Source organism: Mytilus californianus, unplaced genomic scaffold (genome assembly GCF_021869535.1).
Source record: "Mytilus californianus isolate M0D057914Y unplaced genomic scaffold, xbMytCali1.0.p SCAF_69, whole genome shotgun sequence".
In the NCBI taxonomy this organism is placed as follows: domain Eukaryota; kingdom Metazoa; phylum Mollusca; class Bivalvia; order Mytilida; family Mytilidae; genus Mytilus; species Mytilus californianus.
The window spans coordinates 178,343-322,521 of record NW_026262722.1 but is presented as its reverse complement, the minus strand read 5'-3'; the positions used below and the strand labels follow the sequence as shown (position 1 = coordinate 322,521).

The 144,179-nt window shown below is 31.7% G+C and overlaps 2 protein-coding genes across 4 annotated transcripts; one reads left to right on the top strand and one right to left on the bottom strand.

Annotated features, from left to right (window-relative positions):
- Positions 1-55,422: 55,422 nt before the first annotated feature.
- On the bottom strand, positions 55,423-71,960 carry LOC127707395 (uncharacterized). Of its 3 annotated transcripts, XR_007984845.1 has the most exons (8): positions 71,936-71,960; positions 69,706-69,778; positions 66,252-66,596; positions 65,617-65,736; positions 63,261-63,379; positions 60,818-60,864; positions 60,056-60,102; positions 55,423-55,986 (listed from the first exon to the last, which is right to left on the bottom strand). XR_007984845.1 is itself a non-coding variant. In XM_052211875.1 (7 exons), exons 2-6 carry the CDS (start codon positions 69,764-69,766, stop codon positions 60,838-60,840), a joined length of 672 nt encoding a protein of 223 aa, XP_052067835.1. In that variant the 5' UTR covers positions 69,767-69,778; positions 71,936-71,960; the 3' UTR covers positions 55,423-55,986; positions 60,818-60,837. The 3 variants fall into 3 exon arrangements, 1 of the variants encoding a protein (XP_052067835.1); XR_007984846.1 differs by lacking the exon at positions 60,818-60,864; XM_052211875.1 differs by lacking the exon at positions 60,056-60,102.
- A 39-nt stretch (positions 71,961-71,999) lies between these two features.
- LOC127707394 (uncharacterized) lies at positions 72,000-119,680 on the top strand. Its single transcript, XM_052211874.1, has 10 exons — positions 72,000-72,193; positions 77,943-78,215; positions 80,067-80,402; positions 81,389-81,409; positions 82,190-82,297; positions 89,562-89,633; positions 103,753-103,842; positions 104,783-104,857; positions 113,221-113,262; positions 118,934-119,680. The coding sequence occupies exons 2-10, from the start codon at positions 78,152-78,154 to the stop codon at positions 118,960-118,962; spliced, it is 837 nt and encodes a 278-aa protein (XP_052067834.1). The 5' UTR covers positions 72,000-72,193; positions 77,943-78,151; the 3' UTR covers positions 118,963-119,680.
- Positions 119,681-144,179: the final 24,499 nt, after the last annotated feature.

The following is a 144,179-nucleotide window of genomic DNA, read 5'->3' as shown; positions in this document are numbered from 1 at the left end:
ATTATCAACAATTTTACATAATTCAAATATGTTTTTGTAAAATTTTGCATCAAATGACATTTCTAACCAATATGACATAGTTTGTATACAAAGAACAACATATTTTTGGTTTTGGTTTAGGATGTAATTTTTATATACATTGTTTTTTTAAAACCTTCACATTTGCATAAATCTTTCAAAATATTGAGCCATCTTTGGGTATGTATAACATGCATTATGTGGAGAGACATTTGAAAATACCTAAAATGTTGTTAAAACCTTTAAGTACACATTTGAAATTATTCTGTATATTTTAGAAAAGAATGAAAGACTAGCCTTGGTGTGAAAAACATTCAGCTAATATTGGCTCTACCCTTTGTAGCAAAACTATGTTTTTTTCCTCTTTATCTTATATAGCTTACAACACGCCTGTTTACGTACGCCTAACTGGTCCTACTTTCATTAAGACCAATGATCCAGTCTGGTTAACATGTTTAACAAATGTTCCAATGACCACCAAATTGGTACGATTCTATGTGAATGATAACCTATATATTACATTGACCAAAGATGGACATGATTGCTATTCATCTATAAATAACGATACATGTACTTTGAACGAGTGCCAGTGTTCTGAAGATGGAAGGACATATTTTATTCAGCATCAAGGCTTTAAAAGTGGTGGAATATTTTCTATTGAATGCAAGGCAGAGTTCGAATTTGCTTTGGAAATCTCTGACTGTATGATGATCTACGTCATTGGTCTGTATTCTATATGAACCTTTACTTTACTTTTCTTTAAGACTCAGTTGACCAGACATTACAAAAAAGTTAGAAAACAACAATTTAACAAAAAATATTTTATTTTACAAATATACAAAACGATTTGCTAGTTATCAGTCAGAGTTAATAACAAAATACTAAATTCTATATATTGTATAGTTTGTTGAGTCAATTTTCTCCCGAATGAATACCCAAATTTATACTGCGAGGGTCAAATGAATTGAGATAGTTCCAACGTTCACATTTTATTAAAATCTTAAAGTCATAATAGATCAGACTCCAAGGAAAATGTTTATTCCACAGTAATTATTTAATCTCACAAAGGTTATTTTTTAAAGAAGTTTTTATGCTCAAAGATAATGAATCTCCTGATGAAAATGTTCAATTTACAAAATGATAGCACGGAATAATATATTAAAATGGAATGGAATATATTTTCTAGGTGTCACTATGTCCTACCCAAAACAGGAAGTTATAGATTTTAATATTCGATGATCTTGGAAGTTCTGATATGATTAAAAATGTATGTACGTCAAGACAAATCATCCTAGTTCAGTGGGGTTCGTGTTGTTTAATAACAAAACATGAGGATTTATGACACGATACATTGTAGCATTATAGTTCATTTTTGTTTCTCAATTAAACTTTTAAACGGCCTAATAAGTTGATTTTCCCATCTTTCATACTGTTCTTAAGTAAGTCTCCTCCAGAAACGATTTACGTTAAATACATATTTTACAGATATTGACGGTCCAAGAATAGTAAAGAATAAGAATATACCTTTTCTAGAATCAGAGTATGTGGAACTGATATGCTTCGCATTTATTAACCACACAGATGTCCGTCTTGTTTGGGAATGCCTAGATTTTCAGCCAAATTCGAACTTTGAAAACGCTACTTACATCACTTCTGTTTTGTCATTTAAAGTGACTCCATCCATGAATGACAAAACGTGCACATGTAATGCAATATTCAGGAACATCAAAACAACTACATCTTTGACAATACAGATCGGTAGTAAGTTAATTATCTTGCCAATATTTATTACTTTATTGCATATTTAAACTGTCATATAGCTTATAATTACGCTAGTATCAATTATATGTAAACATATACAAACTGATTTAATGCAATATTAAAGGGTATCACGTGGTGTGTGGGGTGTCTCAAAGTTCAGATTTCGATACAGACGTCTGGAGAGGGTTTACAAAACACCCTCTTTCATATATTGATTTATGCGAAAATCCCTACCCATTTACATATTTGAAAGGGAAAATTACAACCCATTTATATATATTAACCAGCTACAATGACATCTTATTTAGACGTTAGCCACATGGGATCATTCATATAATTAGATAAAACGATCAGAACACAGTTTTAACAGACATCTAAACAGAAGATGAACATTGAAAACAATTTGACATATAAATTCCTACTCATTGATATATTACCTCGGAAAATTGCAACCAAAGGAGATATTTGACATTTCAAAAAAAGTGACCCATACCAGCGGCACGTCTGTGTATACCTCTATATAGGAAGAGACCCCCGGTAAAGGTTATCAATCAGATCAGACTGATATCAAGTTGAAATAAACAAAAGAAATGGAACTCTTTATAAGAGAAGGCAAACATGGTATTTAAGAGTGCCTCCCCGTGCTTCAGGATTATGCTCTTTTGATATACATGATAATGGAGTGTGTGTCCGAGCGAGAACTTCTCTATGTTCATTACTTTAGGAATATTTATCTATAACTCATATTTCACTATTCATCCCCGTTCTACTATTTAGTCAGACGTCAGGCGCTACCCTGAAATACCCTGTCTTTTGTTTTTGTCCTCTGGTTTTGTAGTTTACATATTTTGTCGGGTACTTGATGACGGATAGCGTTTGACGTCTTTAGCCGAACAGTTTTATCTTTTTACTTTATTCAATTCCTGTGTGTTGGTTCATATTCTGGACGCAAGTCTTTGCTACTTTCAATTGGAAATATGGATAATAAAATGAAACTCAGAAATGGAAAAATACTAAATACTAAATCGTTCAAAGGGTATCTACACGTCTCAATCTTCAAAATCGCTTATCTAAAAATAATACTAATAGTATTATCTATTTACTCACATGAAACAAACCGGGTTGCGGTATTTAGTACGTTGGAGAAACCGGACGCTATTTATCTAAACGCACGTAAGAACACCTTTATCGTTTAAGAAGACCACATTCATTTAAAAGTATATTTATCAACACCTTAAGAAGCACAGTCATCCTATTAAATATTCAACAGTTCAACCTTTAGAAGTAGTAAATAAGCAGCCTGGGGAATCTAATTCAAAGTTTATACGATAATCGAAAATAATTGAATTAAATTGGAATAAAAAATCACAGAGAGTCTATCCTCTCGGTCTTAATGATAATATCATGGGAATTGGTAATATATCAAGAACCGAATCTGTTAACATTTTCGATATAGTTTCTAAAACTGTTCGTAAAAGCCATTCTCATGGGCGTAGAATAAATCGCAATCAGAGAATATTTCGTACCAACAATACAAATATTTCGGACCTAATTACTATATAAAAAAAAAAACAAGGGCAGACATTATCTTTCAATAAAGGTTTTGATCTTGTAAATATTGCCGGTATTTTTAATGATCCGTTAAAGAACAAATTCCTGGCTATTTTGATAAATACTGAGCTCGCTCTTATTTGTTATGTTTACAAAAAATCTACCCGGAAATATGTGTTTAATTATAGCTAAGTGGGTAAAGATGTTAATAACAGTGACAATACACCTACGTCATGAAATTGCAGTAATTCCGAATACATTTATGGCCCCAGTTCCCATGTTATAACAGGAGACCTTAACATCGTCCATGACCGAGAGTTGAAATCATTCCTCAGTAAAGGACCTAAATATCGCCCCCCCCCTTCAATTATTAATTGGAATGAGTGTCGTAAGATCCTCCATTACTGACCCGTACTTACTGCATGAAATGGATAAAACGAGAAAAAGGGGACAAAAAATCCTTAGATTCTTTTTCTAATTCAGTAATGAACATAGTTGATATTCGTATGAAATATTTTAAAGAAATTTCACTCCTAATTTGTCGTTTCAAACATAAGCTAATAAAAAGAACTCGCCAAGGAATTTGTTTTGTCCCGGCTGATAAGGCTGCCAATAATATCATTATTGTTTGACGTGAATATTACATCAATATTCTGCAAAAGGAAATCACGAATTCACCAACATTTCAACTGACTCCATTTTCGGAAAATGAAATTTGTAGCAAACATAAACTTGTAGCTACCTCTTTACAAGCAGAACCAGATACAATGAAAGTTCCAACAATGTACTGGCTTCAGAAGCTGCACAAAACACCTTACAAATATAAATTTATTTCGCCTTCAAGCCATTGTTCCACTACAAAACTGTCTATTCTTCTTACTACTACACTTGGTACAATCAAAAACCTGGTAATAAATTGTTCAAATAAGGCCTTTGAAAATAGTGGAATTAATTACTTTTGGAGTGTCAAAAATTCGTCGGAAAAACTTGATAAATTGCATTCTTATATTGTTGAATTCGAATCTGTTCAAAGTTTTGATTTTTCTACCCTATATACCACTTTGCCTCATAATCTCATTAGAAAAAATTCACACACCTAATTAAATGGGCATTTAAAAAGTCAGAATGCGAATATATATGTTCAAACTCTTCTAGGTCATTTTTAAGTAAACAAAAAACCAAAGAACTATCATGTCAATTGGACCTGCTTTGATACGGTAACTTGAAATTTTGCTAGATAACATTTTTGTTCGCTATGGAGATTTCGTATATCGTCAATTTATCGGAAATTGCAATAGGGACTTACTGTGCACGACTTATTGCGGACCTGTTTCTGTATTGTTACAATTTAAGGTATAGAACCACTAATTAAGGCCCGGTCGGAAAGAACATACAAGAAAGTAGTACATATTTTAAACAAAATAGTTCCTACGCATAGCTGTATCTTTGTCAATAGGTGGAATATTTGGGTAGTTTTGGTATCAAATGAAAGCTTGGGGACTTGGGATCACTGTAGAACCCTTGTTGAAAGTTTCTTTTGAATAATAAAGAAGTATATACAATTTTAATAGGAGGGCTCATTTGCCCTGTTGTTCTGATCAGAAGTACCTGTTTTTGTACAATCAAACTTCCGGGAACCAGTACGCTCTAATATGCAATTAAAGGTATGTTGAATTTTTCAGCACAAGTCAGGATAAGGTATAGTTTTGACATGAAATAACTGCTACTTTATTTGAACTTAAGACAAAGTAGCCATTAATGCTTGAAATTGCAGAATTTAACATAGAAAGCAATGGGGCTATGAATTAGTGGTTTTATACCTATTACTGAAAGGCATGTGAAATTCTATTTTTAGAAATCATACCCTTTACAATGAAAATTAGTCACATTTGTTGTCAGTAATCATGTTACATTATTTTTTTGATGTAACAATTATGTTGGTGTCAAATTACAACCCTCAAATTGCTACAATAAGGTATTTCAGCCTTTTTTGAGCATTTAGCATGCACACAGTTAAGATTTTACCTGAAGTTTAAATGTTTCCATTACCTTAGACTGAAACCAATGAAACATGTATATTATGACTAGTTAGTAGTATAAATATTGCTTTTGGTCAAATTATCTACTGAGTGCTCATGTTTTATTGAGTTTCTTAGTGAATCATTTATTTTCAAATGAAATTGATGTATACTTATATAGGATTTCCAAAATCTCACTTGAAATGCATTTTATAACCAGTTTAGCAAGTTGTCTAGCTGGGAGATACATAAATTGCTCTTTTTGATCCATGTTTATACATAAAAGTATGGTTTTTACCAAATCACTCTCCTTTTTCAACATGTAGAAAAAAGGGGGGTCAAAATTATCTATTATTTTTTATGTTTGGACCACTGTATTGATATTCAAGGAAGAATCTTTGATAAAAATAAGACAAGTATGTAAGGACACTGTTATTTGAGTAGATATTAACAAATAAGAACTGGTAAACATTGAAAAAATGTCATATCTGTCACTATTAGTATTCCTATGGAGTTTTCTTTGTATAACGCATATGTTACTACCAGTCCAATTTGAGCTTGAATTCAGTGATATTGTGTTTTGACTAAAGCTTTATGTGTTTTTCTATGCTAGAAATAGATCATAGAAGGAAATTAAGTCAAGCAGAAGTCAATATAACAAGTTAGGTGCTGTTATAGGTATAGAACCACTAATTAAGGCCCGGTCGGAAAGAACATACAAGAAAGTAGTACATATTTTAAACAAAATAGTTCCTACGCATAGCTGTATCTTTGTCAATAGGTGGAATATTTGGGTAGTTTTGGTATCAAATGAAAGCTTGGGGACTTGGGATCACTGTAGAACCCTTGTTGAAAGTTTCTTTTGAATAATAAAGAAGTATATACAATTTTAATAGGAGGGCTCATTTGCCCTGTTGTTCTGATCAGAAGTACCTGTTTTTGTACAATCAAACTTCCGGGAACCAGTACGCTCTAATATGCAATTAAAGGTATGTTGAATTTTTCAGCACAAGTCAGGATAAGGTATAGTTTTGACATGAAATAACTGCTACTTTATTTGAACTTAAGACAAAGTAGCCATTAATGCTTGAAATTGCAGAATTTAACATAGAAAGCAATGGGGCTATGAATTAGTGGTTTTATACCTTAAGACCAAAATCAACAAAGACCCATCGAAAAAACATCTGACACAAAAATTTAATAACACTTTAAGATGTTTTGATGATAGATTGGCTCTCAATAATGACGACTTCAGTATGTACACTAAAGAGATTTATTCTGCTAGAGTGACTTTTAGGTGTAATACCACCAAATCATAGTACGTCACATCCGGTTGCATACGAAAATAGGTCGAAAAAAAATATTCCCTTGAATTTGACAGTTGTAGGTAATTGATCCTACATTTCATTGCAGTAAAACATTTCTGGATCATAAACGTATATCTTGGGTATTTCAAAGCACCATTATTTTTTTATTTGGGGTTTCTATAGAATATTTTGGAAACTTGAGGTTGCATGGCTACTAAAGCTTGTACACAGGTTAAAAAAGGGGGAAAATTTGATTATTTAACTTCCAGTGATGGTTATTTTCTTATATGCAATGAAATGTTATGTGCATATTTTTCTGTAGTACTGGACAGGATAAAACTTTACTCGTGCCAAGTATTTCTTTATTTGAAACAAAGATAAATTCTGCACAATTTTTTGAAAAGTTCAAATTTAACAAAGACTAATAGGGGAAAATCAATGGTGGTATTACACCTTAAATAAAGCTAATACTAACAATGAACACTGCCCTTTCCTGGATCTTGATATTTATATCTTTAACGTGAAGCTTTATACCAACATTTACGATAAAACGTTCCCTTGTCACCATCTTATAGTGTTTTTATATCTCAACTTGTTCGATTCGCTCGTGTATGTAACAACGTATTTGATTTTAACGAATTGAAACATTATTACACAAGGGTTTTCAATATCACAAACTAGTCAAAACATTTACTAAATTTTATCATCGGTACAAGGACATTATTCGTAAATACAAATCAACATGGAGACATTTTATACGTTCAGGTATTTCACATCCAATCTTTTATGGTAATGTTCTATACAAAGCACAACAATGTCGTCACACACCACAAAAGCTAACCGAAACTTTAAACAGACTTATTCAGAAGAGATATAATTACGATACTGTTTTCGGGTCATTAAAGATGGCATATTTTAAAATTAATATTGCTTCACTCACATGGTCTTTGCATCGGAAATAAACACATTTATTCTAAAACCAGTTGGCATGATACGAGTTATGTTCTTCTCATATATTTTATGATGGTATGATACTAAACCCCGAACGGGTGGAATTGTGCTTGATTTCATATGATGAAGACATAATCTTTCAATCAGTTTAATTGAGGTCTGAGGCTGGCATGTCAGTAACTGCTAGTAGTCCTTTGTTAATTTATGTATCATTGTCATTTTGCTTAGTTTCTTCTGTTACCTATTCTGACATCAGATTCGGACTTCCTTTTTAACTGAGTTTTACTGTGCGTATTGCTGTGTGTTTGTTTTTTCTACATTGGCTAGAGGTATAAGGGAAGGGTTGAGATCTCACAAAACATGTTTAACCCCGCCGCATTTTTGCGCCTGTTCCCATTCAGGAGCCTGTGTCCTTTGTTAGTCTGGTATGTTTTTTTAATTTTAGTTTATTTATATGTTTCAGAGTTTAGTGTGACGTCCATTTTCACCGAACTAGTACACATTTTTGTTTAGGGGACGGCTGAAGCCCGTGTCCCTGTGCGTTGTGTTGAATACCCATTGATGACCCATTGATGACCTTGGGCTGTTTTCTTCTCTTTGGTCGGGTTGTTGTCTCTTTGACACATTCCCCATTTCCATTCTCAATTTTATATTTGAATTGTTTACATCTGTTTCGATGGCCTTTAAAAATTTAGCGTCGGTGCATATTTCAGTTAATTTTACATCTAATATACGTGTTTTTTAACTAAAATTTAGTATGGAGCTTCGAGATATTTGTAAACTTTTCAATTACAATTCAATTAAAGACAAATTTTCAAAGGACAGTGGATTATGGTAGGTGCAAATACATCTGGATCTTTGATATGCTTAAATATAAATTGCACCGCATAAAATTCCACAGAAAGATAAAAGATTGATCTTTTCACGCAATAATTTGCATTTCTGACCCGGCAACAGTTTCTTGGAAAAAAATCCTAATTCATGGTCAATAATCTTATTGAAAAGAGGAATTCGGGTACACCTTTTACTGTTTCGTCTTTAAAACGTATAAAGCAAAACTATTTGATACATCATATCGCGTCAGATTCTTCTGTTTTATATATTTAGTCTATATGTTGATAAAATAACTCTAAACATTCACGGTACAAAAAAAAATACCTTTCTTATGCGTCAAAACAACAGAGTATGGGTGTATTTAAATAACAACAACGAAATAAAAGCTTCGTTCTACTACAATTGTTAAAACTTGAGGTGTATTTCTGACTGATATTTTTTGTTTTATTTTTCACTCTCTTATTCATTAATTAAAATTTAGGCAAATTAATTATTTCTTTCATAATTGACAAAAAAAAAAAAGAAAAAAGTTTGGCACACCGTTCGCTTACTTATCAATACATTTTAACTAAAAGCCCCTGATGATAGACTTAACTTGTGGTTCTTTTTTATGCAATACTTAAAAAAAGTCTTTTTTTTGGTGTTATTTAGGGCAATTAGTCTTCAATCCGTCTGCCTTAATTTGTTTTAGTGTCTTTTGAAAATTTCCGATGGCAACCAAACAGACAATATTTTAAGTTGACAAAAAGCCTAAAAGAAAACACAATGATGCTTTGTAGCTAGTAGACCCATGTGTCCTTTAAAATACAACTGCCACGTGAGGAAAGGATGCCATGTGGACAAATGTATCGGTTTTCAGAAACTTAATTGACAGCACGTCATCCCTACAATGGCTTCCATGTTTTACCATTGAAAAAATTAGGTAGCGCAATGTGGAGAATATTTTGACGAAATAGAATCCGGACTGCACATTAACACTGTAGTAAGATCATTAAATATTATCTTAATTTGAACTTACATTTATCGTGTTATAAATACTGCAAAACTTTAACTAAATATTTATTGCTATTTAGTTATTTGCATGTGCGGTCAAATATCCTGTCGATATTTATATTTTGGCATTGCACAAGGTCATGCTTACGAGTTGAATCTGCTTACCTTCCCCCCCCCCCCCCCCCCTTTTCCAAGAGCACATGAGATCTTGTCCGTTTATTTTTAGTGGGTTTATGCGACTGTCAATACAGAGGTTTAGCTAGCTATAAAATCAAGTTTAATCCATCATTTTCTACCATAAGGAATAGCCTGTACCAGGTCAGGAACATGACAGTTGTTTTCCATTCGTTTGATGTGTTTGAGCTTTTGATTTTGCCATTTGATAAGGGACTTTCCGTTTTGAAGTTTCCTTGGAGCTCGGTATTTTTGTTATTTTACTTTTTTTCATGTTGAACAGTCTTAAGTTTTCTGTGTATTGTTTCGTAGACTGTTTTTTCGTTTTTTTTTGCCAGGGCGTTGTCCGTTTCTCTGCAATTCATGATATTCAAATGTCACTGCCTCTTTTTTTTAACTTAAGTCTACTGATTGACATTTTAGTATTTTAGTTTGGAAAACACATAAATTATTTTTAGTTGTAACTAGATTTGAACTAGCTTTCATTAACTGCTAATACACTTGAATCGCTTCTTTGCATCTTTGCCTGTTGGGCTGTTTTCTGCTCTTTGGTCGGGTTGTTGACTCTTTGACTATGTTGTCTTTTTGTTCTTCATGTCGATCTGACTAGTCAAGTCCTTTCTAACTAATTTTTACAGTCTGTTTTTATGTTTTGCACTTACACCATTGTACTAATTTGATAGTTGTCTCATCGGCAATCATATCAATAGTTCTTTATGTCTTTATATTAATATTTATTATGCAAAAAGAAATATTTTTGCTTATCTGAGACAGTTTTGGTTGAAAATACATGCATCCGTAAAGAGACGAAAGTTTGAATAAAAATAATATTATATTTTCCTTAATCTTGTAATTGTCAATTTGGTGTATTTAAAAATACTAAAATATATTGCAGAGACACCTGTTCTGGGATTATTGAGTTCAGTCGTGTGCAATCAGTCAACCGAAATACAACTATTTTGTAATGCAAGCGGAAAACTACCCGTCGTAAACTTTGAATCCTGGGTTCACACTTATAATGGATATTTCATTAGAAATTTAAAAGGTCTCATATATGAAAGTAGGTCAACCTTATCCCTTGGGAAATGCAGTTACGAAGACGAAGGAGAATATATGTGTAAGGCATGCATAAAGGAAGAGAGTAATCGTATTTGTAACAACATATCCAGCACGGTTGTAATCAAAGGTTCGTATATTTGCACAATTTTAAAATACTTTGAGATATGTGGGTTTTTTTTAACGATTACATGAAATGATGTCTGTGATGGTGTATTGATGATACATGCTTATGGAACCTGAAAATGGTAAATGTTCTCTTTTTTTGCGTTTACGAAAAAACTGCTAATGGTTAAAATCTGTAATGGCTTCCATAAACTTTCGAAGGAATGACTTCAATTTTACCACTTAAGCTAGTCCAAAAAATTATGACGTCTAATTTTGACATGCAATCTTCATTGATGGCTATAAAATTTTGCATAGATACAAAGTCTTACCTTTTGTGTGCTTATTGGTGCAAAATATTTCATGAAATATCTAAAAGAAACGATAAAATAAGATACGTCAGTGAAGATTTCATGCCAAAATTGGATCTTAAACATGTCAAAGTTCCGACAAAAATTCTTTTCTCAAAGTCTTGACGGAAAAATGGCTTCAGTGTTATGACGTCGCAAGAAGGCGTCACAGAAAAATAAATTAAAATAGCCTTTCTAGACGTCATAATTATTTCGACGATACTTAAACTAGTTTGTTAAAAATAATAACATGTAGGAAGTTCCATTAACTTAATACAATTTTTCTATTTCTTTTTTAATATATTCCATAGTTCTTTTGATAACTAAGGAATTAAATGTTCACAAAATGTGTTCAAAAGACAGATATCCTTTAAACATAAATATTTTGTACATTTTAGGACTACCGCTGGTAACAGAAAAACATATTTACAAGATACCTTCATTGATATTTTCGGTTACGATATATGCAGTGCCACAACTTATTAATATATCTTGGTTTGTTGGGAATGAAAAAGTAGAAAATTCTACTGGATATATACAAACATTTGAAAAGAGTTTGATAGAAAGAACATTACATAGACAAACAATAAAATCAGTTGGATTTTCAGCTAATCTTACAGTGAAAATTTATTCACATGAGGAGATAAGAAAAACGATCTCCATTTTAATCCAGAATGACATTGGAAACATTACTTCATATTTTGTTTTAGATGATAAAGGTAAGGATAATGTTTTTAAGAATTTCAGAGATACGCAGTTAAACAACCGTTCATCATCACCATGATCGTCATCATGATGGATATAAAGGTTTTATCAGTGCCCTATTCCTATACTAATATAAGTTTTCCATAGGACGAAATCATAATAATACTTTTTAAAAAGTTACAATTCAGATATCGGCAGGAAGTACAAAGACCTCTTCTGTTTAAAAACAACATAGAAAAACACAAGTATGTGGATGAAAACTGGAGAATAGCACCACACCAGGACGAAAGAACAAGCTAGTAAATATCTGTATCTTCAGTACTATCTCATGTTTTATGTTATTTGCATCCGTTCAGTAATTATCTTCAAATTAAGCAAATACTATTAAGAACACGAAAAGGCTCTGCTGCGATATTCAATATACGGTGAAAATTCTCAATATGAGCACATTGTTTCTATTTCAGAATCTTCCACCGCTACGGCATTAAATCTGAAAGACCTGCTTTTGTTTTTGTTTGGAATGGTTATATTGATTCTAGTATTTGTTGCATTTGCATGCTTATTCAAACATCATAGCAGAAGGGGTAAGCACATATTTTCATATACAATAAATGATTTGAAAATAGAATACACGAATAACATTTATTTTGAAAACAATCAATAAAGAATAGAAACATACTAAGCTAACGAGTGTGCGATTTATAAAGTGCAAATATCTGTATATAAATGCAAACCGTCATTGATGAATCATAAAAATACTAAATTAAATGCATAATGATATTTAGCCCACCATATTGTACGAACTCTTCAAAGCTTCAGCCTAAAGAAACTTATACGATACAAACTATTATACTTCAAATACAAAGTGATACGTGCTTTAATCCTTTCAATCGTCTCAAAACAGTAAGTATTAATTCTCAATATAACGTGATAGTAGCGGAATATCCGTAATATTTTACCATTCAATAGACTAAATCAACAATATTAGTTGCGTTTAATGTTTTGCATAATTCGTTTGAATGTTTTATAGGTAATAGAGATATAGATATGAGGACCATGTGAGTACTTAATATAAAGTTTAAACGATTCATTTGAAATTGGTAAGTCCATTGTTAAATGATTAATGAAGAACACAAATACGGTCTTTAATAATTGTGGTTTCCATGTTCTAAACGTCCCCGATTATACATGTTCTTTGACCTGTTATTGGTTCGAACCTTCCCTTTTTTCTAGATAACACAACGTAAATGAACTTGTGTTTAAATCTATTCTGAAACAATGCACTTTTATGTCAGAGTTATAGTTGAGACAGCAATTGCTTTGATAAATCTTAACCATCATATGTAGAAACGATACAATCTTTCATTGAAGAATTTTATCTTAAACGTTTGAAAAATTTTGATTTGGGTCATTGCTTAATATTCACTTTTTGTACTTCTACATCAACGACGTTTTAATTGTTGGCTTTGAGCGTTCCTAAGTAAGTAAGCTAAACCCAGAAAAGCACTCCGCTGACATACAATTTAAGTGTTAATTTCGTTTTGTCGTTTACAAAATTGTTAAAAAGAAAATATGGTAATGATATATTTTAGTATGACTATTCCAGTTGATGCCAAACTATCTCCCTAAAAGAAGTGGCTATAATGCACTTGCATTTTGAATCTATACCTCACAGTTGATACATTATTCCTGAACTTTTATTTCATATCATTATTTACCAGAGAGTATGCAACTGCATACAACGATTTTGTCCTAAATGCTTAGCTCTATTTGCCAACACCGTTCATAAATTTTGGTCTTCAATGCTCTTCAACTTCGTATTATTTTGTTTTGCCTTTGAGTTCTTTTTGTTTTGAGTTCCACACATGCGTCTTTTGTAGACGAAACGCGAATCAGGCGTACCAAATTTTAATCTTGGTATCTATATTGATACTTGAATAATTTCTTTTAAAAAATAGATAGACAAACATGGGTACTAATTGTGTAGCCTTACTGGCCGATTTGTTTTTGTACTCGTAAGAAGCAGAATTCATTCAGAACCTTCTAAAAGACAAAAAGAAAAAGCACTTTGCGAAATTCTATATTTTACTTTCAGATATATTGGTGATGTCCTATCACTGAATAACCCATATTTCAGTCATTTCTTGCAGACTTCAGGCTAAAATCTATGACAAAAGGGATGATTTCAACTTCCCAATTATCAATTTCCAATTTCTCTGCAGTAACATACCCTCTGCCCCGTTGTATGGTGTTTTCATATTTCAATTGATACGTTATGCTCGTGCATGTTCACACTATACAGACTTCATATACAGAAGTGTGCTCCTTACGCAGAAACTGCTCCAACAGAGTTATGTGGATGAAAGATTAAAAATGAAACTCGGTAAATTGTATGCACACCATCACGAACTGGTTGATCTATACACAGCTACTTTAGTACAAGTAATCTTGATGTACAGTTCTCAAGATTCATATCGAATGTACATCTGTAAAGCTGTATATTAACTGTACAGCTATAAAGCTGTATATAAACTGTATATCTGTAAAGCTGTATATCAACTGTACAGCTGTAAAGCTGTATATAAACTGTACATCTGTAAAGCTGTATATCAACTGTACAGCTGTTAAGCTGTATATAAACTGTACATCTGTAAAACTATATAAACTGTACAGTTGATATACAGCTTTACAGCTGTACAGTTTATATACAGTTTTACAGATGTACATTCGATATGCATCTTTAGAACTGTACATCAAGATTACTTGTACTAAAGTAGCTGTGTATAGATCAACCAGCTCGTGATGGTGTGCATACAATTTACCGAGTTTCATTTTTAATCTTTCATCCACATAACTCTGTTGGAGCAGTTTCTGCGTAAGGAGCACACTTCTGTATATAAACAGTTGATATACAGCTTTACAGCTGTACAGTTTATATACAGCTTTACAGATGTACATTCGATATGCATCTTTAGAACTGTACATCAAGATTACTTGTACTATTGTAGCTGTGTACGATGTGTCTATGTCTAAACTAACTAACGACATTTTTACCACGTCTTAGATTGTGGTTTACCATCTACGTCGTCTGGTTTGCTTTGGTTCGAACGTGACCTTTTCCGAAAATGACTGTATTGCCGAGTGTGAATTCGCATTGCTATACGACGTGTCTCGGTATTAATATATCCAACATTCATGTATTTAGTTATGATGTTTCTTTTGTAAGTCCGGTTGAATATTTTGTTATGTCTTATGTTCGCTGTTGGAGACGACGTGGTTCGGTATTTATATATCCCGCTTTCGAGCATTTTGTTGTTACTTTCTTATACGTGTGGGTCCGGTTGGTCATTTTGTGCTAAATTGTTGTCTGTTTAGTTCGTTAGTGGTTTTAATTCTGTATTTTCGGTACATTTCACGTATGTCTTATTTGTCAGTATAGTCGAGTTACTCGTGGTTCGTCTACAGGGTTTTTGTTTTATGTTGTTTGTTCCATGTGTGTTTACTGTTTCGTCTTACATGATCTTGTCTTATATTACAGTCACTTTTTTTTTTATTTTCTATATGTATATAAAAGTTAAGATTAAAAATCCGCTTCTTCATTTATATGATTTTAAGTTTAAAGCAAATATATGCACAGGATTTTTTATTTTTTTGTTTATACACATTTTTGATTTAAAAAAAAAACCAACATGGTAAGAAATTACAAATAATAACACCATTACAAACACAATTTCATTTTAATATTCTGGTCATAGTTAGAAAATACATAAAATAACACCATTACAAACTCAATCCCAATTTAACTTCTTGTAAGTGTCTATAAATAAAACAAATCTATTTTATTTTCAGAAATTTACCTATGATAATATAAACGTCACAAAAAATACGTCACTTTTTGTGACGTTGATCCATTCATGTGACTCGCAGTTTATACTTAGGTCGTGGTGTCCTGGTGTGCTGTCGTAAATTCATTGGAGGTGTCCGTTATTATTCTGCGGTTTACATGTGGCAATGCACTATTATAATAATTATTTATGTATTTCTCTGTGCTGAGCGTTCTTGCGTTTTGTTTGTACTGTATTCCTATCAAGTAGTTTTGTCATTTTAGCGGTATTTTTACATTGCCATATATGCGGGAGGTTTGGCTGGCCATACAACCAGGTTCAACCCACCATTTTGTCTTAAAACGTCCTGTACCAAGTGAGGAATCTGGCAGTTGTTTTCTACAGTCCGTTTTTATGTATGTTGGCGTTTGCTTTTGTTGTAGTCTAATGTTTCTGTTGTGCCGTTGTTTTCCTCTTATAGTTGATGTGTTTCCCTCGGTTTAAGTTTGTTACCCAGATTTGTTTTTTGCTTAATCGAATTATGACTATTTAACAGCGGTATACTACTGTTGCCTTTATGTATCTTCATATTTTTCCTTTCACTCTCTTTTCTATATAATATGTTATGGAATTCATATCTAGTAGCTCAAAACTGTACAAAAAGCTATTTTAATCATACGTTAATGAATATGTAAAGTTTATACATTTAGAAATCATTAGGAAACTCAGGTTTCAACTCCCACAGGCAAAATTGACCTTAGATGGATTTAGATATTATTTTTTGTGGTCATATAGCCCTTCGACTGTTATACATGTTATACATCCTTGGCTTTCCAGTATTCGGCTATGAGCGTTCCTGATCAAGGTAAATCCAGAAAAGCGCTTCGGACGCATACAATTTATAAAAAATTGAAAAACAGCACGTTATAAATTTCATGCGTCCGAAGAGTTTTTCTGAATTTACCTTCTTTAGGAACGCTCAAAGACGAATATTTGAAAGACAAGGATGTAAAAGAACCGAAACAGTTGAAGAGCTTGATGACCAAAAAGGACCTAAAAGGTAGCCAAATCCGTAAAGTATTATATTCATTTTCAAATATCACAATGATTTGCCAACTAAGCATTATTTTCGGCTTAGAATCAATAAAATGTTTACATCATGATCAATTGAATGGTGGGACCCACCACAATTTTGAAATAATGACATGTGCGCATCAGAGCGAATTTCTGTCGATAAGCCTGAATTGCAAAAAGGAACCTATGTGTGAGCCATCAACTCTTAACAAGTAAAAGTTGCATTTTCCTTAACATGTTTACAAAGTGTATGAAACAATGGGCAGTGTATATCGCGCGTGAATGTAGAATTTCAGGAAAAGATAAAATACCCTTTTTAGATCTAGATGAATGAGGTAACATATTTGGTTCATTTATAAACACATTTTTTCAGGTATTATACTGTTGAACCAGCTGATTTAAATTTCCATCAATATGATATTTCGGAACCAATGTCTAGCTATGAAGAAATTGATAGTGTTCCACTTAATGAGCATGCAGGTTGTCAACAGAACGAATATGAAGAAATTGATAAAGAGGAACAACCGGAATCAGATGACGGTTATGAAATAGCTCACGAATATATAGAAGTTTTGTAAAATATGTAATTCATAAAATATGAATATATTTGATTTTTAAGACACCGTTCACACTTGGACAATTTCGATTTAAGTCTAATGTGAATGCTTTGAATCGATTTTGAATCGTCTACAATAAAACATCAAAAGAAGTCGTTAAATTTTAATCGATCTAAAGTGAACCGATCTAACTTTGAATGTGAACGCAGAGATCGATCTAAACTAGTACGATTGAATCAAACATAAATTATGCGAATATATGGCAGCAAAACTACAATCGCAATTTATAACATCCGTGTATATATCGGTTGTTCGTTGTATAACCCATTTTTCTCTGTTAACAGAATCTTTTATACATACAACAAACACAATCGGAAAAATAGTTGCCTTCGCCGAAGCATACATTTTTGAAATCTGTGTCTTCTTTTCTTCTGTTGTTTTGTCTTTTCAGGAACCGCAGCATTTCACGAAGTTGTAACTTTTTTGCTAAAGTGTTTTTGCTTGAAATTTCACGAAAACTGTAAGAACAGCAGCATCAGCATTTGAATTTGTGATTCAAGTGAACTGATAACTTCATCCATTTTTTGTGTAAGCATGTGTATTAACACAATAATTTGATGAAACATTTCTATTTATAGACAGTTTTTTTACAGTTTCACTGGTAATTAGGTCAGATCGATTGCATGTTAACTCGTGGTGTGAACGTGGCGTTAAAGATAATGTGAACGCTAACTGGCTCGACCACCTATGTTTGTACATAAGAATGAATAAAATAAATGATAATTAGACAGACTCAACATCACAATAAAGATAGAAATCATTATTCAGTTTGACACTGTCCACAGAAATGAACACCGTGCGATAATCTCTTACTCGCATATTCTTGTGAAATTCTGGTTTTACAATGCAAGCATTTTCTACATGCTACACTGTCATTTCAGTTCCTCTTAATTGGGCGTGTATTTTTACATCCTGCACAGTCATATTTTGCATTGCACTAAAGCTGCCGAACTGCTCTGTGGATTAGAAGCAATACATCCCTCAAATTAAAGCCAGGATTAAAATTATGTACGCCAAACACTCGAATAAACAAAAATAAAAAGGTTAAATAAAGTATAAAATTGAAGCGTATTGAGGACCCACAATTACGAAAGGTTTGCCAATCCTAGCTAAAGTTATATACTTTTGGGATAGACTAGAATATCGAAGTTATTTTTTCATTTCGTTTCCATACAATTTTCATTGAAGAACTTATTATCCCTGAATAAAGCCATGATTTGTAAAAATATAACTTATAGACATTTAATTTAAATCTGCCTTTAGTGTACTAGTGATAGACTTTGCAGGTAATGTTTAATTTGCAATGCTTGTTACGAAGATGGCTTTTTAAATACTTTTTAACATATATTTTTACTCAAATGTCATGTTAACCATTTTCTCAGTTGCATACACTGAAGAATAAGGGCATCCGCCTAAGATTAATCAGACATGCCCGGGTAAGTAATGCGCTGTAAAAAGAGGCGGGGGATACCAATGGCTTATTCAAGACTCATAAGTCGAAACATAACAACGCCATGGCAAAAACGAAAAACCACGAAGAAGCAAACACAACAGTCAACAAAACACTACTGTTACTTAAAAAAATAAAGACTAACACCACGAACCCTATAAAAGATAGGGGTTGAACTTAGGTGCTCCGGAAGGGTTAGTAGTTCATGCTCCACATCGTGTTGCTCTTGCAGGTACGAATCCGGTGATACGTCTCATTCGGTGTTGTCACAAAAGAGGACAGGATTGTTGTTACGACTATTGGAACATATCCATATCCATCTGTGACACAGGTATTCTATAACAGTCAAACAACCAAACGTCCTCTTTGTTCTCTTAAAATGAAACATATTCTATTTGTTGTTTTACTTTTTGCATTGTTTGATTTTCACCGGCCTTCTAAAAGGTTTGATTTGAGCACCACTAAGTATCATGTTGAAAAAAGTGCACGTCTGTCGTACTAATTTATAATCCTTGTATCTTTGATGCAATTTTACTACTTAATCAAAATCACATTTCAATTTTTCTTCTGAAAGAACGAATTCAGATTTTTTGGCCATGATCAAGCTCCATTGGAAACAATATATATCTTACATGTAACAGTTCACTCTGTTGTCTAACTTAACCTATTCCCATCATGTTACTTTTGATAAATCATTACTGATAATAAACATTCAGGGTTGTATCCATTTTGTTTTGTTTTTTACTTTCTTTTGTTATTATAATTGTCTGCCTTTTCCCTGTTATATTTTTACCTAGCGGATATCACCATATGAGAGATATCGATCGATTTATACAAATGTTACAATCATTTTTTTTCCAAACACATATTTTAACTTGGATTATCCGGTCATTTTATAAAGTTCAGTTGCTTAATTGGTTACTAGTTTAAAAGAATAATGCAAGATTCCTGCATATGAATGATCTACACTATAATTGAACATCTACATGGCATGCTTGGATTCTATCATTAAAATATACATTTTGTATAACAAAAATGTTTAAATCTTATTACAAAGTTTGTTTTCTTTTTTCTACTCGTGTAGCTCTCTCCATCATATTAGGCCTTTTCCGGTGATTTTGACGATTCACGATTGTGTATAAGCGGGGATTCTGCAGCAAATCATTGCTAAATTAACATGCACAATAAATGTAAAAAATCTAAATAAAGATTCAAGTAGTGAGTATATATTTTGTTTAATAGATTTTTAAAATGAGGAAAAGTTCACATGCATATTTTTTCCTTTCTTCAAATCTATCTGAAACAGTCTCAGGGGCTTCACAAAAGCTCTAAAAGAGGTCGTAAATGTCATATCTTCAAAAAAAAGAAGATTACAGGCATCGTATCCCTTAGGTTTTAACGAAAATAATATAAGCCAAGGGAACATAATATCTCAAACGTTCACTATTGATATGATGACTATTGATGAATCGACTACAGTCTCACTGTAGGGCCTAATCTAGGGAATTGGAGAGGGCGAAGTGACTTCTCCTTCCACGAGACAGTAAGGAGAAGTGAAAATCCATTACCGTTTCGGTTGCATAGTGTTTTTGTGCTTATCACTAAGGAAATTGGTTTATATATGCAATGAAAAATATACTTGCAGTGTTTTTTTGTATGATATTGTACAAAATGTATAAATTTTAAATAAAGAGGATTGGACAATATAGTTGGTATTTATTTATCAGTCCTACCATATGTACTGTGAACTTGAATTTAAGATTAAATAAAATTTGTTGCTAGCTTAGGTATATTTTCATGCATTAATCTCATGTGCATCGGCCTCAATTTATTTTTTTAAAGTCCAGAAAAAATATGACTCCCAGTTTATCTGATGACTTTTAAATGACTGGGCAATTTAAAGTATATCACGTCTTGTCGTAGGTTTGTAAAACATAATTTATTTAATATCCAGGACATCATGTCAGTTGTAAATTCCAATTTTCTTGAAAGATTGTAAGCCTATAAATGAAGATGTCTGTCAATCACATTTTGAATAACCGATAAAGAGCTAATATTTATCTTTTTTTTTTATAAAAGATATCTCCTTTATAAACGAATTGGTTGTGAAAAAAAACCCACTGCTGATCACAAGCTGGCTATGTGATGATGTGTCGTAGGTTTGCAATCACATTATCCATCAGCTATCTTTCTACTTTTTATATTTCAATTTTTATTTAATGAATATAAAAAATCACCCTTTAATTCCCGTTCTTAACCTACCGAAAAGTACAACTGATCGAATTGTTATAAATAAAAATAAAACAAATCAGCTGAGTGATTACGCAACATCCTCAGATAAAAATCATCGTAAAATGATAACTCAAACAGATGCTCAGTATCCCGTTTTAATAGTTTTGAATGTTAAATCTGAGGATGTTTAAGTCGCAGTTGAATTTATTTCATTTAATCGTCGACAGTATTAGTCCTTGGTCGTTTCGAAAATCTCGATTTTCCTTGTCAGTCGTCATTTTTTTTTGCTTGTGCGACTTGTTAATCACAAGTTGTCTCCCTTATACTGATTTTGTTAGCGATTTGACTTCGCTATGAAGTCAGTCGTCCGGCGAGTTTTAGCGATTTTCAAAATTCTTCGGCGACTTAAATCGTCATTTCGCCGGCAAGATTATAATCAATGATTATAAAAAACAACATAAAACAGGAGAAATCTGACAAAAAGTCACTAACTTGTTACCTATTTTGATAAATGTGTGAATATAATTGATATTCAAATATAATTTAGAAATAAATAAAAGCGTAAGTAATATGAGCATTCCTATGATTAAAAACGTAACTCAAGTACTCACAAAGCGTTTTGTGCTCGTACCCGCGAAACATCAACCAATAATGTGTTGGTATGACGTCAATACTAAATGGCAGTCCCTTAGAATGAAATTATTCATTCCTCTACATTCAAGGCCGTATGCTCCACAAATATAAATAATTATGTCACATTTTAAAGCTCACCATAAGGCCTCATATGAAACTTTGAAAGTCCCTACAATGTATTGGCTTCCTGAATAACACAAAACGCTGTTCAAATTTTATTTCAACTCAGCTTCTTGTTAATGTTTTACGACAAGTTTTTATATGTTGTTAACTAGTTTCCTTAATTCCATTTAAGATTTCGTTGTAATTGTTTGTAATAAAGCATATTCTAAAATGGTATTAACTACTTTTTAGTGGCAAAAACTTTAGATACATTTATGCTTTTGATGGTCCGTTTAATTTAGTTGAATGTTATGTTTCTTTTGACTCTATACACTACACTACCATACAATCTTATCAAACAAAAGTTCTCTTATTTAGTCAAATGTCATATGGTCCTTTTTTGTTTTAGTCGCAGATTCATTTTCTGCAATTCGTATTAAACCCTTTTCTGTAATGAAAAAGGGAAATATGCTAGATATACTCAATGGACCTCTGATGAGGTGATTACATTTTCTTCTTGACATCATACATTTATTTACGTTTCGGATATGAAATTTATCGACAGGTTGAATGTATTTCTAAGACTACCAATTGCGCCCCTTAAATAACAGACCTGTATCTGTATTGTGATAAATGACAGTGTATGGTCAAAATCAGTAAAGATCCGTTTAAATTACATTTAATTGATAAATTAAATACTGCTACCGTTACCGTGATGATATTTGTGCCATAAATGATCAAGAATGGTAAAATTTTACTGCGGAAATTTACTCAAAAGAACATACCTTGAATAAATCTAACACATACAGCAATACTTTTCCTTTTGCAGATTTGGATATTTCTGTTTTATACGGGAAACGATATTACAATGTTTCCAACAAAAGAAACGATTTTTCGTTCCCGATTGTTAATTTACTTTTTTGAACGGGGAATTTTTCCTTTGATCCCGTCATACGGTGCATTATTTCACACCCGTGTCTGTAGTCGAATTTCAAATTTCAATGCACGTAATTATTCATGTTTAATTGATAAATTATTGAGTTTGGTATTTCGTTACCACACATTAATCAAAACTTTCACAAAATTATTTCATAGATACAAAGATTTATAAAAAAATTTTGATTGTACCAGTAGAGTTCTTAATAAAAACGGGATATATAAATTTGATACCGCTAATTTTACTGTGATGTTGTTTTTAAAGCCCGTAAGTTATGATATGAACCATGTTAACTAATTGACCCTTTGAAAAAACTTATTTTGAAAGGTTATCAATTTAAAACAGTAATAAAGTATTTAAATAATGTTTTTATTGGTACTTACAATGAATTTATTTAGGAAAAATTAAAACATAACTTTTGGTATGTTTGTTTAATAAATTGAAAACAACACGTTATAAATTGTATTCATCCAAAGCGCTTTGTCTTTTATTGTCGTTATATAAAGCATGCCGTTGATTTTTCTTTTCAATCTTTTAAAATTGTAAGGGCCTTTGGTAGCTTACCATGCTGTTTTGCTTTTTCCCATGGGTGAAGGCAACATGGAACCATTTAAATGTTGACGTTGTTTTCGTTAGGTCTTTAACTAACATATACGTCAATTGGTGTCTTGGGGATACATGTCTCATTAGCAATCATCTTCTTATTTTCATATATGGACAGCAATAAATGACACAGTAACAAATCTTCGCTCAAACTAATCTTAAAATTCCGAATTTATTTTGTTATATATCTGTTCATTTTCCTAACCTGTTGATTATTATTTTTTTAATCAACTTGTGGTTCGTTTGATATCAAATTTTCAAAATTCAGTTGTGATGTCAAGTTTTCTTCCTTTTCTTTTGAATTTCCTAGTGTGACGCCACGAAAAAGGCGACCATGTCTGGTGACGTGACATAGAAGAAAACATCTTGTTGCAGATCAATGGAAAACAAGGATTAAGTCTACCATCAAATCTCGGGCAATACGATATTGCTCAACTCTCGACAGTTACAATTTTAAAATGCTCTTCAATCCTTGCGTTTTATTTTTGAAATATTTAAACTGTTTTTCTTGTGGAAAAAAAATTGTATTAAACTCGATGCAGCAGTATGAAATTTATATATCCATGTAAGATGCGTTTTTACAACCGCTTGGTCAGAACAATTGTTGGTGGACTAACGTTTTCTCTCAGTGGGTATCACCAGTCCTGTAGAGAGAGGTCCTGTGTTGACGTGAAATATCATCCAAACATCATTTTTTCGAAATTCAAAATCACTCGGTAAACTTAGATTTTCCTACCTTCAGACACAGGGTAAACCGCTATTGACGATTCTTGTGGAGACAGAAAGCGTGCAAAGAGCAAAATTGTAAAACTGGTATCATGTAGTTGATATATCTTAGGACAGCGGTTAAATATGCCTTTAAGGTTGAGGAGGGTTCAACTGAAATTCCATTATTTTTAAAGGCAAACTACAATTATTAGCAAGTTCGCCAACATTGATATTTGGATTTACGTACATTTAATGTACGTGTAACACTTAGGTTGTTAAAAGTTGACTTGAATGCACATACCTTAAATACATAGTATTTTTCTCCGAGTTTAAAACCCTCCTAAAGAACAGGATGTTCAGTAAACTGCAATAGTGCTCAAAACACTAGTTAGCAAACATAAAAAAGTGCTGGATCATTTGTATTTCATGGTTTGAAAGAAGTAAACCTACTAAGCAAATCTCCAGAGCAAACCATAATATATGAACTGTGGTTTAATTTTTTTCGTGGTAAACGAATTCTCGTGGGTTTCGTGGGTCACAAAAACCACGAATTTAAGAACTCAACGAAGAATAATCCCGAGAAATGTATATTCAGTCGGATGTTTATTTCCGGTTATGTTGTTAAATTCTAGTAAAGTATTGACCTACGATCAACATGGTAAAATAAAACGTGTTCTTGAAATAAAAAATAGAAGAATTTTGACTAAATAAATTATGAAATCTGTAGAATAGCAGTGAGGATTTACTTTTTTTAAATTGGTTAAAATAGTTCATGGAAAATAACTGCAATTTGTTAATTACCGTGTCATAATTTGGTTTGAAGATGATTAAAAATAATGAGATTAAGTACTTGGCATTGTCCTAAGCATGATTAGGTAATATTGTTTTTGACAGGAACATCAAATTTCACACCTTTATTCTCGACAGAAACGACAATTTTTAAAAATAATTATTTACTTTCACATGAGCACATTGTGATGTACACTTAGAACCCATTTATTATAATCTATGAAGGCATTTATCGGTAAAAATCATACTTACAAATCAAACTTTAATTTCGAAAGCGTCCGTAAAAATCAAATAAAATAAACATTTCCGACAGGAAACTTAAAATTTAGAAAACAAAAAAATAGCCTTTACATTATATATTGCAGCATGCTTTATTTTATAAGCTTGGGCTGCAAATATCGTTTCTTAATTTTGATCATTTTCTGATGACTGCTTATTATGTCGTAATTAGGGAAAATACTTGTAATCTGTTGTACATTAAAGGGCTTTAACAAGGTTTTCGGCAAACATTTTAAATTGTTAAACAAACAAATAATTAGTTGCATCTGTCCACGCTTGCAATCGAAGTTTAAGATAAATATTTTAACTTAGAACGTCCACGAGAGGATTTTGACAATTCAAAACATTTGCAATGAATTTACGTTCTTTTATTTTTTATCAATTAAGGGGGTACCCAACACCATACCCCAAAAGAAACCTGTCGTTTAAATTTTCTTGTTTTTCTTTCATTGATAAACTAGGCCTAACTAAAGATGTTATAACAATTTCAAAAGATTTGAACCATTGGTGTAAAAGATTTGGCAACTCAAATATGGCATCTTTTACATGCTAATATCGGCCAAGATTGATATTTCAAGAAATATGGGTTTAGGGGTATATATGTTAATATTTGAAAAAAATAACCTAAATTGACAATAGCAGAGTTTATAATGATAACTGAGGCGAATTTTAGTTCACCGATGCCCTTTACTTGTAAGTTTTTTTTTATTCTGGATTCAAATTTTAGTTCGAACTAAAAAAAAAGGGGTGGGGGTATGATTCAGCCCAAAATGACTATGATGGGTCAAGTATTTGAAGACAAAAAAATAATTTGAAAAAAATGTGTCGTTTAATTTTTATTTTTAGATAAACATGTGTAGTGCTATATCAGTCTGTTATTCTTCCAAAAATTTATAAAAAAATATCCGCCAGATAATTTTCTATTAAAGTTTTATATAATACCATCACCTTAAACAAATAAGAGCAAGTTCCATTCTGATAGTATATTTGGGCCATAGCTTTTTTGTCTTTTGACCTAGGCCTTATATATTTTGCATGTTGAAGTATCATCATAAGGTAGAGTGTCACGTACCATGATGACCTTCATGTCACCTTGAAATTTGATAGCATGTAGATGAATCATCATGAGATGGTGTGTCCTGTGTAATGATGACCTTCGTGTGACCATAAATTTTGACCTCAGGCTCAAGGTCAATTTATGGTTTTAATTGGCGAGAAACACTTGACCAGGCCGTGCCTTGTATTTTGAAATAGGCCATTTGGCTTGTGGATGTATCATCATGAGGTAGAGTGTCTTGTACCATGATGACCTTCGTGGGATCCTGAATTTTGAACTTAAGGTCAACTAAACGTCTTTATTTTGCAAGAAATATGACCAGGCCATGAATTTTCTGTCTTCTTGTGACCTAGGCCTTACATCTTTGGCATATTTGGGTGTATTATCATGAGTTGGTGTGTTCCATGCAATTAATACCTTCATGTGACTTTTGAGTTTGGTTCATATTTTTTCAGTTGTTTTTGAGAAATGATTTTTGACATACTTATTTCATATGGTTAAATATCAATATATGTTCCAGTTTCCTGCAAATTACAGCGAAAATAGATATACAGGGCAATAACTCAAAGATAGGCTTTCAAATCTTCCCATACTGGCCATTTTTGCTCTTTGAAATGACTGATAATAATCTAATAGTGCAATTTTACCATTTCTAAATAAATATTTTGGGGGCATGCCCCCATGTTTTCCCCTTTACCCCCTTTTCAGGACCATATATATACCGACTGAATTTGGCTTTTATTATTCAAGTCTCTTTTGTTTTTTGTGCTCTACATCATTTTGAGTATATTTATTTGGCTTTACAAAATTTCGATCTAAAGCACTACTGAGAATCTTTCAATAATTGAAATATGCATATCTAAATTGGTACCCTGTCTACATTTGTGTATTAAAATTATTATCACATCAAATATTTCTCAAATATTTGTCAAGATATAGTTTGGAAATGGCAAATTATTTATTATTCAGTTTTAGTTGTTCAGGGACCATATCTCAAATATATGAAATCAAAATGCAAGGAATCAAATTTCCTGGTAAATTGTAATATAAACAACTTCTTATTGTGTCCTTACCACCTACCAAGTTTTTTAAAAATCTGTTGTGCGTTTTAAAGGAGTTGCACTGACAAGAACAGGACTGATATTCTGAAAGTACTCCTGAATGGATTTCACACTCTTTGGTGGTATCTAATGGTTCTGTTATACAAATTTTAGCCCATTAACATATACATAGCATGCATACTTGCCTTGAAACAATTTTTTTCTTCAGTAAGTCAGATTAAGAGTCCATGCCATGGTAGTATAAAACGGAAAATACATCATCAGATTTAACTAGTGAACTACATGTTACGTCATATAATCTTTTCAATGAATCCAAATCCTCTATCGCATTGTGGGCCAAGTAATTTTCTCCCACAAATTGTTTAACAAGAGTCTGCTGCTTAAAATTTTCTACATCAATTTTGGAGTACATTTTCTAGCCACTTTCATTGTATCAATAAAACCTTTCGCTGTTTCATAAAATGTTGTAAACAAATTACATTTTTTTTTTAATTTGTTAACAATTACAGGAATGTCAAAGTTACAAATGTAATGACCTAGTATAATTGGCTGGTTCAGTTCCTTTAACAAATGTATAATATCAAGTAGGGCTTGATGTAGTGGTACAGGTTCAACTATTTCTCCTTGAACATACATTTTATTTGTTCCATGGCTGTATGTTATACCAGTAATCTTACTGGCATCGATCTGCATGTCCACACTAGGGATGACATATCTATTAAAAGTATTAGTATTTGCCTTAGCTGCAATCTGAATGATATCGTTATTCCTGCCCAAGCCTGTTGTTTTTAAATCAAAGAAAACTTTGCATTATGTGTCATCTAGTTTAAAAGGAAGTGGAATATGTGTGGTTTACTCAGGGTCTTGTTGTAGATAAAATTCCATTTTTTGATTCATATGTTTTTCCTTCTCTTACCAGATTTTTGCGTTCATTCTTATTGCGGTTCCTCTTTTTTCTTATACGGTCAACTTTATACTCCTTTGATTTCTTCTTTTCTTGTTTTTTTTTTTCATTTTTCTATCTCTTACAGAGAAAATTGCCATAGTAAACTCTCTTGGAGAGAGGTTTGCTGCTTCATTGACCTTGAAAAGATGCAACATAATTAAAATATGCATTAACAAATACAACATCCAGAAAAAAAAAAAGTAATCTCCGTGTTGAATGCAGTTCTTTGACCTGTAATTCTTAACTTTTTATATATTGTGATTTTAATGGAGAGTTGTCTCATTGGCACTCATACCACCTCTTCTTATTTATAATATAATAACAACTAATATTGGAAATAAACATAGAATATACTTATGTTAACGTTTCACACATTAGGTCTTCATATAATTTCACTTGGTTTATGATTGGCATTGAAGACATCCACATTATTTGTAGACTTTTTTGATTGCACAAAAATTAAGGCTATTTCTACCAGAAAAAATTACCCATTTTATAAAGGGGCATAACTCCAGAACGTTTAGTGACTCACTACCCATGATAAAGCAAACTTGAGTTAGAGTGCGAAAATGTAATAATTTTTATAGCTATATCCTTCATTTTTCTGAACAATAGCTGCAAATATAGCCTATTCTGAAGTGAGCATGATCCACCTTAATGTCTAAAAAAGAGTAGGAAAAACTTTTTAAGTACATTAAAAAATATTCCCCCATTCCCTTATTTGAACATGAAGTCAAAGGTGCAGGTAACAGGTGAAGACCCTATGCTTGAATTCATTTTTAGGATTGGAAACTAATAAAAACCAAAGCCCTTTACTCCGGAAAAAATATTGAGAGCCGAACCAAATGTAAACTCGATCTGTAACTCATCCTAGTCAACTGACTGAATAAAAATCAGATCAATCTGTGAAGGCGTTTAAAACAAAAGTCTGTATAACTGTTATTTTCAGACTTTTCAAAGCCCAAAGCAAGTTATTTCATAAAAATCAGTGGAGCGGAACCATACTTAATCTCGGTCTGTAACTTATCATAGTAGACTCCTACATGTATACTAAAAATCAGCTCAAAAAAGAGGGACGAAAGATACCAGAGGGACATTCAAACTCATAAATCGAAAATAAACTGACAACGTCATGGCTAAAAAGGAAAAAGACAAACAGACTAACAATAGTACACAACATACATCATAGAAACTAAAGACTAAGCAACACGAACCCCACCAAAAACTGGGGTGAAGGGTAAGCAGATGCTGCTCCACATGCAGCAGCCGTCGTGTTGCACATGTAAACACAAACCCAGTAACATGTCTAATTCGGTAGGTCACATTTGTGAAAAGGGGAGGGGATTGTTGTTACGACATTAAGAACATATCTGCTATCATCTCTGAAAGAGATATTCCATAACGGTCAACCAACTCGTGATGGCGTCCGTAAAATTTGTGAAGGTGTTTAGAAAAAAAGTCCGTTAACTGTCTGTTGGGAATTGACAGAATAACGGAATAGAGCACAACTATATGGCCACGACCAAATTCGGAGTGCTATAAAATGTTAAAGCAGCAACAAAAAATTATCTTGACAGTCCTGCTTAAACATTATCTTAATTAATTGTTTTGTAGAACTTGAGTTTTGCAGTTAAAAATAATCATTTTCAAGCATAAATAGTTGTACTCTTTGAGATGTTTAGACAATACTGAAAATTAATATGTTGATACCAGTATAAAAAGATCTGATGTAATTTTTTTCTGGACCTTGATGATAGCTACACCAGTCAGCATCGTTATAATTTTCATGTGATCCAAAAATATGAGATACAATTCTTTGCAGCCCAATCTTCTATCCATTGCTAATCTGTCGATAGTAAGAGAGCATGCACCCTTTTGATTTTTATGGAAGCTAGGATGAAATCTTCAATCATCTGCCTTTTAATTAAAAGAAAATGGGTTGTAGCTTCTTTTTTTTCTGGTTCTGTCTTTTTATGTCAAACCTCACCATAGCCCTCGAAAAATCAAATGGTCATTCCCTAAACCATGAAGATTACTGAAATATACTTATAGTTCTATCAATTTTCAATGTAATATAAATGTGACCTTTTGACCAATTTTGCACTTTGGACTTAAATCCTCCATTCCTGTCAATAGATATAAGAAGATGTGGTATGAGTGCCAATGAGACAAATCTCCATCCAAGCTACAATTTATAAAAGTAAACCATTATAGGTCAAGGTACGGCCTTCAACATGGAGCATTGGCTCACACCGAACAGCAAGCTATAAAGGGCCCCAAAAAATCACTAATGTAAAACCATTCAAACGGAAAAACCAACGGTCTAATCTATATAAAAACGAGAAACGAGAAACACGTATGAACTATATAGGCAGACGACAACTACTGTAATCAGATTCCTGACTTAGGACAGGTGCAACAATTTGCAGCGGGATTAAACGTTTTAATGGTACCAAACCTTCTCCCTTTTTTGAAACAATAGTATAACATCACAACATAGAATAACACACTATAAAATATCAATTGGAAGGCTTAACTCAATCAAAAAACGTAAATAAACACACAATGAACGAATAAATTTGACCTCTGACACCTGAATGCAAATACACAGTTAATAAAAAATTACAAGGGAAACATAATTAAAGTCAAAAGTAAATAAACAGGTTTAAACAAAGTTAAAGTATGATATCACTGTGAAATGTCAAATAATTTTCGAAAATCATCACTTTTGAGGAAACCTGCGTCATATTATACACAGGTAAATGAAAATAATTTTGTTGTTAAGTATACTTCTTCTTCTGTGTGTATAAAATCTTCCGTTTAGGAATACCAAGAAATTTCTTTATATCAATAAAACTAACCTAACACTTTGTACATATGGGGTGAATATCAACAATAAAACTATACAATTAGTGCTAGATAAAACTTCCTGTACAGGTCCAAGAACAGCATCTAAGGAAAAATGAAATAATTTTGATGTACATAGTACGAAAAAGTGAAAATTTGTAGTGATACCAAATAATCAAAGCTGGTATATAGACAAGATCCATGTTAACATTAAATAACAAGAAAGCATTACAAATAGTATCAACAGGTCAAATTAAAAAGAAAGTACGATTTGAGAGTACTCGCAGTTACTGACAGCTAGTTAAAAGCCAAAACAATTAATAGTAAAAAATCATGCATCAGAGACTAAAATCAACTAAAATACATCCCAGGGATTTAGTATCTTAACGTCATGAACAGTCAAAGAAGACATGACTTGTGCAATGCAATGCCAAACATAAATGTATCGACAGGTAGTAGGATAGTTAGGAGTGACTTCTTTATAGATATAAATAAACGTGTGTGTGTCTCTATACACCCCGTTTGAAAAAAAAATTACAAATTTAGCTATGTTTTAATTTGCTAATTACAAAATCGATATTAGTGCCAATGTAAACTCTATTCAGAGATATAATTACAACATTGGTACGATAACCCTTACTAATAAGTTTGTTTAAAGGTTCAATGAGTTTACACGGATTACATAATGATTTCCGCGCTTTAAGTACAATATAACCATAAAATTTAGGATGTGAAATGCCATTTTTGCTAAGTTTTCTACAGGTACAGCCAAATTTACTAATCAAATCTTTATGCATACATGCAATTCAGAACATCATTTTTTGTTATTGTCAAAGAGTTATCTCCAATGTGAATGGGTTTATACCTGTTACCAAACTTTAAGAATCTAGTGAAACAAAGGAATGAGGATATTTAAACCTTAAAATCATTGGAGATATTGTTGATCAATTTTTGTTAATTCAGTTTAACGTTAAGACAGAAAATTTCAGTGATATCTATATATTTTCTAACAATACAAAATTGAAATTTCCTTTCAAATTCTTTACAGTAGTCTTTATAGATCTTGTAATAAGAACTATAAGTATGATTTGGTAAAGAAGGAGATTTTCATAGACTTACAATGAACTCTGAACACTAAAATTGATATGTAAAAATAGTAATGGATAAAGTACTTTATCTGAAAGTTTGATTCATATATGTTTTATGGAGATATACCCTTGTTGTTTCTGTTGGATACATTATTTCTTTTTTTCATTTTTGGCATGTAATTGATAAAATAAGCACTAAGTCTTTATTCGCCTTTCAATTAAGGGATATTTGGAAAGTATTGTTAAAAAAGGGGAATTCATTCTAGGTAATTGCATTTTAAAATTCTTTACTTTGAATATGGATCACACCATTAATTTCACATTCATCATCTTTTTGTCTGTGGGCCATCGACACAGCCGTATCTGCCTCCATGGATTTACTAGATCCATGCAAATTTAATGTACAGGTATTGCTCTGGTACAGTTTCTTTTCTGTTCTGATGGAATTCACAAGTCTTCGAAGTCTTACTCCTTAGGTCGAACGATAACACCTTTCCTGTTTCCTTTCCAATAAAAGTCGCATGTCCTGCAAGCATTAAAGTACAAGGTATTACATGTATGATGTAATGTTTACAGTTTAGTACTAGTATTGTATCAAGTTTGGTTTCAATTTGTCCAGTGGTGTCAGATAATAGATATTTAAATGAAATGCTGACGGACCTAATAAAGATTAAGATAAAGGACATACAACCAGGAGCCTGTAGTTCAGTGATTGTCGTTGGTTCATGTCTGTCATTTTTGTTTTTCGTAAATTGTTTTGTTATATATCAGGCCGTTAGTTTTCTCATCTAAATTGTTTCATAAAATTATATTTTTCATGTCGGGGCCTTTTAAAGCCGACTATACGGTATGGGTTTTTCTCATTGTTGAAGACCGTACGATGCCTTTAAATGCTTAGATTCACTTAATTTGAATTGTGGTGGATAGTTGTCTCACTGGCAATCATACACGTTTTTGTAACACATCTCCTTATATTAATAATGTACGTAAAATGATGGCAAAAGCTCACCTTTGCAATATTGAGCTGGCTATATAAAGAGGTCAAGCTTAGGTATTCAAATAAAATATGTCTGGGAAGATAGTTCTATACTTAGCTTCTTATATCAAACTAAATAGTGAAATTAAATCTTTGTCCAATTCAGTTATTTATAATTATAATTGATTCTGCAAAATTCAACAGAAGAAGTATAAACAATGTCTGGCATTGAAATATATATACACTTACCAGTATTATTATTACAGTTCCAACCAGAACCTCTCTTATGCCAACCACCGTCAAAACTAGCTTCAACCTAGAAAAGATTGTATTTCAAATAAAAAAATTTGCAATCAATTTAATGATTACAATTTTACTACTTTGTGACACTGTTTTTTCTAAAAAAAATCTATCAAAGTTTCTTGAAACAATAAAATATTAAAAATCAGCTGCTCTTCAAAAATATGCTTGATGTTATGTTTGCGACATACATAGCATTTCATGATCAATTTGTATCATAATTCTCAAATTTTACCTTCGAAACCTGGATTTTTTAGGGGTACTCCTTGAAAATTGTTATGAGAAAATTTTTGGTTAACAAATACTAAGTTTTAGAAAGGTGCATCCAGTCTGGATATTCAACTCATTGCATGCATTTGTACGTAGATTACCATTTGTGCTTAAAGAATTTTCCTCTCTCTATGCCAGATTACACGACCGGAGTGTTACATTTAGCTGTCCACTTACCTCTTTTGCTTTTTTCCTCAAAGTGCTCTCAGTAATGGATGGCAGGTTACATTCTGCTAGGAAATTTCGAAGATGAGTTTTATCAAAATTGAGAAAGAAAGTTGAGATCTTATGGAAAATGTACACATTTCTAGAAACAGTTGTGTTCTAACCAAAGTAAAGATGGTAATGTTTTTCTCTTTAAATTGTAAAGTTATTTATAATTTCCTAGACTGAAGTGATATTTATTGGATACGGGCTGTTGATCCTGTGCTAAATTAATGTATATTGTAGTTGTATATTTGATTGCACAGTTACTGTACATGTATGAGTTTATTGATGTTGGGGCTGAGGCTGAATTTAAAGAAGAAAAATATATAAGAAATCTGATGCGTCAAACTCTTGAAAAATGGGGAGAAGAATTGTTGACATGGATGTCCTAGCGAAAGGCCAAGCCCTAAGAAAAATATTTCACAGTTTATAAGTTAAAATAATTCTTTTCAAAACCTACTTTGACTATGAAATAGAAAAAAAAGAAGAGAGGAGTTGAAAGCTGTTTATGTTTATTATTACAATATGCCAACAATGACAATGTTTTCAACAAACAATTTGTTATACGGGCAGTATAAGTCCTTAAATTTTGAAAAGATAGCAGCAACAGGATAATTTTATTTGGATTCAAATTACATGTACGTACATTGTATTCAAATTAAAAATTGAAATTTATTGATTTTGCTAAAATTTGTGTAAAATTTGGCAAAGTAAATGCAATCATGTAAAAACTAAAAATGAGTGCAGCTATTTAATTCTGTTGTTCTCCAAAAATATGTTTTATTCCTCGTTTATCTGTTGGGAAACATTAAAAAAGCTTTGTCACATTTCACATTTTTATACTCAAATACACTGATTATCTAGAAAGATGAAAACAAATGTATACATGTAGCAAAATCAAGAAGCTTTTCAAAAGTTGTGATTACCTAATTCAATGCGAATGAGGTTTTTATTTTTCCCATAGAAGTAAAAAGGGTCTTTTTAAAAAAATCTTTATGAAATGCATTATATTTTGTCTGTCCCTATCATTAGAATTTTTAACATTTTGGGTAATTATCTATGAACCAGTATGCACTGTTTGAGTGAGACACATTAGTCATGGACAGGGCAAACATCTAAAATGTAAACTGTAAACAAAGCATTGAACAGACTATTATAATAAAATAAGCATGTAATTTATTTTATAGTTTCTATATCTACCCATGGAAGCTTTTATGTTTATGTTATAACTTCAAGATGGTCCCCTTATCCACAACTGAACATCAGTTACAGTCTGGCACAATTCACAATCCACCATCAGTAGACCACCTAGCCCAAACAATCGTTCTCCTACTACATTTGAGAGGTGAAGAAAGACACTTGCAAGAGCAACAATACATGCCTTTCGCTAGGACATCCATGTCAACAATTCTTCTCCCCATTTTTCAAGAGTTTGACGCATCAGATTTCTTATATATTTTTCTTCTTTAAATTCAGCCTCAGCCTCAACATCAATAAACTCATACATGTAACTGTGTAATTACAATGATCATTGCGGAAGCCGACTTGAGGAAGGTCTTCTAATTTTCTGCCATCATTCAACCATTGAAAATAATCTGAACGATTTGTTATCTTAACTGCAGATCTAGAGCTTGAATATTTACCAAATTTGTCTCGTTAACGCTCTTCCATTATGACAGTGATGTGCCGTCTGCTTCATAACAACTGGTAAACAAGTTTTCAAGGTCAATACAAAACTTGTAATATTAGGGGTATTTTAAAACGCTATATTGACCCAAATGGATTCAGAATTTTGTTAAGAGTTATCTTTTCTTAGGTGTACGGTACCCCCTTAAACAGACATCCACGAATTTATATATCTGAAACATTTTGTTTTATTCTTGATATAGCGATAGACGAATTTACGTATCCCACGAATTGTCTTTTTTTTCTCTGTCCACGAAAATTGATACCCGCGAAAATAAATGAGTCCACTGTATTGGATGTTAAAAAAATAATATATTTCTACTATGATTTTTATAAGCAAATTATGATTTAGATACGCTGTCAATGGCATAATTAACATATATATATAATTCGTCTCAAATTTAGCCCCACAATGTTAGATCTTCAAATTTGCGTTAACTTATCAAATGTTTGTTCCTCCCTTAGGGAGATTCCAACCCTTGCTTCTGTGACATCGTGGCAGCACCGCCGGCACAATGTCCAGCGCCCTAGACCACTCGACCACCTAGGCTACATGAAAATATAGCTTTCGGTGGTCGATGTAATGTCTTTCCTCGTCGGTTTTATCTCGGGTGGCAACACAGTACATGATATATAGTGGCAAGTAGATGGTGTACCTTTCAGATCAGCTTTTTTTGTCTGCGGAAAGAATGATAACGTTAATTATCATACGGCCATATCAAATTTTAATTTTATTATACACTTCTTAACATATGTTGTGTACAAGTTATCATTTTGTACAAATTATAATGTTTACAATAAAAACGTACACATTATAATTTGTATTTTCAGTTTGTACAAATTATAATTTGTATAAAAAGTGCCTGTACACATTATACTTTTTACAAACTAAGGTTTTATATCACTTATAACTTGTACAACAGTAACTTATATAGATATTTTTTCAATATGCTTAGGGGACAAATAAATTTGAAAAAAATATGACCTATAAACAATTTACCACAAATCTATCAAGGTATGAATTAAAACTTTAAAACAACAAAATTATTAAAGATTTAACTTTTTAAGAAAGACACCCTAGCCAATTCATTTAGAATCAATGCAATTTTTAAAGTCATATTGATTCATTTATATTGCCTTGAGGTTAAAATTGAACTCCTGTTCCCTGGTCTTTTGAATGGTCATTTGCAAAAGTAAAAGTTTTAGTGTTCAATAAAATGGCCAGTATTGTTGTTCAGAGGGATAAATTCTATCAAAAAGTTCAGAGATTTGTTGAGAATAACACACAAAAGCACAGCCATCTTTATACTGATAGTGAAACAGGATCAACTAGTAAAACTATTGAAATTGTATCAGAGGAAGTCGAAACCCCAATCATTCGTGCAAGAAAACGCACATTGTCTGGCCAACAAATCCAAGCCGATGTTCTAACAAGAATTACAAAACAGAAATTGAGCGAGTTATCTGTTGGAGACAATGTTATTATCCTAATTCCACAGTATGACCAAGCACCGACAGATCCGAGGAATTTACAAGGTGTTGTTGTGGAAGAAGGAAATTTTGGCTATTGTGTAGGGACAATAGGTGGTAATTTATCAGGAGTCTTAAGGAGTCTCAGGCAATGTTGGCCTTAGAAGGATTTTGTTATTATTTTAGGTCATTTTGATTATAAATATCTTCAACTGTTTCGGATTTATGCATCCTTGGCTTTCAAATATTGGGCTTTGAGCGTTCCTGATGAAGGTACATGTAAGTCCAGAAAAGCGCTTCGGAAGCATTAAATTTAGAACGTGTTGTTTTCATTTTTATAAGCAGAAACCAATTAGAATCTGTAAATGACTCTTCTTTGTCTGTTACAAAAGTTCCTGATTTACAACTTTCCCTGAGAGAAGCTGAGAAATATTTTTCAATAACTGGTGTACATGGTTATCTCTCTTGGAAATGTAAAGGCGGTTGTAACAATTCCAAGTGTAAATGCAAAAAGCAGAATGTATTGTTTAATTCGATGTGTCATGGTTCGCTCACATGCTCTAACAAATATGAGCATTGCATAGTATTGCAAATAGAGTTATCAGTGTGTTTCATATTGATTCATCATTAAAATTAAAACGATTGTTTATCATTTGTTTGAAAACTTATTCTATGCAAAATATTGTACAAGTTATGTGTGAAATTAAGCCTTATTTTGTACAAATTATAATGTGTACAGGCACTTTTTATACAAATTATAATTTGTACAAATTGAAAATACAAATTATAATTTGTACGTTTTTATTGTAAACATTATAATTTGTACAAAATGATAACTTGTACACAACATATATATATATATATATATATATATATATATATATATATATATATTGCACCTTTTGTTTGCGGTATACCATCTTTTCCGCAAATGTATTGTTTTCTGTTTGGTATTAGATTAATAATTTTTAAAGATCCATTTTGTGTCATCTTGTGATCAGTTTATTAGGCAATCGCCAATGGCAGTGAGCAGGGTTTAAGAACATCAGTTGTTCGACCTGTCAGTCAAATGCGTTTTGATGAAATATACTTTTTCACTTTTTTGGTCGGAAAATGTTGTTTGTGCTGTATTTAGACCCCTCTACCAAGAAATTTGTTTTGCATGCACACGTATAAAAATTGCGGTGTTTATCCAACGCAATCATAGGTTTGAACGTCGTTTTCAATTTAGACTTGTTTATATTTTTTCGTTTGGGCTTGTATTATATTTTCCTTCGGGTTTATATGAACCGTTCATCCTATTCCGACTCTTTAAAATTCAAGAGTGTATCCTAAATTGAGGTAAATTTTATGGCCTTCCAAATATTGTTTCCATCCCTAACATCACTGAAAAGACATTAATTGTCGAAATCCGGATATGGTGTACTAATTTTTGCACCTTTTGTTTGCGGTATACCATCTTTTCCGCAAGTGTATTGTTTTCTGTTTGGTATTAGATTAATAATTTTTAAAGATCCATTTTGTTACATCTTGTGTTCAGTTTATTTGGCAATCGCCAATGGCAGTCAGCAGGGTTTAAGAACATCAGTTGTTCGACCTGTCAGTCAAATGCGTTTTGTTGAAATATACTTTTTCACTTTTTTGGTCTTTTGGAAAATGTTGCTTGTGCTGTATTTAGACCCCTCCACCAAGAAATTTGTTTTGCATGCACACGTATAAAAATTGCGGTTTTTATCCAACGCAATCATAGGTTTGAACGTCGTTTTCAATTTAGACTTGTTTATATTTTTTCGTTTGGGCTTGTATTATATTTTCCATCGGGTTTATATGATCCGTTCATCCTATTTCGACTCTTTAAAATTCAAGAGTGTATCCTAAATTGAGGTAAATTTTATGGCCTTCCAAATATTGTCTTGATCTCTAACATCGCTGAAAAGACATTAATTGTCGAAATCCGGATATAGTGTGCTAATTTTTGCACCTTTTGTTTGCGGTATACCATCTTTCCGCAAGTGTATTGTTTTCTGTTTGGTATTAGATTAATAATTTTTAAAGATCCATTTTGTTACATCCTGTGATCAGTTTATTTGGCAATCGCCAATGGAAGTCAGCAGGGTTTAAGAACATCAGTTGTTTGACCTGTCAGTCAAATGCGTTTTGTTGAAATATACTTTTTCACTTTTTTGGTCTTTTGGAAAATGTTGTTTGTGCTATATTTAGACCCCTCTACCAAGAAATTTGTTTTGCATGCACACGTATAAAAATTGCGGTTTATATCCAACGCAATCATAGGTTTGAACGTCGTTTTCAATTCAGACTTGTATATATATATATATATATATATATATATATAAACAAGTCTAAATTGAAAACTATGATTGCGTTGGATAAAAACCGCAATTTTTCATACGTGTGCATGCAAAACAAATTTCTTGGTAGAGTGGTCTAAATACAGCACAAACGACATTTTCCAAAAGAACAAAAAGTGAAAAAATATATTTTAACAAAACGCATTTGACTAGCAGATCGAACAACGGATGTTCTTAAACCCTGCTGACTGCCATGGCAATTGCCAAATAAACAGATCACTAGATGTAAAAATGGATCTTAATTTATTAATAATATACCAAACAGAAAACAATAAACTTGCGGAAAAGATGGTATACCGCAAACATAAGGTGCAAATATTTGTACACCATATCCGGATTTCGACAATAAATGTCTTTTCAGTGATGTTAGGAATCGAAACGGTATTTGGAAGGCCATATAATTTACCTCAATTTGGGATTGGCTATTGAATTTTGAAGAGTCAAAATAGGATGAACGGATCATATAAACCCGAAGGCAAATATAATACAAGCCCAAACAAAAAACTATAAACAAGTCTAAATTGAATATATATATATATATATATATATATATATATATTCATGAAAATCAAAGTGATAAATATATAAATTTATATATAGTTTTGAACGTTTTTTTCAATTTAGTCTTGTATATATATGTAGGACTCAAATCTATGGTTGGTTCCAGATCTATGGCAAATTTCTAATCTATAGTAAATATGATGTCACAAACTCCAAACAAATCACAAATCTATGGCAGATTTTTGTTTTCTCCAAATTTATGGCAGATTTGGACATATCGTAATTTTCCGTCACAATTAAATAACGTCATGTAACGTCGAAGCTGCCGCTGACGACGACGGTTTTATTATACAGAAGGAAAAGAACGAGATAGAAAAGCAAGTTTGCAAGGATCCGTATCAATAAATAAATGATAATTCAGAATTGTGTTTGTTTCTCCCCTTGTTTTCTTCTTCTCGTGTTGCTGGTGTTGCCCTCACCCTTAATTATTCCAGCTTTTACTGTGCATTTACGGTTTTTATGTTATTTTTGGTATCCCTATGATCTCTTTAAAAATCTGTTAGAAGTAGCACAACGTAAAGTATTTTGTCAGCTATATAACAGTGACTACCTCGTCCTGTGCTATTGTAGCTTTCTTGAGATTTGGAAAAACCAAATATGTCATAGATCTCTTATAGGTTGCACTTTGTAAATACAGCTGTTTCTCAAACCACGCCTCTTTTGGGGGAGATATTTAATATTCATAGGTATGTTAATTTGTTAACGTACTGGTTCCCATTGATGATCTCTGTGTTTCATCTCATAGAGACATCACTTGGGAATGTAACCAGTATAGAAAAACATGGTAGCGGCTAAATTTTAATTCTTAGGAGGTCCAAAAATGGAGGTAAGGGTAGTATAGAATTTTAGTATAAGTTTAAACTCTTAGAAGTTCAGGGCATATAAATGTTGAGAATATGCCGCACAGCCCTATATTTTGACCTTTGAATAAAATAGTAGTGCATATAAACTTTCCGTTCTGGGATATTATTTTTCACGAAACTTCATAGTAAAAGTGTCACAGTTTTAGCCGCAAAGGGAGTTCCTATGGGAAATTGCATTGTCTGTATTTACAGAATTGCAACCTATATAGGGTTAAAAAATAGAACATACAGAATTTCACAAAATCTGGTTTATCTCAGAGATTTTAAAGAATTTAACTCAAATATGAAGTTTTATAAATATTTCATGAAGATTGAGAAAATCCTGGGCCTTAACTATGATGACTCAGCATAAATTAACAGTTTACAGTATGCATGGTTTACTTAAAGCCCTGAATTCAAAATAAATTCATAATATATGCCTATATGTAATTTAAATTGTTTAGAAGTGCTTATATTTACTCTTCGCAGTAATTGCAACTCATTGATCCTTCCTAAATATTTCTGGTTGGGTGTTTTGTCCTGTCGATAACCCAAAAGTAAGCCGTAACGCCTAAATGTGCTTTTTTGTGACTGCGGCATAAAAAAGTACAAGCTAGAATTACAAAAAGACCTCAGTAAAACTTACAATAGTGTGTTCTATCCTAAATATGTAGTAAATATTCCACATTGCTAGAAACAGGGAAAAAAATTAGGAAATGTGAGGCCCCAGGGGCAAAACACAGAGAAAAATGCCTACCCCTGAGTCATAAAACAGATAATTTAACTTGTAAATGCTATGATTTTTTTTTATTTTAAAGGTCTTTTATAAAGTTAACAATAACTGTGCTAGGAAGTTATGCAAAAATCAGATGTAAGCAGTCATTTCAATCAAACTTTTAGTGAATTTATGCACCAGACTGATATCTTCATAAATACAACTTTTGCAAATATGGCTTTGTTTAAACACTTCTAGGACATATATTAACTAACTTATGTTAGATATATGGTTAGGGATGATACTGTTGTGACAAGAATTCTAAACTGACCATTTGAGGCAGAAATTGTGAACTTTCATGGACAAATAGGCATACAGTAAGATGTGGACTGGAGACACAGGCAGGATTGGATACTTTGTATAATCTTGAATGTTGAAATGCTTAACTACTAAACAATACATTTATAGTATTCTAAAATGCTTTCAATTTGTTATCAGAATAGTTTCAAACAGGTTTTAGACAGTTCATGTCAGAAAACATGCACATAGGGTAAGCTGGCAATAATTAGAGTCTTGTTTTCAAAATCTTTAAAAAAATTGAAACAGGGGTAGGGGTATAAAATGTACTGTAAAAGGAGACTTAGAGTATATGCAGTGATTTCTTTAAGACTATAATTCTGATAAATAAGTACTATTGTGAGAAAAAGTGTTTTTAGAGAGTTTTCTATTTGAATAAATGTTTGTATAGGTTGCACTTTGTAAATACAGCTGTTTCTCAAACCACGCCTCTTTTGGGGAGATATTTAATATTCATAGGTATGTTAATTTGTTAACGTACTGGTTCCCATTGATGATCTCTGTGTTTCATCTCATAGAGACATCACTTGGGAATGTAACCAGTATAGAAAAACATGGTAGCGGCTAAATTTTAATTCTTAGGAGGTCCAAAAATGGAGGTAAGGGTAGTATAGAATTTTAGTATAAGTTTAAACTCTTAGAAGTTCAGGGCATATAAATGTTGAGAATATGCCGCACAGCCCTATATTTTGACCTTTGAATAAAATAGTAGTGCATATAAACTTTCCGTTCTGGGATATTATTTTTCACGAAACTTCATAGTAAAAGTGTCACAGTTTTAGCCGCAAAGGGAGTTCCTATGGGAAATTGCATTGTCTGTATTTACAGAATTGCAACCATTAGATATTAATGTTAATTTCCGCTATAAATTTGTCGAATAACTGTACTGTTGGAGAAATAAGGATTTTTTTTAAAAAGTCACGTGTTTGAGGCGAATCGAGTCATTCTTCATTACAGGACTTAAATCGTCATCAGTCAAAAAAGATTTACATAATTTAACGATCAAATAGATATTAGTTATATATTTAAACTGCTTTTTGTGTTGTTTAGGGACTTGGTTAAATAAAGGGTCAAACAGGTACCATACACAAAGTAGGTAAAAACTTATTCTTCCGGGGCACATGATTTCAAGCTTAAAGTCTGTTCATTTTACAAATGGTTATGAATATGCTTCCTAGTAATAATCTTCATCCGTTTTTCTTATACTGGTTTTTACTTAAAAGCAGCTCTTTTGCTACCTTTGGACATTTGGACATCGAAATCATTGGTCAGATATGTACTGACTGGTCCGACCTTTGCAGAAAATCTGTCATAGATTTGAAAACTAGAAATCCGCCATAGACTAGGAAACTAAAAAAATTGCCATTGATTAGGAAACTAAAAAGTTGGCATAGATTAGGATTCTAAAAAATCCGCCATAGATTGGGGATGGCATGACGTCATATTTACCATAGATTAGGAATCTGCTATAGATCTGGAACCCACCATAGAATTGAGCCCTAAATATATATTTATATATACAAGTCTAAATTGAAAACAATATATATATATATATTTATCACTTTAATTTTCAAGAATGCTGTATGAAGGATGTTGTAACGACTACTTCACCTCTTGGTTATGAACATTTATTGTTTCAAAATTCCCTGATTTTTGATTTCCTAGTAGGTTTACTACTATAAATTTATCTTCGGCTGCATCATGGCATTTTCATAACTGGTCTATAAAAGACAATTATCTCAATACGCTGTTAACATATTATAAGAAAACACATTATTTAGCATGTCAGTTAAATAAGTAAATTGTTGCAATTGCCGCATATGAAGTCTTCCTGTCTGTTTAGCAAGTGTTAATTGATTAGTTTTTTTTAACATCTGATGTCTACACAGTGTTGTGCAGGATTCACCTTCATCAGCAATGTTTAAACTAGAGAATCCAATATGTATAAGTATTCGAATGCGTTAACTATACGAGACATGAAAAGAAAATATTAATGCATGTTGTTAATGTTATGAACTTTACTCACGTAGTCAAACTTTATTTGCATAAAACGGAACTACATGTACGATCCTTTACGATAGATATTTAGTAATCAATTCCATCTTCATGCCTAATATATAATGTACTGTGTTACAACTCTAGATTCTACTGACGAGGAAAGGTAACACTAGGCCACCTATTATTAGTTCAGTCTAGGTGGCCGAGTGGTATTGAGCGATGGACACAGTGCAGGCGGTGTTGTCTCGATATCCAAATAGCATGAGTTCGAATCCCGGAGAGGGAAGAACAAAAGTTTGCTTTCACAAATATGCAGATTTAACATTTAACATTTTACTGATATTTGGAGTAGTTGTATATATATTATATTAATTCATTTTGTTACATCTGGTGATCCGTTTATTTGGCAATCGCCATGGCAGTCAGCAGGGTTTAAGAACATCTGTTGTTCGACCTGCTAGTCAAATACGTTTTGTCAAAATATACTTTTTCACTTTTCTGGTCCTTTGCACAATGTTGTTTGTGCTGTATTTAGACCCCTGCACCAAGAAATTTGTTTTGCATGCACACGTAAAAAAATTGCTGTTTTTATCCAACGCAATCATACATATAAGAAGATGTGGTATGAGTGCCAATGATACAACTCTCCATCCAAGTCAAAATTTATAAAAGTAAATAATTATAGGTCAAAGTATGGTCTTCAACACGGAGCCTTGGCTCACACCGAACAGCAAGCTATAAAGGGCCCCAAAAATTACTAGTGTAAAACCATTCAAACGGGAAAACCAACGGTCTAATCTATATAAAAAACGAGAAACAAGAAACACTTATGAACCATATCAACAAACGACAACTACTGAACATCAGATTCCTGACTTAGGACAGATGCAAATAATTGCAGCGGGTTGAAACGTTTTAATTGTACCAACCCTTCACCCTTATCTGAAACAATAGTATAACATCACAACATAGAAAGACACACTATTAAATATCAATAGAAATGGCTTAACTCAATCAAAGACATATTATCACCAGTGAATATACACTGAACAAATACATTTGACCTATGATACAATGTAAATACAAAATAAATATACTATGGGAAGAATATTTAAAGTAACATGTTATACCGCTGTGAAATGTTAAACAATATAAGAAGGTTTGAACGTTGTTTTCAATTTAGACTTGTTTATATATATATATATATATATATATGCTTCTAAAAATAGATTAGTATCCTGTAATTATACTGAAGAGATTAGTAGATGAGCATTTCTGTACAATAAAAGAATACCTCGTGTATTGTATCAGATATCCTTGTTCAATTCCTACGAGAAGGTAACACCTCCCGAAACGAAAGCTGATGTTTATCAGCTATAGTCAGAGGAGGGAATAAGGTGTCTGCGCAATGCTAGGCGGTCTTGTCGTAGAAAATAGAAATAAAAAGTACAGGTTCCAGCCCCGCTCGGGGAAAAAGTAAAGAAACAGATCTACTCTTACATCGTTCGGTTAATTTTCTACTAGGCACTTAATATATATATTTGGACTTGTTTAATTTTTTTCGTTTGGGCTGGTATTATATTTGCCTTCGGGTTTATATGATCCGTTCATCCTATTTCGACTCTTCAAAATTCAAGAGTCAATCCCAAATTGAGGTAAATTATATGGCCTTCCAAAAACCGTTTCGATTTCTAACATCACTGAAGAGACATGAACAATTTACCTCAATTTAGGATAGACTCTTGAATTTTGAGGAGTCAAAATAGGATGAACGGATCATATAAACCCGAAGGAAAATATAATACAAGCCCAAACTAAAAATTATAAACAAGTCTGAATTGAAAACAATGTTCAAAGCAATGATTGCGTTGGATAAAAACCGCAATTTGTATACGTGTGCATGCAAAACAAATTTCTTGTTAGAGGGGTCTATATAAGTACGTCTGAACCAGTGACAACTCTACAACAGATTTATCCATCAGATCACCAGCAGTGATGGTGATACATGGCTGTGTACATTCTGTATATACAACTCGTCTAAACATCAGCCCAACAATGTTAGATCTGTAAATTTGCTTTCGCAAATTTTTTGTTCTTCCCTCGCCGGGATTCGAACTCAATTTTGTGTTCTTCCCTCGCCTGGATTCGAACTCATGAGCTCGAATCCGGACGAGGGAAGAACAAAAAATTAGCGAAAGCAAATTTACAGATCTAACATTGTTGGACTGATGTATAGACGAGTTGTATATATATATATATTCGGTTTTATATATTTTTCGTTTGGGCTTGTATTATATTTTCCTTCGGGTTTATATGATCCGTTCATCCTATTTCGACTCTTTAAAAATCAAGAGTCTATCCTAAATTGAGGTAAATTATATGGCCTTCCAAATACCGTTTCGATCCCTAACATCACTGAAGAGACATTAATTGTCGAAATCCGGATATGGTGTACAAATTTTTGCACCTCATGTTTGTGGTATACTATCTTTTCCACAAGTTTATTGTTTTCTGTTTGGTATTAAATTAATATTTAGATCCATTTCGTTAGGTCTGGTGATCAATTTATTTGGCAATCGCCAATGGCAGTCAGCAGGGTTTAAGAACATCAGTTGTCCGACCTGTTAGTCAAATGCGTTTTGTTAAAATAGACTTTTTCACATTTTTTGGTCTTTTGGAAATTGTTGTTTGTGCTGTATTTAGACCCCTCTACCAAGAAATTTGTTTTACATGCACACGTATAAAAATTGCGGTTTTTATCCAACGCAATCATAGGTTTGAACGTTGTTTTCAATTTAGACTTTTATATATTTTTCGTTTGGACTTGTATTATATTTTCCTTCGGGTTTATATGATCCGTTCATCCTATTTCGACTCTTTAAAAATCAAGAGTCTATCCTAAATTGAGGTAAATTATATGGCCTTCCAAATACCGTTTCGATCCCTAACATCACTGAAGAGACATTAATTGTCGAAATCCGGATATGGTGTACAAATTTTTGCACCTCATGTTTGTGGTATACTATCTTTTCCACAAGTTTATTGTTTTCTGTTTGGTATTAAATTAATATTTAGATCCATTTCTTGAGGTCTGGTGATCAATTTATTTGGCAATCGCCAATGGCAGTCAGCAGGGTATAAGAACATCAGTTGTTCGACCTGTTAGTCAAATGCGTTTTGTTAAAATATAATTTTTCACATTTTTTGGTCTTTTGGAAATTGTTGTTTGTGCTGTATTTAGACCCCTCTACCAAGAAATTTGTTTTACATGCACACGTATAAAAATTGCGGTTTTTATCCAACGCAATCATAGGTTTGAACGTTGTTTTCAATTTAGACTTTTATATATTTTTCGTTTGGGCTTGTATTATATTTTCCTTCGGGTTTATATGATCCGTTCATCCTATTTCGACTCTTTAAAAATCAAGAGTCTATCCTAAATTGAGGTAAATTACATGGCCTTCCAAATACCGTTTCGATCCCTTACATCACCGAAGAGACATTAATTGTCGAAATCCGGATATGGTGTACAAATTTTTGCACCTCATGTTTGTGGTATACTATCTTTTCCACAAGTTTATTGTTTTCTGTTTGGTATTAAATTAATATTTAGATCCATTTCGTTAGGTCTGGTGATCAATTTATTTGGCAATCGCCAATGGCAGTCAGCAGGGTTTAAGAACATCAGTTGTTCGACCTGTTAGTCAAATGCGTTTTGTTAAATTGACTTTTTCACATTTTTTTGGTCTTTTGGAAATTGTTGTTTGTGCTGTATTTAGACCCCTCTACCAAGAAATTTGTTTTACATGCACACGTATAAAAATTGCGGTTTTTATCCAACGCAATCATAGGTTTGAACGTTGTTTTCAATTTAGACTTTTATATATATTTATATATATCGAATTCTTATATATTATTATGGGTTGATAGAAATGTGTTCATATGGCCTAGTCAGGACTTTCCTTCCTGGTCAAATTACTTATTGGCATTAAGAAAAATGATTGCACTTAAAAAATGCGTTGTTTCCGCAATGCGTTTCTGAATCAACCTTCACCAGGAAAGCTCATACTAAAATAATTAAAGATAGGGATATATAAGTAGGTGAATACAAGAGGGGAAAACAGATACAGGGTTATAACACCAAAAGAAGATATGAAAGTAACCAATCAAAAGAAAAAAGAAGATGAAATATCTCCCATAAATTTACAGCACATGAGTTTAAACTGTTCGGAAATACCTACAAGATAGTTGATAGTTTTAATAAAATATATTGCATTCTCCCGAAAGCGCTAAAATGGTGAAGAAAGGGACATGTCTTCTAATTTTGCAGAATAAACTTTTGATGCCTGCAATACAATTAACTCTTACCATGTTGAATTGTTTTAGAAAATATCTATTTTCGTCTATTTTCAAACATATGCAAATAATTTGCTTATGAGTTGTACCCTGATGCTTATGCATATTAATTCCAAAAAACTTAAGATAGGGGATCACGGAGCGGCGTGGTTGGAGTGGCTATTCATCATGTGCAAGAATCGTCCCAGTTGACATCTAAGAGTATGGAAAGCCGTTGGACTAAAACAAGTATTTTGGGTAGAGATCGCAATATTACGCACCCCGCATGGCAAGGGTTACAAAGCAATCCCACCTTTCAACAACTGTCTTTGGTGTTTGATGTTAACTTTAGCGCATATACTATTAATCAACTTTTGAAAATTCGTTCTCAGATTTTTAAATCAACATCTGGAAAGTCCCTATAAAAATGTAACTGAAAAAAACTAGATTTAAAAGGTGATTGCCCGGAAAAAAAAAGTTCGATCTTTTGATTACACCTCACTTGCTTATTGACATCATATATCTATCAAATCACCCACTGTTTACACCATGTAGTTCAATAAAGTAAAGCTACCAAAATGTGATAATCTGGATCAACGCAAACGTGTCAACGTAAAGGTTCGAGATTGAGGACTTAGTGAAGAAATCTCATTAGACGAACGAAAATATATAAAGTCATAGGTTTTCTTCATAGGCGCAGTCAAAACAATATTAAACCAATTGTATAAATATTCCAACAATTTCTCTTCGCCAAAAAAAAGAGACAAAAGATACCAAAGGGACATTCAAACTCATAAGTCGAAAATAAACTAACAACGCCATGGATAAAACGAAAAATTAAAAAAAACAACAGACAAACAACAGTTTACATAACACAACATAGAAAACAAATATGTACCATAAGTAAAGTTATGCTTATGTTAAATTAACAATTATATTTTTTGATTAACGTTTTCAGTAAAGGTTAAAATAATTATCTTCACTTTTAATCTAGGTTCCTTTGATTTGGTTCATGTGACAGATTATAAATGAATATATTGGTTAAATTCATTTAAACTTGATAACACTAACATTTACAATTACAAAATCAACTCACCACCTAACTATCCTTGGTTTCGGTTTCAGTATCGGTTTCGTTTTCGATTTCGACTTAGTGTGAAGATGTCTATGTAGAACGTAAATTTCACACTTGGACATCGTCTGAAAAATTATCAGTAAACTCTATGTCTGACATTAGATGTCAGGAAATTATTGAGGATCATAAACTATGGCCTACTATGGAAAATGCATGATAGGAAAAGTTCAATAAAACAGGAAATAAAAAAAAAAAAAAAAAAAACATATCTTTTGTATAACTCTGGAAGATATTGATTAATTGTACATTTAATAAAAAAAAAAGTATATGAAGTAAATCATTTAAGGCTATCTGTATTTCTATTACTACCAACATGACCACAATTAGTATTGATTATATTGATATTCATTTGATAATAATTTTGGAATGAAAGGGCTACCAGGTCTAAAGTTTTTTTTTTAGAAAATTAGCCAAATGCCTTAGTCAAATAGAAAAATGGATGCTGTTGTTTGTTATACAGTGTGGTACTTTTTATGTAAATATATGTTAGAAATTACATAAATCATATAAAAATGACAATAGTGGAAGTTGAGTTAAGATACATTTTTTTTATTTTTCATTTAAGTTTTTTCTTCACTAATATAAGATAAATATAGGTCAGAAAGCCAAAAGAAAAATAGTCATGGACAAAACCTTTCAACTATGTTCTGAGATAATTTTGCTATGATAAAAAAACTTTCAAATTTTCTCGAATAATAAAACATAACACAACTTTGGTGTCTTTGAACATATCGTGTGTATGATAACAAATTGATAATTATTTAATAATGCGAATGAACAATTTTCATAAAAAGATATTGTTTCAAGGATTTTCTTTTGCATGTTAAAATTGAAGTGAATTAATTAAATATATTATTTATTTTGTTCTATGATTTCTGTTACTTTCTGTCTAGTTTACATGTTTACGTAGAATGATATATTACACATAAAGTACTAATATATAATTATTTTCAATTATCTAAAACAAGTAGTTAAATTAAAATAATTGATAAAAAAAATTTAAAAAACAAAACTGTAACAGTATAAGTGGTTAACCTTCAATTTATTTTTATGGATGTTTTAGCAAATGTCCCATTCAATTTATCTATAAATGCAGTATAATATTTAAATCCACTGGCTTGACATTTAAAAAAAATTGAAATATAAAGAAAATGGTATTAAAATAAATTTCTTATACCATGTATACTAAAAAATGAATGGAATAACCATTTAAAAAGAGATGCGAAAGATACCAGAGGGACATTCAAACTCATAAGTCGAAAATAAACTGACAACGCCATGGCTATAAAGTCAAGTGAAGAAAATCAAATCTTACAACTACACATGAAGTAAAAACAAAAATAAATATCATAACTAGCTTAAAATACGCATGTGACGTAAATCTTTTGTTCAAACTCTCCATTATTTTTAGGAATAGAGGGTTATTTTCTATTGTTCGTTCCCATTCAGCTGGATGTTTTGCGACTTTGGATATTTTCTTGGGCACTTTCTTTAAAAGTGTTCTCGTATGAAAATAATTTGAAAGGACGTTTTGCGATATTGAATAAAGATGAACACTTACTAAAACTGATAATACTGGATCTTTTAAAAATTGTAGTAAAAAATAAAATAACAAAAATACCGAACTCTAAGGAAAATTCAAAACGGAAAGTCCCTTATCAAATGGCAAAATTAATGACTCAAACACATCAAACAAATGTAATACAATGAACACCAGATATATCATTATTAATGAACAGCTTTTATTTGCGAGTCGTAATTCCATCGTATAATATATGGTATCGTATTCACTAAATTTCCACAATATAATCTATGAATTGCTTTGCGATGAAAATCTTGGCTGAAGTTCTGTCACGGATAGTATCCAATCAGGTAAAAACGAATATTTTCCATTGAGTGCCATTCCTCTTCTGTGCATCTACAAAACATCAAAGTTGTTAACTCAGTTGAACTCTTATGTAATATTTAACACATTAAAAGAGAGGAAAAAAGTAAAATCACAAAAATACTGAACTCCGAGGAAAATTTAAAACGGTAACAGAAACCCAAATCAAATGGCAAAATTAAAAGATCAAACACTTCAAACGAAGGGACAACAACTGTCATAATCCTGACTTGGTACAGACATTTTCGTATGTAGAAAATGGTGGATTAAACCTGGTTTTATAGCTAGCTAAACCTCTCCCTTGTATGACGGAAAAGATATCCAGAGGGTATTCAAATTCATAAGTGGAAAATAAACTGACATCGCCCTGTTAACATTATTCAATAAGGAAAATAAGAGAAAAATATATGTCACTTGAGGTTTGCTTTTATTTTTACCGTTTAAGATATCATGTCCTTAAAATTTAAAGTGTTGCATTTTGATTTTGTACAGCAAAAAAAAAAAAAGTTTGTAAAAACAGAGAAATAACTCGGGTAGTCTTTTCAATAATGATTTTGTTTAATAGAATAAATAGTTCAAGAAATTGAAATGGCCAAAATGAGGAATTAGGTTTGTTATTTGAGTTTTCGTTGTTATAATTTGAATATAGTACTAATATATATAATTACGGTGTATAGATACTAATTAAGGTTTTTGTTAAATATCGGGCGGGGTTTTTTATTCAATTTTCAAGAGAAACGAATTTCTTCCCTGTTGTCATATGTTTAGTGGCAAATATGACAGTCACATCGGCAGTGTAAATGACAGCGTTAACCTTCAAATGTCTAAATGAAATCAAAAAGTAGTTTTCCACTTAAGTTAAAGACATATAAAACGGAATCAAGAAATGTTTTTATTCAAGCGGTTTTTTTTAAACATTTTCTTTCTTCTGATGATAGGGAAGAATGAAAAAAAATCAGTTTGCTTGTTGTATATTGTTATTTAAGACTTATCTAAAATATGCACAATATTGTTTTCGTTGTTATAAAAGGGAAAGAAAAAAAAATGTTAGGTTATGCATGAAACACTGTTTAATTTTATTTGATCTCATAGAATGGTTTGAAATATAGAACCAAATTGTGTTTCTGAAATGACTTATATTCGAGCACACCCTTATCAGTTAAGTAATCTCGACTAGAGTGTAACATACATGTACCTGGAAATTTATTCTAGTTGTACCATTTCATTTTTGTAAGATGATTCCACACCCAGGATTCATTAAACAAAAACAAATATAATCCATTAACATATATGCATTAATACTAGTTTTGTTTTCTCTCCCGAAATATCACTTGAAGACTCAAATGATTATCTTTTCAATCCCACGACAAGAAGGACGTGCGTATTTATTGACTTTCAACATAAATCTGGATGAACTTTAATCAAGATCTTTCAATAGTAATTATTCTACTGATGGTCAGCTTGATCTTACATTTAGCCTGTGCATTATTTGGTACACCATAGTGAAAATAAAATGAACTCATTACAAAATGAAATACAATTCTTTAAAGTGTTATAATCTAAAGATTCGTTCTAAATATCTAAGGCGTATCTTAAATATGCGGAAGTTAGAATAACTGTCAATTCCTAGGAAATAATGGTCGTCGGCCCTACAGGCCTCCGGTCTATTATATTCCAAAAATGAACAGTTATTTGGACTTTCTCTATATCTTCATATTTTTGTGACTTTTGAAAAAGTTTTTTAGATTTACCTGTGATTTTCTGTTTTAATCCTTGTTGTAACTTTATTACCCCTAATTAATATTTTGCAATTATATTACACTTGTTTTGTCACCAATACCTCTTGACACAGCAGGTGGTCTCATCAGGGTCTTGAGTTTGCAGTATGCCGGACATACACATGTACAATAATGACAAGAACTTTACAGACTATATCCACATGTGTACATTGTACTATATCGCCAAGATCAAAAAGTGCAACAGTAGTTTACGGCTGTTCAAACTACTTTATCAAATACAGTCGACTCTCGTTACCTCGAAGTCAACCAGACCAGAGCAATATTTTAAGATACTCGTGATTGAACCTAAAGGAATACCAAACCTAGGGACACGACTCTTGCTTAGCTTGGTGAGGCTAAAATAAATCCAGATGGACATGGGTAGGGGAACAATATTCAGGTCTAAAAACCGATCTTTTTGTATGCAATAGTCTATTATTATTATCATACAATGATTTGATTTTGTCTCTTAGTTATTTCTTTGTACAGTTATAATTTTTTTCCTGTAGTGTTAAGCGACTTTGGGTTATTTTTAAGTTGACAAAGTTTTTCGTTCTCGTATAAAAGAGATTTGATGGAATTTAGATTTCTTTTCATTTTCTTTTATGTCGATCTTATTTCGCAAGAGAAAAGACAATGATTGAGTAGATTCATCCTCCAATCTACACTTTATGCACAACCAAACTCATTAATGTATGATTATGGTTCATTGTTTATAAAACATTTTGAAGAAACTTTCATAATCTATAGCAACGTTTCGCTAATTTATTATATTGGTTATCAAACATATTGTAAGTTTGACACTAATTGGAAAAGAGTGTCATCAATAAATACAGTGGTCAATGACCGAAAACTTACTTACGGACGTTGTGTCAATCAAACTCGTCAATCCATTTAAATCCTCAAGATCATGTTTTGACATATTTGTATTGGATAGAGATGAAAAATGCAATTTTAATGCTTTTGTTAACCTTGGGACTGTATATTTGGTTCAACTCGACCAAAATTAAGACTCATCCAGTTAATTAACATATATTCACATGGTACACATTTCGAAATCATGGGAAAATGTCGAATTTTCCGAAATTTTGAGTCAAACGAAGTCGAGATAACAAGGGTAAACTGTATGTGGTCATTGAAGTTCTGTTTTGTATATCCGTTATTCTGAATTGAAAATTTAAATTACACACAGACTTATGAAATGGCCATTGTATTTTCTTAATAATTTAGAATCCACGATTCACATTGAATTTTGTTTCTTTAATATTGTTTAATAAACTATATAAAAGAGAGGCGAACGACACCTACGGAACATTATTTGCCACATGCATACGTTATTTCCTGCCAAGTTATCTAATATATATATATGTATCGATGTGCCCCGTGGTTGTCTTAATGTTTGTATTGTTTTTGCACACTTCCATGTGATTGCCGGGCTAAATTATGACAGTACATTTCGATTTCTTTGCCAGATTAATTTTATCGATATTACTCCATGGCTTTGTTCTTCAATTTACAGTTGTGCCGTGATCGTCGCTTTGCAAAAAGTAAAATAACAAAAATACCGAACTCCGAGGAAAATTCTAAACGGAAAGTCCCTAAGTAAATGGCAAAATCAAAAGCTCAAACACATCAAACGAATGGACAACAACTGTCATATTCCTGACTTGGTACAGTCATTTTCTTATGTAGAAAATGGTGGATAAAACCTGGTTTTATAGCTAACTAAACCTCTCACTAGTATGACAGTCGCACAAAATTCCATTATATTGACAACGATGTGTGAACAAAACAGACATGATAGGTAAAAAATGTCAAAAAATAGTTGTACAGCAGTCAACATTGTGTTATAATCTAAATAACTATAAAATTAAAAAAAAGGCATTCCACCCAAACCGATGCTAGGGGCCATACTAAGCTTGCAGTGAGGTGAAAGGTTTGTTTTGCTCCTTGCTGAAGGACTGACTGTGACTTTTAAATGAAGAACAGCAATAATATTGCTGTTCTTTTGCTTTTAGTGTTTTTTTGCTGTGCACATACTGATTTTATGTCATAAGGAATGGATACACCATGTCCTTTCTTTTCAATAATTCAAACTCATAAGTCGGAAATAAGCAACGTCATGGCAGAAAAAAGAAAAAGACTCCAAGACAAACATCAATATACAAAGCACTTCATAGATAACTAAAGAATGAGTAACACGAACCCAACCAAAAACCGGGAGAGATTCCAGGTACCCCGAAATGATGAGAAGATTCTGCTCGACATGTGGAGCCCGTTGTGTTGTTCATTTATGTTCATTTCCAGTGATAATCTTATTTAGTAGATTACATTCGGAGAAAAAAGGTCAGGATTGTGGGCACGACGATTAGATTATATCCGTTGCCATCTGTGAAACAGATATTCCATAATAGTCAACTCGTTATACATTGTAACGAAGTAAGTTCGTTGGATTGTAAAGTAGCCAATGTTATACAAAACTAAATTTGAATATAAATTTAATAAAGAAAAAAAGTAAATTAAACATTAATGAAATAAGCAAATGAATAAACAAAAATATAACTAAAAAAAATAACAAATAATAACTTAACGATTGCACAGTCTCCACACCATCATTTGCTCTGCACACTTCCCGGTAAGATTAAACGTTCCACGCACTGTAGAATATAGCATTGCGTTGTTCCCTTGAATTTCTTTTAATTCCTTTGAAACGGACGAGTATAACTATTTCTACACATTTTTAATTGATTCCTAATTGATGAAAAGAACACTGGGTAATACATTTTTACTGCAATAATAACTTCAGTGTACTGTTTAGTACTGCAAGATTGCTCGATTCCTTTGATATGTATTTTAACGAACTTTTACATATGTCTTATGTATAATTTCAGCGACTCCAGGCGTTGCAATCTAAATCAGCAAACATCAAGTTGATACCATTGTACCACTGACACCATTTGTATCTCCGACAACATATATTACCGACGTACTTTCAGCGTGCTAAATGCAAACCAAAACCAGGCCTTAACCCCCTGCAAAATAAATATAGAAACCCCAAAATTACTTTCGTTATCTATATATTTGCATAATTTAGCATGCATATTGACTTTCTGAACCGCAAGAAATAACATCTCGACAGCAAAACAGTCCTCAATGTACTATATGAATTAGTATAAATGTCTTAACTGAGTGTTGTGATAATTAGCCTTAGAATATCTATATCCTGAACTGACAATTATGATACCCAACTGCTACTTTAACCAACTTTTAACTCAGCACAAGCGTTTGCATAACTCAATGGCCAAGTGTCGAATGATTTGAAACTCACCAGTAAAATTTCAATAGGTGCTTAATATAGTGATACACATACAAGGTCAGCTTGACTATATAGTCCTGTATTAAACAGTATGTCCTTACATAAAATACTATCCTAATATATATATATATATATATATATATATATATAAATAACTGAAGTTTGTTACATATATACAAATGGAAAGTTCACAATAAGGAAGCTGAAATCATCTCATTTGTTGTAAAGTTTTGTTGACAACTGATCTTCAGTGTCAATTTCTAGATGTAAGCCAAGATATGAGGTAGACGTAATGGAATATGTGCGTTCAACATAGTCACAAACCTTTGAACTATTTAGTGAGATGGCATCATCTTTATAGCAGAAAGTGAAGTTAAATGATGATTTTAGCTTTTTGTCATTCTTCCGAAGAAGTTCCTGTATAAAGTCAGCCTCATATGAATAAAGAAGCAAGTCTGCAAGAATAGGAGCACAGTTGATGCACTTGGACATGCCGATTGTTTGTTGCAAAATACATTCTGCAAACGTAACAAATATGTTGTCAATCAAGAAATCGAGCATCCTGATAATGTCAGTTTCAGAGTATTTTTGTTTTAATCAGAGTTTATTTTTTACAAAGTACAATTTATTCATGCTATAATGTTATAAATTATAGTCCTTTTTGTCATCGAATGTGACCTACCGAATTTCACTTACACCCGAGTTGGTACTTACTGGAGAAAATCGACGTGTGCTACATGTTGAACAAGATCTGCTTATCTTTTCGGAAAACCTAAAATCACCCTCGGATTGTTTGGGTTCGTGTTGCCCAATCTTTAGCTTTCTGTGTTGTATTTTCAAAACTGTTGTTTCGCTTTTGCTCGTTTTTCTTATTTTGTCATTGCATTGTCATAAAACGCTCGTCCGGCGTAGAAAATTTTAATCCCGGTTTCTAAGATTAGTTTATTGTCATTCATTTCCCCGTTAGGTTTCGTTCGCCTTCCTTTCTAAATCAAAAACGAAGTTGAAGAGCATTAAGCAGTGTTTATGCAATTATAATTTAATTATATTTAGGTCTTTCTACTTTTCCGTGGAAAGACCTTTTGATTTTGTTCTGATTATTATTTGGTCTTTCCACTTTTTTGTGGATCGAAGCAATCCATTGATATCTTATAAGAGTTATCTATCTTTACTAGTTGAAAATGTCGTTATGTTTTAGCAACTCTTAAATCGTAAGCCGTATAGACCTTGAATTTTTATATTTGAGGTCCATGGGTCTCAACTTAAAAAAAAAGGTAAAGGTCAAAGGTCATGTTCCAATATTTTTTTCCTTGTTCCTTCATATCCCCTGATATTTGTAAAGATACAGAAAAATCCCTAGCAACCATATATGTTTGATCAGTATACAATATTTTTTCTAATGATACATAAAGATATTTTTTTTTAACCGGGAGAAGTTACAACTTTCTTGTATTTGAAATGAAGGCACATAGAATTTTATATTTTGGAATAGGCGTTTAGCATGTTTAGGTAACCTGTATTTTCATAACTTAAGTGTTAATGTTTACCAATACTAGTATATTCTCATAACTAAGTAGTTTCTTCATTTCTTTGTTTCTTTGTTTGTTTCTTTTTTTTTTAAATACCAAGTATAATTCTTTGTGAAAAAACCTGCAATTATTCTCTTAACAATTGTTTTTTAAGTTTTCCTTGGTTTTTTTTCAATGAATTTTTAAAAAGCTAATTTTTACGATAAATTTCATAACTTAGCTAGATTTTAGGTAGGTTGCAGAGTGTCCAACCCCAGCTGTTAATCAGGGTTCGTATCATTCTAAGATCTAGACATAGTATCATTATTAAAATATAGGTTCTGCACAATTTAATAAATAACTCATTAAAAGGTTAATAAGTAAACAAAGGCTGATGATTGAAAAACTCTATGGAACACTGTTAGTGACATTTGTTGTTATATTTTTAGATCATGCATAGTGCGCTGTATGTAATTGAATCTAAAAGAATATTATTTCACTATCTTAAATTTATGCGGACACTTATAAAATGGTGGAACTTACTTCAAACATAAATGTAGACCATAGTTGAATGGAAACACTTTTTTAAAATGGTACTGATTTGCATACATTGTGTTTATTTTTTTTTTATGTATTCTATCTTTAAGGAATAGAAATGTAATGGTTATTTCTACCCAATTTTCTTTCTAGCAATTTACTATTCTCCATATAAAAATAAATCAATAAAGGAAAAAAAAACAGCGTTTAGAATTCACACTGTTTATTGTTAGCAAAAAGTACACTGTATATCATGAAATGTTATGCGTTCGAATTGCTTTTCTAGAATTGATCTTCGTAAAAAACGCACAAAGGGAAAAAATTGAAAACCATTGATGTGTAATAAAGGCAATAGTAATATACCGTCGTTTAATAGTCATCAATCGATTAAACTGAAAAAAATCCGGGTCACAAAGCAAAAGCGAGTGAAACACATCAACCATAAGAGAAAAACAACGGAAAAATAGAAACACTGAACTGCAACAAAAACAAACGCCAACTACATAGAAACGGACTGTGTATCCTTTCTTTTTCATTTAGAGACTTAACACGTGAACAGCTACTTTACCAAAAACGACATTGCAAATAGACACATTCATATAAGGGCAAATACCTGAAGGAGGTAAGCCATAATGTTTTCTAAATATGTCATCGTAGAAGTTATCAAACATATGTTATAAATCATGTCGGTACAGAAGCACTAACTATTGAGCTGATGATACCCTTGGGGACTTAAAGTCCACCAGTAGCTGTATCGACCATGTTGAAATTTGTTTATAATTTTGAGCGTATGAAGAGCTTTTCCTTACTAAAAGACTTCATAAAAAACGCACTTAGTCAAATAATTAAAAGACAAGGATGTGAAAATACAAAAACACACGAAATGCTCTATGAACAAAATGGGAAAATGTTCGTGATTATTTGCAATTGTGTAGCAAACAGTGACATGGACACCTCCAATCAACCGTCCCCTTGGTGTATTCTTTTCGATTATTACACAATAAATAATTAAGAATAAGACAGAAATAAATCATGACAAAAATCACAAATGTGATGTGATTTTGTATTCAGAGATCTACAGAAATAAGTCACGAAAAGGTATAAATGGCTGACGTCATTATCAATATAGAGAAAGGAAAGTGTTTTTCAATTTTTATGTAACATTTGTTTTATAAAGTAAAATATTTATCACTTTGGAAATTATTCGTAATTTCTTATTTTGCCAGTGCTGAAACAAGCTTTGTGTGAAATATCGATTTGGTTATAAAACTCTTCACGTGTTATAGTACTCATTTATCCTTGGCTTTCAAATGTTTTTGTCCTGGAGCGTTCCTAAATGAAAATATCTCCAGAAAAGCACTTCGAACGCACACAAATGATAAATTATCTTAGCTCAGATAAGGAATTATTGTACAAAATTTCAATCCTGGTATATATGAGGAGTTTATTGTATATGACATATACTACGAGGAAACTACATCAATGTTAGCTCAGCTTTATTATACTATTTTTTTAAATCTTGTTTTCATTTCATTCTCTGTACCTTTGATTTCATTGGTTTTTCAAAGAATAACATATTGTTGTGGTTGTTGTCTTGTCTACCACCGAAGACTGTTAAAGAACCTGGTGCATTTGTTAACTATGCTGATAAGAGAGAAATCATTATGATGAGTGGCAATCATCTTAGGACTAGGGATTGTACTCAACTCAAATTGTTAATTTATGATAACATGAACTTACCACTTCTACTGTACTGCTTGTTACCTTTTTGCTACATACAACGTTTTCTGAAATAGATAATAGAACATAGAAACATGATACAACTGATTCTTATGGTGTGCAACCTAAACATTAAAAATGAACGCAAATGGCTGACGTCATTATCAATATAGAGAAAGGAAAGTGTTTTTCAATTTTTATGTAACATTTGTTTTATAAAGTAAAATATTTATCACTTTGAAAATTATTCGTAATTTCTTATTTGCCAGTGCTGAAACAAGCTTTGTGTGAAATATCGATTTGGTTATAAAACTCTTCACGTGTTATAGTACTCATTTATCCTTGGCTTTCAAATGTTTTTGTCCAGGAGCGTTCCTAAATGAAAATATCTCCAGAAAAGCACTTCGAACGCACACAAATGATAAATTATCTTAGCTTAGATAAGGAATTATTGTACAAAATTTCAATCCTGGTATCTATGAGGAGTTTATTGTATATGACATATACTACGAGGAAACTACATCAATGTTAGCTCAGCTTTATTATACTATTTTTTTAAATCTTGTTTTCATTTCATTCTCTGTACCTTTGATTTCATTGGTTTTGCAAAGAATAACATATTGTTGTGGTTGTTGTCTTGTCTACCACCGAAGACTGTTAAAGAACCTGGTGCATTTGTTAACTATGCTGATAAGAGAGAAATCATTATGATGAGTGGCAATCATCTTAGGACTAGGGATTGTACTCAACTCAAATTGTTAATTTATGATAACATGAACTTACCACTTCTACTGTACTGCTTGTTACCTTTTTGCTACATACAACGTTTTCTGAAATAGATAATAGAACATAGAAACATGATACAATTGATTCTTATGGTGTGCAACCTAAACATTAAAAATGAACGCTAAAGGAATACAACTAAGTAGAAAGAAATGAATGGTAAACGAGATGATTTGTTTTGATTTTTGGTGTTTTAATGCCACTTTTAAGCAGCACCGCTTTTGGGCTATTTCGTGGCGGCCAATTTTTATTGGTGGAGGAAGCCGGAGTGCCCGGAGAAAACCACCGACCTTCGATAGGAAAACTGACGATCCTAGTCAATTAAGATTGGAGTCGAGTGCACCCGCACGAGCGCGATTCGAACTCACAACCTCAGTGTTGACTGGCTAGTGATTACAGTCATTGTAGTAACTACTTTAACCACTCGGCCACCGAGGCCCCCTAAACGAGATGAAACATAATACATGTAATATGAAACAATTAAAAATTTGATAAAAGCTTTTGCAGTTCCAAGAAGACATTGCTGCTGTAATCAAAGAATCATCGTTTTAGTCTTTTATAATATTTGTCAACATGATAATGTAATACTTAGATATGAAATCCATGACCTTGTTATTACAACGGTCATTCTGAAAGAGTGTCGAAACATTAATTAAGATATGCCTTTTCATTATCTTGTATAAATTACCGCAATCTGAAATAAAACTTATCAAAGATAACATGATTATGACTTGTTATACGAGACGTGCGTTTTGTAAACATAAGAAGTTCCAGTAGTATATTAATGAAATGTATTTATTGATCAAATTAACTAAATATATTGAACAGCATTTAAAACCAAAAACTCCAAAACCTTATGAAAAATACGTGTTTAGGTCATCCTTGTATGTGAGTAGAATATACTTAGTATATAATACTTATAAACAGTTCATTTACAAAAACAAGTATATCAAATATAGTTCAAGTGTACAGAGAGTGCTAACCTTGGGCTTGTGTGGTAAATATGATAAAAGTCACTCGATTCTTTTTAAATAAAAGTATGAATCGTACGTACTCACACACAATTTAAAATGTGGTTTCAGAAATTTATAAAGGGATTGGTAAAAGTTCTATTTTTTGGATTTATAATAAAGTTTTAAGTTTATTTTTTCTGTCCTTACCCATGCAGCTATATATATACCTTTGTTGTGAAGAATATAGGAGAAATTATTTATGTTTGGCATGTGAAAACATTTATGATACGTGAGAAAAGTCGCGTGGTTTTATAGTCCTTTCGCCTCTGTTCAATCATCCTCTTTCAATTTTGATGTTTGCAGCATTTTTGTCTATTGTTAAGTTAAGTTTGCTTTGGATATCTAGACTCAAACAGAGAAAAAAGTAAATGCTTTTCAGCTTTCTGTATTTGATATCTACTTACATTGTAACCTGGCAAGCGACAACAATAAACTATCATCGTGGCTTGCACTGTTTTACATTGGCCTAATCAGTAAGATAATAATCTGAAACAACTTGGACATTTTACTTCAGTTCAACTGCAATCAAGGATTTCGAAATTTACAATAGGAAAGATACACCGATAGATAGTTTCATCTTACTGTGGACACATCATTATTCGTTTGATAACAATTTCAGTGGATTTCGTGGTACCGATGGACCATGAAATTAAGTGTTCCACGGATTACAAATATTCCATACTGTTATATGCAGACTTTGGCAAATTCACGAAATCAAATATTCACGAAAATGCCAATTTTCCTCAATCCACGAATATTGGTATCAACAAAAATAAATGAATCATCAGAAATTAAAAAGTTAAAGTTGATATACTTAACCTAGAAAGAATTTCCAATCTGTATTAGGTTTTGGGCAGATTTTTTGAAAATAGACCCTCGATTGAAAAGTGTGAGGTTTTGTCACATTCACCTTGTTTATTGGTTTGTTCGTCCGTCTATCTGTCAGTCTTTCTTTTGTTCATTCGTCTAACAAATATCTCCGTCAAACTTTCTGCCTTATAGAAATTTACATATTTACCCAACAGATGAAGAATATGTCCAAATCGTTATACTTGATAGTCCATCACGTGAAAATCTCAAACCGAAACATTTGAAAGCCAAAGATGTATGAAAATCTGAATTTGAAGAGAAAATGTTTAACAAAAAGGATCTTAAATGCATAGAGAAATATATCTGACGTGAACATGTTGAGGGGATTTGAACCTTAGTTTATCGATAAAAGACAGAATTCAATTAAAGGAAAAAAAACAGAAAAAAATCCAAGGAAAATTCAAAAAGGAAAGTCTCTGACCAAAAGCCAAATCATCAGCTCAAACACATCAAACGACTGTCGTAATCCTTACTTGGTACAGGCATTTTTATGTAGAATATAGTATTGAATAAGTTCATACGTTCTAATTCAATCACTGTCAAAGAAATACAAATCATACCTTTTTTTTGCGCATTTTGCGCCAAATCCATTTACGGCTCATACAAAGTCCGATGCAGATGATGATTAAAATCAAACAAGTGAAGACTGTATTAATGATAAGCAACCAAAGATTATAATCTGAAAGAAAAAAGATTAATATCATATTTGTTTAGTTAGACATTAAATAAAATAAACTAGCATAATGATATTGGAGATATAAAATATTTGCAGATTTTTTGTCCCAATATACATATTTTTAATTACATGACAATGCAAATTGTAGCAGTTGCGCATTTCGGAAATAAGTAATTTTTCAGTGATGCTCGAGGCCAAAATATTTGAAAACCCAAAACTTATACAAACGGTTGTGTTTCTCGGATTTATAAGAAAGATATATCTATATATATATAGTCTGTCACGCCGCCAAGCAATGAGTTATCTCCAAACGGTGAAGGAATGACAAACGATTTGCACAAAACATATTCTACTGTTTCCACACAACAAAAGCTACCAATAAACGAAAATATGAAAACATTGATAAAGCAGAATCGCTTTACGCATTATAAACCAAATTAAGAAAAGTAAACCAAACCAAAACACGTTCACATATAATACAATAAGGCCGAGAAAATCGTCGAACGATGTCAATAGTATGATGAGAGTTTGTGTGTCATATTCCCGAATCAGCACATATTGTGAACAAATGGATACATTTAAAGATCTGCTAATAGTGATAATATTAGTAATAAAAGAATATCAAATTAGAGAATGGAAACGGCAAATATGTTAAAGAATTTACAACCCGACCAAAGAGCAGAAAACAGCCGAAAGACCGCCAATGGGGTTTTATTGCAGCAAGAACATTCCGCACCCGGAAGTGTGCTTTAGCTAGCCCTTAAGCAATAATGTAAACTAGTTCAGCGAAATTTGCACCACATTAAACTCCAAAACATATAAATTAACCAAAATAAAAAAAAAAAAAAGCGGTGGGGTTAAAATGTGTTGTGAGATCTCAACCCTCCCCTATACTTATAGCCAATGAGAAATTAACAAACACAAATAAGCTTACTAGTACATAAATCTCGACTTTAAAAAAACTAAAATTTTACAATGCAGGAGTGACTACCGAAAACAGACAATTATATACTACCTGAATTCAGCTTTGGTGCACACAGTTTGAGAATTATCTAGCTAAAAATTGTACAAAATTTGGTGTGTTTAGACTTTCATGTAGATTGTGTAAAAATTGACAGATCATACTGATATGAAAAGCAATTTTATGTGTTGACGATTCGATCATTCTTACGATTAAAAGATGCAATGTTTACAACAATGAACAATATAACGTAAGAAAAATTTATAAGAAATTCTGGCACAAGATAAAGTAATACCAGCAGCCCTGATGTAGAAAGAGTTGCTTGCCATCTTAGTGCAACTGGTCTCCATCTCTGCTTTGTAATACGTGCTTTCGGCGGTATAAGTACGATGCGTAGCTTTTGTACATGATATTACGCCGTACATTACCTTCATATTTTTGTATCATAGGACATCAGAATGTCTTATATATATAAAACTATTGAAATGGTGTACCTAAAATAGGAATTTAAATTCACAACCTCGATTGATATTTTCATGAGTTATATAAATAACCGATCTAGCTTTTTTTGTAAAATCTGCATATATTGAAATAGGACAAGATTATATCATATGATGTGTTGTCGTGTGCGTGTTGAATGTTTTCCTTTGTGTGTAGCATTGCTATTTCCAGGTAATCCGAAACATCTAACCTTAAATGGCTGGGTGTTTTATTTGTTGTCTATAACAATGTATAATACATGTTCGTAATCATTAGTAAAATTGGATTGCAATTTAACTCATCATAGATACCTGGATTAAAATTTTGAACGCCAGACTAGCGTTTCGTCTACAAAAGACTCATCAGTGACATAAGATAGTATGTCTGTCACCTTATTTATACCACAAAAATATGATGCAATAAATAGTGAAATCTATATATGTAAATAACAAGCTGAATTGTGGGCTACTGTTCCTTTATCATGGTATTTTTACTATAAGTGTTCTGTTAACAGGACGTTGGTAAATGATTGATTTGGAAACCCATATCAACGTATGCTCGCATAAAGCTAAACGGCAAATAACAGGAAGTAGTGATTTGTAGTTCCTGCGAAATATGCGACGCAATTTTTAAATGTGGCGTTTATGTGTCAAAGTACTAGTGTATACATATTCGTTAAACATAAATTTGATACTCGCGTAAAGCTAGATTCAAAATTTAAGGAACTTTTGATTTGTAGTTCCCGAGGGAAACTTGACGCAAGTTGCATGGTACACAAACAGGGGGTACACAAACTTACTGGAGATGTTTTCTTCTTTTCTGAATGTTCCATCTATCGAATCTGTATACATTGGTGCTTTCTGAGAAGGTGAAGGATTCCCACTAATTCTTTTAATTATCGTTTCCCCATTAAAAAAATCTAAAAGTATAAATTGCTCAAATAAAGGAATTAGTGAATAGTATCAAATTAGCATAATATTAATGCATATACTTATAATCAATAAAACAATCTTGAAATGTATTCTATGTATAAAATAACTAAACACGATACTTGATAATTCAGAACAAGAGTATCTATGCTTTTTAATTGAATAATGAATTCTGATATGAGTAGCAAGTTTACCACCTACTAACATATTGTCAAAATATACCTACACAAATAGTTTTGTATTTGCAAGATCTTTCTTAAAACATTATTATCATACACCTCAAGCACTTAAAATCTAAATAATTTACATAACGTAATCATGTCATTTTTATAATTAAATACTCCCTAAAACATTTCTTGTAGATTATGAAAACATTGAAAATGCTCTCTGAAACTTAACTTTTGAGGCGTATCTTATTCAAACTTTTATCAAACCAGAAATTATCTTAAGTACGAAAATTTACATTTTATCATTGTACACACAAGTTTGTTAGTTAAATACCTACCCCCACCTTTAAAACTGCCAGATGCAATAACCTGGTAAAAAACATGATTGTCCTTAATTCTTGCATCACATTCAAATAATTGGTTTTCTATGTCTTTATGTTGAGTGTAGTACCAGGTTAAGTTTTTACATCCATCAAAACAAGCACATTGAAAAGGATTGCACACGCCATTTCCTTTATAGCATGTATTATTAGCATATCTTATATTTTCCTGTGTTATTCCATTCAATAAAAACTCTACAGTACATCCAAGAAAGTCCTTGTTCGAGGCGCAAATTAATTGATACACTGGGGCACTATTCCTTATTGTTTTGAATCCCTCTAATTTGATGTAGGATAAGGAAGCTGAATTTGAAAACGAAATTAAAAATCAAAAACCTACTTAGATCATTCAAATAAACTCATCTGCATATGACAAATGAACTCAATGATTTTAAGATTGAAGTCATGTTCATTAAAGTGTACTCTGTCACTTAACTCTCCCATTCACTTAACAGAGACGAAAAGCCGGATTTATTTATCACAGCAACATAATTTGTATGACTGAAGAATGCTTTTGAGCAAAATTAAAAAAAATAAAATTTAAATAACACAACAGAACACCTTGTCAAGTAATCTAAATATTATAGTGCAATCGATTTTGTTACCAAATAATCATATTAGTTTTATAGAAATGAGAAATACTAACGATGCTTTTTATTTAGTTGACCAATGTTTTCTGAAGCTTCAGTTTTGATATAAGTTGTCAATTTTTTAGTATTGTAAACATAACAGAATGTATATTGAATTTACATTATTACTGTGGACTCATTTATTTTCGTGGGTATCGATTTTTGTGGATTGAAGAAAACTTGCATGTTTCGTGGTTTTGCCACTCTCTGCATTCAAAGCCTATAGCAAATTTGTAATTCGACGAACATTTGAATTCGTTGTTCACCTGTGCCCACGAAACCCATGGAAATTGGTTTCCAACGAAAAATAATGGATCCACAGTACCACTGTAAAACGCGTTTGTGGTTGGACTAAAATTAATCCAGGGATACATTGACGACCATGTTCATTATTTATTATTTGGATTGAAAAGAAACAATCTTTATTACAGATTTTCTGTTTACAACAAAATATAAAAATGTCTCATGCCATGATATCGTTCCGATTAACGGTCGTTAGTTCATTCCTTATTTTTGCGTTTGATTATTGCTTCAATTAAGACTTATTTATATTTTTTCGTTTGGGTTTGTATTATATTTGCTTTCGGGTTTATATGATTCGTACATCCTATTTCGACACTTCACAATTCAAGAGTCTATTCTAAATTGAGGTAAATTATATGGCCTTCCAAATACCGTTTGGATTCCTAACATCACTTAAGCGACATTAATTGTCGAAATCGGGATATGGTGTAAAAATCTTTGCACCTCATGTTTACGGTATACTATCTTTTCCGCAAGTTCATTGTTTTCTGTTTGGTATTAAATTAATAATAAAGATCCATTTTGTTACATCTTGTGATCCGTTTATTTTGCAATCGCCAATGGCAGTAAGCAGGGTTTAAGAACATCCGTTGTTTGACCTGTTAGTCAAATGCGTTTTGTTTAAATATACTTTTTACTTTTTTGGTCTTTTGGAAAATGTTGTTTGTGCTGTATTTAAACCCCTCTACCACGAAATTTGTTTTGCATGCACACGTATAAAAATTGCGGTTTTTATCCAACGCAATCATAAGTTTGAACGTTGATTTCAATTTAGACTTATTTATATTTTTTCGTTTGGGCTTGTATTATATTTGCCTTTGGGTTTATATAATCCGATCGTCCGTTTGGATTCCGAACATCACTGAAGAGACATTAATTGTCGAAATCCGGATATGGTGTACACATTTTTGCACCTCATGTTTGCGGTATACCATCTTTTCCGCAAGTTTATTGTTTTCTGTTTGGTATTATATTAATAATAAAGATCCATTTTGTTATATCTTGTGATCCGTGTATTTGGCAATCGCCAATGGCAGTCAGCAGGGTTTAAGAATATCCGTTGTTCGACCTGTTAGTCAAATGCGTTTTGTTTAAATATACTTTTTCACTTTTTTGGTCTTTTGGAAAATGTTGTTTGTGCTGTATTTAGACCCCTCTACCAAGGAATTTGTTTTGCATGCACACGTATAAAAATTGCAGTTTTTATCCAACGCAATCATAGGTTTGAACGTTGTTTTCAATTTAGACTTATATAAATGTTTTTGTATACACATATCTTGCACCAAATGTATATCAGTACTTTGTATTCTAGTGCATGTCTGTAAAGAATAAGAATGATACTATCAATATGTTTCCTTTGTCTTTTTATACCCGGACTCTAAAACTGGGAGCTCCGTCTTTCATCCGTTCGTACAACACTTATTTCTGTCTCACTTTTATTATGTTGTACTAGAAAAATTGACCTCAAATAAATGACAGTGATGCGTTTTAACGCATGAATACTTTTTTGTCCGAATCGGTCAGACACCTACATCCTGTTTGCAGAGAGTGTGCATACGTTACAACTCGTCACTGGCAAACGTTTGACAAGATATTTAGTCATTCTATTCAGAAGTACTTGAAAAAGTAAAAATTGTTACTATATTCAACATATTGTAAAATTCAGAAATATTAAGTACGTTGACATAGTTATTAAAAATTGTCACACTTTTCTTGAGTACTACTGAACAGAGCGACTTCACAGAGGATAATGCATTATCAGTGAAGAGGTTAGAAAATAAATGGAACGTTTATTAAAAATACAAAATTGACCGGATAGTCTCAGCAATTTACGTCATGTCAAGCTCACTTGTATAACTAAGAGGCAAACACTCGTTTAAAAGAGGCTAATATTGTGACATAATATTATCAAAATTATCGAATTTGGCAGGATTTGATTTATCGTCAACATGTTCAATATGTGTTTTATTTTGCAAATGTAAAATTACTATGATACCATAGAAAACGAAACTATATGTTTTATTGAAGGCTTATTGAAATCAAATGCATCTTCTATAAGATGTAACTTCTGTTTGAACTATTTGTTAAGATAGTTAGACGTCTGTTCTTCTGTTGTGTTGTCCTAGATATGGAGAAGGTTTAACGCTGGCAAATATTATCAAATGTAATATTTTGTATATGATTGATCCAAACAGAGAGCCTGTAATTGTGTGTGGTTGTCTTTGGTTGCTGTCGTCTGTTAAATTTGCTTTAAAGGTTTTGTTTTTGCATTAATCAAGCCGTTTGCTGTGTCGTTAAGATTGTTTTACATTTGTTCATTGTTAAAGACCGTAAGATGACATATTTATGTAGGTACTACTAACATACACGTCTAGTCTCTGGATGATAGTTGTCTTGTTGGCAATCATACCACATATTCTTAATTTCTATTGTATACACGTTATCAGTTAAATATGTTTAGAAGTAAAATAAAACCTTACCTCCTCTTAAAGGTAACAAAGCCACTGCCAGAAAAACCACTTTTAGATGGCAATTATCCATATTAACCAATTACTAAATGAGATAAAGCGAAAAAAAAAAAAAAAAAATCATGTCTTATGGCATATCAAGTAAAAACAGATATTTTCTGTCAATTTTAGCAATGCACAATTTTTAAACAAATTTTATAATTCTCATATGCGTTAAGGAAGAAGTCGGCAAGAAGAGAGCACAGTTAGTTCCCATAGGAATGCAGATTGGTTATTGCAAAAACACGTCCCCAAACGTAGCTCATGTGTTGTCAAGAAATCAAGCATCTTTATAGTGTCTTTAATTATCTTTAAACAACAATTACCTAATTTTCATATGAAAAACGTGTTGACTTCAACTTACCATTTGTCAACTTCCCGTTTGACAGCAGTAACATACCTCTGATTTGTAAATTTACCGATTGTGTCCTAATCCTGATTGTGATATGTTGAATGTAAGTAGTTTACGTAACGAACCCCTTCCTTTTTAATTTAAGCAGGCACTAAGCTTACAATCATTGCTTCAAGGCGTAATGAACTTTTCGAATAACATTTAATTTGGATTTAAAGTATGTGTCGAGTTAATAATATGCGGCACGACAGGTATATAGCTACTAAAGTTTAAAAATCAATAACGAGTCATTTAATAAGCGCAAGTTTCTGTCTACTGTTAGTAATGAAATTCCAATGAAAAGGTATACGTTATAAGTAATGGATTTTTGATTCTTGAAATTAGGTAACTGTGCTAAAGATAAGTTTTCAACTTCATCACGCTTTGAATATTACTACAAAACAAGTTTTATTTCAAATGCTTCTTTCCAAAAATTAAGAAAGAACTAGTACTGTACCGATGAATTCGGGAAGATGCAGTGTACATATTATGCGGATATATTGGATTACAATCATCATAAATACAAGGCTGAAACATTTGTCTGCCAGACACGCATTTATGTTACAAAGACTAATCATCAAAAACGTTAAAAGTCCAATTAAAATACAAAGTTGAAAAGCATTTAGGACCTAAAATTCCGGAAGGTTTTACCAATTACAGCGAATGTAATATTTTTCCGGGGTAGAACATGAAGACTTATTTTGACTTTTGCTATCAGAAGATCTTATGAAAATGAATCTTTAGAGATTATACTATTTAATTGTTTTATTCAATTTTGGAATGATTTTGTTTTTTGTTGTTCTTTTTCGAAAATTCCGCAAAAGGAATTTGATCAAAATGTGGTCAATGTAAGATTGTAACAAACTGTAAGGCCACGAAACGTCTTCACCTTACAAATACAGTTTTCCTTTTGCAGAAAATATCTTGAAAAAACTGACCAAAGCACAAAAATGTAACATCGAACATTAAACAGAAATAAATGAGTTTAAGATGCCATTTTAACATATGTTAGCCTTACAATCGTTGCATGTACAAATTAAAGTTGACCTACTGTATATAACATCTTAAAACGGGCATAATTACCTCACTTCCACCTTGGTCACTATATCAAGAAATAAGGTCGACAGACATGTAGCTCTTACAAGGGTCCTATATACCAACATGATCCCCCTGATACTCATGTTAAGTATGAAATCTCATAACAAAAAACTATACAGAATTTTAAAAACAGTCGCTTAACATAAAGATAAGAACACGGACAATTGGCATATGACTGATGGACTCTTTGTAACATAAGACGTCTATATAAAAGAAACAATTTGAAGCACCAGCCGCGTGTTTCGCTAACATTAGACTCATCAGTCACAACAGTTAGAAAGACAAATCAAATACCAAGTTGAAGAGCAATATTTTTCCAAAATTCTGGTATGTTAAACCAAATGCAGCAAATACGGTGTAATGTTAGATGGAATTTGTTGTCTTTTTTTTTTTGTCAATTCCTGACCAGAAAATTGTGGCTTGTCTTGCACTTTCAATTTTTTATTCTTCGTTATGTATGTACTTTAATTCTACTTCACTGACTCGTGTCTGTGGTTCTTTGACAGGTATGTAAAATGACATGGAGCAACACCTATTTAGCTTTGTTTTGATTGTAATTACCTAAGTAAGCTATGAGAAGTCAATTTCCTTCTTTTGGAAACAAATATTGAATATATGCTTCTAAACGTCAACAGTTACAGTCAATAACAGTTATGCTATTATTCTTTGTTATGTGCGTTTTCATATTCTAATATAAAAAACAACATGACCTACCATTTTGTTTTTCGATACGGCTTTCTGCACAACAAAAATAAATGATTGCGCATGTAAATTACACTCAACCATTGCAAAGTTCGTATTGTGTATCAGTCAAATATTAGCTTGTTTTACATTTAAATGCACCTGTAGAAAAGAACAAGATAGACAATTTGTTTTCAACATTCTCAGGATTCATAATGTAAAAGACAATTCTGCAAACGAACGTATTTTTTTTTATGATGACACAGTATTTACAACAACACATTTATAAAGGTATGTCGATATCATTGTTTAAAGCGTCCTTTATATTGAACAGGTAAACAATTTAAAAACACTGATATATTATATAGCATTATTGATTTTATTTGGGTTACTGAATATTTTGAATTAAAATCAGGGCATGTTGTGTAATACTATCACATACGTGTCACAATACCTCTTGTTAAAATTTTCTGTCAATTCAATAATGAAATTTTTTTCCAATTATTTGACAAATTTGACAAACTTCTGACAAATTACAGGCGGATATCAAGTTGAAATTAAAAAATAGAAATAACAGAAGCTACAAATGTCTAAGTATTTATTAAATATTAAAAGATGAATGTAGTTGAATAATTAAAGATTGATTAAATCTTTTATACGTACGAGATACATATATGTGCAATCTTTTATACGTACGAGATACATATATGTGCAATCTTTTATATTAAACACTCAAAAAATCATAAAGATACATAAACATTTAACTCCATTGAAAAGTCAATGGAAATATAAAAGTTATCTTTTGAATGCATTAATGTATATCTCCGCTCCGGCAACAGGATGTTTAATTTGTATCTCTGTCCTGGTGACAGAATGTTGTGAGAAAAAAAAAATCCTGAAATTGGCAATAATAATATCCAAAACGAGAATGTTTGGAACACCGTTGTCCGTTCATGCGTATTTGAGCCGACTGTGTAATATTTAAACAAATGTTCTTAAACCCTGCTGACTACCATTGGCGATTGCCAAATAAACGAATCACCGATGTAATAAATGGATCTTAATTATAAATTTAATACTAAACAGAAAACAATAAACTTGCGGAAAAGATGATATACCGCAAACAAAAGGTGCAAAGGTTTTTGTACACCATATCCGGATTTTGACAATTAACGTCTCTTCAGTGATGTTTGGAATCGAAACGGTATTTGGAAAGCATACAGTTTACCTCAATATAGGATAGACTCTTGAATTTTGAGGAGTCAAAATAGGATGAACGGATCATATAAACCCGAAGGCAAATATAATACAAGCCAAAACGAAAAAATATAAACAAGTCTAAATTGAAAACAACGTTCATACCTATGATTGCGTTGGATAAAAACCGCAATTTTTATACGTGTGCATGCAAAACAAATTTCTTGTTAGAGGGGTCTAAATACAGCACAAACAACATTTTCCAAAAGACCAAAAAAATGAAAAAATATATTTTATCAAAACGCATTTGACTAACAGGTCAAACAACAAATGTAATATATATATATATATATATATTGGTCAAATAAAATACCTTGTAATGAATACTTTAAACATAGAAGGTGTGTTTGATTAACCAAGCAATAAAGACCAGTCAGTCAACCAAACGAGGTAGAATAAATATCTATCTTTTTATTAGGTCTTTCCACTTTTCCATGGAAAGACCTATTGATTTTTTTCTGATTATTATTAGGTCTTTCCACTTTTCTTGAGGTATAAAGTTGTATTTGCAAGAAGTCGCTTAGATATTTTGATATTATATCAAAAAGTTATTTCGCTTTAAAAACTCATCTGATTATGACGAAGACCTTTTTATTGTAAAAGTTATCTCCCCAAATACTTTTTTTCCTGTTAGTGTATCTCCTCCGTAACCTAAAAAGATAACGACACAATTATTTTTCATACTTGTTCGTTACATCCTCAGGAATTGTTGACTGATTTGGTGAAATCTAATAGGAGTTATCTACCTTTACCAAATAATGTTGTCGTTATATTTTTGTAGCTCGTAAACCGTAAGCCATATAAACACAGTCTTTTTATTTGAGGTCCATGGGTCCTAACTTAGAAAATGAGGTCAAGGTCAAAGCTCAGGTCATGTTTTCAATTTTGTCTTTTGTGTGTTTTTGCTTTTTCTCTGATACCTTAAAATTTATATATAAAGAACTAGTGCAAAATGTTTGCTTTATTGAGATGAAGATATGATATTTTTGGTATGAAACAATCAAATGACATCTTATTTGAGTTGTTGCCCCTGAAATGTTGTATTTAAGGTAAATTGTTTATTACTTCATAATGATACATGATAAAGCCATAAGGTCTTTTGCAAAATGTTGAGTGTCATATGACCTTGAAAATGTCAACTCGAAGTGACCTTGAACGAACCGGAAGTAGACATGTTTGCACTTATGTTATGGAAAAGTACCTAGAAACCATATATTTTTTAAATGGGCATACAAAACCCTATCTTTTGATACCAGAAGTGACATACTATAACAGGAAGTAGCAAATTATTTCCTTATTACAGGCATAAGTATATACAAACTATAATTTTTTGGAATCAGTGTGAATAAAGCTATCATTAGAGACCAAGTGACATTTAATAACCGGAAGTAGCCAATTATCTCCCTTTTTAGAGGAATAATTATACAAAAACCGTAAATCATTGTAAATACAGCTCTCCTTTGAGACCAGAAGTGACATTTTCTTAACATTGATTATTACTGTCGGCAATTATCTCCCTTATTTCAGGAAAAAGTATATAGAAACCATATATTTATTTAATCATTATGAGGAAACCTATGATTGGACACCAAAAGTAACTTTAAGTAAACCAGAAGTAGCTTCTTATCAATTATTTAGAAAATTAAAGTTGAAAGACATTTTCTTAAAGAAATCTATAATTAGATACCAATGTTACTTTGAGTATACCACAGGTAGCTTCTTATTGATTATGTAGAAATTTAAAGTGGAAAGACCTTCAATTGTTCTCTGAACAATTGATTTTTAATTTAAATACAAGTTTTAAGAAAGGATCATCAAGCTGAAGAATTTTATCAGTTTTCAATAGTTGAATTGACATCGCATATGTTCTATAACGACTTCCATATTCGACGGGGAAAACATATAAATGGGGAGACAAGTTGGCAAAATATAACTCTGTCTGGTTATTTAAAATGACGTTTCATTCGATATCATAATCATAATGATATAAATTTTGAGATATTTAGGAAATGTTTTCGTGCCATGTATTTTTTTTACATTTCTATCTTTTATCTTTTTTATTAGTACATTTTAAATAGTTATATACATGTAGCTAATAATTATTCCGATCGAGAAAAAAATACTCTGTTTGGTTCAATGAAATATGATGAAATTTTTTTTCAGGTTAATATCATTAAATTAGTATATATTTTAACATTAAAAACCTAAGATATTATGTAATTCCTGTTGTAAAGTAGCATGTTAAATATCCACCAAAATCGTCTTCAAACCAAAGGATATATATGCTACAATAAGGTGACCATAGTATACTGACATTTATTTTATGTCCTTGATTTATTATCTCCTCGAGTGGCACCTCGCATAAAAATGTAGTGTAAATAGGAAAAAGAATATTTCCTACATACACTTGATGGAACTTTAGTCGGGGAAAACATGATATATCTATTAGTTGTATTTGGCTTAGAATTAGCTTTCAGTAACAGCGAGTACTCTTTATGTTTTATATTGTTTTTATGTTATTTAGTTTATTTGTGCTTATTCTGACTTATTGAGTTGAGTCATTTGGGACTGAATTTTACAGTTAGTTCTTATGTTGTGCTGTAACACCACTGTTCGAGGTTAAGGTAGGGTTGAGCGCTCACAAAACATGTTTAACCCCGTCACATTCTGTATGTCGTTGCCCAAGCCGAGAACCTGTAATTCAGTTGTTGCCCTTTTTTTCTTATAAATCATACATGTTTTTCGTAAATTGTATTGTATACATCAGACCAAAGTGTTCTGGCTGACGATACGGTATGGGTTTCACAAAAAGTGCTCATTGTTGAAGGCTTTACGATGACCTATAATTGCTTTTTATCTTTGTGATTTGAACTCTAATTGATAGTTGCCTCATTGGCAATTGTACCACATTTTCTTTTTTTTATATTGATAACACCGTACATTCTTGAAAGAGTGAATTAAACCAAAGCTTAACAAAAGCGCATGTATACTGTGGGTTCAAATTTAATACCGTCCAAAGGGTCAATAACAGCTAGAAAAACGTGAATATGAGAAACGGAAAGAAGATATATGACACACGGCCACCAACACCATTAACAACTGGGCTGCATGTTTATTCTTTAAGACTATAACATAAATAATATGACGAGGATCGTTTATATCATTCTTTGAGTATAGGCATTAATGTATAAATTTAACATTAAAAGAATTAGAAAAAAAAAAATAAAAGGCCTTTACTAATAAGATATGAAATTATTAAATAAGTAATCATAAAATGCCAAAATCATAACGAATTGGTCGAAGAATATTATCATCATGTCAAATATACATAATTATTATATTATTGTTATTGTTCTGTTAATAAATTTTAATAATTGTACTGAATATATTTGCTTAAACTAGTATAGGTATTATATTCATTTAGTAATTTTGAAGTAATATCTCATCGAAAAAGGTTCGAGTATGTGGCATTTAACAATAGCACACACACAAAAAAAGTACATAACTATTTTTGTTCTATTTTAACTGTTTGTCTTCTCAATATCTAAAGAGGGGCAAGTAAGCTAATAAAAAAAAACATAATGCTTTGATTCATCCTGATATACATATTTAGGTTTTTTAAGTACACATGTAGCTTATTGGTAAGGGATTATCGTGATGTATTTGATAAATTGAATATGTATTTGACGAACAATACAATACAATTAAATAATTAATTATTACCTTTATTTCAACATGATAACATATTAAGTCCAAACACTCGTTTACAATACGTTCCTGCATTATATTACAAAATAAAGTATTAAATTTAATGATTAAATACTAATACAAATGTGAAAAATAGCATTTCTTATCATAATTTCCTTGATATAGTGCTGCTTACAAGGAAGCTATTAAACTAGCAGTTTAAAGTGGTGAAGTTAAAATCATCCCTTCGACAATTTAATGGACGCCATCATGATTTGTTTGACTGTTATATCTGTTTTACAGATGACAACGGATATGTTCCAACTGTCATAACCGTAATCCAGTCATATTTTCTCCAAATGTTACTATCGAATTAGACTTATCACTTGGTTTGTATTTTCATGAGCAACACGAAGTGTGCTACAATTGGAACAGGATCTGCTTACCATTTCGAATCACCTTATATCACTTTGATATTTGGTTGGGTTGCTCAGTCTTCAGTTTTTTGCTATGTTGTGATTTGGCTACTGTTGTTTTTCTTTTTTGTTTGTTGCCATGGCGGTGTCAGTTTATTTTCAGGTAATGAGTTTGAATGTTCGTATTGCATATTTCGCCTCTATTCTACTATAATATTATTATAATTTTTCAATTTATGTTTGATTTAAAGATTCAATTCTGTTGCATTGTTTAAAATTTGTAGACAAATCGTTTCATAAATTACTGACAGATATCAATAAGGAGCGTTTATAGTGTTTGAGGTAATGGAATATTACAAGACAGTACTGTGTCTGCTTGTTCTAGAACTAAACTGATGCATTGAAATATTCCGGAATTATTTGGTACTTTTAATTAACAAATATCATTTACGTAATGTAAAATGTAAAAATAAATATTCTTACTATGAATAAGCAAAATGAAATATTGTCAAAATTTGTATTGTTTCAATTCTAATAATCGAGTTATTTTTTGTTTTAATGTCGTGATTAAATGTCTTAACTTGATTTGGGATTCAGAAAACTTGCTTCATTTGTTATTGCTGTTGATACAGACCATGTAGTTTGAAATCGAATAAATATTTATGAAAACGTTATTTCAGACAGCTGTTTTACAGTTTTACTTGCACTCCATTGCTAGACACTAGACGTAATTAACCATTCACCTGTCAAAGGTATTATACGCACGAGTTGTCTTACTGGTACAAGAAAGAAATGGATTAACCATCCGCTGCAATTTTCATTATTGACACGCACTTGTGTCACACAGAAGTTAGACAGTGTACAGTAAAAACTCAAATGAATCCATGAGATGCTGCCTTTCACGACGAGGATTATTATACTTATATTTGCCTTATCAAGAGTATCAGTGAGAAGTAAGTTCACTTTCTTCTATAAATATCTACATAATGACCGTATTGATAACTTTAAAAAAAAGATAGGTTTGATAATGCTTTAACAATTCACTTAGAATCATAATTAAATCTATTCTGAGATTACATCTACAGATTTCAAGTCATAACATGAATTAAAAAATAAGTTTCATGTAATTATTGTTATTGAAAACAGATTGTATGTTATACCAAACAGATATTGGGTAATCATGACCAGTAATCGTAATCAGGTGTAATTTTATTCATGTTTGTAATGAAATCTTGTATTGTCTTATTAGAAGTAATTTTATATTAATCGATTACCCAGCAACAAATCAACCGGTTTAATTGAGATTACTTTACGATTAATTTCAGAGTATATTGACAGTTCGCTGGTTGAGAAAATGTGTACATCGCATAAAATAAACTACACATAATTGCTTTATTATTGCAATAAATACAATTCTTTTGTATTACCCTAGCTCACATTGTTTGTCTTAAAATATGAAGCAGTGAATAACACATGTAGTAACATATGTAAAAGTCAATTATATCCTCACGGATAATAAGGCTACCAGTTCAATGAAAGTCACTTTGTTTGGTCAGTTCGATTTCGTAAGTTAAAAAGATTATTATTTTATGACGTTTTATTTCAACTTGATAAAGTCCGAGTTTTTTCCTCAAATGCAACTTTCGTTCTGAAAGGAAATAACTTTATCGAGACTGTATAATTATAGGGAAACGTTATTCGTTATTTTGAAATTAATTATAATGTATGGGAACATTTGACAGGGACATATGCCATGGATGGTTCTTCTCAATCATTTTTAAAAGATATTATCGTAGTGATTATCATTTTGATGTTTCAGTAAATAAAAAACCGATTATCTTACATGAAGATAATATGATATTCTGATATGATAATCTATAGGTTGTCAAGAAGTATAATCACAGTATATCTACTTGTAACGCAAACGCAGTAATATACACAATTTGCTGTTCCGCGTAACTCCCACCTTATTAATACTGCCAGAAAAACTCAATTTGCAGCTGTGAAACTCACGTTTTATGTAGGCCAAGTTTCAAATACTATACAGTTATCTCTAATCTATATCTGCATTTATTGGTTGTTTGTTGCTTAATGGCCAATGGCAAATATTCCATACAAGTTCAAAACGAGAACAAATTCAAATTAAATACAAATAAGTAGGACCTGCAATAGTGTTCGAACAGGATGGTGGGCTGAAAGTGTGGACTGCGACTGGAATATTCGAGTAAATGGATAGGGACTGAAATTATGCCTTGCAACAGGTCAACCACGGATCCATCAAATAGTTGTTGCAATGCTTCTTAACGTGCAGAGAGCGTGGCACCTTCTACACGAGACATCGGATTGAACTTTTCCATTCTTACCACAGGACGTGGCTGGGAATCTGGAGATGTAAATCCAGCACTGTTAATATAAACTTCACGAGTTGTAAATGCAAAGTCTAGCGGTGTAGATGTAAAGTCAAGTGCTGTAGATTTATAAATTCCAAAACTGCAAATGTAAATTCCAGTGTCCCTTATTACTATCCGCTGGACTTCTGAAATGATTAAGATCAGTTAACTATCACAAAAGTACTATGTCCAATGTTATAGCACCCTGACTATTTAATTGCTTTGTGTTTCTCAATTTTACAATGTGAAGGCGCATTTAGGAAATTGACGCTGTAAGTACTCTTAATCCTATGTGAAAAAATTATTGCATTCATATACTTGTATTACATGGTTTTGTATAACATGCTTGAACAAATATGTTTGTATCCATAACATTAATTACTGTGTTTCACTGTGTTTTACTTTCTTCTTCAGTTAGTCTTTCATGTAGCATTCATGTTTGTTTGACATGGGAAGTTAGAAATGAAAACTTAACTTTCAAATGTAAAGTAAGCCAATTAAGATATAAAGTGATATTTTCCAATCCTGATAACAAAGAAGAAGGACACTGTCTAAGCCCGATACCGTACCCAACATGTTTTCCTACTGACACTCATAATGCCATGTCACAAGATCGTAAAACAAACACAACTATATTGATTATAAATAGACAAATAGACAGTAGCTTAAATGGGCCTTGGAAATGCTATCATGGAACAAATAGAGAACTTGCTGTTGTTGATGTTACAATATTAGATAAACATAATAAAGGTAATATAACTTTATATCTATTTACTACTTGAATTAAGTTGCACAATAATGTTTGTAACAAAATGTGTCATAACTTGTCACATGATAACGAAATAGATGAACATTTAATTATTGAAGTTCACTAATTGAGACATTTACTAGGACATGCTAACGCTCTATGTAAAGAGCATATGAAAAAATCAGCATAGAAAATAACATGAACAAAATGCTCACCCCCTGGTATTGGTGGTGTTCGCGTGAATCAGACTGCAGTGTTCTATGTTGTGTTTTGTGTTTCTTCTACCACATACTTCAAAGTGTTCACTAAGAGGTATCTTTCCATAAGTTGATTGACAAGTTTGCTGTTGGTGAACTGTCATTCATTTTTGGAGTGACATTCCTTTTTGGCCAATGTAATATTTTCCACAACCAATACATGTCTTTATGTACAAGATTTTCAGAAGCGCATATTAAGACAGATTTTAATTAAAATTTGGCATTGTTTAAAATAGAATTCGGAATTTTCAGATTGATTTTCACATGTTCCAAAATTTGGTCGTCTGCATTTTTGAACGGAGGATTGACTGTCATCACTTATCAATCGAATGTCTTATACTTCTGAAGCACCTGAGTACAGCACAAGTTTTAATGTGAAACTTTAAAATGATTTCGTAATCATTATTTCCACCTGCAGTGTTAAATGGATCTGTTTATCTTTTTTTGTCTTTTTCCATTTTGGACATGGTGTTATCACTTTTGATGTGACATGGTGGACTTATTTTTTTTTTAGCCCCCAGTATATATTTCCCTCTTGTAATGACATATAGAAATAGGATATTTAGGTTTCTTTAACTTAAGGAAGATGGCGAATATTATTTGATTCTTGCAACACCCCAACAACAGATAATTAATATGTCAGTTCATTCGAAATTGCACAAGAAAACACCATGAAGAAATAATCACCTACACAAATGTATCGTAAATAAAATGTGTTATTTTCATTTCAGTTACAAACAATTCAGAATATAGTAAGTAGAGTTGCTATAGGCGTTTATGTTGTTGGGAAACGTAAGGGTACACATGATAGAATATGAAGTCATGAAAGATACTTATACATTTTTGGTGCGCCAGACGCTCTTTTTGTCTACACAAGACTCATCAGTGAAGCTCGAATCAAAACAGTTGCGCAGGTTACAAAATTTATAGTAAGGTCATAATGTAAAATAATAATGATTGTGATTACACCCTTGAGCAAACAACGTTTAAAAATAAAGTCTATGTCATCCTTGTGTTAGGACTTATAACTGAATGAGATCCGTAGCTTGACAAGTTGTCGCATCTCGAGAAGGAACCATTTCAGTTTGATAAAATAAAAAATAAAAACAATGCCGATGAATTCCAAATGAAGAATAGCTATCAGTTCAATGTTGTTTCATAACGTTAAACATGAAACCATAATATTTAGTAACCTTGTGAAATTCAAATCTTTTTATCATGTAGTGAATAACTGTAAAAGTCAAACAGATAAAAACAAAACTATTATTTTCAAATATTTTAACATGCAACTTCTGTAATTTAAATGTACAATTCCCTAACATCGAAATCCAATCAAATTGAATAAAATTTTAATTAAAATATTTGCATACACAAGTATAGAAAACCTTATCAAACTATTATTTATCACAATTTACCTTTACGTGATCAAACAAAAGTAATACATCATGCGTTCATTTTAACATTGCTCTTTTGTATGTTTTGTTCATATGTTTGTTTTTTAATCTGTGTTTTTTTTCTTAACCTCTTTACAGATAACTGTAGTGATGAATATATGGCTTGGACATTTTTTGGTGTTATAATTTGCGTTATTATACTGCGGACTTTCGGGACGTATTTAAAATACTGGAAGAAATATGAATGTGAGTATGACTCTTTAAAAAAAAAAAACAAATAAATTTAGAATTAAAAAAAGGCCAAGCATTGTGATGCTACAATTTTTTTTTTTTGAGTTTTATGTTGTTGTCAATTTGTGTCTTAAAAAAAGAAGGTATAATCAAATTAAACCACAAAATTTGAGGATAAAGCATTGCTTAATGAAAATAGGCAATTATATCTCTATTGAGAATTGAAATTGTGCCTAAGAAGAGGCAGAAGATATCAAACGGACTTTATAAATACATAAGTCGAAACGAACCGTCAAACCCATGACAAAAAAACCCACACAAAAGTCGAAAAAACAGATAACAGTATACAAGACACTTCATGGAAAACTTAAGACTTATCATTACTATTTGTAATCAAATCAAGTGTTTTGCTATGCATTGTAATTGCAAAATTGCGATTGAGATTGAAGATGTGAGTGTTGACTTTGAGACTCTTTAAGGATTTACGTCTGATTAAACCCTAGTTGAATATATGTAATTACGTAATTACGAAAACATTGTAGGCAATATTTTACTGTAAACAGAATGGTATTTAAATAGTTGAACGTATGTTTAGTTGTACATCTAGATAAACTTTCAATATAACCGTTATATAAACTTTGCCATACAAGATGGAGGTTTAGCTTGCTATAAAATAAGGATTATTCTACCATTTTCTTCAGAATTAACATGACCAAATCAGGAAAATGACAGTTTTTTCCATTTGTTCCGTCTGTTGTTAAAGTCTTACGTTTGATGTTGTCCATTTTTGTTTAAGGGACCGGTCAAAATTTCTTGATGCATGGGACCGGTGCAAACTGTAATGGGACAAGCACTTTTTGCAGTGTTTACAGGAATGGGACTCAATGTTTTTTCATTATTTGCAAGCATGGGACATGAACTTTTTGAAACAATGTCTGTATATGAAAAAAAATTTATTTGATAAATCTATAACAAACAAAAATAGCATCATGAACATCTAGCAATGTGAATTTAACAGTTACAACATACCAAATTCATTTTCAAGATTTAAAGAACAGTGAAGGCAACAAAAAAAAACTTTGGAACAGAATAAACATGAAAAAATACTTTGATATAAAATAAAAAAAATATGTAAAATTTGATTAGATATTTTACATGTATAACTGTTTAACAAATGTAAAAAAACGAATTCATGGATAGTGTTTCTGCACAAAAAAGCATGATTGTCAAATATAATTCTGTCCTCCAATAAAGCAGAGTTGTCTCCCATTTACCAGAGTTGTCTTTCCTGACAGAAGGTATTTTTCTATTTAACATCACTTTTATTTTTTACTAATTAATTAATTGGGCGACCTAATGATCCCATCAGAACAACAAATCTTATGTCATGTCACAGAAAAATGTTTTTTTTTTATCTGAGACCAGGATCATGATGATATTTGTGTGTTTAATATGAAAAAATATTTGCAGAAAAGCCAAAATTTTTGTACATGTAATATATATATTAAAATTCCTTCTCTAAAGAGTAGATAACTCTACAAATGAGAGATAACTCCGTTTTATGGGAAGACAGAATAGCGAGAACAATGTATGACGTAAAATAAAATCAACAAAATATAATAAATCTATTGGCACAATCTGAAATCCTACAAGCACTTATGTGTAAAATGTATTATGTAAAAGTACAGAGAAAAAAAATAAAAATAACAAAAAGCTTAACCATCAAATTAATAATAATAACAAAAGGATTAACCATCAATAAAATATGAAGATGAGGTAAAAATAATTTGAAAGTAGACTGACTAGATATATGTATAAAGTAAACTCATATAAACAATAACAATTCTCACTAAACTGTGTCACATTATAATATTGGACTATTGGTACAAATACTGTTCAATAAATTCAAGGGCCAGCTCTCGGAAACAACCCTCTTTCACCATGTCGGCCAAACAACACTTGTCAAATTCACTAAGGGTATCTGAAAAAATGTTTTCGATAAATGTACATGTATCTTCTATTTCGGTAATCTGATACGCCCCCATTTCAGGAGTGAAATATTCTGACATGAGATGACCACCAAATAGTTCATAGATCTCTTTGCATCTATTTAATTTCCTGCACTTTGGTCTTGCTTCAACTTTCCACTTGTTCTCTCGTTTTCTTTGTTTGTCAGTTCTTTTTTTTCCCTCTCTTGTTCCAACTAGTTACTTTACACTTTTCTTTTAGTTTAACAAGTGTCTTATTAAACGGCTTCATCTCATCTGCAATGAAAATGTTCATCTTGTGTATTGTGTCTTCGTTGAAATTGTGTTGACTTTGCCTTCTTGATTTTAGTCTTCGATTCTGACAAAACAATGAATCATCATCTTTACTTATTTTTTCTATTTCAGTTACAACTTTTTGTTCTAGTGTTGAAGCATTGTCGATTAATCTTTCTAAATTATCTACATCATGTGGTAAGGGAAAGTAATCCTCCTTTAAGTATTTTCCTACACATGCTTTATTTTCACTTTTGAAATATGCCAATTTCGACTGAAAATTATTTCCAAAGTTTGAACTGTATTTTAATTGTCGGTTCCTTTCAACAATGTGTTGTGAAAAATGGTGATATTACCACAATATGGCCAAAAAGATTTGTACAACGACTTCAAAACGGTATTGTAAAATTGTCCAGTTTTTCTTTTCGGATCAGAGATATGGCCAAATTTTTTGTTCATCCATGGCTAGATAGTTGTACTTAACTTTGTTGCTCCACCAGACTGTTTAGCCTCAACTAAAAATAGTAAATATCAAAATATACATTTGTTATTTAAGCCAATGTATTAAAACACATCAAATTATTATTAAAATGCACATTTACATACTATAGATTAAAAATTTCGTAAGGGTTCCGCGAACCCAGTGTCTCGCCTACTTTTTCTGTTAATATGAGGCTCAACAAAAATGAGGAAGTAAATCAATAAAAATATACTATCTTTTGATTGTAAGAAGCTTCTGTCCAAGTTTGGTAAAAATCCAGGATAGTTTATGAATCTAATGAATGTGTAAAAACTTTAACTGCAGACTGAATGTAATGTTAACTGGAAGAAAACAAAATTTCTTTCTAGATACTAGCATTTGATCATAAACAAGTTTCTGTCCAAGTTTGGTACAAATCCGAAATAGTATAAGAAAGTTATCAAAATTTTAAAAACTTTAACCACAGAGTGAATATGTTGTTTCCCGGCAGAAAATCTAAGTCCATTTGAAAGTAAAATACAGAAAAAATTGATTTATTTTTTTACAAAATTTCCTTCTAGATACTAGCTTTTGATCATAAACAAGCTTCTGTCCAATTTTGTACAAATCCAAAATAGTATAAGAAAGTTATAAAAATTTTAAAAACTTTAACCACAGAGTGAATGTGTTGTTTCCTGGCAGAAAATCTAAGTCCATTTAAAAGTAAAATGAGGAAAAGATGGATTTATTTTTTTTCAAAATTTATTTCTAGATACTATCTTATGATCACAAACAAGCTTCTGTCCAAGTTTGGTACAAACCCAGGACAGTTTAAGAAAGTTATTAAATTTTTAAAAACTTTAACCACAGAGTGAATGTAATATTTCCCGGCAGAAAAACTAAGTCCATTTGTAAAATATGGAAAAAATGGAATTTTATTTTTACAAAATTTACTTCTGGATACTATCTTATGATCATAAACAAGCTTCTGTCCGAGTTTGGTAGAAATCCAGGATAGTTTAAGAAAGTTATTCAAATTTCAAAAACTTTAACCACAGAGTGAATATTTGTGGACGCCGCCGACGACGCCGCCGACGGAATGTAGGATCGCTATGTCTCGCTTTTTCGACTAAAGTCGAAGGCTCGACAAAAATGAACTTTCAAATCAACCTGGTTATCCTACTGAATTTATAAAATCGGCTTTGAGTAAATATATTGGCTATTATGTGTGTTGCGGGACAGCCTACCTGATTTGTATTAAGTAGTTGATATATAGCCAGTTCAAATCGACAGGCTAACGGAGTACTTCTTTTGCTCACTCGGTAGCTAGCCACCGAGAAGTCCCAGGTTTGAGACTTAGCAGTGACAGGGAATTTTGTAGTGCGTTTAATGCTCTACCATGTGTAAAAGGATGATAACGAAGAAGATACAAAAAAATTGAATAAGTAGTGCATGGAATCCAATCAGTAGCTTAATGTTATGTATATATATATTTCATTTCTATCAGTCACAGCAAATTTTAAAAGTTATCGTATGACTGAGGAATCTCTGATGGACAGATGAACTGATTATTATAGGGCTCTGTCGCCGCCAATTTAATTGTGAGGCCATATTAAATAATACATGCTTTTAACAGTTTAAAATTATGAAAGGGGGTGGAGCACAAGTATATATATTGTCTGGTATTAAAAGCTCTTGGTTGAAATTTTGAATGATACTAGGGCTGATATGGAAAAGTTCTAGGTAATTGTACATACATGTAAAATTACTAAAGTTACATGTACATTTTTGTACTTACCGATATTAGAGCTGAGAGTGACATTTTGGGTAGAGCTACTGCTAGATACGTGTTGTTGTAAGTTTTGGTGTTTTGCTGGTGGATCACCACAGTATCCACAACTCATGGCATCTGATGCCACAAAGTCTGTGCAGTCGCATTCTTCGACTCGGCACTTTCCTCTGTCCCGGTCGTCCAGGCCCATCGTATTTACCGGAAGTTATGTATGAATGACTAAAACTTAACCAATCCGGTAAAATCCGAATATCCGTATTAAAATGAAATCAGATAAAATCATTCAGTATATAAAATATCGGCTTTAAATATCTGTAATAGTATGTATTTTTAATTCAGTTGCGTTATAAGATTTACAGTACACTATATATTTAAGTATATAGAATTAAATATTACTCAATATAGGGATATGGATTATTAAAGTGTGCTTGTTTTTCAAAAAAGTTCTTTGAAAAGTGTGAATATTTGGTCTTTTTATAGGTAAAATTCTGAAAATTTGTGAAAATCTCCATTTCATATGCTTTAGAAGTTTCAATAAAAATAAATGTGGTGTATAAACCAGCCATACTTTTAAGAAAATTGACAAAATGTGTGATTTCCATGTACTTTCTATACAAATTATCTCCCTTGGATTGAAACAGAAATTTTGAAAGTGGCCATGCAATTAAAAGTGCTACTTCAACTATAATTAAACAAAATGAATTGTTTTAATGTTTCTGTTTTATTTTGTACATGTAAAATTGAGAATGGAAATGGGGAATGTGTCAAAGAGACAACAACCCGACCATAGAACAGACAACAGCAGAAGGTCACCAACAGGTCTTCAATGCAGCGAGAAATTCCCGCACCCGGAGGCGTCCTTCAGTACCATAATTCCTTAAATAAAACAAAAATCTAACATGCTAAGAAATGATGTTCAGCGATGAACCCCTGAACTACCTTAAATATAAATGTTATTATCATGATTATGCAAATTCAACAGACATTGTAGAATGAAAACTCTTTTTTTTATAATACATACTGGCTGTAGAAAAAGAATGTTTGTGGAAATTTAACAAATACAGTAGCATACTACCAAAAGAAATGATTGGAATATTCATTCAAAGGTCACAACTAATCTGGAACCCACACCCAACAAGCTCTGAATGGCCCAGATATAAATATATAATCAATCAAGCTGCATATATGTTGAGATAGTAAATTTTACTTTTTTCCCACTCTAAAAAAATGTTTAAAAAACAATATTGTTGTGAGTGGAAGTTGGAGATGTTCACTTCTTTAATTTTGATGCTATTTTCACATTCCTCTCATTTTAAATTTGAAAATTTGACTGTCTCGAGATGTTCACTTCTTCTGGTATGACTATTCAAATAATGGGGATTTTTTTATTCTAAGCAGAAAAAAAATCATATTATTGTAATTTTTTTTTTGGAAAATTTACCTACCCACTGTTAATTTAGAATAGTCAGATTCTAAATTAAGCTGCAATTTATTTGAAAAAATGTATTCTACCATACACTTCATACATGTTAATTGTTTAATATTGCATGTATCATTTATTATAGTCAATAACATATTGTCATCTGTGTGGGCTCCTGTGTTGGCAATAACATATGCTTATGTATTGTTTTGTTTACTTTATAACAGCAATATAGATACAGTTCACACATAGTAGCATTATTTTTCTGCTATCCAAATACATTGTAGCATAAAATGTAGCCACAACTTTGATCATGTTTTTTGTGCTTTAACATGGGACACACATTTTTTACTAGGTACAGTGCATGGGACAAGCATATTTTTATTCTGCCAGTAACCATGGGATCAAGAGAATTATTTCAGACAATTTTCTTTTTGCACCGGTCCCATGCATCAAGAAATTTTGACCGGTCCCTAAGTTCCCCTTTTTTGAATTTATTTTGGGGTTAGATATTTTTGTTATGTATTTAACATTGGCCAACAACTACGTCATTTGGTCTCTGATTGATAGTTGTCCTATTAGCTATTCTACATGACCTTCACATTTGTATATTTTTCAAAATTTTCATAAACTCAATACGATATAGAGTTTCGTCATTGGCATATGACTGTTGTGGAAATAAAATGTCGAAATATACCAAAGGGATAGTCAAACTCATAGTTTAGTAAAAAAAAACTGGCCAAAAAAAAAAATAAATAAAATGGTGTTGCCGCTGTATGTACTTTCATTGGTTGTGATGTCTGTCCAAACACGACAATTCTTCATATATTAAAAACGCATTTGGTGGCATAAATGTGTTTGTCCAAACTCGGTCATTCGAAATAGAAAAGCCTGAACAAGCATCAAAAGATTATACCAATTTAACAGTTTGAGAAATAGAAAGCATAATAGAAACCAAGTTTGTGTATAACATAAGTATACTAAAATCAAGTTCTTAAGATTAATTTCCCAGTTATATAAAACCGATAGTATTGAAATTGAAATAAGTCGTATGGATTTTCAAATGTTTTGGCATCACTGAAGAGACATATATTGTCGAAATGCGTACCTGGTGGAGACATATTGATACCGATAATGTAATAATTTGCCTGAATTAACTTATTGTGTCATACAGTAGATAACAATACCAAATTGTCGTGAAGAACCTTAACAACCACAAACACACATACAAACACACAAACGCACCAAATGTATGTTTTTTTTATAACGAAAAAGGGACAATTAAACATACTTGCATGTATTTTGAATTCAATTTTATCTGATGCATTTTGTTGTTTCATTTCTAGGCGTTATATGTAACAATATAAAAGAAGGATGTTGTAAGAGATTTTGTGTGTTTCGTTCAGAAAATCATTATGGTAAGGAATGTTATAATCTTGTTTCATTCAGAATTAACACAACAATAATGTCACTGGCGCGATAGTATAAAGTAAAAACAGTTTTCAAAGAATATTTTTTGGGGATTAAATTGTATTTTACTGTTGCAAAATAAAATTATACTTAAGAACACAATGAACTACATATAAACTGTCTGGGATTATGTTCGTCTGAGTATTAGGTTAAAGTACTTTGAAACATGAAGTATACGCTTATGGTCATCGATCCAACTTTAAGCTTTGCAAAAGAGGGGAGATTGAGCTTGACAAACATTAACTTCAACTCGGAATTGAGACGTAATATATAATATGTTGTGTTGGAAAGCACCAGGGTTTTCGCATATCAAAGAACCAGTTGATAGTATGTAGTCACATTTCTTGCATGCCCTATCTCGTGTATCTAGCATTTTCTACTTAAATATTCAGTTGTTTAAGGTTAATTGTTAAAACATTAAGTATTGTTCATGGGGTGTATGCACACAGTTAACTAAACAGAGGCGAAAGATATCGGATACACATATACATGATATATTTAAAATATACTTTTTCACTCATTTGGTCTTTTGGAAAATGTTGTTTGTGCTGTATTTAGACCCCTCTACCAAGAAATTTGTTTTGCATGCACACGTATAAAAATTGCGGTTTTTATCCAACGCAATCATAGGTTTGAACGTTGTTTTCAATTTAGACTTGTTTATATTTTTTCGTTTGGGCTTGTATTATATTTGCCTTCGGGTTTATATGATCCGTTCATCCTATTTTTCCCTTTCAAAATTCAAGAGTCTATCCTAAATTGAGGTAAATTATATGGCCTTCCAATTACCGTTTCGATTCCTAACATCACTGAAGAGACATTAATTGTCGAAATCCGGATATGGTGTACAAATTTTTGCACCTCATGTTTGCGGTATACCATCTTTTCCGCAAGTTTATTGTTTTCTGTTTGGTAATAATTTAATAATAAGATCTGTTTTGTTACATCTTGTGATCCGTTTATTTGGCAATCGCCAATGGCAGTCAGCAGGGTTTAAGAACATCAGTTGTTCGACCTGCTAGTCAAATGCGTTTTGTTAAAATATACTTTTTCACTCATTTGGTCTTTTGGAAAATGCTGTTTGTGCTGTATTTAGACCCCTCTACCAAGAAATTTGTTTTGCACGCACACGTATAAAAATTGCGGTTTTTATCAAACGCAATCATAGGTTTGAACGTTGTTTTCAATTTAGACTTGTTTATATATATATGTATATATATATATATAATGACTGAATAATAGCCAACGATAAATCTTACAGGGCGATGGATCATATAAATATGATACAGTACACTACAAAATATAATATATAACCAGTCTAAAAGGGTACAACATCACCAAAAATGACAATAAACGAACATTGTAATGTAACTATAAATATTTCGGATAACAGATATCCTTCATCAGTATGAGCACGATGTAAAATGAATCAGATCAATCTATTCTGATTATTAAACTATAGCAATCTTGAATTCTATTCAATAAAAAAAGTGAAACAGTTTCACCCGAACATCATATGTAGAGATGCTAATAAACTTTTAAGATTTCCAAAAGACGACTCAAAGACATGCCTAAAATGAAAATAGTAATTAGAGATATGAACTGGCAGAACTCTAAAATTCCAAAATGACGTCAGTTAAGATGTTACAACAACTGCGTGTAAATACATTCCCAAAATAAAACAGCACTGATCGATATAAGCTGGTAAAATATGTCAAACAGAGGCTTTTATCATCCCAAATAAATAGCAGTTTTATAATGAAAAGAAAAAAATAATAGTAAATTTGGTATAAGGTTAAAAAATTGGACGTGGATGCGTACTTGTACATCCCTTCCAAATGAAAAGAACCCTGGTATTTAAACTAGTAAAATTCAAAAAATTCAAAAAGAATCCTTAAAACTGTAAGGGTCAAGTAGTAAGGAAGCCGGAGTAACTGGAAACAAATGATGTCAGGAAAATGAGTGATGGTAGAGAAAATGCAATGACCTATTACAGTACAAAAAGAAGAGGCACAGCAAAATAGTTCCGTTTGTTTTAACATACAATCCCGCCTTTACTAACCTTTCACGTTTGATCCGTGCCAATTGGCAAACTATTGCCAAGCACCCTAAATTGTCCAAGATCTTTCCCAATCCTCCTGTCTTAGCTTTTCGGAGACCAGCACGTCTGAAAGACTTATTTGTGAAAGCTGACGTCTCTTCTAATAAAAGCTGTTCAACTGCAGGATGGTGCAAGTCGTGTGGTAACAGACGATGTCTGACTTGCCAACAAATACTGAATACTCAAACATTTACTTGCCACTCCACTGGGTCTGTGTACACTATATTTTGTAATGTAACTGGCAAAACACAGAATGTTGTATACCTTCTTCAATGTCGGTGTGGCATGTAGTATATTGGCGAGACAGAACAGTCATTGAACAAACGCATGAATGGTCATCGAAGTGACTACACCTGCAAGCCCGACCTCCCCGTAAGTCGTCATTTGAGATCACCTTGGCACGCCCAAGCTGATCTCAAAAACCTTACAATCACAATCATAGACCACAACGAGGGTTGGTCAAGGACCGAAAGACTTGCTCGGGAAAGGTTTTGGATAAGAAAGCTAAGGACAGTTTCCCCAGAGGGCATTAATGAAAAAACATAGAATGAGTCACTCATTTTCCCTACCATCACTCATTTTCCTGGCATCATTTGTTTCCAGTTACTCCGGCTTCCTTACTTGACCCTTACAGTTTTAAGGATTCTTTTTGAATTTTTTCAATTTTACTAGTTTAAATACCAGGGTTCTTTTCATTTGGTAGGGATGTACAAGTACGCATCCACGTCCAATTTTTTAACCTTATCCCAAATTTACTATTATTTGTTTCTTTTCATTATAAAACTGCTATTTATTTGGGATGATAAAAGCCTCTGTTTGACATATTTTACCAGCTTGTATCGATCAGTGCTGTTTTTTTTTTGGGGGGGAATGTATTTACACGCAGTTGTTGTAACATCTTACCTGACGTCATTTTGGAATTTTAGAGTTGTGCCAGTTCATATCTCTAATTACTATTTTCATTTAAGGCATGTCTTTGAGTCGTCTTTTGAAAATTATAAAAGTTTATTAGCGTCTCTACATATGATGTTCGGGTGAAACTGTTTCACTTTTTTTATTGAATAGAATTCAAGATTGCTATAGTTTAATAATCAGAATAGATTGATCTGATTCATTTTACATCGTGCTTATACTGATGAAGGATATCTGTTATCCGAAATATGTATAAGTACATTTGTTCGTTTATTGTCATTTTTTGGTGATGGTGTACCCTTTTAGACTGGTTATATATATATAGAAAAAAGTCAAATAGAATCCGTATGCTGGTAACATATAAGAAAATTAATATAAGATAATGACGGTTTCAATTCATCACTTTTACTACCATCACTTTTTTCTTTTCATTATATCATGACATTATTATACATTCCCAAAAAATACAGCACTGTATATATATATATACATAAAACGTCTGAATAATAGTCAACGATTTTTCCCACGAGGGCACTGGATCGTTACGAGTAACGATACATGTACACAATAAATAAATTATATAAACGCCTAAAAAGTGCTATTTAGGCGTTTATATATATACATGATATACATAATTACTCTCAATATCAGCACAACAATGTTAAATCTGCAAATTTGCGAATGCAAATTTTTGTTCTTCCCTCGCCGGGATTCGAACTCATGCTATTGGGATATCGGAACAACACCGCCTGTTCTGTGTCCATCGATCTAGACTATACGGCCACCTAGACTGAACTATAAATCAACTGTCGGTGGCCTAGTGTTACCTTTCCTCGTCAGTAGAATTTATAGTAGTAACACTGTCCACGATATATAAGGCATGAAGATGAAATTGATTGCAGATTAGGTAAACATCTAACGTAAAGGATCGTAAGATACAGTCACAGAAATAATTATTTTGATAAGTACGTCTAACTAAGAGACAACTCTACTACAGATCCATCCATTGGATAACCAGTTAAAGTGATACACGGCTGAAAACACATATTATATTCATAATTACTCTAAATATCAGCACAACAATGTTAAATCTTCAAATTTGCGGAAGCAAATTTTGGTTCTTCCCCCGCCGGGATTCGAACTCATGCTATTAGGATATTGAGACAACACCGCCTGCACTGTGTCCATTGCTCTAAACCACTCGACCACCTAGACTGAACTATAATTCAGCTTTATAATACATGATATATGTATATATTGTTATACTTAAATCAGAATAGATTGATATGATTAATTTTACATCATAATCATACTGATGAAAGATATCTGTTATCCGAAATATTTAAAGATACTTACATTTAATGTTTCCTTTTTAATATTGGTATTGTTTTGTACACTTTAAGGCGTTTCTATAATTTGTTTAGTCCGGTCAGGAATAACTATTAATTGATGCATTATACCTCAATTGAGGTATAATCCACAGTTTGACATATAGTGAGATAGACCAATTGAGGTATAATGCAGTTTTTATCATAAAATTTGTTAAAGAGATATTTGAGCATCTTTTTGCATATATCATCTTAAGCTTTGATGAGTACTCATTAGTGACATGAAATTGCTTCTGACTTCCTGTGCTAAGTTTTGAAAAATATGGATTATACCTCAATTGTGGTATAATCCATTAATTGATTGATATTCACAATAGGTTTCCTTAAGTCTGCATCAGTTCCAACTTTAAGATTTGTTAGTTGAGATGGGCAGGAAGAGACTACAGAACAAAATTAATATTTAATAGATGAAAATTCAGAATTTAAAAATAGAAAAAAAAGCTTCTTATGGCAAATGCAAAAAAGATGCTCCAATATATATTAAAGATTTTTTTTTGATAAAAACTTCATTATATCTCATTTGGTGTATCCCACTATATGTCAAATGGTCATTTATAACTGAATTGAGGTATAATAAACCTGCCTGACCTGTTAGTGTGCACATGTTTCGTTACTCGGAACGATCCAGCGCCCACTTAAGAAAGACTATTGACTAATATCTAGACGTATTATATATCGGTATGACTTTCTGAATAAATCTGTGTTTTTTGTCCGTTTCTGAAAACAAATTAAGTTGTTTCAGCACTATAAGGCAATGACCCTTTCATCGCTATATTTATTTATTTTGAATACAATGTGTATGTATTATTAATTTCTTCCAGTTTACCTTCAATCAACATAATACGGACAAAACATCTGATGATAACCTTAAATTACAATACACGGGCCCTGTTAAAGCATTCAAACAATTTTTCTGGTGCTTAAAAGTGCTTTTTGACTGAGAAATTATGCAAAAATGTACATTTCATAAAAAAAACACCAAAATACTAAATTATTTTTACCAGTGGAAATCTGGTATTTTCAACTGTAGAAACCACTTTAAACTACTGTGAATGTCATTTTTATCTTATAATTAGAGTGCAATGAAGTGCAAATTTTCAAAACTTGTCCTTTCACATAATTCTATTTTAAAAAAGGCTTTTTAGATGTATTTCAGTGAAAACCCTTTATCAGTGAGAAATGCACATGAGGTTTTAAAGGATACATTGTGACATCACAAGTATTATGACGTCATTGAAATAACGACCTATCAAAATAATGCTACAGTTTGCAGTGTTACATGAGGAACAGTTGCCTCAAGGTTAAACTCGAAATATCGAGCCGAAAAGATCAGTAACTAAGCATTATTATATAATATCAAGACCATAGCAACAGTTTTCATATCAGCATATTTTCAACATATAAATACATAAGTATTATTGAGAGAGAAAAAATCTAGTTCTTGAAGGTTTTATCACAAAAAGAGAGAGATGCTTCTCCCTTGTGGCTTATCAACCTTCATTTAAACCTTTAAATTTTACTCGTATGAAGTGTGTTATTTCCCTTGATTAAATCAGTTATTCCTGTAGACTGGAATGATAATTACATAGCTAAGACTTTATTGTTCATATTTACTTACAATTTAATAATACTAAATGTTTCCATAAGAGGTTCATCCCTTTTTCAAGCCAATAACAAATGACTTTCGGTGTCCCTCGGGTAAACAGAGTTTTGATTATGCCATAAAGAAGTATTCAGCCCCGTGCCAGTAATGCATTTCAAAAGCGAAAATAGTTGCTGATCTTTATAGATAATGTTTATCTAGAACCAGCTGAGATAACTAGGTATATATAAAAGACAACTAATCTTCATTTTCACAATTTTCTCTGGTGTACAAGGTGCAATCATTCATAAATCAGTCTGAGAGCTGCTAAGATTCTTGTTGTAAATTGGGTCCAGATTCGCAATTGTTTCTCCATAGGCGGTAATGGTAACGTTTTCTTCTGTTCATTTCGTTAACTTGGATATGTGTGATGGCTCGTTTCGAAGCTGAGACATTTCACATATGTGGTTAAATTTTCGGGTTACGAAGTGAGATTACTTTTTCCCGTAAATTAGCTTACCCCGAAAATCCTTTCGTGATGCGGCTCCTCGTGGTAAAAAATCTCTTTTTTAACACAATAAGTTCTTTGAAAATTTAATACTTTGAACACATTTAAAGCTCCATAGTTTTTACAAATTGTTCTATGTTCCTCTACTTTCCAAATCAACACAAATGGTTAAGCTCAAAAATTTGTTTATAACAGAAACATGTCAAATATCACTACACAGAGATTTTGTGTTTACACACAACTTTTGAGTTCCTCATTTTGAGGCGCATTAGGGATATTGACCCATATATCATGTACTGTGTTACTACTCAAGATTCTTCTGACGAGGAAAGGTAACACTAGGCCACCGAAATCTGAATTATTAATTCAGTCTAGTTGGCCGAGTGGTCTAGAGCGATGGACACAGTGCAGGCGGTGATGTCTCGATATCCCAATTGCATGAGTTCGAATCCCGGCGAGGAAAGAACAAAAATTTGCTTCCGCAAATTTGCAGATTTAACATTGTTGTGCTGATATTTGGAGTAATTAATTATATATATATATATAAAGGATGTCAACTCGGTGAAATTTACTAATCGAGTACTTGTTGGATTTACCGAGCGATACTCGAGTACTCGCTCGGGAAAACATTTACAAAATGGAAACACAAAATTATACCCATTTTATTTGATTTAAAAGTAATAGAGGATGAATTTCATTTCATCCTACAATGTAGCAGATATACTGATTTGTGTAAAAAAATATATATATATAAATATTACTGGTCTAGGCCATCAACTTTTAAGTTAATAAAATGATTGTCTGGTGAAAACACAAAACAGCTTTGTAACTTAGGAAAATATATACATCTCTCTTTTAAATTAAGAAACAGTTTATTGTAAAAGATATTTTAAGTAATCATGAAACTTCTGACGTCAACTATTGTTATTTATGCATATTGTTAATACTGTTTGTAATATGCCATATCCATACACTGCATTTGAATACACTGATGAGCAGTAAGGCTCAAAGTTAATAAAGCATAGAATGTATTGTGGGTCGTTGTCTTATGGACGTAAAACCCTCAACATTATTACCTAGGACTAGATAATAGTCCAAAGAATTTTATACCATAATAAATAGCTCATTTACTACATGTACTAATTATGTAAACTGACAATAATCTAATCAAGTAATTGATTAATATCTATAGAAAAATGATTACTCAAACAACAGTGTGTGGGAACCGTAAAAAACACATTCAATGATCAATTAAGAGGTGATGATTATAACTTACTGATGCCTTTTATCATTTTTTGGGGGTCACACAGTGTGCAACGAATTTGTTCTTATTTGAAAATATTATTTTGTCAACTTTTTCTGGGACGAGGCGATTTCTCACCTTTGTAAGGTAAATAACAGTCCAGCAGATGAAAATATATGCTCTGACTGTACAGATGTCGGGGATTGACTACGATTAGCTAAAAGGGAAAAGTGCTCTTGTTCATATATCCTACCTCTGTTTGGAGGAATTTTAGATGACAGTTAAACGCAAACATTCGAATCGTATTTTAATTTTCATTAATTTTGATTAATATTTAAATTCCCGGAGGCACTCTCAATAAAAATATTTTTTTAAGCTTAAGAAAGCATCAACATTCTAACAAGAAACCGATAAGTCGAGTATCATTTTGGTAATCGATACTCGGTACTACCGAGCGATACTCGAGTACTCGAGTACTCGTTGACATCCCTTATATATATATATATCTCGTAAGAAAGATCGTTGACTTATATCTAGACGTTTTATAAATATATATCTAGATATTAGTCAACGATCTTTCTTAAGAGGGGGCTTAATCGTTACCAGTAACGATACATGTACACAATGAATAAATCTCGGCTTATGTTGTTAGCACGAACGAAACCTTTATCAATGTCTTTTCTTCTGTAGCCCTGGTTTTGTAAGTGACCTCGAAGCTCTTTTAGTCGCGTTTTTGCAGTATCATTGGTGGAGCAAATCCGTTTTACTCCTATGGCCTGGCTATAGCGAATGCTCTTGGTGCAATGTTGATGATGACAACTCAAAGGAGAAAGATATTGATGTTTTCTGTGAGCTTGCAATACAGATCTGTAAAATTGATTCCATCCTTCAATTGCGTAGCAGTGTCGACAAATGTGATCTTAGAGTCAGAGATTTCATTAGTGAATTTTATTGAGGGATGGGCATCATTGGCATGATGAATTAACACATTGAGTTCTTGTTCAGTATTAACCCACTTCATGTCAATATTGGTGATGAATCGGAACCAAGAGAGAGTTGATAAAGAAAAGAATTGAAAATTTGCTGTTCTAATTTGCCCAAAAAAATATTGGCAAAAGACAATGCTACGTTTGTTCCCATTGCTATTCCATTAACCTGGAGAAAGTGTTGAATATGAAGTTATTGCATTTCAATACCAAAGTTAGAAGCTGGACTATACATTCAGTTGGTGGGTGTAAGGTGTTGTGAGAGTTCCAGACTTTCCTACGCGCTTAAATACCATCGTCATTGGGGTGTTAGTGAGGAGAGAGGTAACATCAAGTGAGGCAATGATTGTGGGAGAGGGTTCAAAGATTCCATTTTCGTTAGGTAGTGTGTTGTCTCTTGTATGTAGGATGGTATATTTTCTACATGTGGTCTTAAATGAAAGTCAATAAATTCTGATATTTTCTCTGTAGGGTGGTCATTGGCAGACACAATTGGTCTACTTTGATTATTTTGATAACTTTGTGTATTTTTGGCAGAAGAAAGAAACTCCCGATTGTTTAGGTTTTTGATATCTAAATGTGTCCTCATAAATATGACCCTGTTTATACATGATTTTCAAGTTTTTGGTGACCTTTATGTTGAATACAGGGGTTTAGTCAGAGTCTAATTTCATATAAAATCTCTCATCAGAAAGTTGATGTTCTACCTCTTGAATGTAATCACATTTCTCCATGACGACAACAGCGCTAATTTATCTGCTGGCTTAAGTATTATGTCGTCTCTGCTTTTAAGCAACCGCACAGCTTCATTTTCTTCTGACGATAAATTGTTAAATGTTTGGGAAGTGGCAGTGGACAGATGTGTTACGTCGGATTTAATTTCTTCAATAGTATGTTCTAAAGTGGGACATTTACTGGGTTTAGGAATCCATGATTTTTTTTCCAGAATCTTGGAATATCAACATCTTCTTGTTCTTCATCTGAGTCAAGATCACTTATGTCCCCTTCTATTTCAATTTTTGTGGTGTCCTTAGAAAAGTGTCCCTTGATTCTGAGAGATCTTGCTAATTTGTCTAGGTCATCTTCCAATAGTAGGGTATCAATTGTGCCCGGCGTGGGAAAAAATTAAGACCTTTTGAAAATACTTTAAGCTCGGTCTCCGACAAAACAACTGAAGACAAATTGACCACCGTTTTTGTAGAGTTCTTACAATTTTTTTCTCCTAAATCTTGAATTTGTCTTCAGTTGCTTTGTTTGAGACAGAGACTAAAGAGTTGTCAATAGGTTTTATTTGTTGTCATACTCCAGGCAAAAAAGATACATTGCACTAAGAGAATTGCCTATAGTCAGGCCATACGAATAAAACGTATGTGCTCCAACAATGACACTGCAAAAAAAAGGCGACTACCATCACTTCGCGGTCACCTAAAAAATCGGGGCTACAGAAGAAAAGACATTGATAAAGGTATCTCTCGTGCTAACAACATTAGCCGAGATGAGTTTTTACAATATAAATACAAAAATGTCAACAAAAGAGTGCCGTTTGTGCTGACTTGTCATCCCAAATTTGACAAGTTATCACAACTTTATCCACGAAAATTTGAAAAAAATCGAAAAAATCTTTAACTATCCAAGATCTTTCCCGAGCCACCTGTACTGGTTTTCCGTAGGCCCAAAATACTTAAAGACTTGCTGGTGAGATCTGATTTATCCTTTTAATCAGGCTCTTCGTCTGTGGGCTCTTGCAAAGGATGCGAAAACGAACGATGTCTGACTTGCAAGCAAATACTGAATACCTAGACTTTTAAAAGTCACGCCACTGGTACGGAATACACCATATTTTGCAATGTTAATTTCAAGGCTACAAATGCTGTGTATCTTCTACAGTGTAAATGTGATAAACAGTATGTTGGCGAGTCAGAGCAGCCATTTCACAAACATAAGAACGGCCATCACAGTGACAATGAATGCAAGCCAGATCTTTTTCTCAGTCGACAATTGAGGTCCCCTGGCTACACCAAGGAAGATCTCAATCGACTAACCATTACAATCATAGATCACTACACTGGTTGGTTTAGGGTGGATAGACTAGCTCGGGAAAGATTTTGAATAAGAAAATAAAATATATTTAAAAACTTTTGCACCAAATGAGATCAATGAAAACAATAAACAAAATAAAACAATCATGTATTTAAGACACATTAGAATTGATAACATGCTGCCCACATGTAGTATTTTACACAAACATATTTAGTTATCAAATTTTAACCTTAGGTTAAAATTATTTCTTACTACCGTCAAACCTGCCTTAACGGTTACCTCGTTTCAGCGGTCACCTACATGTATCTATCGATCACTTTCAGACCCTCCATATCGGTTTATATATATAATTTAACTCATTTCAGCGATCACCTGTCTAACGCGTTCAGCGGTCACCTTATTTTCAAACGAAATCGACATTTCAAATTTAAATAACGGTCATTTTAATGGTTTTTACTACCAAAAATCTTTATGACAAATATATATGTTGTCAATATCGAAGTCAAAATGAAAATCGAATCCCGTTTGCAACTGAGATCGGACAAAAGACGGTTAATTTTAAATTCGCCCTGATCCACTCTGTCTAATTTGTAAACAGTATCAGCGACTTATTTCCCCACGAATATTAACATATTTCGACATTTGTTTCAAATTTACAGCGCCGGGATCGGCCATTATTTGTTTCACTGCTCGCATGTACGACAACTCTTCCGATTGTAAACACTAAAACAATTTGACCCGATCTCGGCCACGGGTGATATTGCAATAGGAAATTTTTGAAACCTCGTTTCAAAGGTCACCTCTCCTGAGCGGTTACTTTTGATTCTTCCCAAGAGTGACTGCTTAATACAGGTTTGACTGTATATAAATGATGTTCCTACATGTATTTAGCCTGCATGGCAAACTTTTAAACTACTTCAAGTCAAAAAATTATTAGGATTTCCTGAAGTAATTAATGTTCAAAACAATCTAGCTGACAAATCAGTACACATTATTCTCAAATCCATTAACCGCTTGTTCAATGGATATGACATGAATATCATTTAAGAATTATAATTTATTAGGTCTTTCCACCTTTCTGTGGAAAGACCTATTGGTTTTCTTCTGATTATTTTTTTTTTCTTCCGCCTAATTTTTTTCTTGCGGTGTATTTTAGTTTCAAAAGATGTCGCTTAGTTTTTTGGTATATGATATCATACAGTCTATACGCTTTTGAAACTGACCCTGTTTAACCGAACACTTTTCTTTGTAAGAGTTATCTCCCCAAACACTGTTTTTCTTGTTATGAGATCTCCTCCGCAACCGTAAAAGAAAGCGACAAATTTATTTTTCCAAATTGCTCGTTATATCCTCAGAATGTTAGGTTTTATTTAGACCGAAGCTTTACGAAGACTCCATATGAGAGTTATTTCCCCTTTTGTATTTGATATATGTGAAATGTATTTGTAACTGGAAAACCATAAGTGATAGAGGCCTAGGGTCTTTTGATTTGAGGTCCTTGGTCCATAAAAATGAAAATGAGGTCAAGGTCAAAGGTCAAGGTCATGTTAAAAATTTTGATTTTGGCTTGTTATCACTAATTTTCAGAAATCTTATAAGATATCGACAACATATTTTTATAGAATTGTTAGTTGCGACATGTCGTAACACGTAAATTTTAGTTGAAAGGGTACGTAGACATTTAATGGGAGTTTTCGCCCCTTTTATATCTAATATTAGCTGTATGGTAATATAACTCATTAACAATATATAGTAGAGACCTAGAGTGTTTTGATTTGAGGCCCTTGTTTCATGACCTTGAAATTGGGGTCAAGGTCAAAGGTCAAGGTCATGTACAAAGAGGCAAATTATGTGTTTTTGGCACTTTTTAAAGAGTTTGATTGTGTTTTAATGCTTTTGTAGGTTGACATTGACCTTTAACCTTACTACTTGTTAAGTGATCTCTCTAAAGATAAATCCCATGTGTTTAGATATATAGTATCTAGGCTTTCAATTCCGTTTTTGCAGGATCCAAGTGGATCCGTTCTCTGTGTTAATCAACTAACCAACCAACCAACCAACCAATCAATCATTGCATGCCTGCATGTTTCCGTCTCATGTGTTTAATATGGGGTCCAAGATCTTTTCGCTTGTTTCAAGAGACCATATCCCACATGTTAAATTAATCAATCAATCAATCAACCAACCAACCAATCAATCCATAAACCAACCAACCAACCAACCAATCAATCATTCATTGTATGCATGTTTCCGTCTCATGTATTTAATACGGGGTCCAAGATTTCCTTTGTTTCTTTTTTTCGCTTGTTTCAAGAGACCCTATCCCACGTGTTTAATCAACCAACCAACCAACCAACCAACCAATCAAAAAATCAATCAACCAACCAATTCAATCAATTAATCAATCAATCAATCAATCAATCAATAAACCAACCAACCAATCAATCGTTCATTGTATGCATGTTTCCGTCTCATGTGTTTAATATTGTATTTACATCTCTTCTGAAAAAAAAAATCCACATGCTTGTTATCAGATGTTCTCAGAAACTACATGTCCAATTGACCCCAAATTTTGCAGTCAGCAGGGTATAGTATACATGTATTGAATCTTCATAAAACAACGTGGTGCAGATATCTCTCAAGAATTTTCCTAGAGAAAAGAAATTGCAATGCCGTAAAAATCGCTTGCTAGTTCCGTAAATCTCAGTGAAATCCTACAATAAAATGTCCGCTCCTAGATTGAAATACAAATCTGTGTTACAAACTGCTGCTGAAAAATGTGCATTGTATGAAAATAATCGATAAACGTGTTTTAAAGTTACACAGGATCAATTAAATCCAAAGCATGCACTGCTCGTGAACTGTGATCGAAACGTCAATTACCTACAATGACAAAAGAAATACATTGTGTGTATTCCGTCGCTATACATGTTGTCTGTCCAACGTCCCCACCTAAAAAGAAATAAAAATACTAAGTTTTCGCTAATATAAAGCCTCGTCACGTGACGCCACAACCTGGCGCGAGACAAAGACGCGCGCGGACCCTGAAATAGAATAAAAACTTTCCAAACTAAATATAGAAACTTAACCAACACACTAATATTGACCCTTTAAAGAAAGAAAAAAAAACCAAACAAACAAACAAACAAACAAATAAACAAACAAACAAAACAAACATACAAATATATCAGTCAATCATGTTTCAGGTGGGGGAAAGACCGTTTACAATTGCTTTTTAAAGCAATTGATTTATATTTGTTTTTTGAAATCGTTTTAAATGTTTAGATCAGTAAAAATATCGTTTCAGGTAGCGTAAAACTATGTATGAGTATATTGTTGATGTTGTTCGTCCTTTTTATTCCTCTGATGATTGGAGTTTGGAAAACGAATTGCAAAGGTCAGACTTGAAAGTTTTATATATGTTTGTCTCTCTGTCTGATTATGTATGTGTGTTTGTGTGTGTATTTCAATTGAACCAATAACAAAAGCTAAAAGTCAGTAATTGCAAATCATTTCAATTAGAATTGTCTATTCAACAACAGCCAACAATTTGAAGAATTGTAGTCATATTTTCTAGTCTAGCTTACAGGCATTGCTTACACTTGCAACGCACCCTCCATTTTTATGGGGTTCGTATTATTAAATCGTCAGTCTACTGTGGAATGTTTTGTTTTTACTGTAATAACACTTGTTACTCTTATGACACTCCACAACCACGGAATATATACCATTACTGTAGGGCGTTTCGTTTGAAAGACTATCACCAGCACAACAGTGAACACTTCTGTGCTGACATACAATGTAATTTAAAAGTTAATTTAAACTTAAATATACTGATGATGAATTTGTAAATTCATTCGAGATTAAATGATATCTATTCCATGTACAGATAACTTTAACAGGATTTGGAACAACTCTGTATTTATTCGATTTTTTGGCTATTACATCTTGTGTATCCCGTTATGAGTATTTTGTAGACGAAACTTGTCTTCCGTACTAAATAAGGAGCTTGTTACCTTTTATGAGTTGTTATCCTGTTTATGTTTCTAGGGTTCATTTGATGTCTTCAGTAACTATAACTTGCTGATTTAAACAGATAAGATTTATATGAGACATAGGTATAACTGTTTTAGTATGAATTAATCAGAGCTAAAATGAAATGTTATGTGTACAGTTATATTGTGTACATGTTAAAATATGATATAAACACTTGCAGAGAAACAACATTATGTTAGTCTTTACGGAACAGTTCTCCAGCTCTAAGAAAATATATAAGGTTTATCGATTAAGAACATATAAATTCGTGTGATATGATCTGATATCAAAATATATTGCAGATAAACACTATTTCATACTTTTTGGCTTTTGGATAACTTTGATGTTGAAGATATGCCTGTCTATTCCCAAAAGAGGTTTGTGCTTATTTTTTATAAGTTTTTCTAAGAAGCCAGATATTTCCCAGTTGAAATGGACATAGCAGAAATTTAGCTAATTATGTTGATCTGACCGTAAATAATTTTCCTTAAACCATGTTAAGAAAATATTGATTAAATCTAATGACTGTTTAAGCATATTAGTTCCTAGACACAGGTTCATTAGCAATATACTTTTGGAAACCTCAAAACGCAAAGCATTAACTATCTCAGATTAAAAGAACACATAACATTATAACTGTGTTGGAATAACTAAAAACCAGAATTTATATTGAATGGCTAAAAAGGTATTAAACATGTATGGAATAAATTAAAGAAATTTGTGAATGCTTGACAAAAAATGGCAATCTTATTTTCAATTTCTTTTAATATTTTTTTTCACAAAATAAATCCGTTTCAAATAACGTCCCTTGCATTTATTCAAAGTAAATTAGAACTTCTTTAAGCCCCATTATGCTAATAAGTCACACCCTTGATAAACTCTTTCAAACTGTGGGTTAGATTCTTTAATCTTTCTGCCTTGCAGTAAAGGCAAACGTGCGTAAAAGAAGATTCCATTCAACTACTGACAATAGCGTTCAAACTTTGTTTTTAAACCTTTGAAAATATTGTTTAATGTTTGGTCTTCATATCGATCTATGATTGCGTATTAATTATTTCAATGACGATAACAAATTATACAATTATACAATGTTTCAAAATTTGTGTCTTGTTTAACTTATTGGAGTGATTAACGTATTTGTTTATTTAGATAGGCTTTAATTGACTCATTTGTCTCACTACTTAAGAGTAGAATTTTGGTGGCTTCAAGGTACAGAGATTTTGAATCGATTCTCTTTCTCTATATTTAGACAACATTTTTACATATGTATTTAGAAATACAATTTATCGAAAACATAGTTTTATTCGTTAAAATTATTATATGATGGTAAAACGTCAAGAAAAAACAACAGAATTAATTTTGGAACTCGTGCTGCGAGTTATCTTTACACACCTATCAATGTGTTATTGATTTTTGTTTCCTATTGTATTTTAATTAATGTTTTACCAATTTGTCTGATTTATAAAAATAAGAAGAGGTATGATTGCCAATCAGACAATTAACCAGAAACCAAATGAGGTAAATGTTAACAAGTCGAGATGATCATATGGCCTTCAACAAGGACCAAAACCCTTACTCTAAAGACTGCTGTAAAATCCCCCGACAAGACAAATGTACAACAAATCAAACGATAAAATTAGCTGCCTTAAATATGTCAAAAAAAAGAAACGAAGAACATATTCTAGTATATAGCAACAAACGACAATCACTGAATTGCAGGCTCCTGAATTAAAAAGTAGTCAGATAAAGAATGCGATTTGAATAAACATATTCGCGAACGGCTAAAAGTCTCTTCAGCCGGGGGCAGAAGTGTACGAACAAACTATACAAATTAGTTGAAAAAGGCGTGACATATTCGATCAACACAAGGAACAAAAATTTAAGAATTAAAAAAAAGATTTTAGACACAGTGTAACAATCCCTCCCGTTAGGGGTTTAGTATCATACCATCATAAAATATATGAGAAGACCATACAATACCCAAACATACCCGAAATAACTGAAAGTTGGCGCATAGATCTGGAAACATTTATCATTAAACTTAAAGATATTTTTTCTCGACATTTTACTTATCGGTTTTTATTTAGATATTTAAGGGTGTTATGCGATAAAGATCCATGTCCTCCTTTATTACTGCAATAAAGTAAAAATTCTTAGTATTACATATAGTATTGAAACAAAATGAAGTAAGAATATCAAGGTATATATATGGAATTGTAATACTATAGATATAAGAAATTACAGATAGGAAAATTAAGTAAAAAGGTTCATGGCGTGAACTTATATCAATACTCTATTGTTTAGCAATACAGAATTTCTGGGCAAAATCTAAAAATGCACTGAATCTATTAAGAAAACATTAAAATCCTGGATTGCACTACTTTACTCCATGTGATTCCGTATTGATCAAGAATAGTGAAAAAAAAGTGTTTACTCCACCACTTAGTTTTTTTCCACAATTTTTTTTTCCAATTTAACTTACTCAAATAAATGTTGTCACCGATAATTTGTTCTTGAAAGACAATATTGCAATTTGAAATTGCCGTTTAAATAAGATGTTTTTTTTATAAAGAATAAACATGATAAATATTCTTGCAAATAGCACGAATAGGACGCCTAGAATCAATTTTGAACGCATAGAATACTTAAACATTGATTTTACTTACAATCCTAACACAAACAAATCAAACAAAATATTTTACGCTTACAACGGCTCTTATTCATTGTCACTTTGATTATTCCTGCTCCTCCTGATATGCCGGTGGATCACAAAAATATAAAAATAAGCTTCAAATTGCCCAAAACAAAACTATTCGAATCAATAACAAATTTGGTTCATGTTAGCAAGACAGAACTATCAAGCCTCGGTTTTCTAAACATTAAAAAACAGGGTTAAACCATTGCGATTGAGATATGTCCACAAAATCTACAACGGCAAATGCCCAGAATATCCGAAAGACAGTTTTTGTAAAGTCAATGAACACTATTGATACAACACAAGAAATACCCATTTAAACTTTATTGTTGCAAAAATCAATGGGATGAATTCATCATATGTCTTTTTGAATACAATCAAGGACTGGAACACGCTTCCTAGTTCTTTAAAGTCAATTAGAGACTATGGCGTTTTAAAGCCAAATTAAGATTAAATCTTGGAAATAGTTGAAGTGTAAATTGATTAATATCAAATTTAAAATCTTAAAGAAAAAATAAGCTAGTGTAACTAAAATCGGTCATAATTCACTCATTTTGCTGTAAAATACCAGTTGTCCTTTCTATTGATTGTGTTTATATATGTATATAAATTTTTCCATGGTTGGAACACCATCTGTTACTTGAAAACACCCCTATAGTTGATATGTGCTTGATTTTTCCTCACCACCCCATATAAGTATAATGAACTGATCCATCCTGTAGTATATAAACCAGCTCAAGACAGTGAAACGCATGTACAATCTTGTTGTTCTTTCTGAACGAGAACAAATAAGTAGCTCTGTACATATAGACTTTTGTTTTATATTTGCTTAAAAAAATAAGTTGAAACATATTCTTTTATCTACTAACGTCAGAGGGAAATGACAGATTCTGTTTGCTAAAGTTTATAACTTGTGACGATAGCTTCATCACATATGTTATATATATATATATATATAAATATGATCACTTGTTCCGCATATTAATATTGCTGCTTGTTAAATATACGCTTCTTTTTTGCAATCTGTTATGACAAAATAATTCTGTGCACGGAGTGATGATAATACTTGACGCTAAATTAAAATGTTTATTTAATTTCACATGTTTTGGATGATTTGAGTAAAAATCTAAATACATATGTGTATCGGTGTCTTTAGAAAAATTCTCTCTGACATTTCATTGTCTTTTTTTTATTAGTACTAAAACATCCAAAAACGGCATTTTTTTCACTTTTGTGAACTGTGAAACGAATATATGGATTAAAAATGTTTAAGTCGAAATGGAAATCTGTCGAAGATATATCCAAATCTTAAATGATAAAAGAATCGTTAAGAAAACGTTTCCAGTTTTGACGTTTATCAGAGGCAAATTCATTTCCGTATTTATGGTCCAGTTTTTCATAAATGATTAGTTCCAAATATCTTAGTACCAAAGTAGAGTATGAAGGCAAAATTTGAGATTCCATAGCTGTGAATATTTTAAAGATGATTTGTTTTGTAAAAGAAAAAGTAAAAAATATTTCTCTCTGATATGAGTTTTATGGATGCAAGTATAAATGATTTCGTAAATCCGTTTTTAATGAGGTTGTCTGTATTTTGTAACCCATATTTCACGGCTGTTAGTCCTACATCGTGCGAGATATTTGAGTAGACTGGCATTATCAAAAGTAATGAGTCCTGAATTTGGATTTACAATTCTGGGTAGATGATCTAGAAATTGTAAATCGTCTCGTATAAAACGTCGATCATCACCATATAGAGGTTTAATTACAATGTCTATGAAATGGCTAAATTCTGTGTCACGCTGTTTGTTATGCCCACAATACTAGTATATATATATATATATATATATGATTCTTTTTTTTTATATTTGTTTTATGGCCCGTTGATTTATATATGATCCTTGTAATATTATCGATCCTATCAACAAACTGACTGTACGAGATAGTCAATTGTAATAAGATCTTTAAATGTTATTCTATCGGTACAACTATTGATTTGGTTACAAATAAATTAAAATTGAACTAAATATTTTTGCTTTGAACATATACGGTCATATATTCTGTTGATACTTATAGCACGTTGTGATCTTCTCTGACTGTTCATGACAACTTTGTGTACTGATTGAACTTTAGTCTAGATGCAAGATTTTGTTTTATTTGTTATTGGCTTTGAACTAACTTTCAGTAACTGCAAGAAATCTTAGATCGGTACACTGTGTCTAAAATCTGTTTTTTAATTATTAAATTTTTGTTCCTTGTGTTGATCGAATATGTCACGCCTTTTTCAACTAATTTGTATAGTTTGTTCGTACACTTCTGCCCCCGGCTGAAGAGACTTTTAGCCGTTCAAAATTGATTCTAGGCGTCCTATTCGTGTTATTTGCAAGAATATTTATCATGTTTATTCTTTATAAAAAAAACATCTTATTTAAACGGCAATTTCAAATTGTAATAATGTCTTTCAAGAACAAATTATCGGTGACAACATTTATTTGAGTAAGTTAAATTGGAAAAAAAAAATTGTGGAAAAAAACTAAGTGGTGGAGTAAACACTTTTTTTTTCACTATTCTTGATCAATACGGAATCACATGGAGTAAAGTAGTTCAATCCAGGATTTTAATGTTTTTTTTGATAGATTCAGTGCATTTTTAGATTTTGCCCAGAAATTCTGTATTGCTAAACAATAGAGTATTGATATAAGTTCACGCCATGAACCTTTTTACCAAATTTTCCTATCTGTAATTACTTATATCTATAGTATTACAATTCCATATATATACCTTGATATTCTTACTTCATTTTGTTTCAATACTATATGTAATACTAAGAATTTTTACTTTATTGTAGTAATAAAGGAGGACATGGATCTTTATCGCATAACACCCTTAAATATCTGAATAAACACCGATAAGTAAAATGTCGAGAAAAATTATCTTTAAGTTTAATGATAAATGTTTCCAGATCTATGCGCCAACTTTCAGTTATTTCGGGTATGTTTGGGTATTGTATGGTCTTCTCATATATTTTATGATGGTATGATACTAAACCCCTAACGGGAGGGATTGTTACACTGTGTCTAAAATCTTTTTTTTAATTCTTGAATTTTTGTTCCTTGTGTTGATCGAATATGTCACGCCTTTTTCAACTAATTTGTATAGTTTGTTCGTACACTTCTGCCCCCGGCTGAAGAGACTTTTAGCCGTTTGCGAATATGTTTATTCAAATCGCATTCTTTATCTGACTCCTTTTTAATTCAGGAGCCTGCAATTCAGTGATTGTCGTTTGTTGCTATATACTAGAATATGCTCTTCGTTTCTTTTTTTGACATATTTAAGGCAGCTAATTTTATCGTTTGATTTGTTGTACATTTGTCTTGTCGGGGGATTTTACAGCAGTCTTTAGAGTAAGGGTTTTGGTCCTTGTTGAAGGCCAAATGTTTCCAGATCTATGCGCCAACTTTAAGTTATTTCGGGTGTGTTTGGGTATTGTATGGTCTTCTCATATATTTTATGATGGTATGATACTAAACCCCTAACGGGAGGGATTGTGCTTGATTTTCATATGATGAAGACATAATCATTCAATCAGTTTAATTGAGGTCTGAAGCGGGCATGTCAGTAACAGCTAGTAGTCCTTTGTTAATTTATGTATCATTGTCATTTTGCTTCGTTTCTTTTGTTACCTCTCTAACATCGGACTAGGACTTCTTTTAAACTGAGTTTTACTGTGCGTATTGCTGTGTGTTTGTTTTTACTACATTGGCTAGAGGTATAGGGGAAGGGTTGAGATCTCACAAAACATGTTTAACCCCGCCGCATTTTCGCGCCTGTCCCAAGTCAGGAGCTTCTGGCCTTTGTAAGTCTTTTATGTTTCTTAATTTAAATTCATTTATATGTTTTGGAGTTTAGTGTGACGTCCATTTTTTTTGAACTAGTAAACATTTTGTTTGGGGGTCAGCTGAAGCCCGCCTCCGGTTGGGGGATTTTCTTGCTGTGTTGCGGACCCATTGGTGGCCTAAGTCTGGTTTCTTCTCTTTGGTCGGGTTGTTGTCTCTTTGACACATTCCTCATTTACATTCTCAATACTATCTTCTTTTGACAATTCAACTAACAGATAACAATATAGTCATAGCTTTAATTCAGATTTGTTTATATTCAACTGATTTATAAAGCAATCAGTTGTCATAGAAAGAAATATATCAATGGGTCAATGGAATCCCCAAATAAACTGTTATTACATGATATATTTTGTTTGTTAGGAAATTCAAGGTGTACATTGATTGAAAATGACAAAAAAAAAAATAAAAAAAAAAAAAAAAAATAAGATCAGCTTCATATATGACAGTTGTTTGTTTGCCTATCATTTTACATACATATATATATCCTATGGATTTGTTATGCAGTATATATCAATGTATATATATAAGTCAAATAAATAATATATCGTGAAATGAGTTTAAGATTTTAATATGAACTCATATATTTTTTGACATATATAACTTATCAAATTGTGTTTCAATTAAAATGAAAATATGGACGTAAAATGATCTTCGTTATACGACTTGTTAATGAATAGTAAAGACATGTTTCTACTGTTATATTTATTCAGATAAAACAGTAAATTTATTTTCGGATACAGCAACAGTAAAACTCTACATGTGCTACACATTTCTTATGTTTTAGCGAGAACGAAATAAAAGGATGTAAAAATGCAATTTCCATGATTGAATTGAGTAAAAATAATTTAGTACTTGTATCATTTCGTTTAACTTGTAGGTCGAGTATTTGTGGTATTGCTTCCTTAAAACGAAATGATTGTTTACTAAATAAATCCAGTAGCAAATATATCGTACATACAAAGGCTGAATTCTAATCGAAAAAAATAGTTTCTATAAGTTCTGGATTATCGAGCATTTTGGCCTCGAGAAGTACTTTAGACATAATAACTGATATCTGATAAGAGTGGCTCGATTTACTGTTATCTTTTAAGATTACAATGTGTATATAATGCTTTTCAGACGTAATCTCAGTATATCAGGGGCATTAGCTCCGATTGAGACTAAACAATAAAAGAGAATTAATTTACATTTTTTAAAGCGGCATTTGTAATTGATATTTCGTTTTAGCAGTCAGTTTGGTTCAGTTTGTCAAAATTATTCATTATTCATGTACAAAGCATGGTTAGCTTTCAAAAAGAAAAAAAAAATATCAATTTTAAATAGTAAAACAAAGGAGCTACAATTAATAACAACTTTGTGGAATGATTTGAACAAATCTTTCGTTTACAGGCAAAACGATGATTTACATAATCATTTTTCAATATATTACATGAAATCAAACAGACCTTAATAACATCTTCATTATACGCTTGCATACACTTGTCTCCTTCGTTTTATTCATATTTATCTTTGTATTTTTTAAGGTTTTACTTGAAGTATAACACCCCGAGGGATGTCAGGATTGGTCAAATGAAAGACACACAAGAAAAACATTAAAATATGCATTATATGACTTATAACAAATATATTTTTTTCTGCAAAGATTTGCAGTATTTCCATTTTATTTTACCGACCACACTAAAGTGAGATATTCTTTTCTATTTCTATCTGAAACCTATGAAATATGGAAAACTAAACAGCAAATCCCCAATTGACAACAACATACGATAGCGATCAAACGAATTAAACGTTTTAGTAAATGTAAGTTTGCATTTTAATCAGGAAAATAATGACCTTATACAGGTCATTATTTAATGCCTTGAAGCACATGTCATTGAAACTTGGTATTGTTTGGGAAGATTCTTAAAAAAAATGACCTATCGTTCTGAAAGAAACAAAATCCATGTAGGTATATAAATGGAGTCATACACTCTCGGTTTTCTTCTGAGAAAGTATCAATGCTTAATTAGATGGCGTCCTGTCAAAAAAACTAAATAATTCTCATGTATATTTTAGCAAGATACTGATAAAAAGTTCATGGTAAAAAAGTAGAGAACAGATGAGGTATTTGGGCAAACATTGACAAAGATTATTATTTTTTTTTCAGCTAAAGAAAGTACAATAGAAGATTCCGAAATGAAAATGACAGGTAAGAGGTAATTTAAAATCAAATAATCGAAGAAAAAAGATATACACACAACAAACTCCAGGGACGAAATAATAAAGATAAGGTAACACGATTCCTTATAAAAAACAGAAATCACAGACATATCACATACCTCAAAGGACTAACAGTAAATGTCCTAGTAGAAGCCCATACCTTTTCAAATTCGTGAATAGTCATTACTTGTCGTCATGCAAACTTATAAACCATACGATAATGTAGCTAGCGATGTTTGAAATTGATTGTTGTTTGCATCAATACTGAACAAAACATACCGTTATAGCAACAATATAGACAATGAAGAGAAATGAAGAATATACCAGGGTGAAAACAACAAGAACCCTCGAATTCAGGTGCCCCTGAACGAAAAAGCAGTTATGTCTCTACTTGTGAATTCCGTTACGTAATAAGGTCAAATAAAAATCAGGAATTTGTGGCTACAACAGTTGAACTATATCAATGGTATTACCATACATAAACACGATTCTAGTGAACCATATATGAAATACTAGTTCGTTAAACTGTCTTTATAAATTTGCTTACCTTAGTGCAAACGCATCCCTCATTAAAGGAAATCATGGCATATAACGCTTGCCATTAAAAGTTTTAGCTAATGATATATATACACCGAATATGCAGGTGCTGATTGAATGTTGTTAGAACATATTCCAGAATAATATAATTGAAATCAACTTTTTTTTGGAGTATATTTATATCAAGTAACTACAGGAATACTTCACATTTTTAAGACCAAGAGGGTACAAATGTTATGAAAAAAGTGTCAAAATATCGCCAACAATTGAAAATCAACTAAAAAGAGTGTCGTCCTGTAAGTCTTGATGCTCTTCCATTCTATGGTAAAAATTCCAAGTGAAATTCAAAACGGAAAGTCCTTTATAAATTGGTAAAATGAAAAGCTCAAATACATCTAACGAATGGAAAACAACTGTCATATGCCTGACTTGGTACAGGCATTTCCGTACGTAGAAAATGGTGAATTTAACCTGGTTGTTTAGTTAGCTTAACCTCTATCTTGCATGACAGTTGCATAGAATTTCATTATATTGACACCAATGTGTGACCAAAATCAGTGGATTCCGGTTTAAAGAAATGTCTGAAGATTGTTGATATTCGCATATCACATTTCGATAATAATTCAGAAATAAATTATTGAGTAAAACACCCATTTATAGGATTAAAAACAAAATTCAAGAACTCATAAAGAGTTTTGTGTTCGTAACGGCCGACAAAGCAGCCAACAATGTAGTGGTGGTATAACGCACATACTACACGGAAGTCCTTAAGAATGGAATTATACATTCATATACATTCAAGGCCGTGCACTCCACAGAGAGGTAAACAGAAAATAGTCATGTCACTACCATAGTTCAGCTGAAGGCCTCCTTTTAAAATTTGAAAGTCCCTACAATATATATGCTGCCTAAACTACACAAAAACCTGTTCAAATTTCTTTTCATCTCAGCTTCTAGTAAGTGTTCTACTACTAATCTTTCTGTGCTGTTTACATGTCCCATTACGTCTATCAAAAACTTGTAATTAATTTTTGTAATAAAGCATATAAAAATAATGGTATTCACCATTTTTGAAGTGTCAAAAACTCTTTGGATGGATGAATTACGTGCTTTTGATGGTCTGTTCAACATTATGTTGACATTTATGATTTTTCGACTGTATACATTACACTACCACACAATCCCATCAAACCAAAGTTTTTTCTTATCTAAGTAAATGGTCCTTGGAAAAATCTTTTTTTTCTTCTCCCTCTGTAATGATAAAGGGAAATGTTTTAGATATACTTACTTGAACTGTAGAGTATTTAAGCTTCACATTTTCCTCTTTACAATAACTATGTACGTCTCGGCACTAAAGTTTATCGACAGGTTGTAGGCATTTCTTTGGACACCAATTGCACCCCTTTGATGGCAAACACTTACCGTTACCATGATGCTGTTTTTTGCTTTAAATAATAAAGATTACTCCAATTTTACTGTGGAAATGTACCCAAAGGAAATTACTTTAGATAAATCTAATACAGACAGCAATAATTGTCCTGTCTAGATTTGGATATTTCAGTTTAACACGGGAATCTCTTTTCAAAATTGTACGATAAAAAAGATGATTTTTCGTTCCCGATTGTTCATTTTTTCTTTTGGGACGGTGAAAGCTCATTTGGCTTCTTCTTTATTTCACAACTTGTTTGTTGATTTCAATATACGTAAATTATGTATAACTGATAAATCATTTAGTTAGGGATTTCGTTAATACAAGTTTATCATAATCTTTACTAAATTCTTTCATAGATACCAAGAGTTCATATTTGAAAACTGGATACCACGTACTAATTTTCACCGGGATGGTTTTAATAAAACCCGTTAATTTAGATACTGCCCATGCAAACTTATTGATTCTTTGAATAAACTTATTCTTAAAGGTTATCAATTTAACACAGTTGTAAAATTTTTAAATGTTGTTTTTTTTTGGTATTAACATTGGTCTTGTTTTTGAAAAGTACAAAAAAAATTACTAAATATTCATTGCATATGTGATCCAACATCCTTAGATAGTGGTTTACTAATAATTTGGCAATGCACACGGTCATCCGTTTATATTTATGACGTCTTTACACTCAATCTGTTAGATGTATAATGATTGATACTAGTTTAGGAGAACATAATCTATCTATACGTTGTTATTGGCTTTGAACAAGCTTTCAGTAACTGTGAGTACTCATATTTCGGTGATTTGTGTCTATTGTCTTTATGTTAAGTGTTTTTGTGACCTGTACTGATATTTTGAATCAAGTCAATTGCAAATGATTTTTTCCGCTTGTTTTAAATGTTGTGCTGTAACACAATTTTCCCAGATTAGATGAGGGTTGGGCGGTCACAAACGTGTTGAATCGCGCAATATTCTTTATGTGAATGTCCCATGTCAGAAGCCTGTAGTTTAGTGGTTGTCGTTGCTTAATATCTGTCTTATTTGTTTTTCGTTAATTGTTTTGTTTTACGTTAGGCCGTTAGTTTTCTCAAATGAATTGTTGTACATTTTTTATGTCAGGGTGGTTTATAGCCGACTATACAGTATACTCATTGAGAAGGACCGTGCGGTTGCTTATAATTGCCTACATTCAATTCATTTGAACTGTGGTCGATAGTTGTCTCATTACCAAATCTTTTTTAATAACCAATTGTCAATGCACAATCATTTAGATATGAAATACACTTGACTTTATTCATGTAGCTTCAAAGGGATACGCATTATAACCAATTATTCAACGAGAGAAAAAAGCAAAGTGTGATAATATGGATTAACGCACAAGCACCATGGTAGATGAACACAATTGATTCCTATAAAATACCCATATTTACGATTGATGAATACTTAAATAGATGTTACAGCAGTCATATGATTTATATGCGGAAAATGACTCAGTCTGTATGTTTTAGAACACATTTCTGGTATTTTTAAGTATCGACATTAGCTTTATACCTGCTCTAACTGTCAATGTTTTAGTTACTATAAACCCTAGCGAAAATTGACGGTAAAAGAGTTGTTTTTTTTTAATGTGGAAACAGACTAAGGGCGTAATTTCATACCTTGTAATATAACGTTGTTTTAAGTACACTTATATAATTTGGGTATCTAATTTCGAAAACATGATCCTTTTTGTCACGTTGACATGAGCCCGTTATCATCAGTACTACTTGTTCAGGCCATTTTTTTAGTTTAATGTTAATTTGAAGGTTTAAATGCTAATTCGAAGGGCTCAGCAATGACTGAGTAATATTATGAACGATATGACATTATTAACATATCGTTACCGACATTGATACGACAGAACAGTTAACACCAATTATGATTTCTTAATGACATACCAAAAGAACTTACTTTTACTAAATCTATCATACACAGCAGTAGTTGTCCTTTTCTAGATTTGGACATTTCAATCTCTAAAGGAAAACTCCATACTTAAATTTACGACAAAAGAGACGACTTTTCATTCCCTATTGTCAATTTTCCTGTTTTAGACGGCGATGTTCCTTTGGCTCCATCATACGGTGTTTATATATTCCAACTCGTTCGTTATGCCCGTGTGTGTAGTGATGTCATAGATTTTAACGAACGTAATCAAAGCATCACTGGTAAATTGTAAATTTGGCTGTACCTGTAGAAAACTGAATAAAGACGGTATTTCACATCCTAAATTTTACGGTAATATTGTACTTAAAGCGCGGAAATCACTATGTGATCGGTGTAAACTCGTCGAACCTTTAAACAAACTTATTAGTAAAAGTTATCTTACCAATGTTGTAATTAGATCTTTGAATAAAGTTGACATTGGCACTAATATCGATTTTGTCATCAGCAAATTAAAACATAACTAAATTTGTATTCTTTTCAAACGGGATGTATAAAGACACACCCATGTTCATTTTGATATATAAAGAGGTTAACTTCTAACTATCCTACTGCCAGTCGATACATTTTTTTTTTTAGTTTTGGCATTGCACAAGTCATGTCTTCTTTGACTGTCTATGACGTTAAAATACTAAATCCCTGAGATGTATTTTAGTTGATTTTAGTCTCTGATGCATGATGTTTTGTTATTAATTGTTTTTGGCTTTTAACTATCTGTCAGTAACTGCGAGTACTCTCAAATCGTACTTTCTTGTTTATTTGACCTGTTGATACTTATTGTAATGCTTTTTTGTTATTTAATGTTATTCAGGGTTATATCTGGTCTATATACCAGCTTTGATAAGTGTTTGATAACACTTTTTCGTACTATGAACATCAAAATTATTTAATTTGTAAAAATATTTCCTTTCTCTATTTGAACTGAACACGTATACCTAACAACAAAATTATTTTCATTTACCTGTGTTAAAGTAATTGCAAATGGCTGATATTTTTGTTCCAGCATATTGTTTTTCTTAAATTATTAACATTTTACAGTGGTATAACATGTTACTTTTATTATTCTTCCCTTAGTTTATTTATTTTGTATTAACAATGTATCATAGATTAAAACGTTTAAACCTGCTGCAATTGTTTGCACCTGTCCTAAGTCAGGAATCTGATGTTCAGTAGTTGTCGTTTGTTGATGTGGTTCATAAGTGTTTCTCGTTCCTCGTTTTTTATATAGATTAGACAGTTGGTTTTCCCGTTTTAATGGTTTTACACTAAGTAATTTTTGGGGCCTTTTATAGCTTGCTGTTCGGTGTGAGCCAAGGCTCCGTGTTGAAGACCGTACTTTGACCTATAATGGTTTACTTTTGAAAATTTGGACTTGGATGGAGAGTTGTCTCATTCGCACTCATACCACATTTTCTTATATCTAATAATTAGATGGAATGTAAATTTCATTTTTATATTCATGTATAGAAACGTATGATTAAACACTGTAACACAGTATATGTCTGTGTTTAGATTTATCTCGACTCTAGATTTCAATATGGAATTTATTTTAACCTATCCTTGTTTGTAACGTTATCAAACTTGTTTGGAATCTAATTAGTATCTTTAGGTCAGACACATCACTATTATATTTTTTATTTTAGTGTTTCTAATTACAACGAATTAGGGAAACTTAAACTCTCTGCAAATTACAAACAAAAATTTTACTTTTTTCCAGAGCCTAATGAGTATGAAGAAGAACACTGATTGAACCGACTGCAATTTAGTTTAGAAAGAAATATTGCCTGCTTTTGTTCTTTTTTCATCAGATAATAACGAACATTTTCCTTTATTCGATTATTTGTTCAGTTTATCCTTTTTTGTTGCTAGTGGTTTTCAAAAAGTAACAGTAGGTTTTCGGGTGATTGGAGCTTCTGAGATTAGAAAAAGGATATTTTTTGGAGTAAAGCTTACAACAATCTGTTTTTTAAAGACAATAATGCAGAGCTTCGAACCAGTAAAATGAGTCCAAAAACACTAAGGAGCATCATGCGATAACTTGAAGAATAACCGAAAACAGTTGAAACAAATAACGAGAGGAACAGGAAGCTACTTCATAAAATCGAATGCAACTAATTACTAATTGGAACTTCAGCAAAGTATGGTATATCATATGATAGGAGCCGAATATATTAACTGGGAAACTGAGTGCAGAAGGGATAAATACGTTTTATACAGATAAAGCTACTAAGCAAGTGAAAAAAAAAATCATATATGTGATTTCTTTACTATATGACTATACATATATATGAACAAATATATATGAACAAATTCATCATACAAATATCTGATGATATGTACAAATCATTCATAAGAACAAAAGAATGAAATAAAAAAATGAACAACACAAATATTCGCAAACTACGTATCAGACAAAGCTAATGCTAGTCACAAGGTTATAAATCAGATGGTGCCACATTACCAAATAAATAATAAGATATTTTAGGATCGTTTTGACAAAAGAAAATATATAGATGATCAGTTCATGGGAAGATTCAAGTCACCACTTGACATCTGATAGACGAGCCTATTGAAAATGAATGCTGCATAGAAAAGGTTATGGCATTTATAGGGAATCAAACATGAATAATTATTTAATACTTGTCACAGTTAAGTTTATAGTAATGAAGTTGATTTACGAAGGTTATTTTAACACCTTTAAGAATATATCTCCCCGATACCTTGTCCGACTATGGCCAAACTTTTGTTCTCTTGTTTTCAGTTCTTTACTTCCAAAAATACTTTTAAGAGTTTCGAATATTCATGCCTCGATATTCAGTGAAGAGACATTAGTTGTCGAAACTTGCATCAGATGCAGTATAATTAGTAAAGTTAATTCTATTTCTAAAACTGGGTCGGTGCGTCTGTTGATGGATCGAAAGACCCCGATGGTATCATCAGCCCAGTAGCCGTAACCAAAGTACCCAGAACTTTGGTACTGGCATAACAACACGAATATTGTGTTCTTGCAATTGACTTTAAAACAATTTTCGAAATTATTTTAAAACTAAGGAGTTATTGTCCCTCATGCGTAGCTCTGATTTTCTTTTCCGGCTTCGGCTATTTTTTTTTGTTGATTTTGGTTTTATCAGCGTTTCAATTTATAAGACTCATCATTGGAGCTCGAATCAAAACAGTTGGAAGTCCAAATCAATTGAAGAGAATTAAAACCGAAAAGGCCGGAATTTGCGCTAATTACGACACACGCAAAATATAACTTCGATAGAAAAACCGTAGTGTTCCAAATCACAAACAAAAAGTAAAAATAACAAAAATACCGAACTCCAAAGAAAATTCAAAGCGGGAAGTCTCTAATCAAATGGCAAAATCAAACGCTCAAACACATCAAACGAACGGATAACAACTGTCATACTCCTGACTTGGTACAGTCATTTTCTGATGTAGAAAGTGATGGATTAAACCTGGTGTTATAGCTAGCTAAACCTCTCACTTGTATGACAGTCGCAAAAAATTCCACAATATTGACAACAATGTGTGAACAAAACAAACAGACATAATAGGTAAAAATGTCAAAAATAGAGGAACAGCATTCAACATTGTGTTGTAATCTTAATCACTATAAGAATATGTCAACAAAGATATACGAAAAGGCATATAGACAAAGCACATTAGCAAAAACAAAAGACAAGAATTCAAAAATTTACCATAGCACAATACCAATATTCATAAATAGCAAATGATAAATGAATAAAGTATTGCTAAAAAATCATTTTTTAATTCAGTAAACCATGAAATAGTTTGAAATTAGTGTTTTGTCTGAAAACAAAATATTATAGATCATTTGAAGTCGTCTGTTTTATTTCAAGTCTTAAAACATTGCCTAGCTAAATCTACCGTAATGAATATTGTTGTTAACTTATAAACTTTTTGTGGATGTTTTGCAATATTTACTTATCCAAATAATTTCTGAAAACATTTTTTTGAGCGATACTTTATTTATTTATCATTTGCAATTTATGAATAAGCCAGAAAAAAAATTATATTTATAATTTCCACAAATAGTTAAAGGAATTGATAAACGCGTATTTTCTAAGTGCACGTACAGGTAAAGATGTAAAATCTGTAGTAAACGCCCGTTTACTACTGACTAAACGAACACAGAGTAAACGCTCGCGTTTACTCGAGTAGTCATTTGAAATTTCCATTTTGACCGCGTTAACGCAATTGTAGTAAACGCGCGTTTACTGGTAAACGCGAAAATTGGAGTTGACAAATGAAATATGTTCACGAGGCGTTAACGTGCGTTTACTTTATGTTATGCTTGGTCTGCACCCAAATGTATAAAGGTCAATTTGTACTTTTGTTGATCATATAAATGATCTGTTAAATGTAAATAACATTTACCAAATAAATGGTATGGTTCAAATGGTATTTATGTGAACATGTACATGTGTGTACAAGTATGGTCTTTGCAAAATATATGGTCAGACTCTAATTACATTACCTTGATAAACACTTCAGTAGGCATATGAATTGAACTTGTTATTATATAGACCGAATACATGGTCTTCATACTATAATTTCTTTTTTTCAATTCGATGTGCTGAATTAAAGCCATAATGTTAAAGTGAAATAAAGCTGTGTTTTAGTATCAAAATCTCGGGTAAAATGTCAATTTATAGGACGACGAGATTGAACAAACAACACATCTTCCGAATAAAGTTTTTTACCAATGTAATTCTTCACACTACAATGCGCTTAATAAAATTCAGGTTGTAACTTCGGGTCATATTCATTTGTTCAAGCGTAAAATAAGGCTGCTGTGTATCAAAACTTTAGGTACGATGTCAATATGTAGGACGACGAGAAAGAACAAATGGAATTTCTGATTTAAGTTTTATCAGTTACTACGTTCGACAATAGTGGTCATAGTTAAAACACCAATTATGTTTGAAATGTTCATCTTACACGCTGTTGTGAAAAATACGTCTATATAATGTTCATATAATGTGTGCTATATATTTACTTATTCGAAGTCAATATTTGTTTACATAAATACCCAAAATGGCGAAAGATCTCCTACACATCATCAATATTCCATCAGTTAAAAGAAACATGCACGATCAACACATGCATAAATAAAAAAAAAAAAAATCTGGTGCTGTCCTTATATATATCCAATCACTTTATCTGTATAAAAGTCCGAATATCTAATAAAACATTTATTTAATTCCAAAATATAATTCGTGTTTACCAAACCATCGATCTGTAGATCAGCAAGAATGTGTAATAATAAGATACATCGTTTAGAAGCTGATCAATGGTCATCCAGCCAATAGATCGTAATGCAGGGATTCCCAAAAGGATAAATAAAATAATGTCAATTTATAAACAAATTAATGGTTCTCGTCGTCTACATAAAATTAGTTTTCGTAATAACTTGCCTTTATAACTGTTTTATTAATATTCATTCAATGATTTTTTTGTTATCAATTTTGATTTATTCGTAATTCTACGGCGTATCTACCCCAAGACATATGTGGCCTCAGCCGTATTTGACACAACTTGATTTAGAATTATGTATGATGCATTTTTATTCATAAGAATGTTAGCAAATGCAATAATAATATTGTCATGGATGCAAATGAACAGCCTGTAATAAGTAAGTTTTGAAATGGGAAATGATACATAACTATTGCAGAAAAAAACTATAATGAAAAAATATCCTACCTTAGGAGTATTACAGCTAATTTAACTTGGATCACAATTGTCGTAAAAACCAGTCTCAGTCAGTGAATAAATACAAAGATGATACCTGAAATCATTTACAATAAACCTTCTGTATGAAAATTCATCAATTCATTATAAAATTTCTTGCCGATTTGAATGTTATCATATATTGTCAGTTTATATTCGACTTATGAATTTGAATGTCCCTTTGGTATCTTTCGCCTCTCTTCTAAATTACTTTTTATAATGCTAACATCTTGTCCATGTATTTACCCAATTGATGTGATCTTAAGATATATAGAAATAACAAAGTAGTATGTTCAGTAAGACCCTTTTTTGGCCCCAAAATATAGCAGTTTTCCAAAATTGTTACAATGTAAACTTTTAGCTTTTCATTGGAAAGTAGAATACTTCTGCTATATAAATATGGGCTGTTTTTGACAATACAATGCACATATATCGGGCACTAGCATCATTTAGTCATGCTAAATTACTGAAATCTTCACAATTTTAGCATTTGAGTTAAATTTTAGACGGTTTTCGTCTTAAATGGAAGTGGCCGCATTTGTGTTCATTCTTAATATTTAAATGCAAGTTGTATTTGATGATAATACAAAACATATATATAGGGTGAGAGTAAACACGGATGCGGCCACTTCCATTTTTGACAAAAAACATCTAAAAAGTGACATATTATGGCATATTTGATAGATTTTTCATATTTAAGCTTGCATTTGGGCGTATTTAATGACTAAATCAGTTAATCTTTCACATAAACTAATTGAATCGACTGAAGTAGACACTAAAGTGTTTAAAAAGTGTCCAAAACCTTTTATCAGATGAATCTGAAATTTGAGGCCAAAATCGGCCCTTACCTGACCTACTCCTTTACTTCTTATATATAAAAAGAGTTAAGGCGAGTAAAATTATGAACTTGCTGTTTGTGAATACTAAGGTAAAACGTGTTCCATAAAATGGATAACTCAATTAAGGGGTTGCAATAAGGGATTCATTCAAATCATTTGATATCAAATATCCAGCTATATCCATATCCGTTCAGTGTCTGTTAAAATAGTTAACATATTTATGATATTTTCTAAATCGTAAATCGTAAATTGTATTCAAACTGGTAAGTTTGTCGTGTGAAAATAAGTTTGACACCTCATGAATATAAAAATAAATTGACATAATGCCAAACAATATAATTTACTTTACCTGGGTTTATCAACAAGGAAGCTTTGTGTAGGAAAATACATGTGAAGTTAAAGGTCATCAAATAAAAGTATATCGATACAGATATGTTTTCTTGGCAGGAACACATGAGATGAATTGATTGAATTTTACAACATTCACTACCACATTTCAAATTATACGAAAAATTGAAAGACTACTGTGAGTATATATATATATATTTATTTATTTGACGAAGAGACGGCAACCATTACAAAAAGTTGTACGGAGTATTTTGCTTGGTTCTAACATAACTGTTCAAATATGATATAATCATTTTTAATACTACCATTTTATATCCCATGGCGTAGATGGCCTTACACAGCAATGTCAATTTCTAACTACGGTTCAAACGTAATTATTTTAACTGTAATAAACATAGGGCTTTTAATTAAAATAAGTCATTGGTTTTCATCTTTTTGAGGGGTAATTTATTAATTCTATTGAATCACTGCACTAATTTTTGTCACTTATGAAGTCTGTGAGCTGTTTTTTTTTATTGTAGTTCTAAGTGTTCTACTCGGCACGAGAGTTAGCTAAGTAAGCAGGTTGATTCGATGAGATCTCGTGTATTGACATTTTGTATCAGATTTTGAAATTGTTTATTCCAAAATTACATGATGAACGACATGATAATTGATTAACTCACATATTGTCGGTTATTATTCATTTTTTTTTTTGGAAATGGTACATTCGGAAAGACTTTATATCACAGTAATAGCGAGTTAAGTCTAGATAATTTTAAAATCATACAGTTATATATATTCCATTCAATATAAAAAGAAACAATTAACCATGTAATTGTATCAAATTTGAGAATAAATACAGTCAAAGCACGATTTTTTCACCAATTCATAAATGTCCTTAACTATTCCACTTAAGGATGTACTTAGGTGAAATTAAAAAAATCTAGAATTTGAAATTGATACTATATGTCAGAAGAGCATTAGTTAAGGAACAATATCAGCTAATGATATTTACAAGTTATGAAGCTCCTTTTAGAAATATTTAATTTTTTTTTTAAATGGCGGGAAAAGGCTGACTCGGACTTTTACCTTATATTTGCATTGGTATTATTTGGGTCTCAAGTCGATAGAAAAGAAATCTAGAATCTGCTTAGATTTTGGTAAATAACCTTTTATGAGCTATTGAAGTCTTATATAAAAAGAAAAAATGGTGTTATAGGACAAACTATTTTTACCCCGTATCGCAGGAAAAAAAAACAAGGAGTTCGAACATTTGACAAAAAATCCTAAACCTCACCTAAGTACATCCTTAAGACACTTGGCAACGCTGACAGGTGAACATTTTCATGGGGCTGTATGAGAATTAGATCTGACTATCCTGGGATATTTTAAAAGAAGAAAATCGGAGTGCGACAACTTTTAATGCTGGTTTATCAACATATATCTTCAAGATGAAGCCTAAATATGTTACATTTGGATATGTAATGGACTCGCCTTACTCCTGCCTACCAGATAAATATATTAACATTAAATCTGTTAATACATTTGTTAACCTTATTTACGTGATATTTATTTATGGTGACTGCTAATATAGAAATACATTTAAATAAGATGCCATATGGACAAAAATATGTGTTGGATTAAATGTGTTAAGAGACAAAGCTTGGAGATGATGTGTATCTAATTCTTGCATGGTATTGCTCAATTAATTTGTGAATGCCATTTATTAAACACGTTAATTTTATATTCTGTTAAATGTAGATATGACTTCAAACTTTGTAAAAGTAATAAACGTTATCAGGCATATATTGTTTGACAGCAGACGAATCGTCAATATGTATATCTAAAGCCCTAAGGTTATATGGAGCAAATGGTGTTTAATTTTCTGTGTGTTAGATAACCTAGATATTTATATTGATATTTTGTTTGTTCGATTTTACAATTTAAAGGTACGCTTCTTTAAATATATATTACATTTGTATATGTAATGGACTCGCATTACTCCTGCCTACCAGATAAATATATTACCATTAAATCTGTCAATACATTTGTTAATCTATTTACGTGAAATTTATTTATGGTGACTGCTTATATGGATATACATTTAAATATGATGCCATATGGGAAAAATTCTTCGTTAGATTAAATGTGTTTAGGGACAAAGATTGGAGATGATGTGATATGCATGGTATTGCTCAATTAATTCATGAATAACATTTATTTAACACGTACGTTTTATGTTTTTGAAACATGAAGAAATGACTTCAAACTTTGTAAAAATGATAAACGTTATTAGGCATGTTTGTTAGCAGACGAATCGTCAATATGTATATCTAAAAGCCTAAGGTTATATTGAGCAAATGGTGTTTACTTTTCTGTGTGTTAGATAACCTAGATATTTATATTGATATTTTGTGTGTTCGGTTTTACAATTTAAAGGTACGCTTGTTTAAAGATCTATATCATTCCATTCATATGATATTATAAATAATGAAAAGGACGTTGTTAGTAAATATTTAAAAGGAGTGACACACATGTTTATGCAGTGAGTTTTTTTTCTAAAATCGCAGTTGTCGCTATTTATACTCGTTTCACTTAGTGTATTTAACGTTTTTTAAAACAGTCTTTCTTACAACAATTTGCCAAAAATAGATAAGTGGAGCATATCACTCTGTTAGTAGGATTTTACTCCAGAATAGAGTGTATATGCCTTAAACTTCCTTTTGTAAATCAGACTTTTGCAGCGGAGGTAACGCGAGACCCATGATTAACAAAAAAATTGCTTGTTAAATATCTAGATCCATACAAATTCAACATACTTGAAAATGTTATGAAAAATTATGAATATATAATACGAAATATAACCAAGGGCTGTTCAAACTCATAAATCGAAATTAAAATGACAACATTTTCTTATACTTATAGGCTAACAACAGTACTCAAAACACAACATAAAAAAAAACTAAAGACTGAGCAACATTAACCTCAACAAAAAAACTTGTGTTGGTATCAGGTGCTCCAAAAGGGCAACTAGATCCTGCTCAACATAAGAAACATGTCGTGTTGCTCACGTATGAAAAGAACCGATGATAAGTCTGAATTGGTAGGGCACATTCGAGGAAAAGAGGATGGTATTGTGGTTACCACAATTGGAACAAATCCGTCTTCGTCTATGTAACGGATATTATATACCGGTCAAACAACATGCAATAGCCTCTGTAAACTTTTCGAAGGGATGATTTCAACTTCACCGCTTGAAATTGTCTGATTTTTGTACTAAATCCCTTACTGAATGATCCCCTTCCATTTTGAAATGACTGTATACCAAATAATTGTTCAATTGTTTTAAATTTATTACAGGGCGGTGTCCTCCCCCTTTTTCCCGACCAAGAAAAGGTGACTAAAAAATTTTCTGACTCTAGGATATTGCTTTTTGCCTAACAACGATACAGTTTCTTGATTGATCATAAATCTATCCGTTTCTTTAGAAGCGAGCTTCTTGCTTATCGGAATGTTACAGTTTTCTATTACCTCTAACCTCACGTTCTTTGTGATACCCTGTTTGGTATATTATTAAATGTATTTGGTTATTTTAGCCGGTACCTTCATACCTTTCTTCAAAATTTGAGATAGATCAAAAAGTTTATCGTCATCTGAACTTTTCCCGCTCTCCGAGGAGGAATTCTACTGGATAAATATTATCCGGCAACCAATTACGTGTTGCTCTCTCGTCTCGTTCACAATCTAACCTTGATGCCCCATCGTCTGATTGTGCACGAGTTTTGCCTTTACTGGCACTTTGTTAACTCTTATTGGCACCTTTCTTACCCTTGTGGGCATTTTGTTTGTCTTTGTTGGCACTTGAATTGCACATATAAGTATTGCCCTTATCGGCACTAGAAAAACCGCTCCTATTGGCATGTTCAAAGTCACTAAGGTCACTTAACTGACCATCGTTAAACATTTCAACTTCATCTTGAGATTGAATATCTACTGGTAGTCTATATCTTCCATCAAATCGCGAGAAAGAGTACTTTTCCCTCTAGAACTTGGCGAGTTTAATTGAGTTTGAGCCATATGTTGTTTTTTTTTTATATTAATTCTTATCAAACATCTCGACTGCGAACTAAAATTGAAAGCTTGTATTCAAGTGACAAACATGGTTATATAGTACACAGTTGAGTTGTTTTTCACCAGCTCGATTAGAGTTCAATAATGAAGGCAATTGCAATGGTATATCTTATGAGTTTTTCTAAAGTATAAATATATAACATATACTTATCTTTTTTAACAAAAAAATGCATATGATAAGTTTATGAGGTGGAGAAATACATAATGAAGATTATAAAAAAAAAAACTGCACTAGTTATTTACCTAATAGTGTAAACAACAAAATGATTATTAGCACGAGATAATCCATGTTTAATGAATGAACAAATGTTAACTTAATTGGTATTTGTAATTGCTAATTTCTTCAAACTACTTATACTTCACACACGAAATTTTGCACACACATGCACTGTGTCTTATTGCTTTAATCAGAGTTTAAAATTTCGTGATGATACACATAATAAGTTTGCTTGAAATGGAAATGGGGTAAATTTCGGGTAGAATTTTAGTCTCACTAAAATGCTGAAATACTTATACGAGAATTACTTTAATACTGTTTGCTATCGATGTATGATATATTTATTAAATATTTCAACTACGAACAAAGAGAGCAGTAATTCTATTTTTCATGTTAAGGATTCTCCGTACAACACGGTTTCTGGAGGTACCTTGTAAAATCACGAAATTTGGAAAATCGTGACCACAGAAACTAACGACGACAATCAAGATTGTAAAATAAAATGATTTTCCTATAATTTGCATAAAAAATGGCCATGTGTTATTCCGTTAACTTAAACTCGATAACTAGAGGACGCTTTGGACATTGGGCGCATTACTATAGATGACATAAGATAGAAATGTTGTTATTTTCGAACTACGGTCCAAAATTGCTAATTTTAACTGGAAAAAACCCTGTGCTTTCAATATTTCAAATGATTGAGAAACACTGTACTTATTGATGTCAATTATGCAGTACGTGAGTTATCATTTTCTAATTGTAGTTCACTTCAGCATGAGAGTTAGCTAGGTTGAGATCTCGTGTATTGACTTGTTGAAGATTTCTTTTTATTTATCTATACCAAAGTTGCATGATAGAAAGCTTAGTTCATCTATTGTTGGTTCTAATTTATTACATTTTGGGATATCGTATACAGGACTGACGTTATACCAAACTTTGTGAAATGAAGATTTCGATAGGAGATGATGCGTATCTTATTTCATACGGTATTGTTAGTATATTGCTGTCTGAACAACATCTATCAAACACGTTCTTGTTGTGTTCTTTAAAACAGAATTGAATATCATAAGTATATTATTTGCCAGCAGACGTGGATCGACTACATGCGAATCGTATATGTTTATAAAATACTATGGTGACAAGGAGAAAACATCACTATGCTATTTTTTATTTTGTTCGCCAAACAACCCTGATATATGATTAAGATTGTTAGTTCTTTCGGCTTTACAATTTAAAGGTACACTAGTGAAAACAATAATGATAGAGGAAATTTAAAACTTTGTTTGCGATCTTTTAAAAATACGAGTATATGTGAAAATGACATTATTAGTGTATACATATTAAAGGGATAACACCCATTTTTGTGAAGTGACAGTTTTGCTTTCTGAATGACTACATATCATGTTACACAACACTGACTACTGATCTGTAACTTGGACTAAATAAGAACAGCAGCAAAATCAATCTTTTGCTCAAAATAAAAATAAAATACTTTAAACATTTTGAGGGTTTACTGGATGAACTTTTAATCAGTTACTCTTCAACCTTAATTTTCAATTGAGGTATATGTAAACACTTGAAAAAAATGGAAAACTGTATGACAGACATGAGCTAAAACATATAACAAAATCCCTCTAACAAAAATATTTTCTGGAAGGGAGGGAGAATTGGAAACTTAGTTTCTTATAAAATCTTAATTAATTCTTTAACTAAGAAACCATAACATGTTGCAAACCTTTAATAACACTATCATTCCGTTGTATGACTATTAAGTACTGATTAACTTAAAGAAGTATATGACTTCAGTATCGTTTGTTATTGATGTCCGTCAAATACTTTTTTGTGTGAATTATGCGTAAAATGCAGGCCTTAAAGGGCCTTATTAGTAAACGTCTCTGTAGGAATGTATGTTGCGTTACTATCTTACATTACTTTACAATTGTACAACTACTATCCGCATTAAATATATAAAAAAAAAAACTGACATCTATTGGCATGTTCGGCAAAACGTTTTCACTTATGTTGCAGTTATTGTGCTTAAGAATTATTGCCTGCGTTAATTTCGTGTTATCGTTTCGGAATAGGTTCTTTGGGCCATTTCGTTTAATGCCGTTTTTCATTTTTGTTTTCGTTTAAGTAAGTGCTTTTCACCTTTATAATGATTATTCTACCGTTTTTAAAACAGTAAAAACAAAATCTTAGTGCAGTTTGAAAATATCTAAATGCATAACTACCTAACTAGAAGACGTAACAAATACCTATTTAGTCCTATCAAAGAAGCCCATTTAGGACATCCCTAATCTACAGTTTGAATTCAAAATCAGGAATTAAAAAAAAAAAAAAAACGCTGATAAAAATCGTTATCACTTATTTCATAATTTGTTTATACTGATTTTCGTTGTTTGTTTTCTTTTTTAATTTGCGATAATAGCTTCAATTTGTCACATCATATGCTTTCGTTTATGAAAACCGTGATCACTAGTGAAAAATAGTCATCACAAATTGTAAAATTTATAACAACAAACTATAGTTAAATTCGTGATAACACGGATAACAAGGAAGACGATTTGAATCCGTGATCACAATTGTTTTAATTTGTTATATCGAATTCAAAATAAATGTATAAAAAATTCAAAATAAGCTTAAGTAGTCGAATTGACTATTTGTATTCACAATTATAACAATAAATTAAAGGTCATACCGATGATTTTTTGTCACCGAAATGTATATAAATAAATGTTATAAATTATATTTTGACCTGATTTACCTTATTTATGCCTATTACAAATTGGAGGTTTACGTTATTTCTCCATGCACTGTGGATTCATTATTATCTGTGTGGTAACAACATTCGTTAATTTGGTGGAAAAAGGCGAACCATTTTCACAAAAAATCAAGTATTCACAAAAGATACATTTCTTTTTCAGTCCACCAAACTAAGAATCCACAAATATAATTCAATTGATACAAAATGGTCTCACATATTGACAAGTCTTTTTAATACTCCCTGAAAACCAAATTTACAAATTTTGATTTGCATACAATTCAGAAACTACCCAACATAAATCTTTTTGAATTTTTTTAATATACGTTTTCATAACGCATTCAATTCTAAATTCATTTCACTCAAAATAATAATGTCTTGTCCTTCAAAATAGAATAAATTAAATATATACTGACAACTGGTAGATACTGATGTTCCCGTAATAGAAAGAAATAATCAAGATAAAAAAGATCACCTGAACACTTGATAAAGCGCGAAATGATTCTTCGACAGGGTGTTCGTATCCTGCTATGCTTGTTACGTCCCGCCTTGCAAATAATCATTCGTCATAAATCATAGTATTGTATAAATTGCAGTTGTACATATAAGAATAATATTCTAGTATCTAATTAATTAGGATGATAAACATGTGAATTTAGAATTCCGTCGTTCTTCCCCAATTTTATGCATGATCATCTTTTTCAAACAGGATGATATTCTTTAAAAATATATTTTTGCAAAATATCAGTAAGCTCGCGCATGTACGTAAGAATTGAAATGTGTTAAAGCGGCTAGTTTGAGAAAACAGTAGTATGCTGCTGAGAAATGAAAATGTGGTATTTATTTACTTAAATCATCATCTTAGTCGTTGATCCTATTTAAAAGTAATCTAGCTGTGCTTATATCAACAAACGATCTAGACATTAATGAAACACTTTGTTTCAGTAGTATCTTAAACTCTAATGTCATTGGGTCATACATATTACCCTTTTAAATGTTGATTATTGTGTGACAAAACATCATCAATATATCATGACAATTTAGAATGTTTTTTCGTCTGTATAGAACGTTGTGTATGACTTAGGAAAAGTTGTATTTATATTAATCATTGATTGAGTGTAAAAAAAAACGAAAAAAAAAAACCACGTCGACCGGAAGTGTAAAACACTTTAATTACCAACATGAACACCGACTTTGTGCTGAATAGTAACGGCAACAGTAGTATACCGCTGTTCAAAAGTCATAAGGCGATTAAGCGAAAACAAATCCGGGTCAAAAATACGAAATATGAATCCATCAAAATAGACTCAAGTATTTTGTTGGAAAAAGCCCAGCATTCTGATAATATCGGCTTTTTTTTTTGTTTGGTGTTGAATCAGTATGTTTCTTCGAAAAGTAAGATTGTTCGTTTCAAAAAACACACAAAGAGTGATAGTACAGATTTAAGAAATATATTTTGTTGAACATTTAGAAAAAGCCTAGTAAATATAATTCTATATTACACTCATCTGTATGTTAAGGGATGGTTTCTAGAATAAAGGAGAGTGATTTTCTGGTAACTAATGTCGATGAATATGGGATGCCATTATTTGCTTTGAATTCTACCTTCTGGTCTTCTGGTGTAAGGCATTCCAGTACAGATGTTTGCTAAGTATTGACAAATGATTCTAGATTGTCTGCTAAACAACAAAATATTTTTCGCGGAAAGATAAAAAATCAGCTGCTATATTACGACTTTTTAAGTTGTTCAGTTGAAACGATACCGACGGCAAGCAGACAAAAGTTTCTCAAATACATTTTTGTGATTTCAAATGATTCCAATTATTATGTTTCAGACTGAGATGGTATATACTCTTTTACTGTTTATTGTGGCAGAAATTTATTGTTTAGAAGACCGTAAGTATTACTGCCAAAAAAAAAAAGAGAAAATTATACAAAAATACACCAATACCAAAAAACCAAGCACACCAAGGTTTATTCAACCATATTTTCACAGTTTTGTCTAACCTTTTCAAAGCATACATGTAAGTTCAAGGCAATTATGATATCTTTTAATCGGAATGCTTATTTTAAATTTAATAGAAGTATTTTTTTTGTCCTACGATAAATTTTCAAATATATACACAACGGATTTGATACTCATTAGATACTTATGTCGATTGCCTGATGATTGTCTCAAAAATATCTTGAAATACTTGGTGGCAGTTAAATCATCATTTTTTATAAAAATTATCTAAACGTAAACTAATCTAAACTGTTTTAAAAAACAAATACATTCAATTAAGATAACAATATTTTTACCTTTTTTTTGTACATCTATGACAAATAAGTGTAAATAATAAATAATTCTTCAATTATATAAATAAGAAATATAAAAAGTAAACACTTATAGGTCAAAGTACGGCCTTTAACACGGAGCCTTGGCTCACACCAAACAACAAGTATTAGTATCTTTAACATTTGGAACATAAATGATGCCCTTCTCCAATTCATGCCTTTGATATCTGTGATTTCGTTTTCTTTAAATTTTCAAATAAAATGCGTTAAAAAATGTATGTTTCGTATTATGACCATTTATTTCTTTGATTGCTTGATTGATGGACAGAAGTCGGCTGTATATCAAATGTAAACTGTTTAATGCATATTGAGGATTGTAATGTATTTACGATATTTTGCATACATAACCATATATATTCAGACACGTTTCCGTCGTTGAGCTTCGTATATTTAGTACACATACTTAGTGCTTTATGTCCCTTGTTTGGCGAGGAACTATTAAATACCACATTTTTTTCATAGAGCAGGGATACGTAGTTTTTTAATGTTTTCGTTTTTGAATCAACCTGTCTTATGGTTACTAATGTGTTCCAATACATCCGTTAAAATAACAACTTTTCTACACGTGTTAAAAGTAATTGATTTTTGCTTAATGATGTATACGGCTAAACAATATTACGTTTATGGGATTCTTTAGGAATACAATTCCGCGAATGTGACTAACTGAATCAAATTATTTGTGTTGTTGAACGGATCGATCATTACTTACTTCTCCGTTTGCCGTTCTAAGTGTTTTGATATATGGTGAATCTTGGGTATCCGAAACGTGCGACTGGTGTAGCATACAAACTGACTTTGTAGCAGAAGTAGTCTAATCCATATAAAGAACATTTTTTTTTTAAATCTGTGGTTTCAGTACTTTTCCCTCAGTGATTGGCCATCCAACAGTTTCAAATTGAACATCATTGACGAGTCTAGTAAGAATAAGGCGTGTCTGGCGTAGGAATTTTGAGTATTATTTTTTTATGAGATTTCACAACCACTGAGTAGATGGTATTGTTGGCAGATGATCAGTCCCCGATGGTATTACCAACATAGTAGTAAACACTCATGTGATGGCAAAGTAGATCATTGATACGTGCTTAAATCTAAAAATTATTAGAATATGTAAAATCTTCTACATAGATTGTCTGAACCAGATTAGGAACAAAATCTAAGATTTTTCATTCTTTATTGCAATTTTACTTGCTAATCAATAAGGCCTTCAAACTATTGTGATTCTAGCGATCTGCATTCGAAATAATCCTGTGTAGACAAATCACACGTATGATGTACGCAATTATATCAGAGTATCTTTGATTTTTACTTGTGGTAACTTATGACATGTTTGTTGTCTGGAAAGCATACTTGAACCATAAATGTTTTTATTCTTTGCCTACCATCAACATTATATATTGCCATGTTCGCTGTTGAAATTTATTATGGAAGAAGTAAACCTCATGGACTGCACAGTGCTTTAGTTACTATCAACTTCTAACTCGAGATTGAGCTTTGATCGAAGTAGGTCTGTACTAGAGTTGGATTTTGTTCTTATCTTAATATGATGAGAATTGTTTTTAGATTCGAAGACAAAGTTGGTTAAAATGTTAACTGGTACATTTTGTAAACGGTCAATTTTAAACAATTTTGGTGTATTTTTCATGTACATTTATGTAAACAAAAATAGCTTTTGCAAATCGAATACATGTATGTTGAAAGCAATTTTTAAAGAACTTGTTTTGAAGACGGGAAAGGGACTTATGAAGTCTTTAAAATAAATTAATGTTCTGTATTAGATTTGCAATTCAAAATGTTAATGCAATTTACTTTTTCGATTTGAAAGAATATCGAAAAATTAAGATAACATATATGCAATGATAGATTTAATTTTCAATATTTAAAATAAGTGTATTTGTATGTTTTACCACCATAATAATTTTTGAAATTCAATTCAAAATTGAAATACGAAAAAAAGGTACCTATGTGGAGCCATTTAAATTTAATTTAAAAAAAAACCTCCAAATTCGTTTTGACATTTAAAATTAAAATATGATAAAATGCTCTATTTTTGTTTTTTTATTTTTATTTTTATGGAAAAAGTAATCGCCATCGCCATCACTTTTCATTTTTTTTTTATATCTAGAACAAAGTGGAGTTTACGGATCTTATTAGCACCATACACATTTGTTTGTTATATTTGTTTCCTTAGTTTGCATTATAATGCAAACCTTCGCGAAATAAAGAAACCTTTTAATCATTCATTAAGTTTTGTATATTATATAATCAAAATCATATAAAAGTTACATTCTACATACATTTATTATATAATGTGAAAGCCGTGTTTTGTTAATATCAGCATTTCCATGTCCGTCTGCCTGTACAGTTTTGTTGCGACTAAGAAAAGGACAATGAACAAATTGCCAAATCATTATATAAAAAAAGATACATAGGAATGAGGGAATAAGGGAATACTTGTATCGCAGTTATACACAAATTTAGGATGATTTTCATGTCAAAAAATTATGCAAATTTAATATGAAAATAGATGATGGGATAAGCAAATTTTAATTGAAAGACTAATATTTTGAATTTTTTGATTAACGAAAACTGGAAAAGTAGAGAAGAGCAACCAAACAATTCATACAATTGTGAAAAAATCAATTCAAAGAGACAAAATGATCCTCCAGCTTTAAAATGCGATTTGAATGTAAAGTACATAATTGTAATAATTTGGCTTCATTTTCAGGGTTGATTTTAGATTTTCTTAGGTATAACTTCAATTTACTCTATTTTCTTTGTAAATTCTCCTGCTCAATAAAATGCCATAATATGTACTAAACACTCCAGCCTTTTACTTTGCAATTGATTTGGTGCGGGATTCGAACTCACAACCTCAGTATTGACTTGCTAGTGATAGTATGTTTACTGACAAATAGTAGCTGATTATAATATATGGTATATCAGCCTTGAACGTGCGAAAAATATTTGTATTTCTTACTTTTATCAAACATCTTTACCCTGCATTTAGCATAAGTTGTACAATTATAACATGATATCATATATATAAGCATTTTCAGTCTAGGAGTTAAACTAATAATTTATGTTTTAAACAAAGATATGAACGGACGATGACCTTCCCCCAGCTGATTTAAGATTTAATGCGTGTTAGAAGCATCTCCACGCTATCAATCAAACTGATATGAAAACAAACCCAGAACGACTGATGAATCAATTCCAATTAAGATAAAAAAATTAATAACCCAATAGAAAAAATCAAAATAAATCAAAAATGACGAAATATTTAATATATATACATAACAAAATAAAAACACAATAAATACAAATATAAAAAAATACAAAAATTGTCGTTACGGGCAACATGCAACATGCTGATGATTGATATGTATTTAAAAAATAAGTAAAATAAGAAATTAAATTCACATTATTCGAGCATCTATCGCTGAAACTGCAATAGACGATAGAGTGTAGATGTATTACTGTGACTTCAATTAACTTAGACCATGAGGAGAAAAATATGAGCCGCTTGAGTATACATCGAACAGAAACATAACTCGTACAGTATTGAATGACACCTCAAACAATGCGAACTTAAAGCAAAGCGAGCCTTTAATAGAGAGTATTGACAAGAGCTCGAAGCATAATTCGAAGAACACTGTGTTACTTCGAAATACCTCTGTACGCGTGACATGTTGAGCGCTGGCATGTCAAACATAGGTAACTCAAGTATATTTAATACCTACTCATAAATTATATACCTGCATGTTGAGCGCTGGCCCAGCCCATGCTAAGAGGGCATGGGCTCACTTTGCAACCTGAGATGGATAACCTCGAGTGAAAAAACCATTTGCACACTAAAACATGTATTCAAAAGAACTGTCAAATGGACAAACAAATGATTCGTTCACCCGACGAGAGGGCTGCCTAGTTACCCGTTTTATTCAGGGCTGCCTGAGAACTCAAGCAATAATTTTGTGACATGTAAAGTATAGGTAAAATCCATTATTACATTGCCCAAACGAAATGTGTTACACATACTGCCTTTGTAACGCATTGAGTATCTCAAAAATTTTTCTCCGAAATAGTGATTGTGCCAAATTGATTATGTGTACTGTAACAAACCTTTGTTCTAAAAATAGTTAGAGCTTAGTGATAAAAAATAAAAATAGATATTGATTATATAAGAAAATACTTAACATAGTAATTAATTATAAATAGCTTTCTACTAACTTAGTCAAGAAATAATAATAACAACAGATCTATTTGCAACTTATGAATAATAATTTCAACAGATCTTGATGCCTGTTAACTTCCAATTTCTAATATAACGGGTGTGTCCGTCAGATGTCCGACGCACCCCGGTTGAATCATGTCATCTTTGAAACCATTACAATTGTATCTTTGATTTAAATATAAATAGTGCTCGGTGTAAAGATTCTTAAGATTCAAGATTTTATTTGAACACTCAGACTAAGATACATGTGTAGCATGAGTTCATTAATAATAGCATTACATAAACATGACGAAGTAAACATGTGGTATCGATAATATAGATAAAACATGTAGATAAAACAATAATATACAAGTATAGCTTAATGCTACTGCAACCAATGAGTCACATATTTATACAACTGATATTATAGACAAATATGATAATAAGTTTTTACTATGCCTGTTAACGTAAATTAACTTGACAGTCAGATATAAATATACATCGACAGTTAGGTTAGTTTTGCATGTATATTCGGAATAATGCAGATATTCGAAAAAATCCGATAATAACTGCTGTTTAATGGTAATATAAGTTCGAATCGAAAATACCTCATTCTGTGTAAAAGTTAATTTATCAGTCGAAGCACACTTAACATGCTTAAGTTTGTTAACACATGTCATACTATTTTGCTAGATTAATAAACAGATCTCACTAGGATAATGTATGTCATACTATGTTGATAGAGGTAATAGAAAACAATGTATAACTGTCAATGCTACCAATTTCTTGAAGCAGCCACCTTTCAACATTGTCATGTTGTGTAAATAAACTGAGATGTATAAATGTATTATCAGCAAATATGTCGATTTCAAGCGATCTGTTTCTTTCATAGTATCTTTATGTCTAAACATGTTTAATTGGTAGCAGCTCTTTGCATTCAAGTATACTCATTATTAATATCGCAGTTCCGGTAGGTTGTGTGAGCAACCAATGTTTTTCTCCATATTCGAAATATGAAAATAAATAAAATAAGGGTCAAAACCACGTAAAATATACATATATCAATAAATCTATAAAACGTGATCACCGTCTATCAAGCTATATATATATATATATATTGTATGACTAGGATGATTATTATCAATTTGTGTTGTGATACGATACTATCAATCAAATCTTCTTTTCTATATACTAATTGTTCTAATTACAGACAACATAGAGAGACGATAAAGATAATTTTCATAAACTAGAAATAACCTCAATTTATTCAACGTATTTATTCGTCGTGATCTGTACTCCTTAACCTTTCCTCATCTGTAATGCATATGTAATTGTCTAAGATAGAATTTAATAGATAAGGTCAATATTGTTGAGAAATAATTCTAGATTAATTATTTAATAAACTGCGATAGACTTCGGAAATGGTTATGCTGCAGCTGTGTTTACTAGTATCTTTAATCACTCCTTTTTAGTAGAAGTATTAGTATATTATTATGTCTGTGTATTATAACTGTCTCTAAAGTGATGTTTTGAGGTGAATAATGTTGAGTATGAGAAAGTCAGCAGCCGACAGAATGTTTACATGAAGAGGAAAGTATAAATAGTAATTGTGAATGGTCATGCGTATATGAACCATGAAATCATTAAAAAAATATATAAAATGAGCTGTACATAATTACAGACCTTCTAAAATTCAAACTGACCACACGCACGATACACGCACGCACAATACACGCACGCACGATACACGCACGGTGAATGCACGATACACGCACGGTGAATGCACGATACACGATACACGCACGATGAGCGATGAGCGTTACACGGAGGATTAACGAAAAATGAATGATGAATGATGAACGCACGATACACGCACGATGCACGATGAATGATGAACACACGATACACGCACGATACACGCACGATGAATGATTCATTGACGAATGAACGATAAGCGCTTAATACACGGTTCTCAAAGCCATTTTATTTGGAATTGCATTTAAAATTGTTGTATGATAATGAAAATCTATAAGGGTATACAAATTTTAGATATCTCGCTTTCTATGTTGATTGTTCGACAGTTTTACTAAACACTCCATGTATTAAATAAATTAATTGTAGTATAGTATTTCCAATATCAATGAGTGTTGTCAAATTATAAAACTCATCGATTTTATAATTCTACTTAATATAAATAATTTATAAATTGCTACGTTTTAAAGAGTGGCGATTCCAGCCATTTTTAAAAAAAGGGTTCTCAACCCAGGATAAAAGGGGTGGTTTTAACCATATGTCCCCATTCAAATGCATTGAACCCCCCCCCCCTTCTTTTTATCTGCCTAAATTTGTAACCTTAACTAATTAATTATCATATGTTTACGTTCCGAAATTTAGGAAATATTTGTATGTTTCGAAGTTTAGTATGATGTCCATTATCACTGAACTAAAATTTATTTTTGTTTAGGGACCAGCTGAAAAACGCCTTTGGTGCGGGATTTTCTACCCATAGGTGGCCTTCGACTGTTTTATGCCTACATACGTCTTAACACTGCTAAGGACTTATAATATGCCACTAAGTACTAGAAAGGACGTGTTACTTGTACTCTGTTTTCATACTATGGTAGAGATAGATAGATTTTTATTACATAAATTCCAATTTTTAAAGAAAAAGAATCACCATTAAATGAGTAGTTGAACAATATTTGGAACGTGCCGGTTTTTCCTTGATATTGCCGAAAATCAGTGATCCGACTGACACGAGCGAGCTTACATAACAACTGATTAAACAATCATAATCTCTTTTTTTTTACTTAAGTTACAATGTTCCTTATATTATCAGAATCGTATGAGTTAATTTAGAGCAAAATATATAATTTGTCAGAAAAATCTGATTCGTACAAATTAATTAGAAATAGCTAAGAAAATGAAATTTAAACATTTGTAATACCAAATACTTCATAATATACTTCTGAAACGACTTTTCGTCCTGAATATGCATGAAATTTTTGCCACTTGACGTTTAAGCAACCAATGAATAATCAATCAATCAAACTTTGCTCTCAGTAAAAATGAATTAAACAATATAAGCCACAATTGTATCCATCACTTTGTGTCTGTTGTTTGTTTGTACAGTAAACATACTGAATCTTTTTATATTCCTTATACAATTTCAAGTATGTAATAAAATTCATACATATTTTCAAACATCCTGGCACTTCAAATTTCTAGGAGGTGAGATTCTCGGGGTTTTACCTGAAACTCTTTGGGAAATGCAATTTTTAATTCCAATTCCAATTCCAAACTGTAAAAGATATCCCAAGGGGGTTTTCTCGGGACAAACATTATTTTCCTTCCTTAAAAACAACTTAACAATTTTCTATATTTTTCATTTAATCATAAACCGATGAATATTAAATGATTTTTAAAAAATTAAAAAAATATTTTTATTCTAATATATCTTAACATCTGGGTTATTTTCTTATCCAAATATAATTTTTTTAATTTTTTTAAGGAACAAGTGTTATCAGTTATGGCCCCCTCATTTTAGACATGACATTTTGCTTGATACTGTATGAAGATTATTCGTTGCAACTTTTATGAAGAAATTACCGACTTTTTTTTAACTAGATAAATATACAACAAAAATACCGTTTTTTCTTCTTGTATCAATTTCTTTTCACAAAAATTAAATATTAAAAAGAATTGTTACACAAATGTAGAGCCCAATTTTGTAACGAAGATATTCCTAATCTCTTTACCGAAATCCGCATATCTACATCTTTTGAAACAAAAAAGTTAAGGATGTCTGTTCAAAGGATAAAAATGTCCAAGAAACCGAAATGTTATAAGTAAATGTCGAATAATTCAAACCCATTTGTCTTTTAAATTTAGCACATGAAGATACAATTTTTATTACATATACAAATTGATTTTGTAAAAATTAGCTTGTATATATGTGAACTTTTTTAAAAAATCACTGTGGGTCTAAAACTGTATCACATGCCCATAATTGTCCTAAAGCTAAATGTCATCGTCAGATTATGAGGGTCTGAATAGGGATTCATTATTTCTGTATTCTATCATTTTAGGCATTTTTTTCTAATCGTTATACCTTTTGTCGATCATTCTTTCTTCCATATATTCTAGTACCTCATCATTTTCTTTTCTATATATTTGTCTGGTTATTTTTTGTATTTTTTATTTTTTTGTCAATAATTTTCTATTCTATAAACCCCCATCCACACCCTCATGTATAATGGAAGACGATAAACATTTTAGTATACATACCACCCGTTGTCACTTTCACCTGACATACAAACCACAAATTGTTATTTTTACCTGGACACGGGACTTATATAATTACGTAATAATAACGGATATATTAAATTCAGTAGAATATAACCTGTATCAACGCACTGGGTTGTTAAATGAATATTGATCTGACAACTGTTTATCATATTTTTAGTTATTTTAAAATTGAGAATGGAAATGATGAATATGTCAAAGAGACAACAACCCGAAAAGAGCAGATGACAGCCGAAGGCCACCATATTTGATAAGGTTTTAGTTTTTAATGAGACAGTAACCATCGTATTTTCAGAAAATCTCTAAACGGATAATGAGAGTTTAGCGACCTTGACTGGCTATAAAGCCCAAGCACGGTCGGTCTCTAAAGGTTGCCGAATTTAAGAGCCAATACATAGAGATAGGCTTTACCTAGCTTTAGGTGTTTAAAAAATATCCATTTAAGAACCAAATGTGGCTTCTTTATATTTATACCAACATTGAGTTCAAGGCAGTATTTTGTCGAAGAGAACAATAACACAAAGTGCAACATGCGAGAAGAGGTTTCATTTCCCTTATTTATTTTTTATTGAAGTGAGTAATCTTTTGAGATTACTTCACGGAAATATATTTTAAATGAAAAGGTGCAACTGGATGCAACCCTAAAAAACAAATTTAAATATATATATAATTTAAATATATATTTATAATTTAAATTTGTTTGTTATATATATATATATAAAATGACGGATATTCGTCAATCAGACAGCAATCCAACATAAACACGAGTAAGTTACCTGACATCTATAATAAGAGATTAAAGCATACCCAGCGCTGGTCAACTTTCTGAGTCAGTGTGGGTAAAATTCAATATACATGTAGGACTTTGAAACGGAAAATATACGAAAGATTTGTTTTTACGTACGATGAAGTGTCATTCCCTCAATACATACGGGTCCACCGTGAAACTATTCTTATGATTATATAACGGTAAATGATGATCTCATTAGAGGAACAAATTAAGTAAAGATACATGTTGAAGCAAGAATAATTTCCACATGCAAAACATCAAATAGGACGATCTCTAAATTAGTACGCGGCAACTTTAACTATTACATTCATAGACAATAACACTAGTAAATGCTTTATATACTGACATTGAAACAAATATACTGCTCATAATAATTGCACATCTGTAGACTTTAATCTAGGTATCCCGGGTTATATAAACCATCGCAAACCATCGAACAGCTCATCGCACTTCGGTGCAGACCAGCGCACTTCACGCGTGGCCGTCAAACTTTATGATCTCCATTGCACCTCCGAGCCATACACACATATATATTCCGATTTTCTAATAATGGTTTTTATTATTTTAATTCCCGTAGGTATTGCCCAAAGAAATAGGTTTTAGTTAAGGGTTTACACATCTTCATAGCAAATATATTTTGATACTTATATCACGAACAGATATCTATGACAAACATTTCTTAAATTGTCGTTATATAAATTTAGATTTTTTTTTTGAGAAACGTAGGTTTCAGCTACAGCAGACTAAATTGGCTTTTGATGGATTGAAGGCTTATGTAAAAATAAGAAAATGTGGTATAATTACTAGTGAGTCAACTATTCAAGAAAGTTATATCTATACGACCTTCAATAATGAAAAAATACGGGAACTGTAAAGTCGGTTATTAAAGTCCCCGCCCCGAAATGAAAAAAATATGAAACATTTCAATTGAGCAAACTAACGGCCTTCTTTATTTCAAAGATACATGTATCTTGCCACAAAAAAAAAAGCCCAAATACATGTACATGTATATAACAGAATTGATGTTACGAAAACCACTGAACTACGTGCTTTTGACTTTGGACAGACACATAAATACACAGAATGTTGTGAATGTGTATAGGCCCTTTATTGGTCATATAGCTCTACACTCCTATCTATTTTATACATTCTTTGGCTTTCAAATATTTAGCATTGAGCGTTCCTAGTGAAAGTAAATCCAGAAAAGCGTTATAGATGCATGAAATTTATAAAGTGTTGTTTTGTGAGGGGATCAAAACGTAGGGATCGATGTTAATGTCTGT

What these genes read in the sequence shown, in the direction of transcription:
- LOC127707395 (XM_052211875.1), bottom strand. Translation starts at nt 69,766, where the DNA reads ATGGATAATTGCCATCTAAAAGTGGTTTTTCTGGCAGTGGCTTTGTTA. An exon ending in TTTGTTACCTTTAAGAGGAG is followed by an intron (nt 66,597 to 69,705) that starts GTAAGGTTTTAT and finishes TTTCAAATTCAG; the next exon opens with CTTCCTTATCCTACATCAAA. An exon ending in AAAAGAAGAAAACATCTCCA is followed by an intron (nt 63,380 to 65,616) that starts GTAAGTTTGTGT and finishes TTTTTCTTTCAG; the next exon opens with ATTATAATCTTTGGTTGCTT.
- LOC127707394 (XM_052211874.1), top strand. Translation starts at nt 78,152, where the DNA reads ATGCTGCCTTTCACGACGAGGATTATTATACTTATATTTGCCTTATCA. An exon ending in ATCAAGAGTATCAGTGAGAA is followed by an intron (nt 78,216 to 80,066) that starts GTAAGTTCACTT and finishes TTTCTTCTTCAG; the next exon opens with TTAGTCTTTCATGTAGCATT. An exon ending in ATTAGATAAACATAATAAAG is followed by an intron (nt 80,403 to 81,388) that starts GTAATATAACTT and finishes TTTTCATTTCAG; the next exon opens with TTACAAACAATTCAGAATAT.